The sequence below is a fragment of the Micromys minutus genome, assembly GCF_963924665.1.
Source record: "Micromys minutus genome assembly, chromosome: 2".
Taxonomy (NCBI): domain Eukaryota; kingdom Metazoa; phylum Chordata; class Mammalia; order Rodentia; family Muridae; genus Micromys; species Micromys minutus.
Genome location: NC_137971.1, coordinates 18,693,841 through 18,816,391, shown reverse-complemented (window position 1 = coordinate 18,816,391; position 122,551 = coordinate 18,693,841). Strand labels below are relative to the sequence as shown.

The window sequence follows — 122,551 nt, the reverse complement described above, 5'->3', positions numbered from 1 at the left end:
CCTAGATTCTGACAACCAAGGTAGGTTCTTGACTTTGTTCTCCTGTCTCCAGCTCTAAAAGAACCTGTGTTTTTATCCAGGATCGACACATTAGAGGCTTGTAATTTATCCGTCAGATTTATATTAGTAAATTCTCAACCCACAAAACGCCCGCACAAAGAACTTAAAACTCAAAACTTAATTGATATGAACACAAGCTACACACCTAGATGGGACAAATGCACCCTACTTATTACTTAATCATCTATCTAAGAAATCCCCACTACTCATGGCTCCCAGGACTGTGTGGTTCTGGGTCTTCTTTCTCTCCTATAGGTTTCATCTTGTCTCTCCTTCTCTGTCTCCCCCTCTGTCTCTCTGTCCCTCTGTCTCTCTGTACTGGGCTCTAAAATTCTCAGTCCATCTCCTTCTTCCCCTGCCGGTTCACTGATTCTAGCCTTATCTTTCTCCTGTCTTCACCTGTGTGCAGACAGCAATCTACAGTGGTGGGCAGACTAAGCCTATTTTCCACTAAAAGGCTAAAACTACAAAGAAGATTGTACCGAGATCTGAGTGTGCTGAGCCGGGCTGTAGATCTAAGAGGATGCTGGCTAGTAAGAGATGTGAGCATTTTAAGCTGGGGGGCCATAAGAGACAGGGCCAAGTGATCCAGGTCTAAGCAGATTGATTTTGTTAGATTTTGTTATAAAGACAATAAATCTTGAACTCTGTCCCTCCACCCCCCCAAAAAAAGGCATCCTGACTACCTTGCAACCATGTGTTTGTTTCAGGAAGTTGCTATGAACCTGTTTGGCTTTTGCAACCCCACCTATTTGACTGTCAGACCTCCCATTTGGAAAACCCCTACTCCTGAACTTTAAAAACTGTCTTCCCCGTGTCCATTGCTGATCTCTTGAACCCTGCCTTAGGGAGACATAGCCTATGTTCACAAATAAAAGAGTTTGCTTTAATTAATTTGGCCATAATTTGGGTAGGTGGTCTTTCACCTTGAATTTTCAGGAATAACATACCCCTTTAGCCTCTGGTTCCCAAATGCTGGGATTAAAGGTTTGTGCAGGGCTGGAGAGATGGTTCAGTGGTTAAGAGCACTGACTGTTCTTCTAGAGGTCCTGAGTTCAAATCCCAGCAACCACATGGTGGCTCACGGCCATCCGTAATGGGATCTGAGGCCTCTTCTGGTGTGTCTGAAGACAGCTATAGTGTACTCACATACATTAAAAAACAATTCTTAAAAAAAAAAAGGTTTGTGCAATCACAGCTGGCTTTCAAAGTTTAGGTATTTTCACAGACATTGCCACAATAACGCCGGTTCCATTTGAAGACATTTTCACCCCTCAAAACATCTGTGTTTCTCATTTATACCTACAGCCCTCCCAGGCTTAAGCAACCAGCTTTGTCTACACTGGACACACCACGATGCAGTTGGAATCATATTAATGTCACTGTCTAGGGTTCTTGGAAGAGTTTGTTTTTCCTCTTCCAGGTAAAGAATTGAAAGGTAGCTGGGCAGGGTGGCACAGGCCTTTAATCTCGGCCCTCAGAGGGCAGAGGCAGGTAGATGTTTGAGTTCAAGGCCAGCCTGATCTACAGAGTGAGTTCCAGGACAGCCGGAGCTACAAGAAACCCTGTTTTGAAAAGGCAAACAATCAAACAATAAGTACCAGAGAAAATATCAGACACAGCAAACTGGATCAACTGGTGAAAAAATACTTTTAATATGAGTGAAGAAACACAAACACACACACATATGGAGCGCTTAGCACTGTAACCTTAATTTTTTCAAAACATTTTTTTAGGGGGCTGGAGAGATGACTCAGCGGTTAAGAACATTGCCTGCTCTTCCAGAGGTCCTGAGTTCAATCCCCAGCAACCACTTGTTGACTTATAACTATCTATAATGAGATCTGGTGCCCTTTTCTGGCCTGCATACAGAATGCTGTATACATAATAAATAAACAAATCTTAAAAACTAAACAAGGGGGGACTGGTAGATGGCTCAGCAGTTAAGAGCACTGATGCTCTTCCAGAGGTCCTGAATTCAGTTCCCAGCAACCACATGGTGGCTCACAATCATCTGTAATGGGATCTGATGCCCTCTTCTGGTGTGTCTAAAGACAGTGTACTCACATACATTAAATAAATAAATATTTAAAAACAAGACAAAACAAACAAAATTCCTATTTAATGCTTTAATCTCCCTTGTAGCCCACCACTCAACAAAGAAAGAATATGGGACCCCAGGAGTGAGGAAGGGAGGGGACTGTGGAACTGTTTAGAAATGCTGTTTTGGAGGAACTCTTGTCTGTGCTGTCTGGAAATCATCAGCCTTTCAGTTCACCGGTCGTCGTCAGTGGCAGTTAGATTCTCTCCCAAACACCACATGGATACCACAGCAGTTCGGTTGGAGTAGAGTAGGGATAACCAAACAGAAATCACCTAGCAAGGACAGCCCCACCCCCCCCACTCCCCCTACCCCCGCATCTCTGTTTTGTAATGATATAATCAGTTTAGGCTGGCTCACACAAAGCCATTTTGTGTGAATGAGAGTAGATGGATCAGAAGAATTTGTGTATTATTAGGCTTTGAGTATTGTTATCATTGGGGGTGCACATGTGGCCTTGTAGCAGATCTGGTACTGATAAATCCAAATGAAGGTGAGGGCTTGTCCCAAAGCTGGGCAAGCATTACAGGTTGAAGCCAGGGCTTTTGGTAGTATTTTGGTTGGTGTGTGTGTGTGTGTATTTATTTATTTGACTTTTGAGACAAGGTGTCTGTATGTAGTCTTGGCTGGCCTGGAACTTAATATATCTATCAGCCTGGCCTCAAATCACAGATCACAGACATGAACTTTTGCCTCCCAAATGCTAGGATCAAAGACACACACCATCATGTTTGGCTGAAGCCAAGAGGGAGCCCTCAGGAAGCTTTTCTTCTTCCTCTTCTTGTAGTGCCCGCTCAGCTTTGGTCATGGTCAATAATGACACACTCTGATGTTTAAGCTTCCTTTTGCCAGGAAGCACCTACCGCTCCTTCACCTAGAAGCTCAGAGGCTGTAAGCACCAGCCTGGCTCGGTCCCTTCCTCCCACTCCGTGGCAGAAGTTTTCTCCCAGCCAGCGCTGAGCTGAACATTTGGCGATGAATGCGTTCTACAGGCAGACATGTGGTATCTTCACAGGGAGTCCTTGGGGGCTGAATGGCAGCCTCTCCTTCCACACCTCAGATATCTTGCTTCATCCCACTCCTTCTAAATCAGGCCCTCAGTGGATGTTTAGTACTTGATAAGGCAATGTTCTGTGGGGGAAAAGATGGAGAGAAGGCAGGATGAAGGAGGCTCCATTGTACCATAAGGACAGGAGCCTAATAGGGCCGTGTTTACTACTTATCTGCTGTTAGAGACCCCAGCAAGTCCCCCTGAGTCTAAGGAATCAAACAGCTCTGTAGAAGAGGGTTTTTAGAGACCAGAATTTCAAGTCTGACTGGAGTCCAACAGGACTTTACTCCTTAGACCGCATTCCTGGTCTGAGATGAGGGCAAAGAACACAAGCAGGGACCCTTCCTGGTCATCCCCACAGAAGGGGAACTGGTAAATCAGACCTGCCTGAGAATGACTTAAACTGGGGTCAGGGTTGGGAGTGGGTGGGTGGGGTGGTTGGGTCCACAGACAGGGCAGAGCATGGCAGCAAGAGCTTACCTTATGGGGGTCAGGAAGAGAGGAAATGTGAAGAAAAGGCTTTGTGAAAGGGTAATTCTCTCTAGGCTCTGAGTGATTCACTTATCCCAAATAAGTGTCAGCTTCTATAGATCCTCTACTTTCTAACAGCCCATTTACTTTTTTTCCTTTTTCTTTAGTTCTTTTAATTCTTCTCTATTTCAATTTTAAATCCATCTATGAGCTGCACTGAGAGAGGCAGAACCCTCAATAACCAAAGACTTCTCCAAATTCCTCCTTCCAACGCTGTTGTACAGGGATCCTTCCAGGAGGACACTTTCCACCCAAACAATAGCAGGATGCTGTTTGCAGCTGATGCTGTCTTTGGGTGGAAAGGCAGGCAGTGCCCTGAGAGAAGCCGCGTGATGGATCCTGAGGACTTTGGAGTAATGGGGAGGAGGGGTAGAGTCATCTCATACCTAAGCCTGACCAGCAGCTGTCTACTTGCTTTATTCTCAAAAACTTGTAAATATTTCTTTGCCTCCGTCCTGCTTTGGAGAGCAGAAGAGTCAGTTGAGATTTGTTGTTGTTGTTGTTGTTGTATTTTGTTTTGGTTTTTTGTCTTGTGATTATTAGAGATTAAAGGGGGAAAAAAAGCACTGAAGAAATAGATATATGAGTCTATTCTGACTTTGCTGTGGAGTTTAAGAAATCTTCCTGGGCTGGAGAGATGGCTCAGTGGTTAAGAACACTGACTGTTCTTCCAGAGGTCCTGAGTTCAAATCCCAACAACCTCATGGTTGCTCACAACCATCTGTAATGGGATCTGATGCCCTCTTCTGGTGTGTTTGAAGATAACTATAGTGTATTTATATATAATAAGTAAATCTTAAAAAAAAAAAAAACAAAACAAAACAAAAAAAAACCTTCCTGATTTGGGCCCTAGAAATTAAGAGCACTTGCTGCTTCTGAAGAAGAGTTCAGTTCCCAGCACCTACCTGGTACCTTAGAATCTTCTGTAACCCCAGTTTTAGGATACTGAATGTCCTTTTCTGGACTCTGAGGATGCCAGACATGCATACAGTATGTATATACACACAGGCAAAACATTCATACAAATAAAAAATAAAAGCAAATACATGTTTAAAGGAGGAGGAGGAGAAGGAGTAGAAGAAAAGATTGCTAATCCTTTCCCAGATGGGTGGCACAGGTCCCCTTGGCCTATTACCCAAAGAATTCTAGCTGCCTGGGTTGGAGAAGTCCATGTATACCTACCTATTCCTGTAATATCAGCTCTCAGGAAGCTAGTGCAGGAAGATTGGGAATTTCAATCTTGCATAGGCTACACACACACACACACACACACACACAGAAAGAAAGACAGAGACAGAAAGAAAGAACAAAATATATTCTTAGCTTCTGTCCACTAAACAGGCATCCCTTACCAGGTATCCTGCTGGGAGGTAAGCCTGGCAGAGTGCTCCCAGGTGTCCTCATTAACTTTTTCTCTTTCTTGGTCACGAAGTCAACAATACTTAGGTGTACAATGTTGTTAACATTTCTCAAACTTAGGACTGATTGATGGAGACAGTACGGAGCCCATCACATGGGTCATTGGGTCACCTCATTTATTTCTCCACAGAGCTATAAGCAGGTAAACACGTGATTATGGTATTAGTTCTGAGATGGGGGAACAGAAGGGAAAGGGAGCGACACATTGCAAGTCCCCAGGGAAACCAAATCAGGCTTCCCAGGGCACCTTCTTTGTACACTTCCTACTTGTGTGGAATGGAGGGCCCTAATTAGGCAAGAGCACAGACATCTTGAATGTTGTGAGGCAGGAGAAGGATCTGGTAGGAGTTACAGAAAGGACATATATTAGGGCCAAGACAAAGGAACTAAAGTCCAAGTGTGAAAACCGGTTTTAGAATGGAGGCCTGGCAGTAGGTGAGGATGACGGCTGACTAGAAGCCACAGGACAGGGTCCTGGAGGGTGAAACGGACCGTGGGAGGACTGGGGATGAGAAATAAAGGAGACAGACATCGGGGACCAGAGGTCCTGCATAAGTTCATGACTTATGTCAAGCAAGCTTATTAAAAAGTACAGCGTCGGGCTGAATAGATGGCTCAGTGGTTAAGAGCACTGACTGTTCTTCCAGAGGTCCTGAGTTCAAATCCCAGCAACCACATGGTGGCTCACAACCATCTATAATGAGATCTGATGCCCTCTTCTGGTGTGTCTGATGACAGCTATGGCATATTTATATGTAATAAATAAACCTTAAAAAAAAAAAACAAGTACAGCATCTTATATGCTTTTGTGGAGGAGAGAAATGGTCAGCAGAACGCTAAGTCAAACAGTGTTGGCAGGGCACATAAGATACCTCAGACACGGTTGTTTTAGGACTGGTGAATAATGCCCTTCTGGGGAGAAAGAAAGGTTCCCAGGAACCCAACCCTTAACTCCTGGGAGGGCCAGGCTCCAGCCCCAGACTGTACTTTGCCAAGTCTGTTCCTGGATATGGACACAGAACTAAAGTTCCCTTTGTCCTTTTGTTGGGACCTCTGACAAAGCCTTGGACTGGTCCAGCTCCTGACAGACTGCAACAGGAAGAGAGAGAAAACATCCCTAGAAACTTTTGTCCGTAGGGTCCCTGTGGAGGCTGTGCCCAAACCACTCTTAAAGGGTTAGCACTGTGAACTATGAACTCTCCTGTGCAGATTTGCTCCAAATTGAATACTGAATTTCATCTTTACCCAGCGGCAGGAGGGAGGTAGTGGGTGCTAGATCGAGTGCAGGGGAGGCCCCTGAACAGTTTGCCTTTGTGTTCTGGCTTCTCATCTATAATTTTTGGGGGAAGATACAGAAAATCTCGTAGCCAGCCAAAGCTGCCCTTAAACTCCTGATCCTCTTCCTAAGTGGCTAGGACCACTCTATTATGCTCATTTGAAAACACGAGGCTCAGAGATTCTGCAGTTTGATTGAGGGCTACCCAGTGGAAAAGTGGCCTACACCTTTAATCCCAGCACGGGGACCAAGGCAGCAGCAGGAGGATCTTGACGTGTTTGAGGCTGGCCCGGTCTATGCATAGTGAGTTCCAGGCTAGCCAAGAGCCACATAGTGAAATCTTATCTCAATAAATAAATAAATAGACAAAAGTTGAGAGTCAAATTCATATTCTTCCCCAACTTTAAGGTCAACAGATGTCTCTAATATGCAGCAAGACTGTGGGCACCACAGAAGGTATAAGAGTGGCTTTCAAGCCAGTTGGTCATAGTTGAACTCAGTTCCTGTAACCTCAGTAGGACTGTCTATTCTGCTTTTTCATCTGTACTGTAAGTGGGGCAAAAGGGCCTGCCTCAAAGGTAGAAATGAGAAAAGCTGGGCATGGTGGCACAGGCCTTTAGTCCCAATACTCAGGAGGTAGAATTCAAGGCTGGCTTGGTCTATAGAGCAAGTTTCAGGACAGCCAGGGCTGCACAGAGAAACCCTGCCTCAAAAAAACAAAACAAAACAAAACAACAACAACAAAACAACAATGAAGGGCAGGGGAGGGGAGAAAGAAGAAAGGAAAAAAAAAGGGGAAACAGGGAAGGAATTAATATTCATAAGGCACTAGAATCACTAATTCAGCTGTATAGATAGTCCATAGTAGGTTGACCACTTGACCACCTCATGTTTAAACTTTTCTTGGCTCTCTGTCAAAAGTACAGAGCATGGCTCAGTTCTGTTGTCAGTTGTTTAAATGTAGCTTTTGCTGAAAGGACAAAAATTCACGACACTAGTCCACCCTTAGTAATAGGCCACTGTGTGGCTGATGTTTACTGCTTATGAAAAGAGGTTTAATGGAAATACACTAAGAGACCACAGCCTGAGCAGGAGAAATTGGTCCTGACAAGTGGCTACTATTAGCTGGGGTGAGGAGAGACAGGCATTCCTTTCTGTAACGTTATAAGGGCCTAATGTCTACTTCTGCGCCGGATGCGAGCCTGTAGACCTAGACAGGAGCTTTGACCCTGTTAGGAAAAGGATGAAGAGTGTGTGTGTGTGTGTGGGGGGTGGGGATATATGGCCCAAGGAGGTGCGGCAAGGCCTGGGGACAAGGGAGATGCCTCTGGGGGTCCCATGTTGTGAATCCCTTCCCCCTGAGGGACCAGCCACACGACAGTATAGTACAGAATAGAGTTTATTCAGGTCATGGGGGAGGTAAGAGGGTAGTAGAGGCAGAGAGAGAGAAGAGAGGTAGAGAAGTAGAGGAGTAGAGGCCGGCCATGAGATAGAGGGGGAAGGGAAGGGGAGGGGCAGGGTGGAAGAGCAAGAGAATAAGTGCAAAAGAGAGAGCAAGAGAGAGAGAGGAGGGGGCAAGCAACCCCTTTTATAGTGTCAGGTAACTGTTTCAGATACATAATCAACACTAGGGTTCTTTACTGGAAGAAAAGCAATATGACGAACTGTGCTCTGACTGGTGTGATGAACCGCGTCTTTAATCTAGCACATCACAGGCAGAGGCGGGTGATTTGAGTTCTAGGCCAACCTGGTCTACAGAGCTTGTTCCAGGACAGCCAGGGTTATATAGAGAAACTGTCTCCCAGAAAAACTAAAAAGAACAATGTTCTATTAAAGGGAAATAGTAACAACCCACGTTTAGGTTTATAGAGTATTTTCAGCCAGGTACCACAATTTCAAGTGGGGGTGAGAGGTTCTGTGACCTGTTCGAGGTACGAATCAAAAGGGAAAGGTCGTATATTGGAACTGCGCAGGAATGGGACGGTGGCCTGGCAGGGCTGAAGAGCTATTCAAAGGATAAGCGCCCATCCCTAAAGAGAACGCACAGAACGGCCATCCGCAAACTTGCTACGGAGATCCTCCTCCGCCCTCCCTGCTTACGTGCGCTCCGTGACTGCCGGGTAGCACGTGGGTACCGCTACGTAGGACGCATGCGCACTGTCGCCTCGGGGCACTACACCCCCACCTTCGCGGGCCGCAGAACTTGCCTGGTGCGCATGCGCATCCTGGGTGGGCGGAGGTCTGTTGAGCGGGTGGAAAGATTTCAGGGAGAAAGTGCGCGGGAGCGGGGCGGGAGAGTGCAAGTGCGCAGGCGCGGCCGGGGGGGGGGGGGCGGGCTGCGAGGAGAATCTCAGCGATCCTCAGTTGCTGTCGCATCCTCTGTCCGTCGTCATGGCTGCCTACAAGCTGGTACTGATCAGGCATGGTGAGAGCGCCTGGAACCTGGAGAACCGCTTTAGCGGCTGGTACGACGCCGACTTGAGCCCGGCGGGCCATGAGGAGGCGAAGCGCGGCGGGCAGGCATTGCGAGGTACGAGTGGGACGAGCGCGGTGTGGCGTACACGGCCCGCACCGGCCTGGGGGCCTCTCGAGAGGCGGGCACCTCGGGCGGCTCTCTAGTTGAGGTTTCAGCTGGGGAGGTGAACGCAGGGTGGGGAGCCCGCTTGTCAAGGTCACCCCGTTAAGTATGAGTACCAGGAAGAGGGCGCAGATGCCGCTAGGCGAAAATCTACCCTTCCGGTCCGAGCAGCCCCACCTGTGATGGTCAGGACCCTTTTGGGTCCCACGAGGGCCTGGGGCACATGGGGGAGAATTCCCGGTGGCATCAGTGGCTGTACCCGAGTTTACTTGAGGCTCTTGCCGATCATGGCGAAGCGGCAGCTCACCGGCTCGCCCTGGGTAGTTGGGGGGGGTGTTAGGTGAGGATGCCTAATGGCCTTCGATACACCCGGAAACCGCGTGCTTCTGAGAGCTTTGTAACTCAGCAGCATACTACAAAAACGAACCCAGGAATGTGAGTGGGTGATTTCAGTTGATGCTCTCTAACAGCCTTATAAAGCAGGCTGGTTTAATTTCCTTCTTTTTTACCTTTCTCAGTCCCTTTATTATAGTTTTAGAAAAGTGACTGGAAAGACTTGGCCAAGGTCATACCTATTCAGTTCTAAGCCAGTGTCCTTGCCCCATTTCTGGGTGGAGTAACAAACATGTAAGTGTGAGGAACTGGCGGGCTGGTGGCCAAGGACCGAGGCTGGGCAAAGGGTGGAAGCGTCCTGGAGATAAAGCTTGCCTTTGCCTATCCAAGCTGGCCGCCCCGCACCACCCACTGTTCTGTGATTTTGGAATGCTAATGAGGCAAATCCTCCCTGCAACCCAGAGAATACCTTAGTGAAGAGTTGCTTCTCTTGGTGATTAGGGCACATCATGCTCTTCACCTTTCTGACTTGGACATGGCAGCGGCTGTGTAAAAGGGTTCCTGATGCTTGCTCTAAGTGATCTTGTGTGTCTTGGTTATCCTCCTTAGTTTCTTGTACATTCTTTTCAGATGAAGGAAGACTCAGAACATGAAATCCTGATGCAAGGAAACGAGAATGCCTTGAGATTCATGGTCTGTGTAGAAGAGGCTAGAAAAAGGAAAGTGTTGGCTAAGGAAGCCATTTTCTTTAGCTCTGTGCCATGAAGTACTGTATAGGCCTGTGGTAGTTTGCTGACTGACGCCTAGTTCAGGACAGAGTTAACTGTCTCTGTTCTCTGCGTAAGATGATTATATGTTGAACTTGTAATCACAGGAAAATATTAAGACCCATTTCAGGCTTAAAAAATTGTAGCACTAAGTTTTAGAAAACCACATATAAGATCGCACATGGTGTTGCATACCTGTAATTTTTTTCAGCACCCGGGGAGCTGAGAAGGGAGGATAGAGAGCATGGGCCGACTTGGACACAGCTAGACTGTCTTTAAATAGGATGCAAAAGTTTAGCATCTCCCAAAGATATCACAGATGATTAAAGGATTAGAGAAGAGTAAAATGAAAATGATTGAGTGCATACTGTTCCACCAGTGCTACTCCTGCAGATTTCAGAAGGAAACTAGTGAGGCCTCCATGCAGCCTTCGGCTGAGGAAGGAAGGGATCCCTGGGGGTTGGGGAGTAATAGGAGTCCATGTCATATCCATTGTACCTTTGGCTGTACTTTGGTTTAAATGGAAGTGTCTCTGTGCTTCTGATCCTGTGGCATTCTTGCAGAGTCCTAAGGGGAATACAGCCTTGGGGACTGTTTGGAAATAATTGCAGAGGCAGCCTGTAGCATCTCATCATGGGAGCTGAGGCTTGTTCTGTGGGTATTCTCAGTGGGTGACTCAGCCGTTTGTTGGAGAACATTCCTCATCTGGTTAAGGAGAGTAAAGGATGTGATGGCTGTCAGTTTTCATCACCATGTGCAGAGGCTCAGGGGTGAGCTCTGTCTTCCCTTGTGGGTGGTGGTGGTTTCCTGGTATTAGTCTCCCTCTCTCCACAGTAGCTATTCTCAGTGGCCTCATTGTCAGTTGAATCACTAGCAGGAAATTTTACTTCATGTTTTTTTTTTTTAAACTGTTGCTAGTCTCAATATGAAGCAATGCCCAGAATAGTTTGTGGTTAATCTTGAAGAGGGCCTTGTGTGCTGGAGAAAACAGGAGTGTGTTTTGGGATAAGAAGAGGGACAGCTCCTTAATTCAAAAATATAGACAAGCCTAGCTAGCTAGCCTTGAACTCATGTTCCCCGGCTCCATCTATCTACAGAGCAGGTATTTAAAAAACGCTACCATGCCCAGCACCTCTTTATTTTTCCTGTTCTGCTAAAAGTGGGTAGAGAAGACTGCAACATTATAGGATTCTAGTGAAGACTAAACCACAGCTTCATGTGGGAGCAGCCATGAGCCCTTTAGAAAGGTTAGCTATGACTTAGAGTTTACATGTTTTTAAAGATTTATTTAATGTATGTGAATACACTCTTTATCTTCAGACACACCAGAAGAAGGTATCAGATTCCATTACAGATGGTTGTGAGCCCCGTACGGTTGCTGGGAATTGAACTCGGGACCTATGGAAGAGCAGTCAGTGCTCTTAACTGCAGAGCCATCTTTCTGGCCCCAGAGTTCACACTTTTGTGATCCTTTTTCATTAAAACAAAATTAAACCCATTCATCTGTTGTGTGTAAGCACAGGCCTCTACAACTGTGCATGCCTTGGGGTGCATGTGTTGGAGGAAGGACAACTTGTGGTCACACTCTCTCCATTGTATGGGTTCTGGGGATTGAACAAGGGTTCAATCAAAATGTTCAGGTGTAATAGTCTAAGGTTTAGAATAAGATGTATAGGCCTTAGGTTAATTGGTTAACAATGCGTTATTAGAATTACTGGATCCAGTAGGAAGTGTGCTGTTAACTGTAATATAAATCAACAAATTTTCCCTCAAAGGCTGCAAGGACAAATACTTTGCCAAATAGTTTTTTTTTTTTTTGTCTCTTTCTTTGATAAGGTCTCATATCCCTGGGTGGTCTGCAGCTACTTAGACTGGGCTGGCCAATAACTCACAAATCACCTACCTTTGCCTCTTTCATACTGGGGTTAAAGGTGTGTGCCACCATACATTGCCCAAGTAATTTCTGTATTAGAGACTTCTGTATAAAACACTTGTGGCTCACCCTTGGCACTGGTGCTTTTTTTTTCTTCTTTGAGACAAGGACTCTTTGTACCCTGGACTGTCCTGGAACTTGCCTTGGAGGCCAGAATGACCTTGAACTCACAAAGACCTGTTCTGTCTTCTCAGTACCAGGGTTAAAGGCATGTGCCAACATACCCGGCTCATTTGCTCTTCTTAATTTCTAGATGCTGGCTATGAGTTTGACATCTGTTTTACCTCTGTTCAAAAGAGAGCAATCCGAACCCTCTGGACAGTTCTGGATGCCATTGACCAGATGTGGTTGCCAGTGGTCAGGACGTGGCGCCTCAATGAGCGACACTATGGGGGTCTAACAGGTCTCAACAAAGCAGAAACTGCTGCTAAGCATGGTGAGGCACAGGTAAAGATCTGGAGACGATCTTACGATGTCCCGCCACCTCCAATGGAACCTGATCATCCCTTCTACAGCAACATCAGCAAGGTATAGTTAAATGGAGGTGTGGTCACTTCACCAACATTGGGTTAGCACATGGCCGGACTCTAAGTCATTTTAATTTCCAAGTCTATGTATGTGCATGGGGTTTTGCCTGTATATATTTATGTGCACACATGCATGCCTTTGGAGGTCAGAAGAAGAGATCAGATCCTGTGGAGCTACTAGAGATTGTTGTGAACCTCTATTTATGGGTGCAGAGAACTAAACCTGAGTCCTCTGGAAGAGCAGCACGTGTTCTCTTTTAATAGCTGATTATCTCTCCAGTCCCGGACTTCTTAAGTGTGTCATTAATCTTATAAATTATAATAATTAACATAACTTCCCATTGCTAAGCAATGACCTTCACTTGTTACAGGATTTATTTGGAAGTTTTGTTGTATCTGAGAGGGGTGCCTTCTTCCCACATATCTGCTGCCATACTTTATAAAGCCATCTCCAGCCTTCGTAAGCCAGCAGCAAACAAATTAAAGTGAATTGGGAAGCTTTGTTTTGTTAAGCCTCCTCCCCATTGGGAAATGAGGATGCAGGACAATGACTACTGATCCTCTTCATGTTCTGAGCTGCATTCTGGACCTTGGAGAGAGATCTTCATTAGTCACTTAATGCCTTAAGGTCAGAGCTAGGCAGAATTGGTACATGGGATGCAATTTGGCATAATTGGTAACCTTGGAATCTTTGTTTAGGATCGCAGGTATGCAGACCTTACTGAGGACCAGCTGCCCTCCTGTGAGAGCCTGAAGGACACTATTGCCAGAGCACTGCCCTTCTGGAATGAAGAAATTGTCCCCCAGATCAAAGAGGGGAAAAGGGTCTTGATTGCTGCCCATGGCAACAGCCTTCGGGGCATCGTCAAGCATCTGGAGGGTATGTGCATCTTACAGGAGTCCTTAAGGATGATAGAACAGAACTGTCAGCATCGGGCTGATTTTGTAGCAAGGAGGCCTCTGGGGAAAAATTGACGGTGTAGATGGACTTAGCGAAAAACTTATTTCTTCCTTTCTCAATCTATGGTCTGCCAACAAGATGTGGTGGCTTACACCTCTGACCCAGCACCAGGGAGGCAGAAGCAAGAGAATCAATGTGATTCAGGTCCTAGAGGCCCCAAGGACCTAGAGGTCCAGATGACTAGGCTACAGGATGTCTGAGAATATAGTCCTTCCTGCTTTCTACATCTACTTTTGTAGGGATATCTGTAGTGTAATTTTCTGCTCATCTTAGAATCGTCTCACTCTAATGCTATTGGAGGCTTGGAAAGTCATAATTGGGGGCTGTTCCATGGGGCACTAGATCCACTCTTAGATTAGATCAGAAAGGATGTCTTGTTTGTTCCTACTTAAGTGCTTTGCCATTAGTAGTTAAAGACTAAGTCTGAAGGGGATATGGACTCTTGTGACTGAAAATGGTGGCTCTTTTAGGTCTTTCCGAAGAGGCCATCATGGAGCTGAACCTGCCAACGGGCATTCCCATTGTCTATGAATTGGACAAGAACTTGAAGCCCATCAAGCCCATGCAGTTCCTGGGAGATGAGGAGACCGTGCGTAAAGCCATGGAAGCTGTGGCTGCTCAGGGCAAAGTGAAGAAGTGAAGGCAAGGAGGCAGACTCCTACCCGACACCCTCCCTGCCTGTTCCTGCCTCCTGCACCCTCCCCAGCACCTGCCACACTGACTACATCTTTAGGATCTTAAGTTTAAGTTGTAGCTGCAGATGGGGACCTGTGGCTCCCATTTTCATTTTAGTATTTTATCTCCTGCACCCACTCCGTTCATAGAATCTAGTCAGAATAACACCTCTGGGGTGCAGGTTCTTGGTCCACATCCAGGGATGGCTCCCTGTACCAGGAGAGTTGAGAGACAGTAATTATAGTTTTTCTTAGTTCTTTGTTTACTAAGGGTCTGCTTAGGAGGAAGTCAGGGAGGAACTGCACTGTGGTATGACCAATGAGAAGCTGCAGTCCAGTTTTGTCCCTGGAACCTGTTCTTCATTCTTCCTACAATTAGGTAACTGGGGGCGTAGTCATTCCAGTGGAGAGTGAAAGTAACCTCATGGTGATTTGAAAGACCCCACTTTCTCTCTGACCCTAAAAGAGCTGCTGGCCCTAGAAAGTTGGGATCAATCTTGTCAAGTCTGTATTACATTTACTTTTATATAAGAAAAGTATATATACATATATCAGCACACAAAAGCAACTCTTGAGGTTGCTAGTGGCAGTTGAAACAGTCCTGTGTGGTCACCAGAAAATAAGCCATTCCTCATATCAAATGGGAGGAACTCCTTGTACCTCTTGCTGTGTTTGGATCCCTTTGCCTTGTTTTGTAGAGGTGAAGAGCCCCTTGATCACGTCCAAGTTTTTGTCTTTCACTGTCTGAATCATGTTCCAGCTGCTTGACCCTACTGTGTGGGTTCAGAACTCATTTGGGCATAACAACTAAATCTCTTTCCAGATCAGTATAATAAAGGAGTGATGTGCAATAGTTTACTGTTCGTGCTGTATCTGTGGTCTGAGAACACCACAGCATTTAGTCTGAGGTGCACACTGAGTTCTTGTTTGACAGATGAAGGGTTTTAGAAAGTTAAAGGTGCTGGAGGTGGCTCAGAAGATGAAAAGGATTGGCTGCTCCGAAGGATCTAACATCCTCTATTAGCCTTGGACACAGTGCACAAACATAAACACAGGGTAAACACAAGTGAAAATAAATCTTAACCAGCCATTAAATACACAGATGTAAACAAAATCCCAGCCTTTTAATTGAGAAAGGAAACCAGTAACTGCTGGATGTCTAACATGGGTTCCCAGAATCTCTTGTAGAGTTTAAGAATAAAAGACTGGAGGGTTGGCTCAGTGGTTAAGAACACTTGTTGCTTTTGTAAGTGACAAAATCAAACCATGTGGGTTCCAGCACACACCCTCACAGCACACATATAATACATATATGCAGGAAAAACAGTAAATTAAGCATCAGAAGGGCTGAGAAGATGGCTCAGGTGAAGCACTTGCCATTTTTAAAAGGTGAAAAAAAAGGCAAGAACTGATTCTACAAAGTTATGCCATGACCTCCACCTATGGCACATGCACACAGCATAATGGAAAAGGGCAAGTCCTTTTGGAGTAATGGCTCCATGAATATTTGGACTGAAGGTGGAACTGGCCTGGAGGTGTGTCACTGGGGGTGTATACCTCTAATCTCAGGACTAGGGAGGCTATCAATTGAATTTAAAGCCAAGCTAAACATGAGATTCTATCTCAAAAAGCAGTAGGTAAGTCACAGTAGGTGGTAAGAACTTTCTAGACCTTCCTTGCAGTGCTGGGATAGGAACTACACATTATCAGAGCTGCATCCCAGCCAGTCTTCTATCCTGTTTTCTTCACATACTTGGTGCTAAGGGTTGACCCTACAAAGGCTGAATTATTAGCTATATTTCCAGGCCTGCTGTTTCTTTGTGATAGCTTTTCTTAAATCACCAGAGTTAAAACATTTCCTGGTTCACACCACCTGTCTTTCTCCACTAGAACAAAAGCTCTTGGACAGGAAAGGGTAATGTCCAGCTGGCACTTAACTCGGGAAGGAGGAGCCTTTTGAGCTCTACAGCATACAGCAAGATCTGATTTTGAGTGCTATGCTTTTGTATAATAGTTGTATAACTTGGGGAAAATAAGTTTTCTTTTTAATTTGGTTCTTTGAGACAGTTTCTAGTGTAGCTTTAGCCTGGAACTCCCTCTGTAGAACAGGCTGGCATTGAACCCAGAGATTGCCTGCTTCTCCCTATATGCTGGGATTCAAAGCTCATACTACACCACCTGGCATAACTTGATTATTCTAATCCTTGATTTATACTTTAAGATATAGTAATAACTGATGTTTTCCAGGTTCACTGAAGTAAGGAAATAAACGAAAATATAAAACTGCCACCAAGAAATTTAATTCTTGGCAGATTTCTAGGTGATATTAGGAAAAAAAAGTTGAATCAGATTGAAAATGTATTTTTTAATAAAAAAGACAGCAATATTTTCCCTTAAGAACTGATGTTTTATCTAGTACAAAGCCTAATATTTTGTAGATACCTGGTTGAACAAATCAGATACATAGCAAATATAATGACAACAATATTAGCATGTTCTGAGCAATCATGTATTTCTTCCTTAAAATAATTTGAAGATCCTAATGAGGAAACACCGAGGTAAACACCAATGGCAAACGATGGCAGAATGTTACCATTTCCTGACATTCAGACTGGCCGATTTTACTTTGTATCCAAAGATAACCCTAAACTCCTGATCCTATTTTTTTTTTTTTTTGAGATAGTTTTATGCAGCCCAGACTGAAAATTTTTTTTTATTCATTTTTAGATTCATATATATACATATATGAATGCTTTGCTTGCATGATGTAGACTAGGCAGGCCTACTCCCAAGTGTTGAGATTAAAGCCTTGTACCATAAATTTTTTTCTTCCCTTTTTATTAACCAATGGGCCTCTGGCTAAATATAACCCTGCAAGTGTCACAAATGTTGGAAACTAGACCAAAGGTACAACAGATCTTTCCATTTTTAGTGCTGGTCTTGAATTCTAGGACTTCCTTGAATGTGTTGGGTCAAGCTCAGCAGCAAAGCATGAGTTTAGCATGTGTGACGGCCTGAATCTGACCCTTAGCAGAGCAAACAACAAAACAAATGGGGCCTGCTTGTGGTCCTGTCCTGGCTAGTCCTTGAGATAAACTAGTTACCTGGAAGGAGGGAACCTCAATTGAGAAAATTCCTACATAAGATCCAGACATATGGCATTAATTAGTCTTAATTTTCTTAATTGGGGAGGGCTCAGCCCATTGTGGGCGGTTTCACCCCTGGGCTGGTGGTCCTGGGTCCTATAAGAAAGCAGGCTGAGTAAAGCAGTAAGTGGCACCCCTCCATAGCCCTGCATTAGCTCCTGCCTCCAGGTTCCAGCCCTGCCCTCACGGCCTTTAACGATAAACAGTGCTGTGGAAGTGTGAGCTGAAAAAGTCCATTCCTCCCCAAATTGCTTTTGGTTATGGTATTTTGCCACAGCAACAGAAACTTTAAGACAGGCCCTGTAGTTAATTCAATAAAAGGTATCTTGAGATGATTTTGCTATTCTAACCTAGATTGGTCTTACCCCGTGTTTCTCCCGCCTAAGCCTCCTGAATGTTAGATAGAATTCCAAGTGTGCCACATTAGGCATAATGAAACTTTGAATGAAAGAGACAAAAATGAGCTCACTTGAAGCCACATCCATGTCTGATCGCTGGGACAACATAGTAGAAACAGAATTGACCACTAACAAGTTTACGTCCGACTTCCACACGAACAAAAATGTTCAATATTAGCTTTTTTCCTTTGGACTGGAGAGGGCTCAGTGTGTAGAGGCACTTGCCGAAGTGCATGACTTAAGTCTGATCCCTGGAACCCATGTAAAGAGCTGGAGCAGCAGCACACATCTACAGGGACAACTGCCTAGAGCACACATGTAGCAGAAACAACAAAGATGGACGCCTAGCCCAGGTGCGGGCCGGTGAGATGGCTGAGCAGGTAGAGAGGTACTCGCTGTGCAAGCCTGCTGACCAGAGTTTGATCTCTGCGACTGCCAGAAAGGTTGCCCTTTGACTTCTAAACACATGCGGTGTCATGTTGCTCTATGGCAGACTTGTGCACGTGATTACACAATTTTCATTACACAACATAATTTAAAAGAGTGGCCATCTAATAAAAAAAACAAACAAACCAAGGTCAGCTAAGAACTGATTCCCAAAAGATGTCCTCTGACCTCCACACATGTGTGCCTGTACTTATGCACATGTTGTACACAAACATGGTACACCCACCGCAAATAAGATAAAAGTAAATAAAACATACTAATGTGCTGAAAGTTAGCAACTAGAGCTCACAAACCCAGAGCTCCCCTCCAGCATGGACAAAGCACACTGAACTTCCAGGTCCTTGAATGTCAACAAGAGCCACTCCCGGGTGTCTTCATGCTCAGCTCATAGCTTCCCTTTCTTCCTCCCCAAATTCAGGCCTTGATTTCTGATGTACACACGCTATAACACCTTCATGCTTACCCGATTCCTTCACAGTTCTTTTGGTCTTGTCACCAGTCCTTCCTTGGCCATCTCATATGTAGCATTCTGCCTCTCCTGTCAATTCAGAGCCAACGGTTCTGCGATACCCACTCTATCACAGCAACATTTTCAGAACCACTTGCATGCTATTTGAATCACCCATAGGCACAACAGTTTTCACTAAACATATGATGAGAGGTTTATTATGTAGCATTTAGACTGTCTCAAAAAAACAAAACACAAAAGCAGGTAAGATCAATGGCTGAGGGTACTTGGGGCTCACAACTTGTAACTCTGCGGAATCCAAGGCCCTCTTCTGGCCTCCAGAGGCACAATACAAATGGTGTACATAAAGGGAAACAGGCATACACATCAAACAGATAAAACACAGGATGGGTTGGTGAACACACCTGATCCAAAAGTCATGACACTATAGATTCTTCTCTCTGCTAAAGACAACAGAAGACATGGTAGCCATGCCTGAAATCCCTGCACTGGGGAGACTGAGTCAGAAAGATCACTGCAAGTTCACCTAAACAGTGACAGAATGGGCTGGGGAGATGGCTTAAAGGGTAAAGGAAATTGTTACCCAACCATGACCACCCAGGTTAAAACCCCCATTCATATGAAAAAGTTGAACCTGGTCTCAGAACACACACACACACACACACACACACACACACACACACACACACAGAGCAAGAGATAAGAAAACTATATCATTAACAAATGAAAGATTTTTTCCTAGTCATAGTAAAAATATATACATATTTATAAAGAAGACATAAGGTATTTTCAATATTACATGATTTTGTTTGTTGAGTGCCTTTTAAATGAGATCCATGATCCCAGAGAATAAAAACCAGTTTCCCAAAAATAGTGTTTCAAACAGTGTACATTTTCTTTTTGTCTTTTGATTGAAAGAGTCCTCATATGCCCTCAAACTTTGGCACTAACAATCTTCCTGTCGCAACTGCAGAAGCCTTTGGGTGTTCATTACAACATGAATATATTTTAGGCACACTGTTTCAAGGCTGCTAGCTGACTGCAGGTACCTCAGAAAAGACCAGACCATGGCAGCTCGATCGTTTTCACATGTGTACTTTTAGAAGCAGTTACTTCCCTCTTTGGGGTAAGGTAAGCTTAGGTTTGTAAGAACTCAGGCTGTACTCTGGCTACTTTTCGGAATTCTTTAGTGTGGGTCTTGGGGCACTGCATCTCACACCAGCTGATGGGAACCATCTGGACACCTAGAAGGAAAAAGACAAAGACTGGTGTTGGAGGTGTGACTCCAGATACTCTGCTGAGGTTCTTTTTTTTTCAGCTAGACATGACATGGCTTCAGCTGAAGAGCGCTTGCTTAGCATATGGAAGACCATGGGTGTTATCCCCAGCATTAAGAGAATGTTTCTCTAAGGTAAAAGAAAGAAAACTTACTTATTCCATGATACATGGGGGCAGTTACCTAGTCTCTGACCTTTAGGGGATCAATCTAATCTCAGTAAACTGAGCTATATATTACTCAACAATGGTGACATGTTCTGAGGGATGAGACGTCAACACTGGGCAAGCACTGGCATATACTCACACACAGTAAGACAGATACACCACTAAATGAACTTACCTGACTCACTGTGGGCCACCACAACTCCTAACTCATTTTCAGCAGTAGTCAACAGGTAATTGGACTGTGCATCCCCGAGGGAGATCTAGTCACACCGCACAGTGAAGGGAAATGAAGCTCTACATGCTGTTGCTTCTACCACCTAACCTCCCTTTTTTATACTTGTTTTTCTGACATAGTTTTAATTATCCCAGGCCAGTCTTGAACTCCTGCTCTTCCTGCCTTCACCTCCCAAGTACTATGATTACATGATGCCATCATGCCCAATTCCATTCTTCTTCTGATAAATAACCAAAAGCCCAGAGAATATAGAATGTAAATCTGGCTGGACAGTGGCAGTGAAGCCCTTTAATCCCGGTACTCAGGACGCAGAGGCGGTAGGTAGATCTCGGAGTTCAAAGGCCAGCCTGTCTACAGAGTGAATTATAGGACAGTCAGGGTTACACAGAGAAACCCCATCTCAAAAACAAACAAACAGCACAAAAGGATACAACTTTGGCCAAAACTATGTCACCTGGCCGGAAACTCTTGTAAATTTCTACCTGCAAAAAATGAAGAGGAGTAAAAGATACAGATTAGGTCTGCATGGCCTCAGTAACCACGCAGAGGAGCCAGAGGCCAAATTCTGGCTCTCATGCTCACACAGTAGGCACTTATCATCTCCCTAGCCTAGTTGTATCTTTCTTTTATTTACCATATTTGGCTAATAATTTTTAAGTGATAGTAACAGCCTAACTTTATTTTGGTCAACTGAATGAAAAACATCTACGGGAAACAAGTAGAGTGATCTAAATTTCATGTTATAGCAGGAAATGTATTAAGAGACAAGGTCATTGTAGTCCTGACCATCCTGGAGCTAATTATGCAGATTAGGCTGGCCTCAAATTCAAGAGGTCTGCCGGTTTCTGGCTCTGCAGTACTGGAGTTAAAGGTGAGTATGTACCACTACTAGTTGGCTATCTGTCTGTCTGTCTATCCAGCACTCTTTCTCTTCTATTTACTCATTATGTGTGTATGAATGTGTGCCTGAGGATGTCTGTGCACCACATGCAAGCAGGTGGAGCACTTGTGGAGGCCAAAAATAGGGTGTTAGATGCCCTCAAATTAAAATTACAAGGGGTTATGAGGCACTGTATGGATGCTGGGAACAGAACTTGATTCAGTACTTATAAGGCCAAGTCCCTAGGATAATAATTTTTAGAGCAAAATTCCTAAAGTCATAGGAACAAATGCTTAAACCCCCACAAAAACAAATGCTCAAACCACCAGTCACCAACCTTGTCTTTTTCAGTTGCTCGGATATCTTCCTTCCTAAAAAAACCAAAGAAAGTAAGACTAGTTATTGGAGAAGGAAAGAATAATGAAAGCAGACACGATAGGCCACACTGGGTTCCCAACTGCCCAAAGGATGGAGGGCCATCTTGGGCATGAATGACAAAATTCACCCTTTCTTGGACAACACAGAACAATAGCATCAATAACTCTTGGTGATGGAAAAAGTTACGAGAAATTCAAGGTCATTCTTGGCTATATATAGAATTTAAGGACAGCCTGACTACAAGACTTTTGTCCAAAAAACCAACAACAAACAAAAACAAAACAAAAACCCTAAAAACCAAATGGAATCCATAACTGTTTCCTTTCAAAGAAGCCACATAACAATCTACCATTTTACCTACAAACGTTTTTTTTTTTTTCTTACTACTTCTTTCAAAGACTGATTTCATGTGTGTGGATGTTTTGCATGCCTGCATATATGTGCAGCACACGCATGGCTAGTTGGTCCCTTGCACTGGAGTTACCGTGTGGGTAACCTGGGTCCTCTACAAGAGCAACAAGTGTTCTTAGCTGCTGAGCCATCTCTGCAGCCCCTCTACAACTTCTAAAACCTTGTCTTTCTTACAACCTTTGGGTTCAATCAATATTAAAGAATAAGGTGCATGTTTTGGTGCATGTCTCTAATCCTTGAACATGGAAATAGAGGCAGGACAATTTCTGAGCTCAAGGTCATCCAGGACTAAACATTCAGATACTATCTTAAACAAAAATTTAAAATAAAGAATGAAAAAGGTGGATAGCCGAAATGGCTCAGGGATAAAGACACGTGTTGTCAATGAACAGTTAAATCTCTGGAACCCATGTCAAAGTGGAGAGAGAGAACTGCCTTCATAAAGTGGTCCTGTTGTATGGGGTCAGCACACAGATCACATACAGTAATACGAAAAATGGGAGAGCAGGAAATGAACAACTCTGCCCGTCTACAACTCGGTTCTTACTGAGATAGGGTCACACACAGCCCAGGCTGTCCTTGAACTTGCTATCGCCAAGGTTTGTTTTGAACTTCTCATGCCCCTGCCTCCATGCAGGCAAGAGCCCCACATCTGATCTATGTGGCACCCAAGGATCAAACCAGAGCACCCCTTTGCTTTATTGCAGGAGAAGGAACTGTAATCGAGCCACAAATTCCAGCCTTGCTCACCATCCTCTCCCGTCTCCCGTGTGCTGAGGCAAATGTAAACATATCTTCCTCTTACCGGATAGTTCCTCGAAAAGCATTCTTAAGTGGTGTGGATCCCACGTACAGGATGTGTACTTTGGCAAAACGTGAGTTGATGCTGGAGACCTAGGACACAGAGAAAGGATCAGCATCAGAGCCCCAGCTGCTGTCACTCACGGCCACAGAGCAAGTGAGGGATTCGTAGGATTTTAGCCCAAGTGAAGCCCAAGAGAGCGCTACTCAATAGATTTAAGGGGTTTTGTTTGTCTGATGTAATGAGTGTTTGTCTGCATGTATGTACATGTACCACGTGAGTGCCTGGTTGTCTACAGAGGGGGTTGGATCTCCTGAAACTGAAGTTATGGATGATTGTGAACTGCTATGTGGGTGGGTGGGTGGGGGCGACTAAACTCAGGTCCTCTGCAAGAGCAGTAAGTGCTCTTAGGTACTAAGCCCTCTTCCAGCCCTTCATTTCATTTCAAAAAATTATATTCATGTGTGTCTGTATTCAGAATATGCACTTTCGTGCAGGAACCCATGGAGACTAGAGGTGTAATATCCATTGCCCACAAAATGCTTTCACAGATAGCTCACCTGCTCAGAGTAGATGCTGGGAACCGGAAACAGCAAGTCCCCTTAACCCAAGAGCCATTTATCCAGCCAATTGTAAGAAAGCTAACACCTATTTTTGTCTAGAACATGCCTATGGGCTAAAAGCCACAGTGGCTACCTGATAATGTACTTAACAGTACCGATTTTAAAAAGTACTCAGCAACCCTAAATTCGGTGTGGTGTTGTGAACTGTCTGATACAACCCTACAACAGAGGTTGAGACAGGAGAGTCTCTAGTTCAAACCAGTTTGTTCTACATTCCAAGTTGCCAGCCTCAACAACTCCGCCTCATTTGTCCCTCTTCCTGATCCTCCAGACACAGTTTCTCTGTGTAGCCCTGGCTGTTCTTGAACTTGGAAATGTGCCTGTCTCTGCTTCCCAAGTGCTGGGATTATAGAGTGCTTCTCTAGGAAGCCCTGGCTGTCTTGGAACTACTCTCTCAGTAGTCCAGGCTGGCCTCAAGTATCCATCTGATTATGCCCCCTGAGCACTGGGATTAAAAGTGTGAGTCAATATATCCATCCCTGAAATTTGACTTTTTAGCAAAAATAAACTTAAACAGCCCTATCTAGCAAGGGACTGCTGAATTAAGCAGTAGACCATGACAGTTGTAGAATCGTGATCCAAACATAAGGAGTAGGACCGGCTTACCTTACAAGTGACAACAGCTCCCACATCTGGGAGTAACTGGGACTCTGTCTCTCTCATCACTGATACCACAGGAAGCTGTGGAGAGAATACAAGGTCAGTGTACTGGCCAAGTAAGCCTTAGGTAAAGATGATTGAGGTCTGAGAATAATACAGGAGCATCTTACAACAGTTAAGGCCACAAGGGCAGGTAGACTGTAGATTAGTTTACAGCCCATAGCAGAGGACACTGGTCATTTTAGGAAATAAAGAGAATCAGAGGCTATTAGAATTAGGCTGCCAAGTTTAACATGATCATCCTGATTAGTTCTAAATTATTTCATACTCTCTTGGTATAAATCCTATTGCTTATAATTATGAGTATTCTTATAATTATGAAGATGCTATACTTTTATTTTTACTTCGTATGACAGTGATCTAAGCCAGATCAACCTAACTAGTGTGCAGCGGGTGCGCTTTTAGCATAGCGCAGGGATCACGCTGGAAGAAGCCCGGAGACCAAAGCGTTCTGCTGCTGAGCCTCCAAAGACGCGTCTGCCCGGCAGTGCCTATGCCCAAGGGCCAGAATTCAGTGGTAGCGTGAGAGGGAACGCGCGATGGGTAGCCGCATCCTTTACCGCGCCATTCTCACTGGTCTTCGTCAGGCAGCCAGCCAGAGACGAAAAGATGTAGCCGTGTCGGGTGTAGGTGCCGCTGCCGGGGCTGCCTTCCTCCAAGTTACACAGACGTTCACCTGCAGAAGACATGCTGCCTCAGCCACGGGCTCCCAGAAACTGGTTGCCACGCAGCCTGGACCTGCGTGCAGAGACCACTTACTTACCGGGGATGCAGTACCTCACAGGTGGTGCCATGCTTACCACGGTCCACAACCCGGATGAGAACTAAGACGACTTCTCATTGGTCAGCTAGAGAAGCGACCTCGCAGTTACAAGCGCACTGATTGGCGCTTTCGACCACACGAGGTGTAAAAGTGAGGCCTGACTCCATTTCCCAGGCTGCCCTGGGACCGATATCTGGGCGTGCCTTTGCGGGCTCCTGGGCTCGCGCCTGCGCAGCTGGGTGGTGATGGGTTGGCGGCGGGTCTCCGTCCGCTGGCTGGCGCTGCGGGCTGAGTGCCATGGAGGGTCAGCCTTAGCTCAGCCCGGCCTGGGTCCCGAGCTGGAAGGGGAGGCAGTGAATGGCGGACAGAGAGACTGGGCCTAATCTAGATGATTGAGAAGCTGGCAGGAGGCAGGTAAGAGTGAAGGCGCGGTTCTTGCTTCCCATCCGAGTCCCCGATGTCCAGGCCTTTCAGTTCAAATCTCCTGTGTACGACCTACCTTGCGTGACTGTGTCCTCCTAAGTCCCAACTCATCCTCAGCCCCAACTCGCCCATTTCATGAGCTTAAAGTCTCAGATCCAGAGACAAGGTTTGGGTTGTACCAAGTGTCGAAGATAGTTCGAGACATCCCAAGCTTATTTTTCCTGACCTGAGCCCATCAGAATTGTACCCTGCTGCACCTGGAGACGCAACCTTGTTCTAGTTTTGTAAAACGACAGTTTCGTCTCTTGCAGGCAAAGACTCTGTAGAGTGTAAGCTCCTTAACTATGAATGAGCAGCTTGCCATTAACACACCATTCCTTTTGCATCCTTCCTTTCTGGCTTGTTAGCCGGGAAAGAAGCCTTCATTAATAGAATGTTGGGCTGTATTGATGTCGGACATCAGCTTGAGATGGCAAAGGTCACTGGAGCAGCAGCTTTGTCCGGATGGAATTTGCCATGACTTTGATCTCTCCGTTTCATCTGTTGGCTTATTCCTATCACCCTTTCCCTCCCTGTCAGTCAGGCGTCTTTGAGATACAGATGGTGATTTAGGGGAGTGCTGTTTCCTGCTAATCTCTAATCTGGTGGCAGATGGCCACTGTGGCCTGTGGGTCCTACTGAGAGGTGACAGCACTTGGGGGTTTGGAGGAACTATGTTGGCTTATTCCTCCTCTGTTCATTCAGGTCATCCCTGCCTTCTTGCCACATTTAGATGGAAAGACTTTGCTTATTTTCTATTTCCTGAGGTAAGACTTTTTTACGGCCCATTTATGACATCTTTTTCTGGCTGCCTTCTTATCCTCATATCCCACTAGGCTAAGAGAGGAGAGGGTCCTGGTCTCTTCGTTTACTAAAACTTGATCAGCAGCTACAAGCTCTCCATTTTACATGTTTGATTTCTGGTTTGATTTGATCTCGACATTATTGTTTTTTAGTGCTACAATTCTAATAATGGTTCTGTTTCTTTGTTAATCAGAAAGAATGAGTGCAGTAAACACTTCGGTGTTATCACAGTGGTGAGAGGCTTTGCCGGCTTCTGTAGAGCTGCCAGCCTTTCCTGTTCTGCATCTCTCCAAGGTCATTCATTCAACAAGTTTTTATTGAATACTTCTATGAGCCAGGTATTATGCTAAGATGTTTATATGCATTTGATTTAAACCTTGGCCATATGTGTGTGTTTGTGTGTGTCTCTGTGTGTGTATGTATGGATATACATGCATACATTTGTATGTTTAAGAATTTAAGAGTTAAAGAAGGAGGTTATAGGACTACTTACAGAAAGATTTTGAACCCTAAATAGGATATAAATAGATGAGAATTGGTCAATTGAGCCTCAAAGTAGGCATTTCACACAGAACTCAAAAAACGTAGGAGTAATTGTCTGACTGCTTTTTAAAGGTCTCATGTATCTTATGCTGGTCTTTGACTGTGGATGACGCCAGAAGAGGGCATCAGATCTCATTTACTGGAAATTGAACTCAGGTCCTCTGGAAGAGCAGTCAGTGCTCTTAACTACTGAGCCAACTCTCCAGCCTAATCTTTCTTTTCTGCAGTTCCGTTTAAGTCTCTCAGCTTCATAGGAAGCGATGGGGAAGCTCATGTCTTAGTGCAGTAACTATTGGTCTTTCTCCATTGAGCTTCAGTTTTCTTGCAGGTTTTCTTTTTCTTTCTTTTTTTTTTTTCTGCAGCTTTTTTTTTTTTTTTTCACCGTTAGGTTTCCAAGATTGTGGAGGGAGATCATTAACTACTTTTGCAAAGCCTTTTAAAGTAGGGTTGAGCCAGGGTGCAAGGCGAGTACATTACTCCAGTTACCGAACTGAAACCCATCTCCACAGCAGAGTAGCTGCATCCAGTTTCCGTTGGGTCATGAGCTGCCTGTTAAATAAGTCAGTGAGGTTGTTGAAGGCAAAGCAGTATTCCTTATCCATCGTTAAAACATTATTTTTACGCAACAAAGAGACGATCATGGAAGTCTGTTAGTGTCTCTGTCCACAGCCGTGCACAGTGCCTGGGCAGTGAGCTTCTCCTGTGTTGTAGAAGCAGTGCTGTGAGCCAGGACGGTGCCTGGGAATCTTGGGGCTGAGAGCATCAGTCACAGAAATGCTGCTTAAACAGAGAAGCCCTGGAAAAGCTCCCAAGAGGGCCGTCCCTCCCATTACTGTTTCACACTCTGAATAGTAAAGTTAACTTAGTTGCTATATCCTGATGCTAAGACTGGGAGTGGAACTGGAAAGAAAGTATCTTATGTCATGCAAGTGGTGGATGACTGTTCTTACAGGAAACAAAGAATCATGTCATCTGGCTGGCCTAGAACTGCAGCCGAGATAGAGTAGGACACCTGCATAGTTTCCAGATCCTGTGTATCACAGAGCAAGCAGGAAATCCTGGGAACCTCTTGCCTCTTGGCTTGTACCCTTACCCATGATAAAGACAGGCAGCCTTGTTATACAGGTGAAACTTCACTCTGTCTGTGTAGACAGATTATCTCCAAAATACCTTGAGGGAGCCGGAGGTTGCTCAGTTGGTAAAGTATTTGCCCACAAGCATGATGACCTGAATTTGACCCACAGAACTCATGTAAAAAGACAAGTATGTCTGTAATCCTAGGGCTGGAGAGGTAGAGACAGGTGGATCTCTGGAGCTTCCGTAACTGAATCAGTAATTTCAGGTTTGTCTCAATAAAAAAACAAAACCAGAAGACCAAAAAAACGTGTGTGTGTGTGTGTGTGTGTGTGTGTGTGTGTGTGTGTGTGTGTAGCTTGGATGGGTGTAGTGGGGCCCTGAAGAGAAGGCTTCTGGTACACTTACTTCATATACCCTTCATTGTTATTTGTTTGTTTGAGATAGTGGTTCTCTTTGTAACATTGGCTATCCTGGAACTCATTCTGGAGACCAGGTTAGTCCTGAACTTAGAAACCAACCTGCTTCTGCCTCCCAAGTACTGGGATTAAAGGTACAGTCACGATGCCCAGTGAAATACTCTTATTCTTTCAGAAGACTCAGCAGCACACACATAGCTCATAGCCACTCAAGAGTTCTGAGGGATCAGACACCCTCCTCTGGCCTCCAGGCACTAGGCACACACATTGTACTGTGGCAGGATATTTGATCATACCGTGAACCCCAAGATTGTGTTATTTACTGAAAAAAACTTTCTAGTTGTAGTGTGGCTTAACCCTTAGCATACATCTTTAATCTCTCGGGCTGGAATACAGACATACCCCTAGTCACACCTTGAATCCCTTGAAGATGAAGTTAGTTTTTGTAGAAGGAAGCACCCATGTTTGGAAGTGATGTCTAACTGAGTGCCAGACAAAGTGATGAGTCAGAGAAAGATTTGACAGGATATGATCTGCCCAACTCTCATGAGAAGATACAGGAAAGGGAAGCTACTTAAGAGAGTAGTGCAGAGAGGAAGGAGACAGTTTTACAGAGAACAAGCTAGGCACAGGCAAAGACAGAGTGAACCAGAGAATGAGGAGGAGCCAGAAGATTAGAGCATACTGCCAAAGTTGTATGATGCCACGCAGAGCAATTCAGGAGAAGCCGGAACAGCTGAGTTGAACCAGCTAGAATCCTAATCAGTGGTAAGTCTCTGAGGCTGTAAACACTCCAGGCCTAGATTAGGTTGTATGGAGGCTAGAAGCTTTCAGGACGAGGCCTAGGTTAGCAGACGGAGGGGAGACAACAGCTGCTTCAGGCCAGTGAAAGATACTTCACCATGCAACACTTACATGCAGGCAAGCGTTCACAAAATAGAAATGTGAAGTGTGTGGAGAGTGAGGAAGAGACACTTGATACCATGTCTGTGCTCCACATATGTGCTGCACACATAGAAGAAAAACTCAGACTTGAAGCTGTTTTTCTCTTCACTGTGGCCCTTCAGGTGTAAATTACCTGGGGTTTGCTATATAATCATGTAGTATAAAGTAAATATAACTTTTGTAGGCTCAGAACCTTCAGTCTCTACATCCTGTAATGACACTGGAAATTCTATAGAAAAATTCTATTTTCATAGCTATGACTGGCCTAGTTGAGAAGTCCTCCAACTGGATGCTTCGGGGCCTTCTCACTGTTTGAGTCGGGTGAGGTATGGCTCAGGCTGGGTCCTTATATTAGCACACTCTCCTAGGAGCCATGCGGGGTCAGCGAAGTCTGCTGTTGGGCCCAGCCCGCCTTTGCCTGCGTCTCCTCCTGCTCCTGGGCTACCGGCGTCGATGCCCACCTCTGCTCCGGGGCCTGGTACAACGCTGGCGTTATGGCAAGGTTTGCCTGCGCTCCCTGCTCTACAATTCCTTTGGCGGCAGTGACACTGCAGTTGATGCTGCCTTTGAGCCTATCTACTGGCTGGTGGACAATGTGATCCGTTGGTTCGGAGTGGTAAGTGATTGTGCTCTAGGAGCCAGGAAAGGGGATGTTTCTGATGGACTTTGAGCTTTGGAGGCAACTTCCCAAGTTCTGAAGTTCTGAGTCTTCCTGCGCATCGCTCCCTCACGGCATCTTCTTGACCTCACTGGTGTCGGCAGGTGTTTGTGGTGCTGGTGATCGTGCTGACCGGGTCCATCGTGGCTATTGCCTATCTGTGTGTCCTGCCCCTCATCCTCCAAACCTACTCAGTACCACGGCTCTGCTGGCATTTCTTCTACAGTCACTGGAATCTGATCCTCATCGTCTTCCATTACTACCAGGCCATCACCACTCCTCCTGGATACCCACCCCAGGTGGGACCCACAGGGCATGGGGAGGAATAGAGTTGCATGCTATGGTAGCCAGTCCCATATATGGGAGGGAGAATGATTTGGGATCTTTTGAGGCAAAATCTTGTCCTGCTATAGTGGTCAAAATATTTTTCTCATTTTGCACAGGGCAGGAATGACATTGCTACTGTCTCGATCTGTAAGAAGTGCATTTACCCCAAGCCAGCCCGAACACACCACTGCAGCATCTGTAATAGGTGGGTCTTGGCTTTGCCCTGAACCTCATTTGAGGCCTTTTTGTTGTAACCCTAGGGCAGAACCTGGCCCTGGAGTTAGTTAATTGTGTGTCAGAGTATCTGTTGATAGGCACTGTGCTTCCCATGTGCTGACACCTAGTCTTCAGCATGGTCTGAGTGAGGTTACTGTCACTGATACAGACTGAGGCAGCAAATGTTTCCTTGTCAGTAGCCAGTAAACTAAAGGACAACTGGGTTTGAAGGAAGGCCTGGCTGTCTTCAAAGTCTGTGCCCTTTCCACCTCAGCAGGATGCTGGTCCTAGTAGGAAAGGATTGTCACAGACATCTCAAGATCCTTGGCCACCGTAACAGAGCCTGTGTCCCTCCCTCACAGGTGTGTGCTGAAGATGGATCATCACTGCCGTATCCTTTTTGCTCTCTACAGCCAAGACCTTCGGTTTTACCCCCAGAGCACTGCACAGGGTTCACAGTCATGAGCTCCAGTTTCTCACTACCATCAATCCAGAGTACTGGCTCATGAGAAGTTAGCAGGAGAGGCATTGGGGGAAGGGACTTAACATTTTTTGGGAGGAGCAGAATGTGTAAGGCTTTCTAGGATGGATTTTTGTAGAAGAAAGGAATTTTCTGGCAGGTCTTTTGTGGAGAATCAAAAAGTGTTTGGGCGTCAGTGGCTGAAGGTGCCAGATAGAACTGTGGGCGGTCCCGTTTTGACTTTCTATGCAGATGGCTGACCTGGTTAAGATTTCCTGGTGGCATCTGGAAACCCTGAAAAACTTAGACAATTTTTATCTTAACTTTGGGAAACTGTATTCTATTTTCTTGCCTTTGTGCTATGCCTTTGGGTGATGTCTTGAATTAAGGATGAGCTGTAGGAACTTGGACACCGGAAATCATATCTAGTCTTGTCCTTAATCATTCCTCCACCAGCCTGGCTGAACAATTGTGTAGGCCACTATAACCATCGCTATTTCTTCTCTTTCTGCTTTTTCATGACTCTGGGCTGTGTCTACTGTAGCTACGGAAGTTGGGACCTTTTCCGGGAGGCTTATGCTGCCATCGAGGTGAGCCCATGGCTAGGAAGAGAATAATTCAACCTAGCAGAAACCTTTCCCCAAGGAACTATTTGGTAGCCCCCTTGGTAGAGGCCTGAGAATATAACCCACACTGTTTTCATCCCCTTAGAAAATGAAACAGCTTGACAAGAACAAACTACAGGCGATTGCCAACCAGGTGGGCAGTCTCCACTCCACTGCCTCCTGCTGCTCAGGCCTGAGGGTTAAGAGTTACTTAATCAACTGGGTCTGCTACTTCAGTTACACAGGCTGGCTGCCAGACTGGATCAGACCTTTCTAAGGAAGCTTTCATGGGTAGATGAAGTAGCCTGAGGGCAAGCTAGAAGTCTTTCTTTGGGTTAAGCTTGGACTCTGCCTACATGATGGCCCGAGCAGCAAGGGGTCTATGTTAGTCTGTGTAATGGGGTTCCAGGGGACAGATACCAGGCTGGTCTGGCAGCTTTGGGATCACCCCACCCACACATTTTAGGAATCCTTACCATGTACACTTCTTGGACTTTTATATTGCACTCCTGTTGCTTTTTCAGAGTCCCACTTCCCCCCTCGCCATTAGTCCAAGCCAGGTATAGAACTGCCTCCTGTGGAAGGAAATGTGACTGGCTAGAGACTGAAGTGGTTTCCCCTGGAGTCCCATTACTGCTGACAAGCTACAGACTCAGTTCCTCTCTGTGCTTGGCTGTCTACCCACTGTCTGTCCATGTGATGGTGCCACTGGGCTTGGTCTGCCTGCTGGTCTCATTTCCCCTGTGGCTTTAATCCCCATTTTTTCTCCCCATTTTTCTCTGCCTGGTTTTATATTAATTCCTGCCTGTAGGTGCTTTGGGCTCTGGTGACAGTTGCTGGAGACTGGCAGAGCAAGGCAGCCAGGCTTTGCTGTTTTCTTTTATAGACGTACCACCAAACTCCACCACCTACCTTCTCTTTTCGAGAAAGGATAACTCACAAGAGTCTTGTCTACCTCTGGTTCCTGTGCAGGTATTTAACTCGCAGTTTTGATTCTCCCCTGCCCCTCCTTCTCGTTCCGCTGTCCTGGAATTGGCTTTGTACACCAGGCTGGCCTTGATTTTTTTAATCTTTAATATTTAGTATGTATACAGCATTTTGTCTGCATGCCAGAAGAGGGCACCAGATCTTATAGATGGTTGTGAGCCACCATGTGGTTGCTGGGAATTGAACTCAGGACCCCTGGCAGAGCAGACAGTGCTCTTAACCACTGAGCATCTCTCCAGCTCCAGGCTGCGTTTGAACTCCCAGAGATCTGACTGCTTCTGCTTCCTGAGTGCTGGGAGTAAAGGCATGTGCCATCGCTGACGAGCTCCGTTTTGGTAATTTTAAGGAAGGGCAGCATTAAGAAACCTTTTTAGATGCCATTGTCCTAGTCTGCGGCCAGCAAAGAGTGCTTTGTGCTTTTCTTCGATATTTTGGGGACAGAGATCAATAGAATGTGGCTCCTAAGTACCGATAATACAATCATGCTTGTTATGTGCCAAGGTTATGTGAAGCTCTTGTACTGATTCCTATCCAAAAAGTACATGGCTCCATTTACTGAGAAGGGAAATCAAAAACTTAAAGGGATTTGTTCTACAAGGCACAGCTAGGAGTTGCAGAGCTGGAATATGAATTTCTGACCAGCCACTCATGTTGTGCAATTCTTCTCTGTCTTCAAGCCAAGCATGGACATTTTAGAAAAGTCTACATTCCTCTCAGTGGTAGTTCTTTCCCCACTTTCCCTTCCTTACCACTGTTCTCCAGTCTCCGTTAATAAATCTCTACTTTAAAAGATAGAATATGTGCTCACCTAGGTCTTATGTGAGATCATGAAAATGAAGCACAGAGGCTCTAAGCCAGTCAGAACCACAAGTCTGCCTTCCTGTCTGTCTTCCAGCCTCTAATTTTTATCAATGTTTGCTTCTTAGTTCTGTGGCCCTGGCCCTGGGTGCCCTGACCATGTGGCATGCTGTTCTCATCAGTCGGGGCGAGACTAGCATCGAAAGGCACATCAACAAGAAGGAGAGACGCCGGTTACAGGCCAAAGGCAGAGTGAGTGGGGAAGGGACTTGGGTGAGCAGGTGGGTAACTGATCCTACATCTAATAAACAGGCCGTCAGGGCTGACTTAGGCAAGTTTCTAGTTTTTTGTTTTGTTTTAAAGCTGGGTCCCATTATGTAGCTGTGGTTGGTCTGTGCTGGGGTCAAAGGCATGCATCGCAACAACCAGCCAACAGGTGTCTTAAAAGCTAGACTTTGATTGGAGCTCTGTCATCTCCAAGATGAGGGGATGAAGTAGAAGAGTAGCAATGTATTTTTCTTGTCTCTAGGTATTTAGGAACCCTTACAACTATGGCTGCTTGGACAACTGGAAGGTGTTCCTAGGTGTGGACACAAGAAGGTAAAGTGAGAAAGGCAGAGCCGGGCTGTGCAGCAGAACTGATGGGAAGGTGCTCCTTACCGAGGGGCAGAGGTTGTAACTGAGCTGAAGTTAAAGTCCCGTGGAACCAAACTCCACAACGGGGGAAGTGGTCTGCCCACAAAATCAGAGACTGGTTAGTGCCACCAAGGAGTTTGCAGTTAGGTCTCATCCTCAGGAATACACAGCTTTATGTTATGCGCTCTAGGCATAACCACTATTTATTTGAACCATTGGGGCCTGAGACTAAAACTTTTTTTAAAAAAAGAATTACTTATTTTATGAGTACACTGTAGCAGTTTTCAGACACACCAGAAGAGGGCATCAGAACCCACTACAGATGAGCAACCATGTGGTTACTGGGACTCGAACTCAGGATTTCTGGAAAAGCAGCCATCTCTCCAGCCCCCAGACTAAACTTTTTAAAGAAAATCATTGTATGAGTATTTTTTTCTGTATACATGTATGCACATTATGTGCATGCATGAGGTCAGGAGAGGGCACTGGATGGATCCCTTAGAACTGGAGATGGTTATAACCTGCCATATGGGTACTAGGAATCAAAACTGCATCCTCTGTAGGAAAGTACTCCAACTGCTAAGCCATCTCCAGCCCCTAAAACTGTGGTTTAAAAGGTATGGCTCAAGATGACTATAGAAGAGCTTGTAGGTAGGCACTGTATCTGGAATTCAAGCCAACAATGTGAGACAACCTACATGTGACAGGAGTCCTATAGCAATATGTGAGACTGGCTCTGTCCATTTTTTAAAGTGCACATTACCAGGCCAGGCATGATCATGTACATCTGTAGCCCCATCTCTTGGAAGGTATGAGTTTGATGACCTTGCCTTTCCTGAGGTTATCGAAGGTAACAATCAGATGAGTCTATGTAAGTCCCTCCTCTTTGCCTCCTCCTCACTGCATCCCCACCTCTACTGTGCTTGCAGTCCTCTTAAAAGATTGGGGCTGGTCATGGCAGCCACACCTAGAATCCCAGCATTCAGGAGACCAGGGCCAACCTGGGTTACACAGTGATGCATACATAAGTGGCTTAAATTGAGAAGACCATGGTTGCTGCAGGGCAAATGGGAAGGACTACCAAGAACTCAGAACTAAAGAGATTTTTTTTTCTGATCATTCCTCACAGGCATTGGCTGACCCGGGTGCTGTTACCTTCTAGTCACCTACCCCATGGGAATGGGATGAGCTGGGACCCTCCTCCCTGGGTGACTGCTCACTCAGCCTCTGTGATGGCCGTGTAAGCCACAACTTGAACATTGTTTATTGTCTCTCAAGAGCTTCCAAGGGCAGCTTTTCCTGGAGTCCATGACCATAAAGAGCCATTAGGCTTGCCTTAGAGTACTACACAGGGACTATCAAGAGCAATCTTCTGCCACCTCAAAACAAGATGCAGTGTGGAGAAACTCAAGGACTGAAGTCCCTTTACTCAGGCAAAGAAGTTTTATCTCCAGACTAGGGGTCAGATAATGAGCTCTAGGTCTAGACACCATCTCTTTCACTTTGGGAAAAGATCCATCAGTTTTATGTTGAAATTCTGGCTTTTCAATGGGACAAAGACACTAAGCCTATTGCCAAGGTCACTGCCATTTCTCACATGCTACAGAAGGAGTGAAAATAAAGGCATTTGATTTGTAAAGATATGCTCTCTTAACCTTTGTGAAGGTTAAGGTCAGGCAGGATCAAGGCATTCCAAAGGTGTCTGGAAAGGGCCTTGAGTTGGAAGGGCTGGGAGCTTTCAGTATGTGCTATTACAGGATAAAGGGAATACATGTGAATTTGCCCATTACAAAAAAGTCTTTATTCTCTGGTAGGTGCACTCATGTAACACCATCCTTAGTTCTTGAGGCCACACTCAGCTACACTGATCCTTCAGCAGCACAGCTTCCTACTCCTGACAGGACACAAGAGAGCCCCAGGATCCAACGTCATTTCCCCAAGTCTCAGTCTCTTCAACAATCCATTAGAAATGGCTCTTTGAAGAGTTTTGCACAGCCATGCAGAGAGGCCCAGCATTTGTACTGCATCCATGGAAGGCAGGCTAGTGGTCTTGCCTTGTGGGATGATGGCTCAATAGTTAGTACTTGCAGGTTAGATTGTCAGGAGGGTTTAGGCTAGGACCAAGGGCTCAGCTCCCAGGGCTCCCCAGCAGGAACCTGTGGACACAAAGAATGTTAGTTACAAAACTATTTTGATTCTCCCTGGTCCCACCATTCCCTTCAGCCAACCACTTACCATTCCCCCCTCGCTGACACTGCTTCCTTTCGCACAAGTCTCTTCTTGTCATCCAGAGGCTTGGCTAAGGCTCGGATCACCTGAGATTTGTATGGCAGTAGCTGTGAAGTCAGAGACACCATCTTACTCTTGCTAAGCCGAGCAATAGGAAATGATGGTTCCCACACCATGCAGCTCATGCTAATGGAAGTGAAATGTGCCTTATTTTAAAGAATTGTTTATTTTGTGTATACCTGGTGTCATGAGGCCAGAAAAGGACACTGGCTCCCCTAGGATGGGTATTACAAATGATTGTATACTACCATATGGATGCTAGAAATCAAACCTGTGTCTTCTGGAAAATCAGCTGGTGCTCCTAAGCAGTGAGCCATCTTTCCAGCCCGTTTTCTTATTTGAGGTTTGAATGTAAGATGACCAATGTTATAAGGTGATCAGAATTTACTAGATTCATTCTGCACTCAGGAGGAAGGATAGTGGCATATCTATACTCATCTATGTGTACTGTGTATGTAGTTACTGTTTTACCACATTCAGTTGGTGGCTAATTTCATTTGAATGCAAAAAGTATTCAACCAGGTATGACAGTGTACACAAGTCAGGCCAGCTTGGAGAACTCAAACAAGCACTTCTGCCTTGTCAAAGACTTACCACAGAAGTGGGTAGGCGAGTGAGAGCGTGCATACACTGAAGAGCAGCAATCCGGACAGCCTGGAACACAAATGAGGTCAGGGGAGAAAAAGGAGAAAGGTACTGAAGGTTGTGCTGGGCTCAACGCACCATTGAATAACTGGAGCTGAGGTCCAGGAATTTCGTAACCAGAGTATCAACATGAAGACTCATGATCTGGGGTGCTTCCAGTAGTAGGGGTTGGAGACAGCTCAGAGTAGAAAGCTGGACCACAGAGTCAGGGCAGGACAGTGCCTCCAGCAGCAAGGAAAGCAGCTAAGAAGCAATGGGAAACAGGATGCACATTATGATCTTGCATCTCCCTCTACCAGCTGTAGCCCCTCCCTTGCTGAGGGTGCCTCCAGGACTTACTGTGGGCAGCTCTGGTAAAAGCACAGGCTTGGGGATCCTGTTGAGTACATGAGACAGACCCTTCAGATAGTTTGGTTTCACGTCTGGGGATGAAAAGAAAAGATGTGTAGGAGAAAAACTGGGGTTAGATATTCAGTTTGAGAATTCACTCTCTAACTCACATGAGTAGGTAATCAGCTGGGTTTGGTTACTGAAGCCTATTCAGCACTCAGAAGGTTAAGGCAAAGGGATTCAAAGCCAGTCTGAGCTACAGTGTGAGACCTGCCTAAAGAAAAGGGTTGAGGCTAGGGAAGATAGGTCAGGTGGGAAAATACTTTCTGTGCAATATGAGGACTCACTGATCCACATAAATAGGTAAGTGCTGCAGTGCACACCTGAGTGGAGAGAGCTTGGCTTGCTGGCTAACTGATTTTGCCAAAGCAGCAAGCTCGAGGTTCACTTGGAAATCCTGTCTTAAAAAATAAAGTAGAAGGGCTGGCAAGATAGCTCCTTAGGTAAAGGCCTGGAACCCATTAGGTACAACTAACTTTGTTAGTTGTTCTTTGACCTCCAGATGCATGTGTTTTTGTGCGCACTCTCGCACACACACACTAGAGAACAGCGGAAGAACATGCAACCAGGTCATCGAGATGGATCAGCAGGTCAGTGGGTAAAGGCACCTGCTGTTAAGCTTGATTAGTGTTCTATCAATGGAAGCTACATGGTGGAAGGAGTGATCTCCACAGACAAGAAAAAATGTAATAGGGCTGGAGTTAAGAGCACTGACTGTTCTTCCAGAGGACCTGAATTTAATTCCCAGCAATGGTGACTCACAACCATCTGTAATAGGATCTGATGCCCTCTTCTGGTTTGAAGACAGCTACAGTGTACTCATAAATGTTAATAAAAGGTATTGGATGTTGACTTCTGGCTACACATGTACACACACCACACGCACACACACACAGTTTAATAAGCCTTTTGAGCTCATAATAGCTCATACTCATCAAGGAAAAGTGGGATGGAAATATAGCTCTGTAGGTATAGACCCCAATATAGCATCTGGGTCTTAAATTACTGTAGGGACTTATAGTCAAGAGTAGACCATGTATTTGGAGATCAGCTTTCAGACACCTTGAGGAGCGGCATGGAAACCTTGGACCAAAGCAGGCACATTGTCTGTGAAGAACCGCTGGCGGAACATGATCCGGACGTCGGCATGGCTGGCACGAGTCAACACATCAGTGCAGTCAGACATGAGCAGAGAGAAGCCATCAGCTGCTGCACAGCCTAGTTCTGGATCACTGAGGAGGCCCATGAGCTATTGAAAAAACAAAACCAGCCTTTTAAGTGTCCTAGAAAGAAAAATCCAAAACATCAAAGAGAATGAAAGCTTTGTAAGAAAAAGAGACCAGGGGCTGGAGAGGTGGATCAGTGGTTGAGAGTACTTCCAGAACCCACACGGTGGCTTACAACTATTCCTAACTCCAGTTCCAGCGGATCTGGCAATGTTCTCTGCCTTCCTTGGGCATCAGGGATGCATATGGCACATTTTGTATACGATGGCCACACACGCAAAACATGCAAACATTTATTTATTTATTAAAGACACAGCTTTCTCTATGTAGCTCTGGCAGTCCTAGAATTCTTGAGGTAAACCAGCCTGGCCTCAAACTCAGAGATCCGCCTATCTCTGCCTGAGTGCTGGGACCGAAAAGTATGAGCCACTATATCCAACAAAATGTCAATCTTAAAAAACAAACAGAAGTAAATAGGATCCAAGGAAAGTTGTTCTTTTTCTTTCAATTAATTAATTAATTTGTTTATTATAAGTACACTGTTGCTGTCTTCAGACACACCAGAAGAGGGCATCAGGTCTTGTTACTGATGGTTGTGAGCCACCATGTGGTTGCTTGGCCTGGCAAGTTCTTTTTTAGATTCCAGTAATGTGTTAGAAACTTACCCGGGTTGTCAGGCAGGCGCTGAGAGGATGGTATCTGAGGACTAAAGCCTTGGTTACCTGTAGTCACAAAAAAGCAATTAGGACCTGACATTCAAACTCCAGAACCCAGAGGTATGTGGCTCAGGGGCTTTGGTGGCTTGAATGAGATATCTGTCCCCCATAAGTCTCTGGCATTGAGTTCTTAGAAGGTCTGGCCTTGTTAGAGAAAGATTCACTGGCAGTAGGTTTTGAGGTTTCAAAAGGTTTAAGTCATTCCCAGTCTCTCTGCCACCAGATTTTGGATCAAGATTTGAGCTCCCAGCTGTTCCTGCTCTCATGCCTTGACTCTGACCCTGAGACCAATTTAAACCCAATTAGATGCTTTCTATTATAAGCTATCTTAGTCACGGTATTTTAACCCAGCAATAAGAAAGTAACTACTACAGGGACAAACAGGAATGTGTTCTTTAATTTTCAGTCATCTGTGTCTAGCCAGCATCTATGCTACCTTCTTACCCAGAGCAGCAGTGTGAAAGCCTGATTCCGGGAGGGCTCAGAAGCCAGGCCTGCCTCCACTGTGTCCACAGCAAGCTGGAGGAACTCATCCAACTGCTGCCCTGAAAGGAAGGAAGACACAATGGTGCAATGGCAATGTAGGTCTTTCTTTAAGGACAAAGGATGTAAATTGATCAGGGTGCAGAGCACGTAAGACACTATTAGAAAATGGTAATCAAAATGACAGAATGCCAGCAGGACAGTCTGTATGGCAGAGGTGCAGGACCCAACACAGGGTGCTGGCCCCTGAGAGACCTGTCTACTACAATAGACTTACTCCGTGGAGGCTGGAGAGATGGCTCAGCACTTCAGAATATCAAGTGCTCTTGCAGAAGACTGCGGCTTGGCTCCAGAACCCATATGCAGTTCACAACCACATGCAATTCCAGTTCTGGGGGATCTTATGCCCTCCTCTGGCTCCCGAGGACACTGGGCACCCATGTGGTGTATACACACATAACAGGTAAGTTCTCATATGCGAAAGATAAGCATCTTTTAAAAATAGTTCTATTATCTTTAAGTATGTGTCTCCAAGTGTCTGTGTGGCTATCTACATTTGAGTGCAGGTGCTCCTGGAGTCCAGAGAACTGAACTTACAAGCAGTTGTGAGTTTTCAGACATGGCTGCTGGGAATTGCTCTATGAGCGCAGTATATATATCTAATCCCCGAGCCATCTCTCCAGCTACCCCCAACCCCCATTCTTGATAGCACTATGATGGAAAGAGATGGCAGGAGTGAGTTGAACCTTCTCCTTCTACTCTCTTCTTGGACCCTGAAATGCTCTGCTAAGCTCTAGTCTCTGAAAAGACTGTCTGAGGACAGTAGACGAAGATTAGTCATTATGAGTTTCTTTAAGGAAAACAAGGACTAAATTTGTAGATTTCATCACTAGATGACCAAAGGAGGTTCCTAACCCTGCCCAGCCCAGTACCTGGAGGCTGCTTGTTGAGAAGCCCTGCAAAGCACTTGGTGGCAGCAGTGGAGGAGAAGGGACAGCTGTGGCCACAGCTCTGCTCCAAAAGCTCCCGCATGAGTCGATTCAGCTGAGGGATTTCCACCTACAGAAAACCTGGCCATGTAATGGACCCAGAAGACACTTGAACTCTAAGAAATACTCAATAGAAAGCAACATCAGAGTTCAGTATGGAAAAGAACTTAAATTAAGTGGGGAAGTAAAAGATAGCCTAGCCTGTAAGCTAGGCCCAGAGGTCATCTTAGTTCAAGAGTCTCAACTGTGCTCACTTACATTTCGTGGAAGGGAGCAGACGAATGCAGTAAGTAGTGCAACCAGACGTCTCTGCCCAGAGGAGCTGTCCTATGAAGGAAGAAGAACTCCTTTGAGCCTGACCCACCAGCAGAAGGAATGTATGTCCGTATGACCCACCACAGAACAGTCCTAAAAATGAAGCCTAAAGGATGTAAACTCTAGGCTCACACCATCAGAGATAATAGACTATTACCTGGAACGGCTGGAACTGGCCTGGGAAGCTGTTTTCAGGTAGAAAGGAGGTGTTGCCATCTAAGAAGAGGGGCACGATGCATGTGACGCTCTGGGTAGCTTGTCTGGAGACAGAGTATCAGGTATCATCAAGGAGTTAGTGTATGTGCACATGTATGTGCAGGTGCCATGGTTGTTACGTATTATGTTAATCTGGTACAAAACTGACTTCTAGTCCAGACCTTGATAGTATAGAAATGAACCAGATTGATCAAAGCCTCTTGGCCGACAAGCTTGTTAGGAGTGCAATGCATACTTTTAAAACAGTCCTCTCGTGAGCCCATGACTGAAAAGATGGCTTAATGGTTAAGAGCACTTGTTTTTGCATAGGACCAGAGTTTCATGCCCAGAACCTACAGGGAGGCTAAGTTCTAGAGGATGTGACATCTTTTTCTGTCTATAGGAGGCACTGCACGCACATGGTACACACATTTACATGCAGGTAAAACACCAATACACATGAGACAAAAATAAATAAACCTTAAAAACCCCTAAAACATAAACCACTAACAAAACCCATTACCCCAAGGCTGCCCTAATAGTATGTGGTGTTTTAAAAGATCCTCTGTGTCACCATCAAACTTATAAAACAACTGCCTCCACACTTCACACACGTTCAATGGACAACTGAGAAAGCACTATCTGGCTTCTGCCCATGTCCTCCTCATGGTTTTACTCACTCAGGGCTCAGCTGGGTAGTAGCAGTGCTAATGACAGATGCCAACTCAGCCAAGACCTCATCGTCCACGAGTGCTTTTCTCAGAACCGAGGATTCCTTTTCTGCAAAGAATAGAACCCACATGTGTACCCACAGAACCTGAATGCCACGACTGTGGTTCAGAAACCCAAATTTGACCAGGCAGTGGTGGCATACACCTTTAGTCTCAGTGGTTAGAAGGCAGAGGCAGGCAGATTTCTTGAGTTTGGGGCCAGCCTGGTCTACAGAGCAAATTCCAAGACAGCCAGGACTACACAGAAAAGCCCTTTCATGAGAAAAAGTACCTAAAATTTGGGTCAAAGTTGCTTGTAGTATCAGCTTTACAAGGCTGAAGCAGGATTGTGGGCTTGAGGTCAAGCCTGGGCTAAATAGTGAGACTAATAAGGAAAAAGGAATTCAAAGTAGTTCTTGTCCTCCTAACAGGCTAACTCTAGAGCATTCTTTAAATGTTTGTGTGTAGGGGAAGGCTTATGCACCTGAGAACAAGTGGTCTCCTAGTCCAGAAGAGGGTCTGAGATACCCTGGAGCTAGACTGACCAGTGGTTGTGTGTTGGGAACTGAGCACAGGTTCCCTGGAAAAGCAGCCAGCACTTTTAACTACTGAGCTACTCTCCAGTCCGTAATGTGTCAGGATATTTCTTTTTCTTCCTTTGGAGACAGGGTATCATCCTGTAGTGCTAATTAGTGTGGAATTCGCTATATAGACCAAGCTGGTTTCAAACTCACAAGAGATCCACCTAAGATGGTTCAGTGGTTAAGAGCACCGACTGCTCTTCCAGAGGTCCTGAGTTCAATTCCCAGCAACCACATGGTGGCTCACAACCATCTGTAATGAGATGATGCCCTCTTCTAGTGTGTCTGAAGAGAGCCACAGTGTATACTCATACATGAAATAAATAAATCTTAAAAAACAAAGAAAGAAAGAAAGAGGGCCACCTAATGTTGCTTATTGCATGCTGCTGGAATTAAGACATGCAGCTACCATGGGCTATCCTCCTGCCTCCACTTTCCACTGGGATTATAGGAGTACTCCACCACACTGGTGAGAACCAGTAAGTTTAATGTATCCTGCACAAAAGCTATAGGCTTAAAACCTCAAAGGGCACAGGACTAGGAACACAGCACTGTGCTTATGACAGTCAGCAGAGAAAAACATGGCTAATATGGACCGTCTTGCATTTTAAGTAGATATGTTGGCCTTCCAAAACTTTTAAAGATACGTTTATTTTTATTGTCTTATTTATAAGCAACTATTATGCAATGAGCACTACTGTCACATTATCATTAATCCTTATCAATAACCTGTGATCACACAATATGTCATCACACACACACACACACACATACACACACACACACTCTGCCTTATTCTGCGTGTTGTAGTGAGAAGCATTTAGATAAGGTTATCTTGTAAAGTTAGCAAACTAAAGACAAAACCCATCCAGACCTACTGGATTCCAAAGCTCGGTCTTAAGAAATTAATTGCATAACAACTGCAATGTGCATCCCTTTGACCGATGCCATTACCACTCGATTCTGGGAACTGTCACTGGTCATTACAGTGGCACTTGCTTGGCAGTACAACACACACAGTGCCCCTAATGCCCAGGGTGGTAGTGCTGTCCAATGCTGGCAGAAAGCCAACCTGCTTGAGGATGGAAGCAGAGAATTCACCTGGCATCGACGCCTGCACAGCCAATGCAAACAGGCAGGGCACAGCTGTCTTGTGGAAATACCAGTAGCTCTCAGGGTCCTGCTGGCATTTTTTTGCCACCTGCTGGAGACTCTGACAGACAGCAACAACTTCATTGGACTCTGTAATCATATTCCCTGTGGAGGACAAAGGCAGAAATCTCCTTAGGGTTTTCTCTAAAGCACTTCCAGTAATCTCTTTAAAAAAAGTCTACGGGTATATTGCCACCATGTGCATGTCTGTTTACCATGCGCATGCTTAGTGCCAACAGAAACCACAAGAGGGTGTCAGGGGCCCCTGTGACCATAGTGACAGACATATGTGAGTTGCCGTATAGGTTCTGGGAATTGAACAAGGGTCCTCTGGAAGGGTTTTATGTATCCAAAATGACCACGTGTTTCTCATCTTCCTGCCTCCACATCTGGGTGCTGGTGTGCAGGAAAGACATCATCTACTCGATGCAGTGCTGGGGATGTGACCCAGTGTTCCAAGCATTCCAGACAGTGCCCTACCCACTAAGCTACATGCCCAGCTCATGGCGCAACTTTTATACGTACAGATAGAACAGGATCTCTAGAATAGTACTGCCGGGTCAGACTGTGTATGTGTGCAATTTGGGAACAAGAGTAGCTTATTCATTTTTTAAAGATAATGAGGCTGACTGGGTTGGACTGAGATCTTTCTTTTCTTTCTTTCTTTTTTACTGTTTCTTGAATATTGCAAAATACCAAGAAGAAATGATTCTCAAGACTGCTAAGACACAAAAAGGCCGATATGTGAGCTAACAGGTATACCAATGTACATCTGCTCACTGTACAGCTATGTTAATATTACTATATATACCATCACTCACCATGTCACTGCTATACACAACTACAACTCACAGGCCTAGTGCAGTTTCATTCAGCCCTGCCCCTTGATGAGTATTACTGGTAGTTACCTTTGTTTGCTTGACAGAGATGCTGCAGTAGCAGAGGCAGTGTCTCCTTGACAATGTCAGGATGTGTTGAAACTGCTGACAAAGCTTGCAGACAGCAGAGATGCCGGGAACATTTGGTGGGACCATCCACTCTAGCCACATCTGACTCCCCTGAAAGCAATTAGTAAGATAAGTTTTCCATGTGTGATGGTGTGAAGGCCCTCCTCAGAAAGCCCTGTTAGCAAGGGTTAGGCCACAGACTAGCACATATACCTTTAAGTAGCTCCTCAGCAAGCTTGGGTAGCAAGTGGCTCCTGAAGGCTGCAGGATACAGAGTGGCCAGGGTTCCTGATGCCTCTAGTGCTGCCACCCTACTAGGGACAAAGAAGAGAATTAGCTGAGCCTTGGTCCATCATTCTCTTCCCAAGGCCTGAAAACAGGAAGATCCAGGAGAATAGGCTCTCATGGCTACCTTACTGAAGAGCAAGACCCAAGTCCTACAACACTTAGTTGGACAGGACTTCTTTTTTTTGATTTTTCTTTGTGAGACAGTGTTTCTCTGTGTAGCCATAGTTGTCCTATAACTTACTAAGGAGACTAGGTTGAGCTCAAACTCACCAGAGATCTTCCATCCTCTGCTCTGAGTGCTAGGATTAAAGGCATGTGCCACCATCTTTCTGACCACTCAGCAGCCAAAACCTCACAGCACAGAACTCTGGCCCTTGCTGAATCTACTGCAACTGATACAAAGGTGGGAACAACTGCCCAGGATACCTCAACTGCTTTCGATTCTTACCAACTTTGGGAATCTTTCTCCAGGAAGCTCAATCGGTACAGGTGACCTACTGCCAACTCCAAGTCCTCAGCAGACAGAAGATCTGTAGTTAGAAATAACACAACCTTCATCTTTCCTTACTTGCAGCCGCTGCCCTTCCAAGAAATTCTATCAGAAATTACACCGCACAGTGCTGCAGTGAGAACAGAAAAATCACTGCTCTTCATTTCCAACAGATAATGCAAGGAAGGATCAATACCCTCTGTATCTTTTTTCCTTTGAGATATACCTGGCTGGGCACCCATGACTGTGAGCGTCCGGATGCCAACAAGCTGAAGCTGGGAGCTGGGGTCTGTTAGAGCCATGAACACCGATGAGCACAGCTGGTCTTTGAAGCTGCTCAGAGGCCTTTCATCTAGGAGAGACAAAGGCCAGGTCAGAAGTGCTCACACCCATTCCTGATTGCAGTGCTGCACACAACTTTGAGCAGATTTTGGGATTCCAGGATTTGCACTGAAAATGGCAATGCAGTCAGTATCACATCGTGCTGCAGCCTATAAACATGTCTACTCTCCTGGACTACTCTGTAATACTCTGTCTGCTGTACTTCTGGGCTGCAAGGCTCAAAACTTCCCAGGATACCTCAACTGCAATGTGACCTCACCTCTGTCTTCATAGCTCCATCTCTGCTGTAGCTTTAAGAATCCCAGGATCATTTCAAGGATGGTCCGCCTCTGGCTGCTCTGTAATATTTCAAGGAATACTGACTGGGGTCAAAGAATATTTTAAAGGATTTCAGCTCTGCTATTCTAATAATTAACCTTTTATTTAAGACAGAGACTATAAGCTATAGCCAATGGGAGAAAACCCCAGATCTGAGACCAAACTAGAGCTTCCATCTCTCCAAGAAAGGGACCACAGGCACCCAAATCCCATCTGTGTTACCTGGCTGTGCTTGTAGAACTGCTCCAGCAGCAAGGGAAGCACGTTGCTGGTGATGTGCTCACAGGCTCGGGCAGACGCACCTGCAGCTGCCTGCAACAGCTTAGCACTAGGCCATACAAGTTTCATGTCTGGTTCACATAGATGGTGCCTGCAGTCTAGAGAGGCAGCAATCACAGACCTGGGGAATAGGCCAAATATTGCCTGTTTCCCCTTTATCCATAGAGGTTGGAGACTGACACCTGGAGTTGTTTGCTAGCAGTTACCATCTAACTACCCTCAATATAAGTAGGGTTGCAATCCTCAAATTACTGGACATGTGGGAACCACCCATAAAGGGCCACTGGCCCAAAGGAATGCTAGTTCTAAGGTGCTCACTCCCTTTGCTGGCTCCATGGTCCCATTACCTTGTAGAATGTTGCTGAGGAAGGAGTCGAGGAGGTCCTCATCATCAGCTCTTAACACGGAGCAAGACAGACACGCAGTGAGGGAATGGAGAGCTGCCAGGCCCTCTGCCTCTACTCGCTCACTTGCGGTCTGGAAAACCTGTCAGAAAGGGATCCCATGGCTACTGAGGTAAGCTTGTACCAGATATAGTCCCCACCCATCCACTGCCTTTCTTCTTGGGGTACAGAAAAATTGAGAATGTTTGGGGCACAGTGACGAAAATTAAAAACCCAATCTACTAGTATCTTCTTTGTTGGTTACATGTTCAACAAGTCTTTTATTCCACTAGGAATGACACACTGCAAGAAATGGTTACCGACACAAAACAGAGGTTATCGTGACCCACTCATTCATTCATTCATTCATTCATTCATTCATTCATTCACCTATGCTCCTTGCCATGACAGGACAAGGAAGCAGGCATTGTACAAAGGTGGTCATGAATCTATTTATCCCCTTGCTTGTTCACTGAAGAAAACCAAACCAAACCAAACCCAGCATCTTGACCCTGAGAGACAGGGAAAAGGACAGGGAAGGTCCCTTACTTCTCCTCATGCCTGGCACCTGTTAGTTAACCCCAGTGAGTTCATCTAATAACCAACACTCACCTCTCTGCGGATGGAAGTCCAAAGGCTGGGGAGGAAGTCCTTTAGCTCCTTCTGTCCATACACAGCACAGCAAGCATTCTGCAGAGAGAACCACAGCCATCAACTAGCTCACACCCAAGATAAGGTGGATGCTCAGCAGAAAAACCTTTAAGGTGTCCTAAAAGTCCTACAAAGGGCTCAGAAAAGAGCTTACCCTAACTCCTACTGAAAGTACAAGGCTGATGACAAAGCCCAGTGAAAGAGTGCTTGCTTTCCAAGGATACACAAAGCTCTGGGTTCAATTACCAGCACCCATCCTCCACTAAGACAAAGTGTGCATTAACAACAAACAATTAATCTTATTAATTGGGAAGTGGAAGTAAAAAGATAAGGAATTCAAGGCCAGCCTGACCTAAGAGACCCTTTCTCAAGAATTCAAAAAGAAAAACAAACAAACAAAAAAAACACAACAGTTCTTAGCTACACAGAATAAGACAATATGAATCTAACACCTGCTTAGATAAACAATATAAGCCTAAGTCCTAGAAGCACATGAACTGACCTCTGGCTGTCCATGAAACTGTACTTTAGTATCACTAACCTATGTAAATACAGTTGGATCCTACAAGGAGATACACTCACCAGAGTTTGCAGAGAATCAAGCTTGGCACTTAAAATCTCAGAATCCACTTTCTCAATTAACAGAGGCAGTAAGAACTGTGGCAAAGAAGGGAAAAGCATAAGCCTGAAAGTATTTTAGCCAATGCCCACATTGTCATCAGTCCTGACACAGGTGCTACACCAAGGAGTGAGGTCCAGGTTACAAGTTACAACTGTAAGCCAACTTTTCTGCCATGCTATGGTATGTGAGAAATGGGCACTTTAACAAAGCTGTTAGATGTTAAGTACGCTGTCTACAGAAGAGATTAGTATTTTAAGGGATGAGATGATGAAATTCTTGATATTGAAAGTCTGAAAGTACTTGACATACAAGACACTTATAGGGTACCAACCTTAAGATATATAATACAACATTCTTTCTCCTTATGCTTTTACTTTTTAAAAAACTGGTTTTTACAATTTTGTTTTACATGTATAAATGTCTGTATACCACATGCATGCCTAGTGCCAAGCAGGCCAGAGAGGTGCATTGCATCATCTGGAACTAGAGTGACACATGGCTGTGAGCCACTATGGGGCACTGGGAATCAAACCTGGGTCCTCTGGAAGAGCAGCCAGTGCTCTTAACTGCTGAGCCATGTCCAGATCCACATACTGCTCTTTCTTTTTAGAGCATTCTCTGGGCAGAGACTATTACATTAGCTTAGGCCACACCTACCTCAGCAAAACGTGATGTAGAAGCCAGCACAGCACGGAGACTCAGGATGAGGTCCTCTCTCTGAATGCCATAAGGATCATTAGGTGGCTGAAAATGGATAGGAACCATGGATTTGTACAATTTTCAGTTAACTAAGCCTTTCATTTTAGAGAAACTTAAGACATAGGATAAATGGGGATGTCAAACAGGGAATTTTAGAAAGAATGTTTACAGGGACATGAAACACTCCATCCTCCAGGCAAGACAGTTACGACAGGAAACAAACAACTTAAAATATCCTTAATAAGTCCCTGAAATTGACCAGATTCATTAGACATCTTCCTCCCCAAGTATATATAGGCAGAAAATTGTTAAGACACTCTCCGAGAAGCCAAGCAGCCTGGAAGAAAGACCAGCTGAGCTTCCTAAAGAGGTTCAGGCCAGCAGAGGCATCTGAACAGCGCACTCACCAGCCTACTGAGTTGCACCAGACTGGGCAGTATGCACCAAGTTTTAATTGTGAGGTGTCTTTGAGTCATTTCTGTTCCTGTAAATAACTCTTCACTCATATTCCCACTAGAACCTCAATAAAACTGTTTCACCAATTCAGATTGTGGTGTCCATACTGTGGTCTGTGGACAGTTCCCTCTCTGGAGTGAGCAGACCTTTGTTCACACCTCCCAGTGTGAGCAGTAACACAAATGTAAACAAAGAAGACTTAAGGGCTGGAGAGATGGCTCAATGGATTAGGGCACATAGTGCTTGAACAACGAGCCCGAGTTTGGTTCCTAGCGCTCATGTTGGGATGCTCATAAGGACCTGTCATTGCAGCTCCAGGGAATTGACACCCTATTCTGGCATCTGTAGGCACCTGCACACATAAACTATACCATATACCTGCACTCAAACATATACCATAAATTTTTTTAAAATCCTTAAAAAATTTTAAAGTAACATTGTATTTGAAAGATATACCTACCCATGAACTAAAAACAGAACACAAAACGAAGAAAAGTCAATAATGATAATGATGATGATAATAAAATTTAAACTTTCCTATCTAAGAGTGACACAGGGTGTGTGTCAGGAGATGTTTGGGAGGCCAGGCGTAGTGGTACAGCTTATTACTACAACCCTTAGGGACTGAAGCTTGCTACAAGTTCAAGGTCACACATAGTGAGAGCTTATCTCAAAACAACACCAGTAATAGAACTCCCTTGTGCAGCCAGCACTTTTACTATCTAGCTAGCCCTATTACCTTACAAACAAACACACACCCACTCCCCATACACACATACATCCTTGTCTGTCTGTCCGCCCGCCCGCCCGCCCGCCCACCCATCCATCCATCCATCCATCCATCCATCCATCCATCCATCCATCCATCCATCCATCCATCCATCCGCTAAACCAGTCTTTCAACATTTCTAAGGTATAAGGTTCTTCTGAATTGTAATGACGGTTATTGATTATGAAACAATGTCAGGAGAGAGGTCTAGCAGGATGCCAACTGAAACAAGCTGTTGAATGATGTCTAGCAAAGACAGCTGTGTCTCTTCAAAGTCAGCCAGAGTCCACATTCTCAAGCATTACTCGGCAAGCTGCAGTAAAGGCTTTCATTTTTTTACATGTTCCTAATCCCATAGTAGGAGACCCCAGGTATCTGACCATAGAAAAGTACTGAGAGCAGAGTGGGAAGAAGGTCCAGAGTCAGAGCAAACACTTCTTGTGTACGCTATGTGGAACTGTGACATCCTGTTGTATTCATTTGCCGGATCAGCCTAGATGCCCTCCATAACTACAAATTCATCTCCTATACTTCCCTCAGAAACCACCCAATGTCCTCTTATCTGCTAGGTCAGTTCCTGCCAACTGTAGTTTCCACCAAACACTGTCTTTCAGAATGACTATAGTCCCATTCAGTTTGATATCTAATCTATATTGTTACCTCAATGCTGCAGCCTTCAAGGGCAGGGACCATGGCTTACAACCCTGTACCCCTCGTACTAAGTGCACTGCCAAGGTACTCTCTCAAGTACCTGCTGAGCTGAACCCTGCCTTTGGTGTTGGATGACTCTCCACTTTCCAGTTTACTAAAATATGAATCCATAAGGACTTCGGTGGGATAAGTGACAGGACAGAGCCACAGACCCCAGTACAGTGTGTGCAACCCAGCCCTGAGGCAGTGGACGGTAGTGTGCAGACAGTGGCCAATCTAAAAACAGGGAGCTTCAAGTTCAGTGGCAGACCCTGGTGACAGGAGGGTCTCATGAATAAGTGAACAGGTATAAAGAAAGACATGCATCCTCCTCCTGATTCCATATTCAGACACCCACACTGCACACGCATGCACATGCATGCACAATAAGCAAACAAAATGTAAATCCAGGGACTGACTGTATTGTCTGCTTGTCTAGAACAATGTCACCACATGTGCACACTCTTGAGTATCTGATGCAGAATGAAGGTGCTACTTACAGGGGTAAAATCAATAGGGAAATAACAAGATGTCACTTCAAATAACTCTTCCACAAAAGGTCCTGTGGCAACAGAGAAAGAATAAAGAAATAATGACTTAAGTTCATTACCTCTGAGCAGCTTCAACCAGCTAATTCACTGCTATAAAAACAAACCCAGACTGTAGTCCTTGGAGATGAGGTCATGGACGATGCGGAAAGCCAACAACAGATTACGGGGATCCTTTTCTCCATCCATCACCTGGATGAAGCCAAATGTGAAGTCAGCTCCTAGGCCCTTCAGCTCTGAAAAGGAGAGAACAAGGTCACTGCTGTCCCATAGGACAGAAAGCCTGGTGTCTTCCTGATGTCTCTTGTTCTTCTTTCCTGCATAGATCCAAGTACTCAGTGAAGATACATGAAATTCTGTGTGCATTCATGTGCACTTACTCAAGTCAAGAACTAAAAACCTTCCTACATTGGGAGAACCTTGTACCCCAAGCCTTTATCATTCCTCAGTCTGAGGCGTTTCACATTATCCCCTAGAGCACAATCCACCCTTCTGATGGGGGAGGGGACAGCAATCACTCATTTTTCAGACTCCTCACCTTCTTCTCGTGATCGCATGAAGTTAGTGATGATACTGAAGACTGTATGGCGGTCCACCTGTAGCAAGGACTTGAGAGTGGAGAAAAAAATGAAGTAAGTGGAAAAAGAGAACAAAGAATTCTTCAAACACTACAACCATTTCCAGCTTCACAATCTCTAAGCCAGCATAAGATCCAGTTAAGAGGACTGTAGAGAAAGGGCCTGGCTACTGACCCAGCACAACAGTGATGCCAGTAACCTAGACCTGCTTCATGTATGTCTTAGGTTCTTCAGCTGAGAAGACAGTTCCGATCTAGTGTCACCATTCTGCTCTTACCCAGTGAAAGGGATACTGTATACACAAGTCACTAGACCAAGACTAGCAACTATTATCACTCACCTGTACGTGTACCTCCTGGAAGATGGCTTTAAGCACAGAGACAGCCAGACCTGGGGGCAGGGCCACAGACAGGCTCTGCAGGAGGAAGGAAGATATGAGAAAACTGTCTCTAAGATACAACTCTACAATGTGTCTCACTGGGTAATTAGGCATCCCAACATCCCCGTTGAGGAAGCATTCACAGTGAGAACCTTTCTTTAGCTAAGCATTTCTCCACAGCTCCTTATTGTTTTTAAAGTGTAAATTATAGGTGAAGCATATTAAAAGGTAAAGGGTGACGGTGACTTCACCCTCCAGAGTAAGAACTGCAGATCTGGCTGATGGTAATTTACTCCTCTCTTTGCCTTTGTCCTTCAGCATGTGAAGGTTCATCTCCAAAAGGCACGTAAAGAACTGTCCAAGGGCTTCTGCAAACACAGGCATGCAGTGAAAAGGACTTACCAATGCCCTCAGGCCCTGTAGGACAGATGGGATCACAAGATGATGGTCCTTCAGTCGGTTCTCATAGAACAGGATCAGGTGGACCACTGAACAAACCAGATCCAGTGTTAACTTAGCAGGAGAAGACCCACCAGCCATTTTTATCTGCCTCCTAAGGCCATCCCATTTTGACTTTCCCTACAACAGGAAAGTCTTTCAATATTCATTTTCATATAAACTCAAAGTGAAACCCAGTTTTACTCTCAGAATTGCTGTCTTTTTAACTTCATTATTTTATGTATATATAGTGGTTTGAATAAAGATGGCTCCCAAAGGTTTATACATTTGAATGTTGATCATCAGGGAGTGGCACTACTTGACAGAGATTAAGAGGTGTGACTTGCTGAAGGAAGCAAGTCACTGGAAGTATTTAAAAAAACCCAAGCCATGTCAAGTATCCTTCTCTATTGTCTGTGGATCTGGGTGTACAACTCTCAGCTATGTCTCCAAAACCATGTCTGCCTGCATGCCATCGTGCTCCCGTCATGACGACAATGGGCTAACCTCTGTAAGCCCTAATTAATGCTTTTTTAAAAATAAGAATTGCCATGGTCCTAGTGTCTCTTCACAGCAACAGAACATTGCCTAAGACACTCTAGTTACGTAGCATGTGAAAAACTCCAAGAGCCAGCCATAAAACTCGGGGTTTCAGGGTTTTGGCTAAAGCACCTCTACCTCTGAGCCATGTTATAGACCCCACAAACACGATATGGAACTTTTCCTCTTTTGCTTTGGTGCTGGAGGCTAAAAGTAGTTTTAAGAACTCTACCACTACTAAGCTTGCTTGCTTGCTTCCTTATTTTTTAGAGATGTTCTAACTAAGGACAACTTCTGGGAACTTGTTCTCTCCTTTTACTGTAGTCCCAGGGATCAAGCTCTAGCTGCCAGGCTTGAACCATACGCTTGTACCCACTGAGCCTCAACAAGAGCCCTCCACATTTTCAGTTCTTTAAATGCTAGGGATTGAATACAGGGCCTATCAACCCTTCTTTAAAGGGCCAGGCAGTAAGTATTATATATGCTTACAGGATGCAGACACTGAAATACACTGAAGAAGAAGAAGAAGAAAAAAAAAGATCAGAGACTGTATTTGGAATCCATGTGTCTTGTACCTTATCACTGAATTTTAGTCATCTCTGCCATGTATGCCAATAAGGAATGAAGGCACTGAATTAGTTGTGCATAGATGTTATAACCCTTTCCTCTGTGAACATTATGTAGGCCATGGCTTAGTGATTTGGAAAGATATCCCCACTATGGTGAAAGTACCTTCCTTCTCCAAGAGCAAGGAGTGACACTGGAGTAGCACCTGTGACAAAAGCTGGATTCCTCGAGCCCGAGTTCGGGGTTCTGGATTCTCCAGAGAGGACCTGGGAGATAGCAAGATAGAAGGCATCTGTCATTAACCAGTTCAAATTATAATGAAAATATTCTTTAGTTAGTCACTAGTCACACTTTGTTTCCAGACAATAAAGAAAGCAAAACCCTCTTAAAAGTTCAAACAAACACCCCAAAAACCCAGTCCATGAAGGTGTTCCTGAGCTAATAACATTAATGTCCAGTACACACCAAAGTTCCAGATAGGCAGGGGTGGTGCACTCCTTTCATTCTAGCACTCAGGAAGCAGAGGCAGCAGATCTCTAAAGTTTGAAGCTAGCCTGGTCTATAGAGTGAGTTCCAGGACAGCCAGGGCTACACAGGGAAACCCTGTCTCTAAGGGGAAAAAAAAAAAAGACTGAAGCCCAAACCTACCCTGATTCATCTGGCAGCAACAGAGGCTCATGTGACACCACAGTCAATGGAAACCTGTTTCAGCATCTCCCTCTAGGCACCTGATGGCACCATGCTTTCTCTTGACACATTTCTCTGAAACAGAGCTTAGTGGTACCCATGCAGCTTCAGAGTTGCCTGGCAGCTTGCAGCTTCTAATCAAGGAAGGCAGCAGACTTTCAAAAGTTAAATAAAAATGTCTGTGTGTGCAGACACACATGTATGTGTACACAGGTACACATGTGTAGGTATGAGCATGGGGGCCAAAAGTCAACTTTAGGTGTTATGCCTCAGGAGTTGTATACCTTACATTTATTGAAATAGGGCTTCTCATTGGTCAGTCTGGAACTGTCTGGTTAGGCTAACTGCCAGATCTGTCTGTCTCTGCCTATCCAACAGCAGGGTTATGAATGTGTTTCCACACCTGGCTTTTTACACGGGGGCTGGGATAGAACTCACTTTACCAACTAAGCCGCCCCCCCAGCACCTTTTCCATTTTGCTTTCTTGGAGATAGGATTTCATGCGTAGTCTAGGCTGCACTGACCTCATTGCTATCCTCTTGCCTTAGACTCCCAAAGTGCTGGGATTATAGATGTGAGCCAATTATACTGGGCTATTTGTAAAGTCTTGTTAAGAGAAAAGAAATGCTGAGCAACCAAGGTCAAAGGTGGTGTGCCCACACACGCTTTCAACCTTTAATAAATGGAAGGAATAAAATGTCCCCCCTTTCGGAGACAGAGTCATAAAGCCCAGGCTGGCCTCAAACTCCGTAACTGAGTACAGCCCTGAACTTATCCTTTAGTGTTCACCGCCCCCAACCCCAGTGCTGGGATCACAGAAGCCAGGCCACCTGATTTTATGTTGTTCTGGGGACTCAGGGCTTTGTGCATGTTTGACAAGTTCTCTCCTAACTGACAACAACTAACTGCAGCAGTTTTTGTTTTGTTTTTTGTTTGTTTTCCAAAAACGGGTTTCTTGTGTAGCCCCACCTGTCCTGAAACTAGCTCTGCAGACCAGCCTTGAACTCAGAGAGATCTGCCTGACTCTGCCCGGACAGCTGGGATTAAAGGAGCACACCAGCACAGTCCCTCGAACTGCAACACTTTAACTCATAAGGGAGCAGCTGAATGGCAGCAACAAGATGATTATAATCAGAATAGCTCTCCTGAGACCACACTTATACATAACCTGAGCAGGAAGTAGATTTCTGGAAAGCTGATCCCAAGAATTTTAAATTAAACCTTAAAGATAAAGGAACATACAATGATACAGAAATAAAACCACTCCTGTATTCTGAGGACAGGAACTCAGAAATGCTTCTGCTTACCAGGTAGAATATTGTGCATTTGCAGCATTTGCAAGAGGGGCCAAGACACATAAATGTGCATAAAAGCATTTTTCATAATAGCACAATGTGGAAAGAACGCAGAAGCTCATCACAACTCATGAATAGTTAAACAGAGAGCTGGTCATTGGTACAATGGAATGTTTAGCAAGGAAATGCAGAAGGGATACACCACAACAAACCTTGGAAACATGCTGTAATGTCAACATTGGTTGTTATCTATAGTATATATTCCTGTTAATTCTTGATGAAACTGAGTTAAGAAGACGAACCCTGTATGTGGGAAACATTTTGTGGGCTAGGATCCTACACTGTATGAATGGAGAGACCCCTGCTCGACTTTGTATGCAATATGACCTCATTTATGCCTCAAACGCCATCCACTAGGCTTTCTTTGACATAGTATTTATTTCTTGAGCTGTGAGCCAAAATAAACCCTTCCTCCCTTAAGTTGTTCTTGTCAGTATTTTATCACAGCATCAGGAAAAATAAAGTATGTGCTCAGTGAGAGAAACCAGACACAAAGGTCACACAGCCTGGGGCTCTACGTATCTGAAATTTCCACAGTGGGTTAATTCATAGATTGCCAGGGCCTAGGAGGAAGAGGGTTAAGGGAATAGGTGCTGAGAAGCAGGAGTTTCACTTTGGAGTAATAAAGATTTTCAAATGGTGACTGTAGGAAATTAGATACTTTAGTGAGCTTTGATATGGCAGATCTATCTGTCTGTATGTGTCAGTACGAATATGTAATTGTGTGTGTGTCTCTCTCTCTCTCTCTCTCTCTCTCTCTCTCTCTCACACACACACACACACACACACACACACAAATATACATGCTTTGTCTCTATGTATGTGTACCACATGCATGCCTGGTTCCTATGGAAGCTGGAAGAGGGTGCCAGATTCCGAGACTGGAATTACAGTGGTGAGCTGCTATTAAGAGTATGGGGAACTGAACCTAGGGGTCCTCTGGAAGAGCAGCCCGTGTTCACTATTGAGCCGGATCTCCAGCCCTGTGTCAATTACATTTTCAATAAAACTATAATTAAACTGCTGAGTGGTAGCAGTACACCTTTAATCCCAGCACTCAGGAAGCAGAATTTCTGAGTTCGAGGTCTATGGAGTAAGTTCCAGGACACTCAGGGCTACCTAGAAAGACCCTGTCTCCAAACCAAACCAAAAGAAAACCAAAAAGAAGGGCCATAAGAAGGTAATCAGAAAAGTTAAATAATTTGTTCTGTGAAAGTGTGGCAATTTAAAAATTTTTCAATTTGTTTTGTTTTGTTTTCCCTTTTTCAGAAGACATCTGTTTTGAATAATAACTTATTAATAAGACTGGTCAACTTAAGTGGTCTATCAGGTATAAGATTTGAGGAAAGCAAGCCCTAGATTATAGGCATGTATCCAATCTGATTCTTAGAACCCCAGGTTCCAAGCTTCTTTGACTAGAGGGGATCTGGCACAGTCATCCTCCCAAGCATTCTCCAGACAGGAAGACAGGAGTATGTCTGAGTCACCTGGGGCAACTAGACTCTTAAAGGATTAGGTGGATCTAGAGAAGCACAAGAGGAATTTGAGTTCCAATCAGACAACAGTGGAAGACCGTAGCCGCCCATTTTACCCAAACCTGCAGGCTGAGTCAGAACCTGATGTGGATTACAGGATGTACCTTTCTAAGAAAAACAATCCAAGACCAGCTTAGATTGAGGTGCTGATGTGGACCAGAGGCTTTTAACTGGTAGGAAAGAAATCAAGTTCTAGGGAGGGAGTAATGCATAGAAGTACCTAGGCAAGACTAGAAGAATATTCTAGAATAAAGGTGCTTGCTTACCCAAGGGCTTCTACTACTTGTAATACTGTATAGTCACCAGATTTCACATCTAGAAGAAACAAAAGAAATATGAAAAAGTTAAGACAGGGTTCAATGGTTGAATATTTCCTGTTTACACCATGCTCTGTGCTAGGAGACCACACACTGCTGGATAAGATCCCCTCCTAGATAAGAAAGAAGCTGCCACATGGTGGCTCACAATCATCTGTAATGGGGTCTGATGCCCTCTTCCGGTGTGTCTGAAGACAGCTATAGTGTACTCATGTAAATAAAAATAAGTCTTAAAAAAAAAAAAAAGAATAAGTTGGCTATGTACAAATGAGTTATTATCAAATAAAAAACCCTTTGTGTATATACACACAATAGCCTATAAAACAGCATAAAAGATGGATGGGGACTCATGGCATAAAGGTCAAACAAACACAACTAGCGCTGAATGTGTAGCTCAGATGTCTGAGTGCTGACCCAGCATGCACTGAGCCCTGAGCTCAATTCCTAACAGTGAATAACCCAGCAGGCAGCATATCCACATATGGGGTAGAGAACAGTAGAACAGGGAGAGCAAGACAAAGTACCTACGTACAAATTTAGCAAAAATGTGCATTTAAAAGGTACTGGAAGTCCTGGCTTCACACCTGTCAGGATGGTGCTTACAAAACAGACAAGTGACAAGGCTGGAAGGACATACAGAAACAGGAATCTGTGTACAACATCGTCGGTGAGAATGTAAACTAGTACAGGTGCTATGGAAAAGAATATGGAGACTCCTCAAAGGGAAAAGCCTCTACAGCCAGGCTGTAACACTGTTAATCACCAAAGGAAATGAATTAGTATCTGAAGAGTGAGTGCCATATGCCATGTCCCCTGTAGCATTATTCATATGAGCTCACACGTGAAACAAGACTGCTACAGTGTACTGTAGGTACACTGAAAATAGGACATGATCTTAACACAGAAGAGTATTATATAGTCCATGCTTATAGCATGTGCACACAACACTAAAATAATAATTAGTGTTAGGATTAAAAGCCTACCACCACACCTGGCCTTGGGATAATTTTAGATTAACAAAAAAGTTGCATAGACAGTGCAGTTTCTGAACAACCTTCACCCAGTCTTCCTACTTTATCATCCTACATAGTACATTTATCAAAGATATACATTTGTTAAAACTAGGAGGTCAGCATCGGCACATGACCACCTAAGCTCTAAACACTGTTCAGGTTTCACCAGTCTTCTCACTAATGCCATAATTCTAAGATGGAATTCAATGTATCACTTCGTAATTGGTGTCAAGTGCCCTGAGTCTCCTTAGGTTTCTCAGTTTTCCTTATTCTTCACAACCTTGATAAAAAGAATTACTTGGTAGAATGTCCTTCACACAGGTGTGTCACTCTTTTGACATATGACATACTGTTCCAGGGACACGTACGCGCAGAACTTCTGCTTCATGGGAGCCACTTCCACTTTAGTCACTTGGACCAAGTCTATCCAGTCTCTGCATGAGGTAGAGCTACTTTTCCCTTTCAGGTACCCATTCTTAAAGGGAGCCATGGTTAGGTCCTATTCAGGGAGGGCAAGATTAAGCTTGAGTGAGATTAAGCTCAACCTTCTGGAGAAAGAAATATCTACCTAAATTATTGTAATTTCTTTTACAAAGAGAGTCTAGTTATTACTGTATCAGTATTGACTAGTATATATTCATACACTGAGTTACAATCCAATAAATAGCCAATTTAATAATAGCCAACAAATAAGTCTTTTTCATTGTTCCTGTTGCTCCATCTCTGATCCCTGAGCATGTTGTTGTTCTGTTTATTTGTGTGTGTGTGTGTGTGTGTGTGTGAAGGTGTATTTGTACCATAGCATGCAAGTGGGGGTCAGAGGATAACCTTTAGGAGACAGTTCTCTTCTACAATGTAGGCTCTGGGAATGGAATTCAGGTCTGTGGGTTAGACCTGCTGAGCCAACTTGCTGGTTTTGTTTGTTTAATTTACTTTTTTATTTTTAATTTTTTGAGACAGTATCTCACAATTTAACTTTGACTGTCCAGGAACTCACTATTGAGATCAGGTTGGTCTCAAACTCACATAGATCTATCTGGCTGTGTCCTGGGTGCTAGGATTAAAGGAAAGTACTACTACACCCAACCCCCACTGAGCTTTTCCTTGTGAAGTGGAAGGCAGATGCTTTATATAGGAAGACAGTCAGAGCTACATAGTAAGATACTATCTCAAAATTAAACTAACCAAACAACCAACCAACCAACCGTGACCTGGGTCTGCTATTACAATGATACTCTTTCTAGATTCTCTCAGTTGAAAGAGCTGGGAAATAGGTACGTGTGTGTAACAATCCACGTTACACAAACATCTGTTACTATTTCTGTATCTATGTATGTCAAACTAAATATAAAATGATATGAAAGTCTCTAAGGCTCAAGGGCTGGAGTGATAGATGGCTCAGCGGTGAAGAGCACCGGCTGCTCTTCTAGAGGATCCGGTTGTACACATGTTGGTTTGTGGCTCTAACTGTAGTTCCATGGGATCTGATATGCTCTTTTGACCTCTTGGGCACCAGGCATTAAAATAGTTCACATATACACATATATGTTTAAAAAAATCTGGTAGGGTGTAGTGCCAACACACTTTAATCCAAGCACTCAGGAGGCAGAGGTGGCAGATCTCTGTGTTGGAAGCCAGCCTGGTCTACAGAATGAGCTTCAGGACAGCCAGAGCTACACAGAGAAACTCTGTCTCAAAAAACCGAAGGAGGAGAAATGAGAGAGAAAAAAAAGAAAAACAAAAATATTTGAGGTCTAACCCAGCGTTCACTTGTCCCTTCAATTTGTAATTTCTCTGACAGTGGGCAACTAGTTCTTTTATTTACAATTACTCCTTGGTTATGAGTTGTTTTTTATACAAGTGTGTATGTGTGCTCATATTTGTGTGGGGGTGTATGTGTGAAGATGTGTGATGGATGTACAGGTTGCGGCCAATCTCAGCTGTGGTTCCTCAGGCACCTTTTGTCTTTTGAGACAGGGCCTTTCACTGACCTGAAACTTCATGCTGTAGGCTGGCTAGCTAGCCAACTCCAGGAATGGACCTGTTTCTCCCTCTGATCACTCCATCTCTAAGAGTGCAAGCATGTGCCACCATTCTCTGCCTTTCATGTGGGTTCTGGGGATCTGAACTCAGGTCTTAATGCTCGTAAGCCAAAGGCATTAACAATTGAGTTACCTTTCCAGTTCCATAAATTATTTTCAGAATTGATAGCCTCCTTGAGAAATAAATTTATGGGCACAATACAGTGTTTTTATAGTTTTATCTTTGGCTTTACAATTTCTGGACAAACTTGTTCTTTGAAATCACTTACGTCAGATCTTTCCCCTACTGCTTCAACTGAGGCTAAGTCACAGTAATAGCAAAGATCATGCCAGAGAATACAGTCACTGTGGGATGGAGGAGAATCTTCTTACTACGTATCCTTTCACACCTTCCTATCTGGTCAACATATAGTTTAGCAATATAAACACCACATAAGTAACAGATCTATTAGAAGCTCCTTCTACATTTTCAAGATGAAAGCAAAGAGTAACGGGCTATCTTGGAAGGACTGGGTTATCATGGATGAAGCTTTACCTAATGAAGGTATGGAAATCACTTCCAAAGTCTGTTCAGGGTTCTTGACCTAGACATCTCTAAATGCAGAACCTTAACCTGTCAACAAAAGGGAAAAGCAGGAAAGATTTCAGAACACTGTCCTACACCTCCAGCTCACCTAAGTCTGCTGGGCTTATAGGAACACTGAGCTGAGCTGGGCAGAGGCTCAGTCTGGTACTAGAGTAAGAAATCTAACCAGATGGAGGAAAGTGGAGCTCTAGTGAGGGTTCATAGCTCGTGACTGGCACCAATTTAGCCATCAGGTACTCTTAGCTCTACTTGTGCCCGGATGTGGAAGGCCCAGTTGCTGCTCGAATGCCTGAGAAAGGAGCCCAGGGGGAAAATGAGCAGGCTGTACAGTGGGGGTAGGGGTGACAAGGCTGGCTCACAGGACAAACAAACCAATGTAGGACCCCCTACCAGCCAAGTCCCACTCAAGAGGTTCCCTCAGATTTTAAACTGAAAGCTACTTCTTCAGTATTCAGAATGCATCAAATTGAAGATGGCTGACCACTACAGCAAAGCATCTGTGTACATGTAACTCCGCACATTCCAGGGGGTTAGTGAACACCCCTAGGGGAGACCTGAGTTTTTAGAGCTTTCACAGGGACCAGATTTTGAATAAAAGTATTTCAAAAATAGAGATACAATAAAGCTATCACTACATATTGAATATAAACCAGGAAAATGGCTACTAGCCTGGCAAATGCTAGTCAATATTCTAAGAAAGCTTTTGCATGGTGGTTAAGTTTAGTTAGTATCTTATTCTAGCTCTGATTACTCCACCTCAGACATGCCTTTCCATTATGATGCCTCCTTCCTATACCTTCTAAATAATGACTACTTCTTTGCTCTTAGTTTTTAGTGTGATAAAAACTGTTGGGAGCTGAGGATGCTCTGAGTGAATGCAAATTATTGACAAAGGCCAGCCCTCAGACCCATGGGAATTGGCAAAGCCTCCCTCCAGTCTGTGTGTGAATGTTGACACAGTGCACAAAAAGCATGAGAGCAGCTGGTTACAGCCTGACATTGCTCCCTGCAGAGACCTCCCACAGAGACTGGCTCTCCCTCTCTCAGCACTATAAATACTGAAGGGGTATTTGATACCCTGAAGGCATCTGCATAGCTGTCCTTTCTTCATTCTCTCATTGCCTCAATCAGGTTTCCAGGACCAAGAGGTGCTTGGGTGCACCAGAAAATGTTCCTGAAATTCTTTTTGTGTTGGGGGTGACTGTGGTGCGGTGCACATGTGCAGCTCAGAAGACAATTTTCAGGAGCTAGTGCTCACCCCCTTTGGTTCTCGGCTGCACATAACTTTTTAAACTATTGAACTTTTAGATGTAGCAATGATTATAGAACACTTTGACTAGACAAAAGCAGTTGAACTGTTCTCTTAAAACAGTTCAAGTGGTATATTTTACCTGGTTAAAAAAAGAAGTCTTTGGGGCTGGAAAGATGGTTCAAGCAGTTAAAAGCACTGGTTGCTCTTCCAAAGGACCTAGGTTCAATTCCCAGCATCCCCATGACAGCTCACAATTATTTGTAACTCCAGTTCCAGAGGATCCAACACCCTCATATACCTCATATACCATGATACCTCAATGCATATTAAATGAAAATGAATAAAAACTTTAATAAGTCTTTGAGCTCACTTTAGCACATATGCTAAAATTGGAATGATACAGAGACTCTCACGGCCCCTATATAAGGATGACATGCAGATTAATGAAGCATTCCGTCTTTTTAAAGTTTAAGAAAGGTTAATAAAAAGCCTTCCATTCTGCTGGTACTCTATCCAGAATTACCTGTCCGAAACACACAATTATTTGTTTACCATTCTTTTCTCATTGCCCTGAAGTCCTTTACAATGTGGCTCCAAAGCCTTCTATTCACACCTCTACCAGGCGTCCTCTCATTCAGTCACATAAAATGGGAAGTCCTCGTCCTTCAGTTTGAAACGCTCCTTTCCAGTCCTGGTCTGAAGAACTTACACACTCAAGTGTCAATACTTATGAAGCCTTCCTTAGATACCCCCAAACAGACGCACACTCTTCCTTGTTAGTGTTCCTTACATACTTCTTAAAAAGTTGTTTTCCTTTAATACTGCTGTCTGTTATAAAGCAAATACTGTATTAGGGTTAAGAAAGAGAGGGTCTTACTATGTAGTCCAGGCTGACCCTGAATTCACAGAGACCTGCTGTCTCTGACTCTTGAGGGATGAGCTTGAAGGAGTATGCCTCCACACCCAGCAAGACAGGGAGTTCCTAAGAAAACCCACTGTCTACTGGGCCAGAAGACATTTTAAACAGTGTCTACCATTCAGTTTCCCCACAGTAATATAAAAAAGTTAACAGAAGGAGCACATGTTCTGGTTTATGGAAATGGGTTACTAAGTTTATTTTGTTCTTGAAAGCAGGGTCTCCATTCTATTACCCAGATTGAGCTAACCTACACTATTTATCCCAGGCTGGCCTCTATAATTCATGGCAATCTTCCTGGCAAAGTCTCTTGAGAGACAGGATTATAAATGTGAGCCACCTGTGGGCCTTGGCTACTAATTTTAAGTCACAGTAAGTTTTCCCAAATAAAAATAGCCAAAACACACAGAAATACTATGTTATGCCTTGGTACTCCTGGGGTAAGAGAACCTATAATAGTTAAAGAATTATTTTCCCAAGGGTAGTTTTACTGGCACAAAGGGAAAATATAAGTTCCTTTCCCTCTATAGGACCCCTAGTTTTTGCAGCGTGTGCAGGATTTTCTGTGTAACAAACAACGACCTTGCTAGTTTTCCTCACTTTGCATGCTTTCCTCAGCCAAGCAGTTCATGTGGAGCATGGAGAAGGGTCAGAAACAGGATTTATGTGGTCATTGACGCTGAAGGAACAATTAGGTCTCTGTCTGCTAGAACTGCAGCCTCTTGAGAATCTGGAGTGGCAACCCAAGGCAGGGAGGGTCACGGCTGGAGTGCTGTGGACAGAAGTGCAGGAGCAGGAGAGAGGGAAATCCCCTAGAAACAGGTTCTAGTCAGGCTCTCAAAAAGGCCATTTCTGGGGATGAGGGTGTAGTTTGTTCGGGCAAGTGCTTGCCAGATAAAGGAGGCTCTGAGCTGTGTTTCCAGCACTGTATGTCACATGCCTGTAATCCTGCACTTGGATCAGAGTACAAGCTCATCCTCAGTAACACAAGCAGTTTTTAGCCAGCCTGCTTACACGAGGCCCTATCTCAAAATTAAAACAACAAAAACTTTTCTGATGATGCCACAGATGTCTCTCTACAATTACTCTTTACTCCTTAATGATTTTAACTTAGAAATAGTGGTTTCTTCAGGCAATCAAAAACATGGCAAAATATAATGAAGGCTGAACTGAAGGAAAACCCTAATGATAGGGGGAGAGTATATCCCTGCTTCTGATTTTGGATAAAGTTACTTCCCCTTTCCCTGAACCCAGGCTCAAAATGCTGGGTTCACCGAGGGTAGGCTTTTTATTTCCTTCATATCTTAATGCTAATTGGGCCTCTAATCCCATATATTCTACTTGCTTCTTTAATTCTAGCCACATAAAATAAACATTTCTTTTTGTATTTTGTGTATGTGGAGGTCAGAGGACAACGTCAAAGAAACTCTTCTCTATCACGTGTGTCCAGAGGACTCAATTCTGGATATCAAACAATTTTTACTCACTGAGCCACCTTACTAGCCCCTATATCATTTTATGGTGTATGTACTCATGCTAGTTCCAGGGGACTCTTGGTAGAAATGGTAGGGTCAGATGTGGGTACTTGTAGACATACCTGTAAAACAAATCTGCTCGTGAATGCATAAGTGGGTGAGAAGTCTATTTGAGTTAGAGATATGGTCTAGCCAAGAAAATAAGGAAATATTGGGGGAACAGCACTAACTGTACCTTGACTGTGAGGTCTAATTTGGACTTAGATAGAGCTGATGGGGCTGGAGAGATGGCTCAGTGGTTAAGAGCACTGACTGCTCTTCCAGAGGTCCTGAGTTCAATTCCCAGCAACCACATGGTGGCTCACGACCATCTGTAATGAGATCTGTTGCCCTCTTCTGGTGTGTCTGAAGACAGCTACAGTGTACTTATATATAATAAATAAACAAATCTTTTAGATAGAGCTGGTGGAGGAAACCGGAAGGAAAGTACTTGGGAAATGAAAAACAAAGGCCTGGAACTAAAGGTCCATGAGGTCATTGGTGAAAATAAAGGCTGGGACTGAGTACTGGCTTCAGTGAGTGCCTGCTAGAGAGACCTTCATTCCTGGGCTTCCAAGTCATTTCCTTTCTACTAGCTGCATGTTCTTGGGAGCTGACAACTATTTCCACCCGGAACCACTAGGTGCCAAACAAGGTTGGCAGTTCCTTTGTGATCACAAAGGATTCCTCCTATATTTGTAACTTGTAAGAGAGCTGATATAAGTGTTCAGTAGTGCAGATTAACTCAGGCTGGAGAATGCGCATGTACTCTGGGGATAGTTCAAAACTGTCTACTTACTACAGCCTAACAACAGACTATGATCAGTTAAGACTAAGAATACTAACTCAATCCTTCCTAAATTTCCCTTTATTTTATAGCCCTTGCTTAAAGAACTAAACAGCTATTTCCAACAACAAGCCGTTGAACTCCTTCTGCTGGAGTTCAAAGTTATATATTATCAGCTCCAACAGCCCATTCAATCTTACTGGCTACTATTCCTTTGCACCAATCTTCCTTCTGTTAAGGAGAATAAATTGCAATGGGGTTCGGTTACATGAGTTCTACAGAGTTAATTTGAAACCATACATGTACTGGCTGGTTTTGTGTCAACCTGACACAAGCTAGAGTCATCATAGAGGAAGAGACCTGAGTTGAAAAAATGCCTCCATGCGATCCAACTGCAAAGCATTTTCTCAACTGATGATCAATGTGGGAGGACTCAGCTCACTCTAGTTGGTGCCATCCCTAGGCTGGTAGTCTTGGCTTCTGTAAGAAAGGTGAGTAAGCCACAAGTCAGTAAGCAACACCCTTCCACGGCATCTGCATCAGCTCCAGCTTCCAGGTTTGAGTTCCTGTCCTGACTCCCTCCAATGATGAACTGTGATCTTGAAGTGTAAGCCAAATAAACCTTTTCCTCTCCAACTTACTTTTTGGTCATGGTGTTTAGTCACAGCAATAGAAACACTAAGACAAGATGATAGTTTAGGCTTCCCACTTTTTAGACATAAACAAAAAAATGTATTTTGTTAAAAAAAATGAAGGCAATTATTTATCTTTTTAAGATATGTTATGCAGGGGGCTGGGGAGACAGCTCAGTGGTTAAGAGCACTGACTGCTCTTTCAGAGGTCCTGAGTTCAATTCCCAGCAACCACATGGTGGCTCACAACCATCTGTAATGGATATGATGCCCTCTTCTGGTGTGTCTGAAGACACCGACAGTGTACTCACATACATGAAATAAATAAATGCTTAAAAAAAAAGATATGTTATGCAGCCATAAAATCCAATATTATTGTTCTCAGAGTTCACAAATGTGGAAGAACAATTACAGATAACATTATATAAAGCATCTATCTTGGTATGGGGTTGGGGTTAAGTATATGCCTCTGTAAAAAACAATGTTCCTGATATATAGTTTATTGGATCTAAATTTTACCCCCAAATAAACCAAAAGCAAACACTAGTCAATGATAAACTGGGTAAAGAACTTAGAGATTAAGGTGTTGACTTCTTCAGTTTAAACAGGTAGGTTTGTGATAATTCAAGTTAAAGAAAAAAATGTTAGTGTTAGGCTCTAAGTATTGAGTTTATAATCTTCAAAAATTCTTTAAGCCGGGAAGGGGTGGTACATGCCCTTCATTCTAGCATTCAGATGGGAGGAATTTGGATCTCTGAGTTCAAGACCAGCCTGGTCTATAGAGTAAGTTCCAGGACAGCCTGGAACTGTAGGCTCTCTCTACCAGAGAGAGCCTATCTCAAAAGACAATGAACAACAGATAAATAAATAAAAATTAAAATTCTTTAGATTTTGTTAAATGCTGGGAAATCTCCATAGTAAAATCTGGGTGAAAATAGCATTGATAATACCCCATAACAAACTATACTTGATAAAGTTATAAAATGTTATAAGCTTAATCAAGTACTAGGGCATTTCTTTTCTTTTCTTTTTTTTTTTTTTTTTGAGATAGGGGCTCACACTCAGACTAGCCTAGAACTAAAAGAATGTACTACCACCCCCTTGATGCTTCTGAACCATATACTTCCTTCTTAGTACACAGTTGTCTCTTTCACTAATTATAATGTTTTGGTGGCCATAAATAGTATCTTATCTATTTTTGTCCCCAATTCTTTTCATGTTGGGTTAAAATATGTACTCAGAAATAACAAAATGGAAGAGTGAATAGTGGACTATTTATTGTTAAGGACCATCATATATTTCTAGTTCATTTCTCACATATTTTAAAAGTTAATTTGTTCCATTTGCAAAAGAAACTTCTCATATGAACTTCCAAACAAAATATTTAAAAACCCATATCTATATCCATTTTGTGTTCTATTTCTTAAACTTGACTCTGAAGGCCTAACATTCGGCATTCAGAAAGAATTCTAAGGAGGCCCCCTGGAATTTTATTTGTTCAAATCCTGGATAAACTATGAACTAAGAGATTCCTGAAATTGGAACTCTGGGAAGAATGATAAACAATGAGACATTAAAAAGTCATGAATCGGGGCTGGAGAGATGGCTTAGTGGTTAAGAATACTCTTCCAGAAGTCCTGAATTCAATTCCCAGCAACCACATGGTGGCTCACAACCATCTATAATGGGGTCTGATGCCCTCTTCTGGTGTGTCTGAAGACAGCGACAGTGTATTCATATACATAAATAAATCATATTAAAAAGTCATAAATTTAATTTATCAAAAAGCCTACTAGGGGCTGGAGAGATGGCTCAGTGGTTAAGAGCTCTGACTGCTCTTCCAGGGGTCCTGAGTTTAATTCCCAACGACCACATGGTGGTTCACAACCATCTGTAATGGGATCCAGTGCCCTCTTCTGTTGTCTGACAGAGTACTCACAAACATAAAATAAATAATAAATCTTTTTAAAAGCCTACTAAGACACACGAGTGAAGCTTTAAAGACACTAGTCATCTACAAGCCCATCGACCTAGAGCCAGACTGACTCCTCCCCTCCTCCATCCAATTACAGCCACTCAGACAGCTGGAGCGCACGCTACTTTCAGGACGGCAAAAGGCCGGAGTGTAACCCTTGGAACCCAGACCTTTTCACGTTTTCCGCAAACACCGCGGTCCTGCAGTGCAAACACCAGGTTTGGACCTGAACACCCAAGTCCGAGTCCCAGCTCCATTTCCGGGCTCGTCTGTGTCTTGCACAAGTCTCTTACTCTCGAAGAAATGTAATGATTCTCTATGGACTACAGTGTGATGAAGAATGTAAAGAAAGCTTTAAGGAAGATGCAAGCGACTCTCCAACTTGTTAAGGCAGAAGCGCTCCCGGTGGGGGCCGAACGGCTAGAGGACCAATCACAATCACCTCGCCCTTCACTCCCTTCCCGCCGCGCGCGGGTGCTGAGGCCGCTCCCTGTGGTCCGGCCCCTGTAGAAGCCTCGCGACGCTGCTTGCCATACCTGCAGCCACCTGGTCAGCGGGCCCCTCCTGCTGACCCATGACGAAGTCTTGCACGAGGCCACACAGGGCGCCCATAGGCGCTGCTGCCTCCTCCAGAGCGGTGGCGGCAGCCATGACGCGAGCCAGAGACTATGGGAGGGGGAAGTGGGTGTGGCCACAAGATGCGTCTCTCCGCGCACGCGCCTCCACAGCCAATAGTTGAACGCAAGCCTCGGGGGCGGGGCACTCCCAGGTCATGTGCCTGCCGGCTCTGGGCCAGGCAGTTCCTTAAGGGACCCAACGGCCCCTCCCCAGAGGGCGGGGCCTGGGCCGGGGCGCGGCTCGGGGAGGGGAAGTGACTGCTAAGCACGCAGCCGGGGCGGTTGAGGGCTCATAATTCTCAGCCGCTCTCCCCGGGAGACGGACGGCAAGGCGGGTACCTGGCTGGGTGGGACCGAGGGGCGGTACGCACCCTGGGAGAAGCCAATGAGAAAACCAGGCCTGGCCCGAGGGGCGGTGCCGTCGGTCACATGCGCACCTGGGGCAGCTGGCGGCCGTGGCGCGGGCACCCCAAGCGGGAGGAAGGGAGCGGGGCCGGGCCGGGGCGGGGTTAGGCAGGTGAGTGACAGGCTCCGGGGGGCCGGCCCCAGCTGGAAGCTCCGAGTGATCGGAGAGTAGCTGCGGCGGTGTCCGCCCCCTCCCTCCGCCCCTCCAGCCAGGCTGGTCTCTGGCCGGGTACTGTCGCGGGCCCCCCTGGCCTGGCCACCTCCCTCTCCCCTTGCCCGCAAAGTTTGTGGCGAAGCCGGCGTCGGGCAGAGCGCGCCCCGGGGGAGATTCAGGAGCTCCCGATGTCGGGCTGCGGGAGCCGTTGACTCGGGGACGCCACGGTTCGGGGTAGCAGCGTGGAGCAGCCGGCCAACCGCCGCCTCTGGTGCATGGGGACCGGCTGAGAAGCCAGCATGGGCAACTGCGTGGGGAGACAGCGCCGGGAGAGGCCGGCTGCTCCGGGACACCCCCGCAAGCGAGCAGGTAACGCCAGGAAAGGCAGCGGGATCCCGTCGCGCTGCCAGTTGGCCCTTGGCTTGCCAGAACCTTGGGGTTCCTGAGCGACCTCGCTCGGCGCCCAGCGCTTGGGTTCCCCCATGGCATCTCGGAGCCAGACGGGGCCCTCCCTGGCGCGGGCTGGCTGGGAAGCGAGTTGGGGTAACTGCGAGCGCTGACCCGGCTGCGAGGCCAACTCGCTCCCACCGGGAAGCTGGGGGTGGGGGCGGGGGCAGGAAATGTTTCCAGACCGCGACAAGGCTGGCGGAGGGGGCCCAAGAGAATGCGCCGCTGGTCCTGGCAGCCCCGGCCGGGGTCGGACGGCGGCCGGCCAGGGCGCGGTGTGGGCAGCCTGCGTCCCCAGAAGTCGGAGGTGAACCCAGTCGCTCAATCCAGCGAGTCACTGTGTCATTATCGGGCTGCAGGTCGTTGTCTGCGGGAATCCGACTTGCAAAAGCAGTGCAGGACCATGGAATAGAAATCTTTATTTCCCCCCACCTCTCCACAGGGCTTTTGGGAGCCTCCTGGCTGTCTGGGAGTCTAGGAAAGGTGGGGTGCGGGGTGAGCGTCGCCTTCGTGTTTGTTAGCGTTCTCAGCTCTTGGAATGGGATCCCTCTCAGCCATGAGAATGGGATCTGCTCTGTGGCAATCTTTGAAGCTCCAGTAGCGCGGTCTCACTTTCTTGGTACACCCGTCCTGTCCTGGTGCTTCGTTTGAGGGTCATTTCCCTGTCTTGTACTCTCTTCTCTGAGGGTGTTGCAAGAAACGTATGCAAATGATAAACTGTGGAGCACAAAAAGACCTTCAACACTGGTCTGAACTTCCAGATCTACCTCTCTTTTATGTAAAAACACAGATCCAGAGAGGTTGAGCAGCTTCCCCTAAGTCACACAGCTAGTTAGAAGTGTCACTGGGGCTGGAATCCAGTCTCTTCCCCCTTGTTACCACATACCCCTTTATGTAAGAGGAGCCACAGGCGCAGTTGTTAATGAAGTGGAAACTCTAGTTGGAGTTTCCTGTCTGCTTTGACACTGAAGGTGTGTTGTTTTGCTTGTGTAAACTGGGAAGGAGGATGGGGAGAAGCAGAGGGGAAGCGGAGAAGGATGTGTGTGTGCTGGACAGGATGACTTGTGCAAGCAGAAACGTTTTTATAGCAGGATGGAGTAAAACTGAGCAAATTCCTCTTGAGAGCAACCCTGACCTTTCTTCTGACCAAGGACTTTTGTTCATCCACCCATTCATTCATGCATTCAATCTAGCAGATAGTCAGCAAATACTTCCTATTTATTATATGTTCTGTCCTTGATCTTTCAGCATGTTTTCATGGTTGACTATCCTTTCCTACCTCAAACTCCGAAGTGCTTTCTATCTCTGCTATCCTTATCTTGGTTTCCTTTCTTTATACTTCTTTTCTTCCAGTGTTGAGGAGGGTCGGGAGTTATCAGAAACATTCTGCCTGAATTGCATCTCTGTCCTCTGATTTTTCTTTTCGATTTGTCTGGTCCACTCTCACCTGCTATATACCGATCACTCAGTTTGACATTCTGGGTTTTCTCATCACACTCCCAGAGATAGCTCAAACAGTTGCACAACTCTTTGTCCATCAGAAAGACCCCTGTCTCTTAGTTACCAGCTTGATTCCCAGACCCCCATGTCTAGGCAGACATCTGTACTGCATATACTGTGGATATCCTGGGGCTCAACCCATCCACAACAAGTTCTGTCTCCACTTCTTTACACACTACCCTATACACTGCTGACTTGTCCTCAGATTTCTGTCAGCTAGTCACAGTGGCCTGCCAGTCTTTCGTTGTTGTCATCAGGCCTTACAGACATACCCTTTCGAAAGCCATTTCAAGCCTGGCTTTTTCCCCAGGCTGCAATGAGCTCTGTAGGGAGAGCAAGTTCACCATCATTCGATCAACTCATACTTGCACATACTTCATGCAGAAGCCACTGTGTGTCCAAACTGTAGTATGTTCAGTACCTTCTACCTCCACAAGACCTTTAATTTTCAAGACTGTACAAGTCTGGCCTGGTCCTTTAGAACCAGATTACTTCCTCTTCCCTGACATTAAGGCTAGTAATGTTCACATACACCATTTCCACTTTAGGAGAGTCTTCAGAGCATACCTCAAATCCCAAATTCATCCATCCTCCTTGTCTTCATTTCTTTTGAGACAGGACCTTGCAATATAATGCAAACAGACTGGCCTAGAACTCCCTGTATACCTAGAATAGCCAGGTAGTCTAGCCTGGCCTTGACCTCTCCATTCCCAAGTGCTGGGATTATAGGAGTCTACCACCACACCCTACCTTTAAATTTTTAAAATCAGCACACAAAATGGGTTTAATTTTTGATGTTTTCATACATCTGTATCACATTCTCTGCTCATACCCATAGCCCCTTGAAGCAGCCTGCCCAGCGGCCCCTCATCCCCAGCAGAAAGATTGCTTCTGAGAACTCCTGCAGACACTTACCAGTGCCACAGTGCCACAGTGCCACTTGGTTAACATTTATCTGTTCTGTATTATTAGTCATGTCTTTGAAGTTCACAGTCCTCTGTTGGCTGCCAACACTGTAAGCCTGGAGACCTGGCTTGTGCCTTTTCCTGTGTGTTGGTCTGTTTCTGTCCCTCCCTCCCTCCCTCATACAACCATGTGTACACACAGTCAGCACTGAGCACAGTGGCTCCTACAGAGGAAGCCACTTGTTACTGTAGAAAGCTAACCTGACTTCATCCTGCTGCTTTAATCTTTTATGCAAACATTTTGCTGAAGTATATCTCAACTTTTTTTAGCCTGCTAGTGAATGGTTCTTTTAATTCTGTGGACCCTACTATGAATAGTTTTATTCATGCAGTCCAAAGCCAAGGGCTACTGTGATGGTGACAGATTTGGTACAAGGGGGGGAATCCGTCTTACCTTCACAGCATGTACTTGGCATCCTGTAATCTCCGTGGCTTACCTTTTGACAGGGACATAGTTTCATGTTGTCAGACTGATGCTTAGAGCCAGGGGGCAGCTCAGAGGTAGAATCCTGGCTATAATAATGTCTAACTGAACTCCCAGCACTAGGCTTAGGGTGTGCCTGTCCCTTCCCTATAACTTTTATAGCCTGAACCATAACTTTTGCTTGCTTTTGTTCTGAATGGGACGAAACCCTGAACAGAGACATGGAACCTGATGGCTGCTCAGCGGGTCAAGGCACTTGACACCAAAGCTGACAACCTGAGTTTAATCCTTAGGTCCATGTGATGGAAAGAGAAGACAACCTCCTGAGTGTTCTTTGACTGTGTGCATGTGTGTGTGTGTGTGTGTGTGTGTGTGTGTGTGTGTGTACTAAAAAACACATGCAAAACATTTTTTAAAAGAGAAGGAGAGGTAGGGTGTGGTACACACTTTGAATCTAGCACTCTGGATGCAGAGCAGGAGAATCTGTGAGCTTGAGGCCAGCCTTTTCTATGTATTGATTTTGGGCCAGCGAGGGCTCCGTGATGAGACCCTGTCTCAAACAAAACAACAAAAAAATTAAGAGGACGAGCCTGAAGTCTGGCTCTCCCTGGGCACCTCAGCAGGCCTCTCTCAGCTGCATTTCTAACTTGTCAGAAGGGGACAGTCATTGAAGGCCATTAGTGCTGTGTTCACATCTTCCTAAAGGTGACTGTTCCAAACTGGAGTTATTGGACTGAAATGTACCTCACAATGGTGCCCTTTGTCCTTAGTCCTGTCTTCTCAGTTATTAGACAAATGAAACGGACTCAATGCCCCTGGTCAAAGAATCTCGGTCAGAGGACATTTGGCCTGAGTCGGTTCTCTCTGTCTACATGTAGTTAGTGACAGTCACAAACACAGGTGCTCAGTGGTGGTAGCAAGATCCTTCAGCCATTGCCGTCCTGCTGGCCTGGTTATCACTGTTGGTTTTTCTAACTAAAGGTAAATACTATTTTTAAGATTTTATTTTATGTGTATTGTGCTTGTGCCTGTGGGTACCCACAGAGGCCAGAAGAGTGTTGGATCTCCAGAGCAGTTACCAGCAGCTGTAAACCACCCAGTGTGGGTGCGAGGCCCTGCACTCAGGATCTCTGGAATAGCAGCAAGTGCTGTGGACTGCTGAGCTCCACATGAACCGCACCATAAGTCTGATTTTTCTAGCCACATTTGCCATATTTGCTGCAATTCCATTTGGAACTCGTTTGAATGCTAATGATTGTGAAGAGGAGTACCCTGCATTTATAATACTCTTCATTGTTTAGTGACAGTTAAAATTTTTCCTTGGGTAGTAACAACTACAAATATCAAAGAAACCAATGTATTTTTAAATAAATTTTGAGAGATAGTCTTTAATTTTTTTTTCACTATATATCCCCCTTTAAAGGTATTTTTTAATTGTTGCTCCGAATGTACCCCAAGTAGGCTCAGGTTCCCTTTTTGTAGATCCTGGCTATTCTGGATGCTTGGAAGACTACTTGAGGATTTACTCCTGTGGAGAGTCCTTCCTTCCCACACAGTACCTCAGGTAGATCAGCATCCTGCCCAGAAACTAGGTGAAGCAACTGGGTCTGCAGCCATGGCAGAGAAGAATGGAGGTGGCAAAAACAGGCTCCGCCCTATGAGAATGTGGCAGGGCTGAAACCCAGATGTCTGACCCTGTGATGTACCAGGCAGATCCACTTACATTCTGGACTCTTAAGCTCATAGGGGAGAGCCCCAGGCCCTGTTACAGCCGGGCTGGGCTTGGCTCTGTGGTTTCAAGGAGTCTGCTTCTTGTGGGGGCTGTGGCTAGTCTTAAAGGAGTAATTGAGCAGCTTCTCCATTTGCTCAGTAAGCATTTACAGATCACCAGGTACCTTGCTGACTGTGGATGGGCATGGTCCTTGGCCACACAGACCTTACAGTCTTGGGGTTACAGACAATAAATACAAGAAAATTACATGATTACCCATGTGATCATACTTATTGCTTGTAGGTATGTTTATATATACTAGTGACTCCCATGTTTACAATCTCAACACATCCTCTCCCCTCTGCTTCCCAAGGTTTCTCACATTTACACATCCAAGTCAGACTGAGTCCCTCTCCTCTCTTACCCTCCAGCTTCTTTCTGTCTCTCATTGGTGACTTCATTCTTCAGTTGTCTGGGCCTCCAAAACTCTCAAGTTTCCCTTGTCTCAAATTCCACATCCATCTAATCAATAAGTCCTGCTGGCTTTGCCCTCAGTGTATTCTGCACCCGATACTCTGCCTTCTGTACCACTTTGACCCTGGCTAAGCAAAGCATCATCAGCCTCTCAGCTGACCTTCCTGCTTCCTCCTTTGTCTCCCACAGACTGTTTGTATCACTGCAGCCAAAGTGTCGGTGTGACCTGTAGGTCAGATTTTTGTTACTCCCTTGCTCAGCCCTTCCTGTGACTCTCCAGCACATTCAGCGTCCTGCTGGTGGATTACAAGGCACCCATTTACTTGTCTTTAGGCATCTGTTATTTCCCTTCCCAGCCCCTTGGAGTCTGAAATTGTCCCGTCCTCTCCTCAGCCTTCCCAGGACATTCTTCTGGAAAATCATCCCCCCTTCCTTTGCTCTTAGCATTATCTATTTCTGTTCTGTTTTCCTTCATGATCCACAGCATCACCTAATGCTGACTGGATCCCCTTCCCCTGTGTAGTCAGAGATAAAGTTTTCAGTGCCAACAGCAGTGCCTAACATGGTAGGTGACCAATCAGTTTTTCTTGAATGAATTATCATGTAACAGAGATAGTAGGATGTGTAGGAAATGTGAACGAACCTGCCTTGTTAGAGCAGGTTTCCCGAGGAAAGGACTTGGGCTACAACCCGAGTAACCTAGGACCAGCATGCCCCTTACCCCAGCGTATAAATGGCTTCTAGTGCCTGGGGCATATGATTCCCAGTGGGAGCCTCATGCTGGGAGACCGTACTGAAGCTAGAGTACTTCTTAGAACAGCGCCACTATGAAGGGCCTACCCAGGCAGGAGCACTGCTGTTTACTGTGTGTAGGCTCACCCTGTGTTCACAGTCTGTAACTCACCGTGCAGGGAAGAGGTAGCCACATAGATGTGAGGCAGAAAGTCAAGTGATATGGTTTCCAGTCCTCTTCACCATTGATTTGGTAGAGTATTTTTAGGAGCATAGGATTTTAGAGCTGAAAAGAAACCTAGAGATTTCTTTGTCTCTCTCTTTTTCTTACTCAGCTATTAAAAAGGAGACAAAGGTGTATCTGTACCCTACCTCATTCACAGAACTATGGTGCAGCGTATATCAAAACTACATGGGCCCTGTCAAGTATTGATTGCAATGAGGTTAAGAAGTATGGAACAGTCAAGGTCAAATGTATTCAAAAAGGAGGAGCATTAGTCTCTGTTATGTTCATGATTGGTTTTGTAAGGCCGGTCATTTATTTCATGCTTGGTTGATCTTCTTTCTGTATAAATGTAAACATAAGCTGTACATGTATATCTATGTACATATATGGCACTATTTTTAGTTTACTGCAGCAAGAAGTTATGAGGGTGAAGTTAGATAAATAATTTTAAATTCTTTTCATGGCTGCATGGTCTCAATCCAGGTTTTTATCTGACACTGGAGAGAAAGGCTTTTTTCTTCCCTTCTCCATTCTAGTTGTTGGTGTGGCTTTAGATAAGCTCCTTGATCTCCTTAAGCCTCAGTCTCCCTGTTAGAATAATGGAGAGACTGTCTCTCTGTTGACCTCTCAGAGGTGGAAAGACTGAAATGAGACCCTGAGGGAAAAGGAGCCTTTGCGAGCTCAGACGGTTTCCACCCGAAGCTACAGTGTTCCCACAAAGACATAGCCAGTGATGTTTCCCCTTTAGATCACTGAAGGTTACTCTTTTTAAGGTGAAAAACTATAAAAGATCTAGTTAAAACCTATTTCTGGCTGGGATCACTGACACGACTGAGATTCTCCTGAGTAAGATAGATGTAGCATAAGGAAACGCTGTGTAATTTTGGTTGTTGAGGTCACACCTTGCATGTGTAAAGCACCTGCTTGGTGGAAGTGGAGGCCCCAACAGGTCTTCTCAAAATCTTTATATCAGAAAAAAGAGAGTTCTGGCTGGAGAGAAAAGTGGTGAAGCAGAAGGAAACTATGCGCTGTCCTGCCTACTACTGTGCATCTCATAATGTCAGGCCGCTGAGGCTTAGGGCTGAGGACTCCCACCTAAGTGATCCCATGGCTGAGTTATCATGGGCCATGTTTTCACTTACAGACCTGCTCAGTCTTCTTCCTGGAAATTAATGGTCACCTTTTCCCCATTAACAAGCAGTCTAGTTAAGATGGGCCACTCAGGAAGTGGAAGCAAATGAATGAAAAGTTCAGGGTCAGTTTAAGCTACATAACAAGTCTGAGGCCAGCATGGGCTACACTGAGATCCCGTCTCAACAAACAAAGCAAACCCCTCTCCCCCAGTGGATGACCATACACATAACATAAAATGTACTTGAGTTTTTAATGACATCTAGGACCTTACTAAAACACTAAGCAAGTGCTATACCACTTAGCTATGCCCTTCTGGTTTTTAGGGGTGGTCTCAGTCTGTGACTCAGACTGGGCTGAAACTTGCTATGTAGTTCAGGCCGGCTGTGAATTCATATTTGTTGAATGTCTTACTTCTGCCTTCTGCTAGGATTACAGGATTGTAGCACCATGCCTATGTAGAATATTTTCACTATCCATATTGTAGCATGTGACAACGTGTCTTTTCAAAAAAAGAAATCATACATACCTAATTGCCTGCTATTTTGCTTCTGTATCTTTATAATGTCCACACTAATGGTTTCTCGTGTAGTGGACATTTCTTCTGGGCTCAGATAGCCCCTTCATTGGCCTGGGGAACCAGACAGTGGAGCTTCTTCCGTTTAGAGAGAGCATAGATTGGACCTTGAAGCCTGAGGGGTATTCCTGATGGTGGGTGTGGGCTAACATCTCTGTTGGTCAGAATCTGGCTGGCTTCTGGGTTTCTAACTCCGTGGCTGGTGGTTGGGAAAGATACAATACAGTGTTCTGCTAAGTCATCTGGCTCCTAATGTCATCTTACGCAGGCCTAGACAGCCAGCCACTGATCTTATGCTCCTTTTGCAGACAAGAGGGGTAGACCTATGGTTCCCATAGGGGAAGGTAGTGTGTGTCCCAGAGCTTTGGCTACATGGTAAATAAACTGCTTGGCCCCGCAAAGCCATGCATGTACTCTTATAGTGTCTGTCTGTCTGTCTGTCTCTCTCTCCCTCCCTCCCTCCTTCTCTCCTTCCCTCCATTCTCTCTCTCTATCCCCACCCCTCTTCCTCTTTCTCTCCCTCTCCCTTTCCCCTGCCCCCTTTCTTCCAGAGCATTGGAGAGAGAGACTGAGCTCTGTGTACAATCGTACTTGCACCATCCTCCACCCTGGTTTTGTTGCCCTCGGGACAGCCCATTAGGAAAGGAACTGGAGCCTCTGTAGTATCCATGTGGTGGAATGGCTCCTCACTTGCTGCTGTTTGTTCTATGAGACAGGTCCTAGGAGCCCAGAGTGAAGAGTGGATTTCTCAAAGCCTAAGCCAGGGTGCCTGAGAGAGTCAGCAAGCAGCCTGTGTGTGACAGTGAGCCCGCAGCCTGCAGGGTTATTTTTGAGAACTCAAGAGATGCGGCTAGCAGGGGGTCATCAGGTGCAGGATCCAGGTGAATCCTATTAACTAGGGGCTGCTGTCGTCGTCATCTTTAAACAGGTAAAGAACCAGTCCCAGAGAGGCAGTTGCACTGTGCAAGAACACACAGCTTGTTGTCCCCTGGTCTGAAATCCGGACGAGCTGAGATCTCAGAGCCCAGGCTTTTAGACACCACAGGTTTTTGTCATTGCCTTTTTGTTTCTAGATTTTTCATTTGTTTGGTTTTTGTTTTTCAAGACAGGGTTTCTCTGTGTAGCCCTGGCTGTCCTGGAATTGCTTTGTAGACCAGTTTTGCCTTGAACTCAGAGATCCTTCTGTCTCCTGAGCGCTAGGATTAAAGACATGTGCCACTACCTTCTGGGAAGGCCCACAGAGTTGTAGCCCTGTCCAGCTCATGGAAGCACCTAGGCCAACAGCCTTGAGGTCTAAACAACTCCATGATGAGAGCTCCCTCTGTCTGTTGCTGGTTCTGCTTTGCTTGGTTTTCTAGCCCCAGACCACACACACCTTCACAGGCAGAAAAGCCCAGCCATCATCCTCTTGGCACACAGTAGGCACTTGATAGATGTGCCTGGACTGCTGTTTGAGGGCTTAGTGCTGGAGGCAATGGAATCCTAGCCAAGATCCTGATCCTGAAAGGGGGGGCGGGGTATAAGTGCCAGTAGAATGCAAATGTGACTACTTTCTCTGCCTTCTCCCAGTGAACCCCAACTCCCAGGTGCCAAGGACTCGAAGAAAGGAGTTGCCCACGCTTTGCAGTCTTTGAATTATTCTCAGACTCCCAAGGGAAGGCGACAAAGGAAAGTCACGTTAGTGAGTGCTTGCAGAATCAGGCGTCACTCTTGGTGATTAGTGAGATGAATGATCCCTTGCTTTGCTCAGCACTTTGTAGATTTCAGAGTGCTTTCTCAACCACTGTGTACTGTTTGATCCCCCACAGCCTTCCTGACAGGTAGGCTGGGCAGGAATCACCTTTCTCCTTCCAGGCGCCTAGACTTGATAGAGCCCCGAGCTGCCCCAGGTTATTTACTAGCAAACAGCAGAAGCCTTGTGGGGAAGAGGCACTTACTCCCTGGCGTGTTTTTCATTTTGCCTGCATGTATGTTGGTGTTATGGTGTACAGAGAGGACAGAAGAGGAGGTAGGGTCCCCTGGAACTGGAGTAACAGACTGTGAGCTGTCATGTGGGCACCGTGAAGCTGGATCCCCTGGAAGAGCAGCCATGTTCTCCACTGCTTTTCTTATGTGTGAGAACCTCGGGCAGAGCTTCAGTTTCTGATCAGTGGCGTGGAGCCCAGTGCGACTCTTTAGAATCACTAGGTTAAGTGTGGTGATGGGTGGGAGTGACAGCCGAGTGCCCACACCCACGTTAGAGAACGGTGCTGGAGCTTCACAGACATAATCAAGGCAGAGCACCTGCCTTCCCCAGGGCTAAAAGGAACAGAGCATGGCTCATCCTCTAATCTGGGAGGTGGGCTGCTGGTCACCCTCTGATTCTTTCTTCAGTTGAGTGTACAGTAAGACTGCTGTGAATTTTCTTTCATTCACAGATATTAGACTTCTCTTGGAGGAAGATTATGAGTAGATTTCTTTTGGTGGCAGGAAACTATGGTAATTATAGTAAACATTTAATTCATTTGGTATCTATCTTTGTTATCCCAGATCCTCTAGCTCATTAGCTCTGTAATCTAGGGCAAGGTAATTTGAATTTTTGGGCTCTCAGTTTGTTTATCTGTAAAATGGAGAAGCAGTACCTACCCTAAAGGGTTGTAATGAGGATTCAGTGAGCTACTCTGGGTAAAGAATTGTGCCTGGGGCACATTAAACATTCCGTTAATATTAGTTATTGTTTACTATTGCTTCTTTGCTTGGTGGCTACCTTCCATCTGACCCTCTCCTGGTTAAGAAAACCAACTGCTGTTCAAATGTGAGTCCTGATTCCTCAATTATTTCTAGGGTTAGCTACGATTCCTTTTAATTCCATTTATTCAGGAAGGCAAATTGTAAGCAAGTTGCCAGACAATGATGTTATTATGGAGCTAGCCTTGAATTCAGCTTCATTTTTTAAAATGTGAATCATTCACAAAAAAACTTGAGAACTTCAACTCTCATTAGTAGCAAATCATTGGCAGCGCTCCCAGCTGGCCGCTCTGGCCGATGATTTCAGCAGCAGCCAGCGGCTGTTCTAGGCTATCTCCAAACAGCCTTAGACAGTTCTTGTTCAGTAGGTCAAAGCTGGGGAGGGCACTCAGTTTGCTGGGGCCTACCTCCAGATTGGCCAAACTGTCTCAGACTCTGGGGCTTCCTTCCTAGAGCTCCTGTTCATTCGTCTGACACAGGTCATCTGTGATCATGCATTGTCCCTCCCCCAGAACCTCTCCACACCTGATTAGCAGAGTCCTGTTGGATTACATGTAGTAAGCATTTACATGTCCTGTATGATCATCCTGTAAAGGTTCCCCTCCCTACCCGAGGTGAGGGTTTCCACATTTTGTGATATTAACTACTGTGTGAGAAATGGAAGAGGGCTCACACAGTCAAAATGGAAGAATTTGGACTTAGACCTAGACCATTCGTTCCTCCTGATCCTTTCAGTCTTGGGTTCCTTCTCCCACCCTACCTGCTTACCTTCCATTTCAGCAAAGGGCTCACTGGTCTCTAAACAGGTATAGCTGGTTTACTGACGTCATTGCCACTCATGACTAACAGTACCCTGCTTCTGCCAGTTTGCTGAAGCTCCCAAATGTTTCAGAGCGTGTATTTGTGACAGTGTTGATAGGTCCATGCTCCCAGTGCCACCGTCCCAGCATCTGTGACAGGCTATACTTAACCTCTGTAACATGGTATTGTATACACAACATTGGTGTTTTGGTTTTCCTAGCCAAGGCACCCTGTTTTCTCGGAAATAGGCTCACACACTGTTTTATTTCCCAAGCCCTGCCCCAAAGCTGCAGGAATCCTTGCTACTGAGGTCAGTACAACTTATTACTCTTCTACCACATCTATGCTAAGTCCCTTCCCAAGTGTTTCACATTCAGTCTTTAGTCTTCCCACTGGCCTTGCAGTGTAGGCCTGTCACTTCCACTTAGTAGAGGATCATCCAGAGAGGAAACTAAGACCTTGGAGGATGTGACTGAGCCAGAGCTGTGCTTGTCAACACGCACCCTGCTGGTGCTGGCTGGGAATAAGACACTGGCAAGTGGAAAACCTGCTGTCACTCTGCTAACCATTCCTCCCTAACCACTCTGCTAACGCTCCTCTTGCCAGATGTGAGAAGCACAGGCAGAAAGGGTTCACTCCAGCTCCGCCGGGAGCGCAGTGTGTTAACCAGCATGATGCTGAGTTTCTGTGATTGTTTTTCTAAATCAGTTTTCTCCTACCCACACCTCCCCTCCAGGCACATCTATAGTTCACAGTGCCAGGATTCCCAAGGGACCTAGGGCTGGCAGTGCCTGAGGGAACCCACAGTGCTCTGCACAGCCAGCTTATGCCCAAGGCCAACTTCTGTCTCCTTTCTGTGCCCTGAACCTTCATGCCTGCTCCATGTCTGGTTTGCTGATATTCCTGGTTCAGGTCTGGTTGCTGAGGAGATTGGAGACATTATTTGGCTAGAAACATAATTGCTACTGTGATTTTTTACATGGTTTACTAGATTCTTTTACAGTTTCCTCTTATTTATCCTGTTATTGGGGTCTCTCTCTAGAGACAGGATGGACTAACAAAGGGCAAAACAGTGGAAAGGGATACCCACATTCTTTGGGGAATGCCTGCAACCTGAAACCAGCCCAGCTTTTGATGGAAGAGGCAGGGCCTGGCTTGACCTGGCCTTGACCATCAGGCATTTCTCCTGAAAGCCTGGGCCTAGAATTCAGCCTGTTACAGTTCGACAGCACCTTTCCTTTGGCTTGAGGGCTATGACCCAGAGGCTGCTTCCAGGAAGCAGCTGCAGCCTTAGGCTCCATTCTTCATGTGTCTGCCCACCATACTGTGCCGGTTTGGGTCTTAATAGATAGCCTCAACTCTAGAGAGGGAGTGGTAATTTTCCAAAACCTGTGAGGTCAACTGGCTTGTCCAGATAAATTCATTGAGGGGACAGGGACTGATATTGTGGGATTTCCCTGAGTGAGAATAACTTGGGGTGCAGGGGGCTCAAGACTCTGATCAGTACAGATGTAGTGTGAATTTGATGCTCTGGTAGCTGATAGGAAATATGACCCTATGTCCTGTGTTATTTGTGATAGTTGACCCTGCTTCGCAAACAGGTGTGCATGGCATACTTGTCCATCGTATCATCTGTAATGGTTTATGGAGGACTGCCTGGAGGAGGAAACAAAGACACAGGGTAGCATTTCAAACAGCATCTGTATGGACAAGTCTTGAATGCTATAGACAAGTTGAGACAAAGCCAGTGCATAGACATTGAAGATAAGTTGAGATGGGAGAGGTCCCAGTAGACTCAAGGTATTCAGGGATTATCTCCAAAGGAAGCAACTAAGTTGCTCTGTGCAGAGCAGGAGTTGGGGTAGCATTAAAATATAGCAGAGAGTAGGTATAAATGGGTATAGTTTGTAGAAAGGTTAATGACGGGGGTGGGGGAAAAGGGTGCAGGTGGTAGAAAAACAAACAGTAACATTTTCTTTGTGTAAAATTAGGGTGCATTCATATAAAAAATGTGAACTAGAATGCAGAAAGACCAAATCAATCTTTGTATGCCTACCACCTGGAGAGTTTCCATTCTCTTTTGATGTTTATCTAGCTCCTCACCCTCACCCCTTTCTTTGTTCTTCTACAGCAAGATTATAGAAGATCTTGCATAGTGATCAGGGTGTTTGGATAAATGGGAGCTCCTGTTGGTTTGTGTACAAGGGAACAGACATAGGCAGTGACCTGGGAAAAGTCACCTGGCATTGTGAGCAGGTAGGACTGGAGGCTGTCACACTCAGTGATTTTGGCATTTAAGATTTGGGACTTGGTACTGAAGAGATGGCTCAGCAGTTAGGAGCACTTGTTCTTACAGATTCCCAGTACCCACACAACAGTTCACTGCCATCGGTTACTCCAGCTTCACTGTCCCCTTCTGACCTTTGAGGGCACTAGGCATCCATGTGGTTCACAGACACACCTATGAGCAAAACACCATATACATAGGTAATCACTCATCCACCTCATAAATATCAGGTTGACACCTCCAGTCCCCCAGAAGGGTCAATGACAAGAATTTCACCAGAGTTTCTGAAACACTTGCTACCACTTTGTGTGCCCGCCATCCGAGGGCTCTCTTTTGCCACATGCTTTCTCCAGCTGCCCTCCTTCAGACTCACGGACACAGAGCCAGGTTTGCCACAGCACCACCTTTCTGCTATGTGAGGTCAGTTCAGGGGAGAAACTATATATAGCGGAGGACTAGCATCAGGACAACCCCACATTGTCAGGCCATTTAGCATCACCCTTCCGCTGATGCTGTCAGGGTCACCTCAGACTGAGCTGTCTGATGGGGATGGGGTATGATAGCGTCCCAGGGCAAGTCCCCTGTGTCCACCACATAAGGCATTGAGACTCGGACTCCTCATCTGAATGAGGGTGTTGGTCTGGCCCAGGATTCTTAAAACATTTTTAACTACTTAAACTCTTGCAGATGCACATCACAAGAGGTTCAGTAAATACAACCGAATGGACACTGCATTGAGAAAAGCTAGGGAGAGTGGTCCTCAAAGATTATACTTGGGTCCTTGGGTTCTACAAAGGGCACATTTTAAAAACTAGTAGACAAATGTCCCTCCGAGGTGTCTTTCAGTCATAGAACCATTGGGTCTAGCCTTCTGTTTGGTCTCTGGGACTAGTGACACATTGACAGTCTTTAGTTTTATGACCTGTTAGAGACAGGTAGTCAGCCTGAGCAGATCAGGGATATGGCATAGGGCAAAATGTCAGGGTGGGACAGTTAGGATGATACAGTTTGCAGCTCCCTCCAGCCTGCCCTGCTGGCCTGTACTCTGAAGGCCTGAGATTTCTGGCCTGCTCCTGCTGCCTCTCCTTTAAGTGCTGATTTGCCCCAAAGAAGAGATGAAAATGAGGATGTGATGCATTTTGGGCAAGGAACATGCATTTAATTTGAGCAGCCTGGGGCTGAGCTCCTCACCTCACATGCGGTTTGCGGGGTACAGTGGTGCCTTTGGCAGACATAGAAAAGCTCAAATCTGAGGCCAGTTTTCCTTCATGTAGCAACCATTTGTGGAGCACCTGCTTTGTATTCTCGGAAAAAATTAAAAGGGAGACAGACCCTAGCTATATTAGGACCCCCAGATCGCAAGTAATTCAAACCAACTGAATCTAGTCTAATTTGGCAAGAAGCCACAGGCAGGATTGGTGCCTTGGGAAATTGCCCCTCTGTGGCTCAGCTCTTAGTTGGCTTCCCTCTGTGCTAGAGCTGCTACTTTCCTGGGCTCACAGGTCCTGTGTGTTGCTGCTCAAATGGACTGGGGTCTTTCCACACAAGAGTCTGCATTCCTAGAGGGTCTGGTTGATCCTGCTATGGCCAGGTCTCCACTGGTCTACTTAACTCTAGTTAGGATACAGTCATGTAAGACACAGAAGTCTGGCATAGGCCACTCTAAACATTGTGCACTTTGGTGACAGTTTCAGAAAAAATGAACTGGAAGCTGCCCAGCTCTTAATCTCTGTGCTCCTGCAGGCCTTCATGAGGAATTCTAGTCCTGGGAAGGAAACCAACTGTGTAGGGAACATGTGACAGACACACAAGGGGACAGTGAAGCAGTATCTTTGGCAGTGCCTACTTCCTGCCTCATACAAGGTTTGCCCAGCTAGGGCTGTTGAACCAAAGAGCAGGGTTCCCTGAACTTTATGCCCACAGAGTTGCGCAGGGCAGCAGGAGGTAACCAGGTCAGCTCAGAGAAGGGCGTGCTCTGAGGCTACTGCCCCTAGAAAAGGCTTGAGGATGGTCAGGAATGGAGGTAGCTCTGTCTTTGGGACCTGTGAACATTTCTTCTAAACCTCTGCTCCCGACTTTCCCCTTGGTAGTCACATCCTTCTTACTCATCAGCTCATCTCGTGACCAGGCATACCAACATCCTCTGCATCCCAGCGGATCCCGTCCTCACGGCTCTAGCAGGCAGAGTGCTGTGCATGCTAGAGAGTGGATCCTTGCATGGAGGAGCAGAGAGAAGAGCGGGGAAGGAGGAACAAACCTAAGTTAGAGCAAGGGGGGCGGGGTGGGGAGCTAGTAGGTATGTGTTCTGAGGAGGGGCATTGGCAAGAAAGGCGGGAAAGGCACCTTGACCGTAGAACGTACAGGCAGAGCTGCGGAACCGAAGGGAAGCCACAGGAAACTGGCCATCCAGCTCCTAGGGCACTTCTGGAGTAGAATAAAAAGGAGGGCATAGGGTCACTTAGAAGAACAGGGTGCTCCCAGCAGAGGGGTGGTGTGGAGAAAAGTGCAAGGGGTATAGAAGCCCACTGAGGAAGACTGCAGGACCCGATGACAGGTAAGCTGCACCCACAGGAGGACTAGAGGTGTAGAGGCAGATGATAGGAGATCTGGGGAGGGCTCTGTGTGTGTGTGTGTGTGTGTGTGTGTGTGTCACATGCACGCACACACACATACAATAAGCATGTATTCTACCTCTGAGCTACATACCTAGCCTTGTTTCTTCCTCAGAGGAGCAGAACACTGCTGGAAAGTTTGTAGTTTCTTAGGCTGAGGAGAAATTAATACCTTCATGGCAGAAAAGGAAGTTCTGGGGTAAAGGGGTAGACTGCTGCATCCACCAGCTCTACTTCTTAGGAAGTGTGGCCCCAGCTTCCTCTTCAAAATGGGAACGATATCTGCCCAGTCCCTCAGAGTGGGGGAGAGTCAAGGGTTCTGTATGTGACAAACCTTTGTACACACAAACCCAGTAAGCGTAGGTATCTCGTTAGCATGGCCTTTGACGTGACACTGCTACACAGAGGCCCTGTGGGGTCAAGGAGACACATTAGGCCTAGGATGTGACTTGATAGCCTCCGCCCAAGCTACCCATACCCCATTCAGATGACATACTGCTGTGTGTGGTACTTGGGTGTGGTGTGGAGCCCTGTCTGAGTGACCTTTGGGTCTTTATTCCAGGTGACCTCTGTTGGTCTCTCATGACTGCTCTGTGTGGCCAGGGCAGGACTGGGTCAGGAGGGAGGTGGCTGAGCTATTCTTCCAAGAGAGAAAGGCAGCGCAGGAAGGACCTGTAAGTAACCCAGCTGACCCTTGATGTCCTGGTATTTGGTCCCTCTGTGTTGGCCTCCATGGCCTGCTGGCCATCAAGAAAACCATGGTGCTCATGTTCCCGAGATACCGGGGAAGGGGTTGGGGAAAGGCTGCTGCATCTGGTTGTGTCAGCAGCCTAAGGAGAGGACTCCAGTGAAGATGGAGAGTAGAGGCTAAAGTCTGGGGCCTGAGTCTAGGGGGCAGAAGAGACTTTGGGGAAGGACTAGGGTGAGGCAGAGGAGAAGCTATAGTGTTCCTTCCCATCCTGCCCTGCCTTCTCCATCCAGGCTGATTGGTCCTTCCCTGCTTCCCTCATTAGGATGGGGCCCAGCTCCTTTCTGCTTTCAACATCCTGTTCTTCCTGTGGCTCTAAAGCTTCCTTTACTCAGGAGCCTGGCCTTCCGGGCCCCACACTGCCTTTGGTGTGTGTGTTCCTCACCCTATAGCTTCTTTGGCTATTTCTGTTCATTTTCCCTTCCCAGAGCCTCTGTGGGAACTGCCTGTCCCCCTCCCCCAGGCCAGACTTTGAATTCCACTGTCAGCCTGTTCCCAAACTAGGCCCCTTGGCATATTACTTTTCCTAAAATGCAGCTGCTGCCTGTTCCCCTGACCTGCCCAGCTGTTCTTGTCCTCGACCAGAGTCCCGTCACTTGTGACAATAAATAGGAAGTGAAAAGCAGAGGGCTGCCAGGTGCCTGTTGACTGCCCGTCCAGCTGCCCAGATTCCTCTGGGAAACAAGCACAGCGTTAGACATGATAAAGCGAACACTCATGCTTCCCGTGTTCCCTTAGGATCTCTCAGGTTCTGTACAAAACATTGCACATGTATTATTTTATCTCCATGTAAGCTACTGAGCTAAGCCGTATCCCCACCCTCTCACAGGTGAGGGAGACTAAGGATCTGAGATGTTTCATCTGCCCAGTACCATCAATACGTTGGATCAGACCAGACTCTGCATTGGGTTGCCCTAGCCTGTGCTGCCCTGGAGGAGGAAGAGTTGAAGGGTTGCAAGGCCGATGCCGCCACAGCCCATCTGAGCCTCAGCTTCTCCAGTGCTCCATTTGGCTGCCGTAAATTGTAGCTAGCACAGTTGAGGAAACGCCACACTGTCCTTATCCTGGGACATTTGGGTGGGAGTGCCCTGAGCATTTCTCTTTCCTGTGGATTCCCCTGCTCCACTGCCCATTTCACAGTTAGGAAAACGCTTCCTGAGGCTCCAACCCAGGGGCTCTCAACTTTCCTAAAGCTGTGACCCTTTAATACAGTTCTTCATGTTGAGGCAAGTCCCAACCATAAAACTATTTTGTTGTTATTTTGTAACTATAATTTTGCTACTGTTATGATTTGTAATGCAAATTATCTGGCAGACAAATATCTGATATGGGACTCCCAGGGGGGCACAGTCAACAACAGGCTGAGAGCCACTGCCCTGGACATTTACTCGGTGCTGTCCTGACAAAGGGACAAAGAGGCAGAGCAGCTGTTGAAGGCCATGGATCCCTCTGCGACAGGCTTGCCACCTAGACCCTGCTGCCATCGTTCTGAAATGCCCACAACCTTCCCTCTTCTGCACACACACTTCTGTATACTGGTTTGGGCTCTTTCTGTCTGTTATTGTCTATGAGTGGTGACTGTTAATGGGGAGAAAGAATAATTTGTGATCTCTGGGGAATGTGGCAAATTGGACATTTGAAAAGCAGATTCAATATCTAATAATCACATTTTAGGTCTTGAAAATATATTTTATAAGTAAAACTGTTCAAAGGAGAGTTTGACAAAAGCTTACCTACTATGGCATTACTTCTCAAGTGAAATATGGCTAAGTATTGATGTGTGTCTGTCTGTGTGTGTGCGTGTTTAAGTCTATCTTTCAGAAAGAGTGTGTGCTCTGAAACTTCATCTTTCATCTCTTTCAGCCTTGAAGGGATGTACTGAAGGTACCTATCTTATGGGGCTCAAGAGAAGGCCCTGAGCTTAAGCAGATGCTGTAAATACTGGCTTACTAGCCTCCACCAGGTTACAAAGGGACACCTTGCAGCTTAGAGGCTAGGGACACAGATTTACTGAGATTGTATTGCTTAATTTTGTGTTGTTGTAATAGACATGGTCTTATAGTATACAGCCCAGGGTGGTCTGGAAAACTGCATAACCTAGGCTGGCCTTGAAGTCATAATCTTCTTGCCTCAGCCTCTCAAGTCCTGAGTTATGTGCTATTATGCCCAATTATATTCCTTAACTCTTATTACCCCCTGAGATAGGGCTTCTGCTGTGTATCCCTGGCTATCCTGGAACTCTTATCAGTCTGGCCTCAAATTCACAGAGATCCTCTTGCCTCTGCCTCCTGAGTACAGAAACGAAACACATGCACTGCCACTGCCTGGCCCACTTGTTAACTCTAAATGCCTCAGTTTTCTCATATCTTTTTTTAAAGATTTATTTATTTATTATGTTTAAGTACACCGTAGCTATCTTCAGATAAATTAGAAGAGGGTATCAGATTTCATTACATATGGTTGTGAGCCACCATGTGTTGCTGGGAATTGAACTTAGGACCTCTGGAAGAGCAGTCAGTACTCTTAACCACTGAGCCATCTCTCCAGCCCCCAGTTTTCTCATATCCTAATGGATAGTGACTGGCACCAAGCTCATAGAGTAGCTGTGAAGGGTAAGTGGGGTAATCCCACTGCCTGCAATCTAGGTGTACTCAGTCATTTGCCCATGGTAGACACTGTTATCTACCCGGCCTGTCTTGTCTCCATTGGATCAAAGGTCCTGGCACCCTGGATGACTAACTGTGGCTTTGCTATATGTATGGATGAAGGTGGCATCTGCTTCTATCTGAAGCTCCTATACAGGTATTCCTAACTCACATTGAGGTTGTGTCCTGTTAAAAATTGCATAAAATGAAAATATCATTACCTCTCATCTAAGCTGGTTTGGTGGTGGCGCTATCCTCTCAGCTGCTCAGAAGGCCTCAGATTCTGGAGGATTGCTTGAATCCAGACATTCTAGACCATCCTGGGAAGCATAGTGATATTTCCATCTCAGATGTATAAATGAATTACATATTAATGTGTTAATATCTATTATATATCTACTGAGCCTTATAACTTGAAGTATTCTACCATAAGTATACTCAGAACACTTACATTAATTTATCAGGCAAAATCATCTAACAGAGGAAGTACCGAATAGTTGTCATCTGTTGACTGCTGTGTTGAAGGTGAGAATCAAAGTGGTGCTGTGTATGCCTCTGTGTGACAAGCAAATGGGTGCTTCCTTGGCCAAGGGCCTTTGTATGTGCTGGGCCCTGTGCTCAACCCTGAGCTTGCAGTTGAACAAAATGGCTAGGTTCCTACCCTCAGAGGATCCACAGACAGTGGGGAAACAGATGATAGTCGAATAACTAAAATCAACAAATGCCACTGTGTGAAAGTACGGGTATGGAGACAGAACTATAGGACCAGAGAAATGAGAACAGGGAATCAGGAAAACTTCCCTGAATAAGAAACACAGTAGCTAAGCAGTCTCCTGAAGGTTGGCACTGATGGAGCCATGTTTATTTTATGTGGCCCCATCCCTGTTGGATGAATTGAAATACATACATACATACATACATACATACATACATACATACATACATACATACATACATACTTCTCAGGACTGGAGCATCTCTGCCAGAGCCACAGCTGACAGTTGAACATGTGCCTCTGCTGTACAGTCCAGTTATTTTGTGGTCGACACAATCGAAGTGGGGTCTGAACAGGGAACTCCAAAGGAAGGCTCTTGAACGACAGTTGACATCTACTAGGGAAGAATCGAGTGCTGCAGGACACTGGTCAGATTCAGATTCCAGAGCCGGGCAGCAGCCTCCCCTAGGACATGTGTCTTCCCTGAGTTTTGTGCTGTTATTTGATCTGGATTATCATGACCTGTCTTAGACTTTCTGCCACTGTGATGAGACACCGTGATCTAAAAGCAGGTTGTAGAGGAAAGGGTTTATTTGCCTTACACTTCTGCATTGCAGTCCATCACTGAAGGAAGCCAGGACAGGAATTCTAAGGAGCAGGAACCTGGAGTCAGGAGTTAATGCAGAATTCATGGAAAGGTATTTTCTGCTTGCTCCCTATGGCTGCTGGCCCAGCCTGCTTTCTTATAAAATCTAAGACCATCAGGACAGGGATGGCCCTACCCACAAAAGACTGGGCCCTCTCCCATTAATCACTAATTGAGAAAGTGGCCACAGCCTGATCTGATGGAGGCATTTTCTCAATTGAGATTTTCTCGACTTTAGCTTGTGTCAAGTTGACATAAAACCATCCAGCACAAGGCCCTTTTTACTTTTCCATTGTCTTCTCACCTGAAGCATACACTCCATAAGAAGAGACAATGGACTCAGGCAAGTGAAGGTTTAAGGTCAGACTATGTGAGATGCATGAACCCAGATCGTCCATGAAGAGGCAGAACTGAGTTTACCATAGCATTGCTTTATGGAGGACCTGAATCATTGGAGGGAAGGTTTTTGTGTAGTTCAACAGGGACCCTGCAGGGTTCGGTGGTGCCTGGCTCATCAATGGTGCTTAGCACGACCGAGATGGAGAGATCCCGTCCGGCACCTTACCAGGTAGATGTGTTCAAATTCTAACTCAGACTTTTGGCTCCTTTCCCAAGACATGCATTGATATATTAGCTGCCAAGTGACAGCAGTGAGGGGATGTTTGAGGAACTTGAAATTATGCCATCAGGAACTGGGGACTGCTTGGCAAGAAACTACAAGGACTTAGAGGGATGGAAGAGGCTCTCTTAAATCTACCCCTAAGCTGCCATCAAGGCTCTCTCTGCATTTCTTACCTGATGCATGTACACTGTGTCCAAGCTGCGTACATCTCCCACGGAACTCCCGTCTTAACCCATGGATTATCATCTCTCTCCAGTAAGGGAAGAAGTCGGAGGTTCGGTTTTAAGCAGATCCATCTGACTCCATGGCACACAGTTATTGAGCGATCTGAACCCTACACAGGGCTTCCTGCCTGGAGATCATTTGTGTGCTTTTTGTAGATGGAGTTACCACCCATGGATGGAACTTCCTGGAAGTTAAGTTTTCTGTTCCCCAAAAGAGAGAGCTTTAGAAAGCAATCTAAAATAGGAACAAACTGCCTTTGGGAGAGCCCCTCCCACCCCCAAGAGCTCAGGCCCACTCAGGGGCATGCTTGCATCAACTGGGGCATCTAGGACCTTTCCAGCTCCAACAGGATCTGGTTCTGCAAAAGATAAGCCCTGGCGCCACGGCCTGGCAGTAGCTCTTTCTGAATGGTGCAGGAAGGGTCATCCTCACCCAGAAATGAGCAATAGGCTCCAGGCTTCTTTACCCAAGAAGCCCATTCTAGATCTCTGGTTTCCCTTCTTCTTTGAGGATTGGTCCAGGCCCCTTCCAACAGGAGCTAGGCATCATTGTTTTCCTCTTCAGAGCGAATTATACAACCAACCGGGCCAGAAATCTAGATTTGGCATGTAAGCTGGCACTGGGATGGGTCTGAGAGCAGGGCGTACCTACTCTGTGCTGCTGTTGGTAATCAGCTAGTCCTGGGATTGTGGGCCTTCATGATTTGCATAACTGAGCTGGTTATCCTTTGACCTTTGCTCAGCCCCATTGACTTTCTGTAGATACATCATTGGTTTGGAGGCACCTCTCAAAGCACCAAATGGGTAGGAAATTCTGTAAACCTCAGAGGTTGCAGGAAGAACATATCTAGCAGTGATGGGAATTGATCCTGCAGATGAGTCTGCCTCTTCAGTGCCCGGGCCCTGGGCATCAGAGTGGGAAAACTACCGGCCGTGCGTGCACAGCTGCCTGCCCATTGTGCACTTGCTCCACTTAGCGGCCTAGCTAGGTCAGCCAGACTTTCCTTGATCAAGGCTAGATCTCAGATGTACCAGTGAATACAAGGCCCTTGTTAATGTTGGCCTATCCCTCTACAGCAGTGATTCTCAACTGTGGGTTTATGGGTCGTGACCCCTTTGTGGCTGTCAAATGACCCTTTTACCAGGGTCTCATATCAGATATCCTTCATATCAGATATTTATATGTGATTCATAACAGTAGCAAAATTATAGCTCTGAAGTAGCAATGAAAGTAATTTTATGGTTGGGGGTCACTGCAACCTGAGGAACTGTATTAAAAGATAGAAGCATTAGGAGGGTTGAGAACCACTGTGTCCTTGTGAGGACAGTTCTGTTATTTAGTGAAATTTCATGAGCCTGGGTGTGCCCACCTTGTGTGTGCCATGTACTGGGGTCTGTTCTGTTGGTTGGTGGGGTAGGCACCAGCAATCTGTCTTAGAGTGGTAGGAGTCAAAGAGAGGCCAAATGACTCACCTAAGTCATCCCAACTTTTTGGGTACCCTTAGAAGGCTTGACTTGTCTTTTTGCTGCCCAAACTCATTCTGCCTCCTTTCTGACCCACAGTATTTTTATTGCAACATTTGAAGAGTAAGGCTCGAGCCTTAGTTACCTTCTTTACAATGCACTTGGCCGGAGGGAGGGGGGTGGTCTTGCAGGGCCTTGTGGTACCAGGAACAGGGGTGTCAGAGGTTGGAGGGGAATCTGAAGGGTGCGATAATGTGACAGTTGTTTCTCTGAGAGGGACCTGACTGTGGAGACTAGGCTGCTCTGGTAATTCCTAGGATCTTTGCTCCCCTTCCCTCCCCTCCCATCTCTTCTCCCCTCCTTGCTTCTCTTCTTCCCTTCTCTCCCTTCCCCTCTCCCTCCCCTCCTTGTCTCTCCTCTTACCTCCTCTCCCTCTCTCTTTTTTCTGCATGCAAATAATCAAACCTAGAGCCTTGTATATACTAGGCAAGAGCTCTTCAACTGAGTTATGTTTCTGTTTTCCCCTAGGTCTCTTGTAGAGGTCTTTTATCTTCTTCCTGTTTCTTGTCCGCCTACCTGTTTTTCCTTCTGATGAAGTATCCCTGAGCTAATAGGCCCTTCTAGCTGCCTTAGCATCTCTTGTTTGCCTACCTGGAGATCTAAAGATCTTGAGATTTAGCCTCCTTGGCAAATCATACTTCTGTGTACTGTTAACCTCCTGGTTCCACTGCCACCGACCCTTTCAGAGCCTGGGAACTTGAACTTTAGAACCTCAGACACACTGCACTCAGCCTGCCATCCTTCTAGACACTGTGTCTTGTGTAATAGTCACATCTTTTCGACACCTTGACCCCCAAGGATAAGTCTGATGGTGGCAATGAAGAGAGGATGACACTTGGAAACAATAAAAGGAAACGACCATTTATGGAGTACCATGCAAGCCCAGGTGTGCTCTGTGCTTTCTCTAACACAGAGAGGCACCATCACTATCTCAGAGCTCTGTGAGCACATCGTTAGGGACGTGGCCGAGAAGGGAGTGGCTTTGTATTTCTAATGGAATGTAACTTGGTGGTCTCTAGAATGTTGGATTCAGAGGAACCAGGCATGAAGTGAAAGCAAGTGGTAATCGTGTAGTAGACCTAGAATTGTCTCCTGCAGTACACCTCAGTAGGAGGAGGTTGTATCTCCTCCTGAGCCACACCCTACCCTAAGTCAGCCATGGATGTGAAGAAGGCCAAAAAGCAGGATTAGCTTAAGATTTGGGTGTATTGGCTTTTGCCTCAAGCCTTTATGATAGTTGGCTTGCTATTACTGTAGCAAAGTACCTGAGATACTTACCTTAAAATGAAAAAAGGCATGATTGGCTCCTAGTTTGAGGGGCTTCAGTCCATGCTCTTTTGACTCTGTCACTTTGGGCTGTTAAAGCCCATGACAGAGGAGGTCTGTTCATGGCAGCCAGGAAACAGAAACAAGAAGGGGCCAGGCCCAGAATTGTATCCAGTGTGCTCTGGCTCTTAAAGGTTCTACCAAGCCCCAGAAGTGCCACATGCTGGTGACCAAGCCTATAACAGAGACAACTGGGATTCCTTTCAGATATAAATACCACATCCTTTTTTCACCATGAGTCAGGCCTTTAAACCCCTCACAAGCTCTGATGCTGCCCTTCCCACCTCTGCCCTTGCCTCTTTGAGTTTCTCCGTGGCCTTTGCCATGGCTTGTCTGCCGCCTTCATCTCATCTCTTGTGACCCTCCTAAATTTTAGTGGATTGGCTGGGAGTCAAGACTCACTCACTGTTCCCTCACAACTAGCTAGGCACTAAAAAAAGGAGTTTTTGTTTGTTTATTTCAAGATTGTGTGTGTACATGTATGCATGAGTACTCATGGAATTCAGAAGAGGGCATTGGATCTCCAAGAATTGGGGGTCAAAAGTGGTTGCGAGCTACCTACTGTGGTTGCTGAGGACCAAACTTGATCCTGTGGAAGAGCAGCAAGTGCTCTTTACCACTGAGCCATTTCTCTGCTCCAGTAAGAGAGGTTGATGAGGACAGTGGTGGGTGGCTTCAGGTATTCAGCCTGTTCTGTGAAAGCTTTGTTAGTGTATAGCCTCATCGCTGTGTCACAGAGGCCCAAAGACATAGTGGCTTAGTGAAGGGGAGACCTGTTCTCTGTCTCATTACTGTCCCTGACATAAAGATGCCAGGAGGAGGGGACCTCAGCTGCTGATGCTCATCTCAGGACCCAGCAATCCACTTTGTTTTCAACAAACTTGCACACACCCTTGGTGAACATCATGGTCCCAGGCTGCCACAAAACTTCCGGTGAACCAGAAGCTGACTAAAGTGCTTCTGCCCTAAATGGAAGCAGGCTGTTGTAGAGACTATTCTGTACATGCTGGGCAATGCAGGCACAATGCATAGAGTATATCTGTGTGGGTGGGGCTGTAGACTACAGAAGGAGCATGAAGTGCTAGGAGCAAACCAAACCCAGAAAGTCAAGAGCAGGAGGTCTTCATCGCATAACATCTGAGCTGAGTAAGCGGCATGGGGTCAACAGCTGGGGGCGGGACACCGGGGCCTGAGACCTGGGAGTGCATGGAGATTGGTGCTGGATGTAGCCTGAGCAGAGGAAGGGTATGAGAGAAGACCATGTCCCAGGTTTCCATATGGCTCACTCTTCAGTTCATTTTGGCCTCTACACCTGTCTGTACCTTCCCTGGTCACTTTCTGAAATGATGTTCCTCTTCTCACGGAACACTTCTGTATAGAGTGTATACTCCATGTATGTAAACAGTAGGTACCTAAATATTTGTTAAAAGATGAGTGGCCAGGCATGGAGGTGCTCACCTTTAATCTCAGCACTGGGGAGGCAGAAGCAGGAGGATCTCTGTGAGTTAGAGGCTAGCTTGGTCTACACAGTGAGTTCTAGGACAGCCAGAACTACAAAGAGAAACCCTGTCTCAAAAAAAAAAAAAAAAAAAAAAAGTAATAAGTGAATGAACTGTATTGAAGTGCATATTTTTGGAAAGTATGATCTCGGTAATGAGTTTGATTTCATCGAGGTGCCATTAGGTTATAGAAATTATTTAAACGTGGCCCAAGGTTTCTACCCCACCTTAGTTAGACTCTTGAGTTCTCAGAAGATAAATGGTGTTACAACCTTCATATTTATAATATAAGCCTAAACGTAAGAGCTGGGCAGCTACTCTTCTCTATGCTGTTAGAATCTATTTTCTTATTGGTAACTCCAAGTTATTATTTACTGTTTCATCTGGGCTGTTCTTCACTCTAATTAGCCAGCCCTCAGTGCCACATTATCTTGACTCCTGACCCATGATGGCTTCTCCTTCTTGTCCTGGACTCTTCTGCTCTCATGGTCTTCCTCTGACCCCAAGCCAGAGAAACCTAAACCCCACCCATGTCTCCTTTACCCAGCTGTTGGCTGTGGGCATCTTTATTTGCCAAGCAGAAATAACTTGGGGCAGGGTCACTCAGCATCTTATGTGTAAACTCTCATCTCTGGGGCAACCAACCAGTCTTAAGGGTCTAATATTAACATTAAAATAAAAATAACATTAGGCCAGTCCACTATATTTTAGGATGATTTTAGAAATGTGTCTTTGTCTATGAGTGTATAGAGCATGCGTGTGTGTGTGTGTGTGTTTGTGTGTGTGTGTGTGTGTGTGTGTGTGTGTTTCCTGTGGAGGCCAAAGGATCTCATTGGATTCCTTGGAGCTGGGGTTACAGACACCTGTGATCTGCCTGAAATGGCTGCTGGGAACCCAGCTTGTGTCTCCAGGAAGAGGCGGGCTGCACTGTTTAACCTCCCATCGAGCCATCTCTCCAGCTTCTGCCTTGCAGGCACTGGAGAGTCCTAGAAGGGAATGTTTTTGAGCAAATGAGTGACATCTCACTATTAATAAGGATGATGGGTTAGAACAAGAAGTGTCTCTTATTTGGCCCAGCCTACTGCAAAGCACTTGTTGCTTAGCCCAGGTCCTGTTGATGAAGAGTAACCTATTCCTGGAAGCCATCCTTTCATTTAGAACCTCACAAAGGTGTTTCCTGAGTCCTTTGTCCTAACAGTGGAGGGAACAAGAGCTGACCTCTGATTCCTGTTGGGCCTGAGCACTACTGCACGTTTGGGCACTACTGGTAGAGATGGAAATCCAGAGTCTTTTTGGAAAGCAGTTTGGCAAAAGGACCAAGATCCCTAAAAATATCCTTGCTCTTTGACCTAGAAATTCCCCAGTGAGGATTTTATCACTGGCAACCAAAGTTTGTGTGTGAAGACGTTCATCTCAGTGTAGGAAATTAGAGACATGCTGGGAGAGCTTAGTGGCTGGTTATGTGCCTGCCCTTGGTTATGTCTCCAGCTTTGGTTTTAGAAACGGAGTCACCTAATATGTAATTGAAGCACCTCGCAGATCCAGCCCCATCCCCATCGCCATCCAGACTGCCTGCCGCAGAGACCTCAGTCCACTGCTGGGCCAGACAGGCTCCATGTTCACCACAGCAACTCAGAACCTCAACACCATACCCTCTCCTTGGGGCCTAGACTGAGCCACCAGAGCTTGTCCTCTTCTGCTTTATCTTCTCTGGGCCAGTGTCCGAGCAGTGCCCCTACCCTGCCCTGAGACCTCATCTCTGCTCTCTGCACTTGTAACTTGATCTGCCTTTTTACCGCTGTCTCCCGACTAGCTCTGACCTTGAAAGTGTCTTACTCTGACCACAGTCCCAGGCCTAGGGCTTCATATGTGTCTCAACTGAAAGAGTAAGTGAATGAGGTGAGGACACTGTGTGGCTTTGAAGAAAAGCATTGGTATTGAGCCTAGCTAGCACATAGCCTGGTAAGCTCCGAGTAATTGCTTCCTGGATGAGTCGTGAAATAAAGATGGCAGGATTATTTTATTTTATTTTATTTAGATTTCATGTACTTCCAGAGTCACTACTGGGCACCACAGAGTGAGCATCCGAATTTGTATTGAGCTGCCTGCCATAGGTGGGCCTGGCTAGCAGCAGGGGGTTGGGATTCGCTGAGCTGGGAGCTGGCATCAGAGTGAAGCTGTCACAGTTCTACGGGTTTCACTTATGCACACACTGTATGACCCCAGCAGTTGCATGTGAACTGAGAAGAAAAAGGAAATACCTCAGTGTGGTTCTGCTAGTTATTTTTAGGTGGTAGGATACAGGAGACTTACATTTTTCTCTTTTTATGTTTCTATTAGGTAATTTCTCTGTGTGTTGCATATGTCGTTTTTTAAAGTTTTTTAAAAATGAGGAAGGTGTTTGGGTGAGGTTCCTAACTGTGCTTAGTGTTACAGGGTGTGGACTGAGTTCCTATTCTGCAGCTTCTGCCAGTTCTGGGCCTGATCCCAGGCATCTCTAACCTAATCTACAGCCTGATCTCCGATGAATCAAGTAATTACCTCATGGTCTGGGACGTATGGAGCATTCCTAGGAGGAGAGCTGACTGCCTGTGGTTTGCGGGTCCAAAAGGAAGAAAGGGGCACAGGTGACACGGCAGGCCCTAGTGTAATGGGGTTGGAGAGATGGCCCACCACACCAGTTAAGTGCATTGGCTGCTCTTGTGGAGGATCCAGGTTTGATTCCCAGCATCCACCTGGTGGCTCACAACCATCTGTAACTCCAATTCAGTGTCCACACACACATGATGCACAGACATACATGCAGGCAAAACACATACAAATAAAGGAAAAAAAAGGCCTAAATAATTCACCAGTGAAAAGAGGCTGCCCTGGAGCGCAGTGGGGGTGGAACTTAGGGCTACATGGGGGCCTAGACAGCAGAGGTTGTGACACTGTGGTCCAGGCAGTTGACTGGCTTAGCAGGCAGTTTGAAGGCCAGCTAAGTGGAAAGCAACCACCTGGAGGGAGCCTCCAAACCAAGGTGTTCTCATCTTTGCTTCAGAGCAAACCGAGCAGGTGAAGCTGTCTGCCTGTGGGGATGTGCTGGCTGGCTTGTTTGTTATCTAATACCACCCTCCTCTCAGAGCCTCTTCTGCATTCTCCCCCAACGTGTTCTCTCTTTTAAAGTCCTGCTCATCTTCGCTCTTGCTCCTTCCCCAGTTTTCTGTCCTTGCTTTTGGAGGCACGAGGTGGAGCCTTACACATCTTTGAGGTCTTCATGCAACCATGTGGTTCCCGGCCCATGGTTAGAGTCCACTGAGGGAGGGAGTGCTTTGCTTTTATCCACTTTCCCAGCTGGAAATGTCAAGGCCTGGTGTAGCATAGAGGGCTCTTTCTGGCTTTGTGACTGGCGCCTGCCCTGTGCTTCCCTGGGTCACCAAGGAGACAAAATGTTCACTTGCAAGCAAATAGCTTCCCTGGTCAGGGCCGCCAGCCTTAGCCATGTTTGCCCTCTAGCTGAGCTGAAACCAAGAGAATGCCTTTCCCACCAGCTCTGAGGTGTGCCCACAGGGCTCTCTCCTTTTGGTGGCTATAGTGAAAACAGCTCCTGCTGCCTGGCCCTGTTGGTACTGCCTCCTCCTCTTGCTCACCTCACTCCGGAGCCTTTCTGGCATCTATGGCAGGGAGTAGGTTTGGGACAGGTGGTCTTCTAGTGCACAGATAGCAGCTGCAGCCTGTCTGCAGGGGCATCTTCTCAAGGCCACTTTCTCCTGGGGGCCTCTTTTTTCTCCTGGGTTTGATAGAGAGGGGCTCTTGTCTTCTAAGCCACCCTCACAAGGGCGGGCACAGCGGGGGGTGCTCTGACCTGTGTGGAACCAATGGAGCACTCCTGAGAGAGTGAGGCTTGACCTGCCAGCCCTGCCTCTGCATAGCCCCACCCATCCCAGACTGACTCAGCTCTTGTGACACAGATCTTAAGCCCTTGTCAGACTAGTCTCAGAAAGGACAGGTGATATGGGCTGTGACCAGCAGCTCCATGCCAGGCAGGCCCTACGGCCTTCTGCTCTAGGAAACCTTACAGCCTAGGGCAGCTCTGACTCCTCTGGCCACCCAATTGTCAGCCTGCCTTGTGCTAAGAGACTATTCTACCAAGAGTAGCGGCAGGTCCTCTCTGTTATTCCTACCCCCACCATGTTCATCATCACCTTTTCCCAGGAGAACTGAGCATCACCTCCCCTGTGATGCTCTCTCTGGTTCATTCTCTTAAATCACTGAGCACCCATACATGTCAGGTGTGCCTGCAGTGTGGAGACTCAGTTCTGCCCAAAACCCATTCTTGCTTAGGTTTTGGTTCATTGTTAGCTTTTGAGACAGTCTTGCTGTACTGCCAGACAGACTTACAACTGTAGGACTCACTCAATTGTCTTCTACAAATATGTGTCAGCTGGAAAAGTTGGTGTGCATTCATCCAGATTTTCTTCCTTGCAAGTACCAAACACGAGCTCATTTAGAGTTGCCAGTTTTCTTGGGAAGTGCACAGCCTGACAGAAGCAAAGTTTTAGTTGACAGACATGTCAGCATTTCCATGATTAAGTTAACCTGTAAGCTAAATACAGAAACACATACCTGTAATCCCAGCTCTTGGGTACTGAGGCAAGAGGATCACACCAGCCTAGGCTACACAGAGTGTCCCTGCTCAGCCTGGGCTACACAGTAAGACCCTATCACAAATCAAAACAGCCAATAGCTTACTGGGCTAGCTGAATGAAGTTGGAGACACCTACTTCTGAGGTCTGGAAGACAGGGGCAATAAGAGCTTTGTCTTGACAAAGTTGGGAGTTTTCTTTAGTGCCCTGTGGTGACATAATCAGTTAAACTGGAACTGAAGAGAGGCACAGAGATTGAAAACAAACAAACAAAACACCAGGGCAGTCCAATGAGTGCCAGCTAAGAATTAAGTTTGGACATGACCCCACTCACCACACCACAGGCATTTGTTTAGACATTTATAGAACCCTCATGTATCCACAAAGAAGAGTGTAAGTAGGCGGACCGTGGGATGGGGCAGGGCACCAATTAGACCTTGCAAGGTCCAGGTCAATCTATCAGATGCCCAGCTGGTCCTGCTGCCTGCCCTGGCTGTCTCACCTGACTGAAGGCCTCTGTTTCTGCCACATGAAACACTTCTTCCAAAGCTAAGGTCCCAAGATCCTGTCTCCTGCAGTAAGTCTTCCAAGACATGTTGCATTCCTGCCTTTGTTTCTCTACAACCGTTTGAGTCTCCTATATGTCAGTCATTGCTTGTCTGACAGCTAGTCATCCATCATCCATCCATCTTTCTTTCCTTCCTTCCTTCCTTCCTTCCATTCATTAATCATCTACCCAGCCACCCAAGGAATACTGAAAACTCAGTCTACACCAGAGACCTAGACTACTATGAAGGAGAGATCCAGGCCTTGCCCTAGAGAGGCTTCTTCCAGTAGTGAAGATGGGATCAAGTTAGTGAGTTACCAACTGCTGAATTAGGAGGAGAGCTGAGGTGGGGAGTAGGGAGGCCACCTGTCAGGTTGGAAGGGAGGACCTCTCTGAGGAGGTAGTCCTAAGCTTTGGATATTCTTAAGGTAATTAAAATGTCAACTTCACTTCCTCAGATCCTTAAGAGCCTGGCAAGGTCTTCAACCCTGAGGGTGCTCAGGAATCAAATGTTGAAATGAATCTGGGCCATGACCCTTTTGTCAGGGCCTGCACACCTTAGCAGCCAGTAATCATCTGCTTCCCTGCCTTCCGGCCTCCTGGCTCCACCCCAGCTGTCATTTGAGAATAGAAAATTGGGTTACCTAGGAGTGGGGGAGCAGGGTCCTAAGATATAGAGCTCAAGGCTGACCGTATCAGTACCAGAAACAGGATGGCCGCAGAGCTGTCAGTGTTGGCTCACAGGCTCCTGGGTTGTTCTTTTACAAAGGTTCTCTCCCATCCCACACTTCTGTTACCATCCTTACCGCTAAGGGAAACTGAGGCCCAGAGCTTGCTCTTATAGCATCAGCAGAGGCCAAAGTAGGGTAGTTTGCGTATTGGAAGGTGGGTGAAATGAGTCTGAATTCAGGCATGAGGCTGCGGCTTCCTCCCTCCCTGCCAGTCTGTGTTACACTGGGTCAGGTGTGGAAGCCTCAGAGCTGAGCAGCCCTGGGTCCCAGACACTGCTTTGGTAGATGTGGAGGAGGCAGTGGGTCAGGGCGTATGCTCCCAGCAGACTGGCTACACGCCTCCACTCTCATTCCTACCTACTTGGATGCTTGTTTCAGCTTTGGATTTACATATTTATCGTATGTTTGTATATTTTTTAAATGTGCCAGTGCACACATTCCAAGGATTTCCTAAATTATTCAGATATTTTCATAACAAGCGTGAGCATACTGTATCAAAAAGCAAAACCATTGTGCATCATTTGTATGGCTCAGTCTCAGCTGAGTCAAGGAAATAAGCTTGTCTGGTCAGGCTGATTGTCGTCTTGCTGTCCACCATCTAGCCCCAGAAGACCAGTAAATGACGGTGAGTGGTCTGAGCAGGTTCCACTCTAACTAGCTTGGGAGGCAGGGGGTACACACAGACTGGGGAGTGGGGAGACTCTCCTTAGTCTTGCAGTCTTGCAGCTTGTCTGAGTGTGTGTGTGTGTGTGTGTGTGTGTCTGTGTGTGTGTCTGTGTGTGTGTGTGTGTGTGTGTGTACATTACAGCACAGATGGCTTGACTTGCAGCTTGGGCAGGGGCTGTGTTATGGAGAGCCAGGAGTCCTTACAGGCTTTCCAGTGAGTGGATTGGAGTTGAATGGAAAATGAGAAGCAGCTACAAACTGTAGTGCAGAGAGACCCGCTAAGAATCCTAAGCAGCTCTGCCCAGAGCACTTGGTACAAGAAGGGTCTGCCAGGTAATCTGGTCTGAGAGCATCTCAGCTGAAATGTCCTGTCACACAGAGCTGGGTTATGATACCCAGGTGAGGACCTTGTTACTCCACCAGCTCCCATTGAGAAGCCCAGGGAAGGTATTGTGAGTGGGAGCTGAGGCTCTTGTGTCCCCTGAAGCCTGTGGTCTTCATGGAGCTATCAGCAGGAGTGGTGTATGTTCTCCACTCACTTCCCCAAAACTGCTTTACTTTGCCTGCCTTAGAGAATAGCTTATTTGAAAGCCTTCTACTACCTTCTTTGGGGTGTGTGTATGGGGATAAGAGTTTGCTGTCTTTAAAAAGGAAAGAAACAAAAGCCCAGTCTCAGGCTGTTACTTAAACCAGGGCTCACCTGGCCACTCGGTCAGCCCATTCTGTAGGGAAAGGACATGAAAGTCTGAGCAGGAGGAGCATGGAGATTTCCTGGTTCAGTTTGGAGACCCTGCTTTGTGTCCTGGCTAGAGGCCTTGGGTGTGTTTGTGAGAATGCTGGGAGCCCTGGCTGCCCCTGTATTCCCTCCTGGTTCCCTATTTGCCAAGACCACTTTAGGCATCACCAAAATAAATACCTTAGGATACCTGGGCAGCCTCTCGGGCATTTCCATAACCAGCTGGGCACAGCCAGTGCCTCTGACCTTTCTGCCCACTGAGGAGCTGCTGCCACTCATCTGAAGATGGAGGACGTGGTGCTACCAGAGTTGGGGCCATTGTCTCATCCAGAAATCTGGATCCTGTTATCCTCCTGCAGAAGTAGGGGGAAGCTCTACTCATTGAAGCCCTGGCTTTCATTGTTTCAGATTGCTTTATGGCTGTTGCTGTTCGGATATGCATTCTTGCTATATAGCCCAAGCTGGCCTTATATTCAAGATCCCCTGCACTAGCCTCCCAAGTGCTTGGGTTATAGGACTGTACTACCTCACTGTCAGCTTATGGATGTTGAGATTGAGGTCCAGAGGTTTGGCTGCCCTAGGTCACATCTGTGAAGGGTGGCATCAAGAAGTAGACTCAGGTATTCTGATTTCAAAGCTGCTTTTTGATGCTGTAAATACTTTAGCTTTCTCACCTTCCCAGTGCAGCTAGTAACTTACTCAGTCAGCCTCTGGAGCCTGTGGCTACTGGGGGCCTGAGCTGAGTGAGGTTTTCTTGCCAGAACAGCCTAGCAGCTATTGTGGCTGATGTGTCCTGGAACACATAGGGAATGAGAAGGATGGACTTTATTTGTGCAGTTCCAGTTAGGAGCCCCCTGTGGACTACCCACCCAATCCTGGCAAGTGTGTTGCCTGCCCATGAGTCACAGACCCTAATGAGTCAGGTTTTTCCCTTCTTCGTTCTGGAGCAGCTGGGGAGGAGTGGGGTTTTCTTAGGAAACAGATTTCCTCTCTCTGCTCTCCTACTCACTCCCCTGTCTTGGTGCTGATTGTTTTCTATACACACAACCACATCTTAGACCTGGAGGAAGAGTCCTTTGTGTCCTCAAAGGAGAAGGTGTCTCAGCTCTGGTCACACTGGTCAGGCCTCAGGCTAAGTGGAGTCAGGAAGAGGGAGAAGTGAAAGGGCCTGCCAGCCTTAGAAGTAAGGAGTGCAGGGAGCCCATCCAAGTTGTCTCCCTGCAGATCCATCCACCTGGGCTGGGGCTTGGTTTGTTCTCTCTGCAGAGGTGACTGCCCTCTGGACATGCATTGAGGTTCTCCCAAGCACAGGGTCTCCCCTGAGCTATCCCTTACTGCTATTAGCCAGCCCAACCGTCCAGATGGTCAGCCTCAAGCAGGCAAAGGGTTCTCCCAGAATGCCTCTTGCCAGGCCCTCACAGAGGCCTGATTAAACAGAGAAAGCAGCCAGCTTGGCCGTGTAGCAAGTTCCTGATCAGTGCTTCTTGGCATGGCTGTCTATTGGAACCATCTGGAGAGCTTAGAAACCCCTGTGGTGTTGGGAGCAAGGAGCAAACTCTAGAACAGTTAAGTCAGAACTGAACCTCCCCGGGGGGGGGGGGGGTATGTGCATATTTCTTGTGGACCATTCTGTATTGGTTCTCAAGAGCCTGTCATGCAGTAGTTGACAGTCAGGTATTTGCTAAGACAGCAAAGCATGGGGGAATGTCCCAGAGCGCCACACAGGGCTGGTGTTGGAACTTCAGGCCTGTCAGGAAAAAGGCTTCAGTCCTGGGTCCTGATGGATTGAAGCTAGAAATCTGGACCCCCTTAGTGCATGGAAGGAAAGCAGGGGACAAGGTCTGCCAGGGCTGGTGAGTCACAGACTGTAGAGGAAGGGGAAGGGATGAGTCAGGCACAGCTGCCGGCAAGGCCCAAACTTGGCTTTGGAGCATGAATGTGCTCAGTAGTTCTCTGTCAATCTGCAAACTAAACGGTGTGTATCCCAAGCTGTGCTGCATGAGGAAGTGGGTGATGATCCTTGAAATTGTAGGGTTCAAGACCTCAGAATGTTGAGCATCAGTGTGCATATACTTTGAGCAGCTCACAGAGACTCTAGGTAGATAAGAGTGGCATTCATGTGTGGCAGATGTGTGTGGAGGATCACACAGGGAGTCATGATGAAGGGGACTTGGACTTCTCATTCCAAGTTCACCCCACTAAGAGTGCCAACCAGAAAGACAAGGGCATAGAGATCCTTACTGGCTTATGAACAAAATGCAGATTAAATTAACCAAGGGCTTGAGAGATATTGGAGCCTCACCAGGGAAAGCCACAATCTTTTTAGCTTGGATCATATAAAGTAGGGCTTGTTTATTTGTTTGTTTCATACAGTTCAGGCTGGTCTAGAACCCACTGTATAGCTGGTGATGATCCTGAACTCCTGATTTTCCTGTCTCCTCAACTGTTGTGATCACAGATGTGTGCCAAATGCCCCGCTTGATCCCAGTAGTTTTAAATATGCTTGTGTGGATTTGCTGTGGAGCAGAGGTCTAGTGTACTTGGTACTAGGCCTCACCTGGGCTGTTCAGTCCTCTCAACTAACCTAACTAAACTAACTCCTAAGTGCTGTTCATGGCCTCTGTCCTGGTTGTTGTCCTTGGGCATTTCGTTTCTTCCAGTTCAGTCTGGCTGAGTGGTGTGAGTCTATGCATGTATCAGATTCAACCATCTTGAATGTTGAAATGAGAAAAGCAGTAACAGGAAGTAGGGCTTGTCAGTGTGGAGGGTAGTGAAGTGCAGGGAGCCCCACTGTTGTTTGTAGTTTTAAAACTCACCTCTGCTCGAGGTCAGACCGCACCCCAGCCTCTCCCGACCTCCCTTTTCTTCTGCCTGGCCTTCTCCAGGAGGTGACTGCCCTACCAGCCTGCTCCCAAGACCCTGACAGCACTCAGGCAAGGCTTAGTCCCAGTGTAAACCATGTTGAGAGGAAGTGGGGCCTTTATCAAGGGATCTGCCCAATGAGTGGCTTGATGCTTTCTTCCGCATTTGCCCCTTTCCTTTCCTGAACACACGCAGCTTGTTCTTTGGCTTTTCTGTTGCAGCACTTGACTTCATTTGTTCATTTACCTCCTGCATTCTCTTTCACTTTGAGGTAAAAAACAACAGTTTTCAAGTTTTTCAAAACAGCAACTTCATGAAGAAGCTGACCTTAATTGCATTGTTCTAATGCATAGTATTGACTTAGCTTGCCTATTAGAGACAGTTACTGGCACCTTATTTTGGGATGTTTAGAACTATGAGCCAAAATAGGCCTCTTTTCTTCCTTCCTAAAGTACCTACTCTCTGCTCTTCTGTTATAGCAACAGAAAATGGACCAAGACAGTAGGCCAGGCTAAGCTGTGCTGTTGGGTAAGTCAGGTATATTAAATGCATTTTTGTTTTGTGCTTTTCAACGTACAGGGGGCTCATCAATCTTCAGGTCTGTGCATCTGTGTTCCATTACCCCAGTGAGGAGTAACTAGAATTAGTGTTCACTTTCTGCCTTCAGATTTATCCAGCAATGGAAGCTGGCTTCTACAAGGTGCAGCAATTGCCCCAGGCAGGGTAGTTGTATGAGATGGGAGACTGGGCTCCACTGCTGAGCCCTAGGCCAGCTGTGCTTAGTTGGGGTCTAGCTGGTTCCTGAATATGTGCTTCTCCAGGCCTGTGAAGGACCTACTGGGTACTCAGTCCTAGGAGTGGGCTAGGGTCCAGGATTTAGAACTGGACTGGACCTCTGACTCCTGTCACCTTGCTCCTGTTCTGTTTTGCTTTCTGCCTTTTCCTCCATAATCACTGTTTAGCTCCAGATATCTTCACGTTCCAGTTAGAACTTAGCCTGCTCTGTTAGTAGAATAGTTTAATAGGAGGATTTATGCCACACACACACTCACTTGGGAAACAGATATGGGTTCCAGGGCAAGTCACATTACCTCTCAGACCCAGGTTCCTTATCAGTAAAATGAAGGGCTAAGGCTAAATGATATTAAGGTGTCACTCTCAGCTTCAAGATTCTGCCCTCCCTTCAATGCTATGTGCTAATGGAATTGCATGTCTGATGCCAAGCAATATGGAGCCCAGAGTGGCACTTTACACATGGCTGGTACTCACTGGGTTTTCCCCTTTGATGGCAGCTGAGACAACTGGTCTACCTGTGTGGAAAACAGTAGCAGAGAGCTTCTCCCTCCCTCTCTCTCCTCCCTCCCTCCCTACAGTCCCAAGGTAGCAAAGGGAGCTAGCCAGATCCAGGAGACCTTTCTAGCAGTCCCAAAAGAGCTTCTGATGTATTTATTAGCTGCCATCTCCCTCTTCTACCCTAGGAAAAATGCTGACCCTGTGCCATGAGGTCTGCCCAGGAACTCAGCTTCCATCAAGACTGTTCTTTGTCCCTGTTAAACTCAACTCTGTTTAACCCCTGCATTCTCCTGCACTTGCAAGTAAAGAGTGGGAGTTTTCGGGTTTTTAAAAAATCACTGCAACTTCACAGAGAAGCTGCTGACCTCTTGCTGCATTATGGTAATGCATGGTATTGACCTACTTGGTTTTCAGTGTCTTTTATGTAGGCACTAGTCAGAGTGGTCACACTTAGCTATTACCACAGCCCCATGAAATGGTCTTTCTACATATGGGAACACTGAGGCATAGGATGGTACCACATTTACGAAGGTACTTGCTGGTCAGAGAGAACCCCTCCTCTGCCCATCTCTGAAGGTCTTGGGGAGTAGTCAGAAAGCAGAGAGGTGACGTGTCTCCTTAGTTATCTGTGGCCAGAAAATTCATGTTCAGGTCAGGACCCTGGTTGCACAAATGTCAGTGCAAGCTGAGGAGGAGAATGTAGTCACTACAGGGAAGGAGCAGCTGTAATCTTAAAAGTTCACATGGACTTAAGTGTGAGTACTTTATCAGCACCTGCTGTTTAATGGCATTTATGTCTTCTTCCTCCAGACTAGCCTCAGCTATGGGAGCAGTTGGCCATGTGGCATGTTGGACTGCTTTCCTGAGGTGTGGGCTCTGTTTGTACTCAAGCCCACATAGGCTAGTTCTTCTTCAGGAAGTAGCCAGTTCCCTGATTGGTAACCAGGGTTGTTCACTTTGGGTACTACCTGCTTTTGCTTGATTTTCCAGGGGCTTGGGCTGGGGGCTCAGGCCAGAGGGCAGATAGTGACATCTTTCCTTAGTATACTCAGGGGGCCTGCCTGTGAATGTGTACATTGTGTCAGAGTAGTGAATACACAGGCAGTCTGTGCTCTTGTGAGCCCTCTTGTCCTTTCCATAGCTGCCCCTGAGACTTCTGTGTAAGACTTGTTTCTCTTGGCTACGTTTGGAACTCCCTTCACCGCAGAGGTTCCGGCCCTCTCTGGGCTTGGTTTCTGGCATCCAGGGCCTCATCCTTCTGCAGTCTCCTCACTGAGCACTCTGTGACTGGCCTCAGCCCCCTCAGGCCCTCCTCTGTTCCCTCTTCCTATCTTACTCTCAAAACAATCCTCCCCAATTTGCAGGGCTTTCTTCCCAGTGATTCTGCCTTTTCCCATACTGTCTGCTCACTTCATTTGTACCAGATGCTGAACCTGCCCCTGGGACCAGGAAGATAAACTTCAGGGCTCTTAAAGCTTCAGGCCACTGAGAAAGATAGTGGGAGAAAAGTGTGGTGCTCTGGGTGTGGTGCTGTCAGAGCCAGACAGAACCCTAGAGGACAGGAGTCTTCCTGCCTCAATCCTTCTGCCCTGCCCAGGACCACTTGAGACCCTGTGTACCCCAGGAGGAGATACAGTTTAGAATGTCTGGCTTGTCACTTAGCAACCAGCTCCACCCTTTTCCCTCCCTGAGCCCTGGAGGTTGACCCCAGGGAATAGAGGAGGCAAGGCCCACAGGCCTGCTTAGAGCCTCAGCTGAATTGAGCTAGACCAGCACAGACTCCCTCTCCGTTCCCATCGAAGGTTACCTGAGCTCTGAGGGTCATCTCAGGCTACCTCTGGCTATAAATACTGTCTTTCCTGAGGGATTACCTGGACTTTTCTCCTGGCTGTACCCTCTTAGGCTGAACTGATCCTCTCAGGGCCAGTGGTTCTTTTTGACCTCTTATCCCCTTAGCCAGGTGGGTCACTGCAGACTTCTGCATTCAGCTGTGACTGCTGGGGACAATGGGAAGAGCCAGGGGAGATTGAAGAATTTGTTCTAGCCAAATAAATGGGCCTTTGCGGCCCGACTGCAGGAGCCAGGTGACTCTGACTTGTGCTTTCTTCTGTGTGGAGCTTCATCTTTTCAGCTAACACAAGCCCAGGCTTGTCCATAATCAGTACTTCAGGGCAGGACACTTTTGGCCCCATCCTTGGAGCCAGGCCTGGGGTGGAGCTTGGTAACTGAGCATGGAAATAGCTGAGGGATTTCTGCAGGCATAAATAGGGCCAGCTCTTGGCTTGTCTTGGGAAGCGTCTGTTCCCTTTTGTTGGTCTCCAGCTCCGTATCACATCTCAGGGGCTCAGTTACTCTAGTCCCTGAGCCATCAGAAGAATCTCCTGGGGTCTGAGATCAAGAAGCAGAGGGAAGGCAGGTGTGATGGTACACACTGTAATCCCTGTGCTCAAGAGCCTGAAGCAGAGATAGATGAGTTGTAGGGCAGCCTAGGCTCCAAAAGCACTCGGTATACACATGCACACGAGCGTGCACTCCCACCTTGCTCTGTCAGTTCAGTCACAATTCAGCAGACATTTCCGAGAATCTGCATTGTGCTTGACACCCTCAAGACACTAGGTTACTGAGAGCAAGGCCAGGAAGTGTGCCATGCCCTTCCTGTGTTTCTGAGAACTCCTGTTCTACATAGTCATTCTGACTTAAGCAGTCTGAGTCAGGTGCTGGGAGTGACCACACACACACACACGTTTTCACCACCTCCATAGGCAGTTTGGAAAGGACCTGTAGTGTCTCTTTCTGGCCCTCCTCCCTCCCACCGCCCTCCCTTTGGTGGTAGTGCCAGACACTGCTCATTATCCAGGCCAAGCCACAGCAGCCACCGTCATTATCCTCCCCCAACCAGACACCGTGCCCTCTTGCTTTCTCCTCTCCCGAAGTCAGCGTGGCAGCCACTTTGGAGACCATATGCTGAGCTAACTTGTGTTAACCTGTGAGTTATTACAGCATTGCCACTCCTGCTCTGCTGTGTTTGCAAATAGGGGTTTTTGGGGTGGGACTTCATATAGTCTAGGCTGGCTTTGAATTCCATATACAGCAGAGAAGACCATGAACAATGCTAGCTCATCCTGCCTCTACCACCTAAGTTCTAGGTTTATAAGTATGTGCCCCACTTGTAGGTATAAATTGGGATTTTTAGTTTCCCATGCTAAGGATTGAACCTAGGGACAGGCACCTAGGCATTAGCTAGGTAATTCGCTGTCACTGAGCTGAACCCCTGGCTGTCCTCTAACCTCCACATTGCCTGTGGCCCATGCTCACTCACACACATCATGCCCCCCTCACACACACACACACAACCACACACACACACACACACACACACACCCTGGTTTCAGGGATCAGACTTAACTCCTTAGACTGGTGCATCAAGTGTTTCTACCAGCTGGGCCACCTGAGCTTTGTCAACTGTGCTCTTAGCTGCACCCCAGAAACTCTAGTGCAGGAGCTATGCAATCTCTCTGGGAGATTCCTGCCATCCAGTCACACATACATCTGCCCAGTCACAAGCAGCTTTTGCTGTTACCTGCTCACTCCAGTCACAGGAGCCCAGGACCTGGTAGATGTTTCCTCCACCTCCCAGGGGATGTGCCTTGACCATAATTACTGTGTTTACAGTCTTCTGGGGGCTGCATCCAAAGCAGGGGCATTTCCCCTGCTCCAGCTTTGACTCGAGCTTATGCAGGGCAACTGGAGTCCTAAGTAGTCACCACTGGATGTGCTGCTGTTGGACCTCCCAGAGCCCATCCTGGCCTGGGACAAAACCCACAGTGCTGCCGATGCCAAAACTCTAGCTGCTGCTCTTGCTTTCCTGCTCCCCACCGTCCTCAGCTTCTCTCTGGCTACCCCCCAAAATATGTGTCCTCTGAGCTTATTTACCACCTCCATGACAATCTGATTATAAATACAATTCATTCTCATTGTAGAAAACTTTGACAATTTAACAAAAAAAAAATCACTGGTAACTGCTAGTCATTTATATAGGCACTGTTCACATTTCAGTATAAATTCTTGCAGTCTCTTTAATATTTACATAATTATGCATACTCTTTTTAGAAGCAAAAGCTGGGACAGAGAGCACTTGCTGGTCTAGAGCCTTTCCTCATGGTTACAAAGTGGCTGCCACTGATAGGTGGTACAGAGATAAATTTTACTTCCTCTTTGCATGTTTCAGCTGTCCCAGCTTTCCCTGTTAGAAACTGCGGAGTTAGACCGTTTGTCTTAGGGTTATTTTCTCAAAATAAATTCCTAGAAAACCAAAAAGTTGAGCCAAACTTTGTAGTTTTGATATATTAAATAAATGAGCTTAATAAGATGTATAACAATGTATTTGCCATATAAGTGTTCATATCCCTTTGAGACGAAATCTCATGTAACCCAGGCTGGCTTCGAACTCACTCTGTGAAGTTTGACCTTCTGTGAAGAATGACCTTCAACTTCTGATCTTCCTTCCTCTACCTCATGAATCTTGGGACTATACATGAAGTCCAGTTAATGTGATCCTAAGGATCACACCAGGGCTTCATGCATGCTGAGCAAGCACTCTACCAAACACCAGCTCCATAATTTTTTAAAATTATTATTCCATTTATTTATTTATTCATATGTTTACTGAGTTAGTACAGCATCTCACAGTGGAGCACTAGCTAGTCTAGCATTCTCTGTAGTACAGGTTAGCCTCAAATTCTTGCTAGTTCTTCTGCCTCCTGGCTAGTACAACCACAGACAGCTGTCCAATTTGACGTGTGTGTGTGTGTGTGTGTGTGTGCAGCATATACATTTGCCAGAGTACTCTAGTAGAAGTAAAATCAAGTTGTCCCGTTCACCTTCCAGCTTGTTTGAACCAGTCTCTGTGGATTCACTAAGCTAGCTGGCCCACAGCTTTTGTAGTGGGGGTGGGGTGTCTTCAGTTCACAGAGAAACATGGCCATCACAGCAAACTTTCCCAGCTCTGCAATCACACAGGGTTGGGGGATCTGAACTGAGGTTCTCACCTTTTCTTTTGTTTGTTTTGGTTTTTGTTTCTTTGATGCATGGTTTCTCTTTATAGCCCTGTCTGTCCTAGAACTTGCTCTGAGAACCAAGCTAGCCTTGAACTCAGAGATCTGTCTGCCTCTGCCTCCTGGGTGCTGGGATTAAAGGCTTGTGCCACCACCTGGCTGAGGTCATCACATGTATTATGTAGCAAGTGTTTTACTCACAAAGTCATTTTCCCCAGCTCTAGTTGGTTTTTGCTTTGTTGTTCAATTCAACTACCTACAAAATATCTTGAAAGTAAAGATAAAAAGCCATCATCAGTTGACTTTGATGCTTAGATGGTAAGCTTCCTTCAGTGGTTCACCTGGATTTTGTCTAATTGTACACACTGGTATGTAAGGGGTCAGACATCCAGGCATGTGTCCTGTGTGTGCTCATGTGTGTGTGGTTGGAGAGCTGCTATCTTTGTTATGACCCACTGATGGCTGGCCTAGAGATGCTGCCACTGCCCTCTGCTGCCTCACAGGAGAACAACACTGAAAGCTAACTGGCTGGGCTCCAGTTTCCGTGATGTTAACTCCCCTCTGCTCCTGTTCACCACTCCCTCCTTGGATGAGGGAAGCTCATAAAGCCTTGTATCCGTGTCACTGTGGTGCAGTTGATACCTGGAGAGGCTCATGCCCTGTTAGGTCATGAGTGAGAAGTGTATAAATGACATGTTAGAGAGGTAGCCGCTGTGTGGGTGGATGTTGCTTTAAGAGATTTATGAACAAAGCAGTGTCCCCAAGGAAGTTGTGAAGAAAGACAGCATCCCAGGTACAAATGTCGGCTTCCAAGGTAATGTAGAAACTTTGGATGGTAGACACCATGCCGCCATACTGCTTTTGTGTGGGTTCTAGAGATTTGAACTGTCCTTCTCACAGTTACACAGCAAACCACCACGGAGATGTTATTGTGAAGATCAGTCCTTTACACAGAACCCATGGGAGAGGCCATGTACACAGTTACAGTTCAGATGTCCTTATGGTCCCAAGTCAGTAACCTTAGTTGTCAGGCACAGTTGAGGTAACACTTGAAACATCCCAAAGCTTGCCTGTGGCTTCTGTAGAAAGCCTGTGATTAGCAGAGAATGGGGACATATTCCTGTAATTGTAGCCTAGTGAGGTCAGGGCAGAAGGGTTAGGAGTTCAGGGCCATCCTAGACCAGCTGAGACCCTGTCTTACAGAAAAGGAAGAAAGGCAGTACTGACACTCAGTTGTGCCCTTTGCTCAGCCCTCAGCAGGTTAGGAGCTGCCATGCATCAAACCCTACCTCAGCCAGAAAGTCCAGAGAAATACATCCAGCAACAAAGGAGGCGGGAAAACTACAGAAAGGTCCACGAAGCCAATGAGCACTGAACAGAGGCCAGAAGCTCATAGTCAAGTCCCCAAGGGCATCCCCACTACTAGCCCTGGCTCCTACTGGATCACATCTCTAGTCAAGGAATAATTACCCCCAAAGATGCAAAGAGACAGAGGCAAAGGCCGTAGAAATCACAAGAAGATATGGGTCCTTTCTCAAGGCAAACACATCTTCAATCCAAAATCCATCCCAAAATACGTGTTTCCAAAAGTTGCTATTTCCCAGCACCTCTCTCCATTGATCTTGCTTTGATTTTTGTGGTTCATGGGAAGTGTAGGGGTTAGCCTATTTGGAAAACCTCTAACCCAAACATGATTACCAAATAGCCCGTCTCTTACCCCTGTCCCTACCAGCAATGGAGTGAGGTGGTATGTGCACCTGGGTTCATTTCTGGCTCTCTTCTGTTCTTTTGGCCTCTTTGTCTATTCTTGATGACCATAGCACTGGGCCTCCATAATAGAAGTGCAGGCTATCCCACTGTATCCCTGGCTCATGCCCCCTCATTCAACCATTCATTCATTCATTCATTCATTCATTCATTTTATATTCCAGTCAGTTTATATTGCAGCCCCCTCCGCTTCCCAGTCCCTGGCTCGTGCTTTAGAGACTTATTTCTTAACTTTGTTATTTGATCACCTGTTACAATTCCCAGTCAGAAAGTACAGGTAAGCCTGGTTCTTCTACTGCTCTCTGGCTCTGACTCTTTCGCCCTATTTATTGCGTCTTATGACCATCACTGGTGTTGGTTTTTTGTTTCTTTCGGTTTTTGAGGCAAGGTCTCTCTGGGTAACCTAGATTGACATAAAACTTACTGTGTTACCATGCCAACTTCAGACTGGTGATCTTCCTAAGTCCATCTTTTGAGTACTGGAGTTGTAGGCATTGGCCACCACTCTGGTTATGTGCACCTCCCCATCCCATCCCATCCCCTCCGACAGACAGGGACTTATCATCTGTATATCTATACATATCATCTGTATATCATCTTATAGCCCTGGCTGTCCCAGAACTGACTATGTAGATCAGGCTATCCTCCCAACTCACAGAGATCTGCCTGCCTCTTCCTCCCACGTGCTGGGATTAAAGGTGTGCACCACTAAACCTGGCCTCTGTTGAATATTTTCAAGGGCTAGTGTGGAGTTATTTTCTCCCAGAGGTGATCTGTGTTTCCCAGGAATATTTTCCATTGAGTGTTGTCCACAGTTTTCCACTCACACACAAGGAACTGTGTATTTTGCAGTATAAGCCACAGGATTTAGTAAAACCTCTCCTTCTTCCCTGAGCAGGCCATTTAACCCCCCTGCATCTGCCCTGTCTTCTGTGAAATTGCATCCTAGTAACTACTGCCCCAGGCCATGAGGCTGGGATGGGATAGTGAATGTAAATGAAAAGACTTCAGCGGTGGTCAGTGAGTAACAGCTCTTGTACTGAGTAGCTGCACTCCTGCCCCCAGCCCCAGTGAAGCAAAGCAGTGCAGCCTCAACCCCAGCTGCTGGCATGACCTAGTGTAGGGTACAGCCTTGAACTTGCTTTCTAGTCAAGATGAACTTTAATGCTTCACCTAGCTCTTGTGAGGTCTCAGCCCTCAGCTTTGAGATGGCTGAGCCTCCAAATGCTTCCAGAAGCCTCTGCCCCTAGACTTGACCATAGGCTAGAATTGTCTTGTAGATCATTTGGACATGTGTACCAAGAAGAAATGACACTTCACAGGAATAGTTTTCTTCAGATGCTGAAGAAATCAGTTTACGATTTTTTAAAATTATTAGGTCATGAACACACCTCAGAAATATAACAATTATATGCACAGACACGGGAAAAAAAAAGAAAAAGTTTATTATGTCTACATGGTAGAGTTATTAATAAGACATTAGTAATTTGATGTGTATGAGTGTTTTGCCTGCATGTAAGTCTGTGTACCACATGCATTTAAGTCTGTGTACCACATGCATGCCCGGTACCTGTGGAGGCCACAGTAGGGCTTCAGGTCCTCTGGATCTGGAGTTAGAGACAGCAGTGTTCCATATGTGGGAGCCAGGAAACAAACAAGAGTCTTCTAGTAAGATAGCCAGTGTTTCTTAACTGCTGAGTCAGCTCTCCAGTCTCAAACATTTTAGTTATGTGGAAAGTTGACACTATAAATATGAAGTAAAAGAAAATTGAAATTTTATATTGGCATGAAAATATCTTAACTCCTTTCTGGGAAAAGGATTGTAAAGAAATGAATTTAATATCATGACCCAAGTGCAGAGTACAGAATATTGCACCTACCTGTCTGTCTTTTTTTTTTTTCTTTCTTTCTTTTTTTTTTTTTTCATGACAGGGTTTCTCTGTGTAGTCCAGGCTGCCCTGGAGCTCACTCTGTAGACCAGGCTAGCCTTGAACTCAGAGTTCCACCTGCTTCTGCCTCCCAAGTGCTGTAATTAAAGGTGTGCAACACCACTGCCTGGCCTGTCATTCCTTTTGAATTCTAAGTAATTTCCCCCCAGTGACAACATAGTGCAGTGGTCAGAGGCTGGACTTAGTCAGAATATAGTGTCTTAGTCAGGATTTCTATTTCTGCACAAAATATCATGACCAAGAAGCAAGTTAGGGAGGAAGAGGTTTATTCAGCTGACACTTCCATATTGTTGTTCATCACCAGAAGAAGTCACGACTGGAACTCAAGCAGGTCAGGAAGCAGGAACTGATGCAGAGGCCATGGAGGGATGTCACTTACTGGCTTGCTTTCCGTGGCTCAGCTTTCTTCCTTATAGAACCCAGGTCTACCAGCCCAGGGATGTCACCACCCCCAGTTGGCTGGGCCCTCTCACCTTGATCACTAGTTGGGAAAATGCCTTACAGCTGGATCTCATGGAGGCATTTCCTCAACGGAGGTCCTTTCTCTGTGATAACTCCAGCTTGTGTCAAGTTGACACAAAACCAGCCAGTACACAATGTGTCTCTTTGGCTTTTGACAACACAGAAACCCTTGGTTTTCCCATTTGTTAGGTTGTTTTGAGGTGTAGCTCCATGATAGGATGTTTGCCTAGCATGCAGAGAGGAAGAATGGAAAGAAAGAAGGAAAGGAAGGAAGGAAGGAAGGAAAGAAAGAAAGCTGGGTGGGCAGGTCATTGAATCTAAGAACTTGCCTGTGTTCTGATGTATTTGACTGTAAACAGTTTGTGTTACTGGGTTTTTCTTTGTTTTGAAATTTATTTAAAAAAAATAATAAAGGGGGCCAATGGCAGCCTATTGGGTTCTAGTTTGTGGGCCTTTACGGTTTTGCTTTGGCTATATATGAGGTAAGAAGCATATTCATGGGCATACTATGACTCCTTTTTCTTCACAAATCATGGGGGCTGAATCTTCCTAGTAAGATAATTATACCCATGATCCTCTTGAAAAGCTTAAAAGATGGGCCATAATCACAATTTGAATGTTCTGTAATGAGATGGAGTACTTTATAGATTAAGTACTAAGTATTTGAAGTACTAAGACCTGCACAAGTCTGACTAGTGGGAAAGCTCACTGGCACCATAGTCTGATCCAATGGGAAACCCTAACTGCATCCTTAAGGATGCTCGTCTATAGAGGGCATCCTGGCCATCGGGACACTGCCCGGTCTTCCTTGTTAACCCACCTGGTCTTATTTTGTTAATCTTAACATATCTGTACTGTTTCCAGATGTTTTTTATACTAGACATGTACTTCTTTATAATCCAAGAGCAAGATGAAAAATGTCCAATAACAAGCTGGAGGCAGTGGGACATGCTTATAATCTCAAACCTTAGAAAGGCAGGAAGATCGTAAATTCCAGGTCAGCCGTGAGATATTTCATAAAACAGAATAACAAACCTTTAACCACAGCAAAGGTGTAAACAGTCTCTAACTTACTTAGGATCTTTTTATTGTCTTTCTTTTCCTTCCTTCCTTTCTCTTTTCATTTCCTTTCTCTTACTTTCCTTAATTTTTTTCCCTTAAGAAATTACATTGTTGGGCTGGAGAGATGGCTCAGTGGTTAAGAGCACTTACTGCTCTTCCAGAGGTCCTGAGTTCAACTCCCAGCAACCACATGGTGGCTCACAACCATTTGTATTGGGATCTGATGCCCTCTTCTGGTGTGTCTGAAGACAGCGATGGTATATTCATATACATAAAATAAATATAGAAATCTTTTTTAAAAAGACATACTGGTGCAATAGTAACACAAAATTATTTAAAAATTACATTGTCAAGACTAGAGAGATAGCTCAGTGGTTAGAGTGCTTGCTTCTTACAGAGGACCCTGGTTCAGTTCCTAGCAATCTTGTGATGGCTCACAACTATTTGTCAGTCCAGTTCCAGAGGCTCAAATACTTCCTTCTGACCTCTGAGGGCACCAGGTACACACATGGTGCACACATGCAGGTAAAACACTCATATATAATAAAATTAGAAAATTATGTTTGTGTGTGTGTGTGTGTGTGTGTGTGTGTGTGTGTGTGTGTGCATGTACACACACACCCATACCCACATGAAAGTCAGAGGACAATTTTTAGGAGTTGGTTCTCTCCTTCCACCATGTGGGGTCCAGGGAACAAACTGAGTCTTAGGCTTGGCAGCAAGTGCCTTTACTCACCGAGACATCTCATTGGCCCAAAATCTTTAGAATTTAGAAGGTGCAGAAGTGATTGATGATTACATTTCAGCTTTTAGGTTTGATCTTTTTCTCTGCTAGCAATGTACAGTGTGACACCCTCCCTATGCTGGGTAGCAGCTGTCTTGACCATTCATGGACAGCTGACATTCAGGTTGGACAGACTGTGTTGCTAAGTTGCAGTGGTCTGTAGACTATAGAAACTTTGCATTTTGTCTCATAATATTTTCAGTTTATGATGGATTTGGTAGTTCATTGTAAGATGAGGTACATCTGTACAGAACATACTTGGCTCAGGGGCTGGAGAGATGATGGCTCAGTAGTTAAGAGCACCTGCTCTTCTTATAGAGGACCCAGATTTAGTTTCTGCTCCCATGTGGCAGCTTATAATCATAAGTCCAGTTCCAAGAGATTTAACACCCTCCTCTCCTGGCGTCCTTAGACACCAGGCATGCACACGGTGCACACATATAAAATAAAAACAAATAAATACAAGGGGCAAGAACATACTTGCCTGAAATTTTATTTCATATCCCTGACTTGGGTTTCCACACTTGTCCCTGCTATTCAGAAAGTGTCCCAGTGCCCTAAACACATAGGGACTGGTGGCCAGGACCAGAGAGGGGGTCAGTTACAGCTTAGGTGGCTTCAGACATGCTGAGCCTCTGCTTCTGTCTTACCCAGGTCGAAATGAGCCCTTGAAGAAGGAGCGACTCAAGTGGAAGAGTGACTACCCCATGACTGATGGGCAGCTGCGGAGCAAGCGAGATGAGTTCTGGGACACAGCACCTGCCTTTGAGGGCCGGAAGGAGATCTGGGATGCCCTCAAGGCTGCTGCCTATGCTGCTGAAGCTAATGACCATGAGCTGGCTCAGGCCATCCTGGATGGAGCCAGCATCACCCTGCCTCATGGTGAGCTCTATTCTTACCAGGACTGGGGGTGGGGATTTCAGTTAACACAGAGGTGGAAAGCCAGTCGCGTGTGAGACGTTTCTGTTTAAGCTGGTGGAGATGGAGTATGCATATGTGTGCTGTGTTGTTCATTTAAATGACTCTTTAGGGCATGAACCACAAGACACAAAACCAATTGTGGTGGCACATGCCTGTGATCATGAGAGGTAGACACTGGGATCTGAAGCTCAGGTTCAAGGCCAGCCTTGGTTACACGTCAGGAGGAGGGTGGGGAAAGGTAGGAGGGATGGATGGCTAGGATCCCTCTTTGCATAATGAGAAGACAGACACCAATAAAACCTACCAGCTAAAGGCTTGCTGGGGGCACTCAGGGCCTCAGAGCATTTGAAGCACACTGATCTGGAACCTTCACTGCATTGCCTCGTTTCTGTGCCTAGAACCCTCATTAGCTGTGAAAGGAAAGTAACAGTAGATCTTCAGTCACAGAGTTGGGTCTTGACTGTGTTCCTTTTTCAGCTATGACCTTTTCTAGCCGTGTCCCAGAACAGGACAAGTCTCAGGTTAGAGCCTGAACCCCTTGCAGTCACAAAGGGTTAGTCATGATGTGCATAAGACCACCTAGTCCAGTACCAGCACTTACAAGGGTGCTGAAGGCTAAGTAAATGTATTCCCACTTTCATTATACCAGTAAGGAAACTGGGGCCCAGCCTGACACCCAGCATGTGTGCTCAGTCAGAAAGACAGCACGCCATGGCTGAGGGAGCCAGCACCCATGGATGACCAGGCTGTGGGGAGGACTAGGGACTGTGCAGTAGCTATAGTGGGTGAGTTAACTCGAGTCTGCTACTGCAACAGAGGACTACAGCTTTTTTTTTTTTTGCTGTTTTTATATGGTAGCATGCAGGAATAGAGAGAGGGCTGGGTGGGTTCTCTGGGGCTTTTCCTTGTAAAGAAGCTGGTCCTCTCAGATTGGGCCCTTGTCATTTACTTATGTAATCTTTTTTTATAAAACCGTTTTTTTAAAGATTTATTTATGTTGTGTATATGAGTATAGTGTAGCTGTCTTCAGACACACCAGAAGAGGGCATCAGATCTCATTACAGATGGTTGTGAGCCACCATGTGGTTGCTGGGATTTGAACTCAGGACCTCTGGAAGAGCAGTCAGTGCTCTTAGCCATCTCTCCAGCCCCTGACCCGTGTAACCTTAATCCTTCCAAATATGCCTCAACATGGGGATTTGGGGGACACAGCATTGAGTGTATGATGTCAGGTCCCCCGGATTACGCTGACCTCTGCCTTTCCCACAGGGACTCTTTGCGAATGCTATGACGAGCTGGGCAATCGGTACCAGCTGCCCATCTATTGCTTGTCTCCGCCCGTGAACCTGCTGCTGGAGCACACGGAGGAGGAGAGCCTGGAGCCTCCTGAGCCCACCTCCAGTGTGCGCCGTGAATTCCCACTGAAAGTGCGCCTCTCCACGGGCAAGGACGTGAGGCTCAATGCCAGCCTGCCTGACACAGTGGGGCAACTCAAGAGGCAGCTGCACAGCCAGGAGGGCATTGAGCCCTCCTGGCAGAGATGGTTTTTCTCCGGGAAGCTGCTCACAGACCGCACAAGGCTCCAGGAAACCAAGATTCAAAAAGACTTTGTCATCCAGGTCATCATTAACCAGCCCCCAGCACCCCAGGACTGAAGGCACCCGACTCCTGGGAAAGAGGCCATGGAGGTCCCCTGCAGGCTGTGGGGCCCTTAGCGTGTCGCTGCCTTCCAGTGCTGCTATCTTCAGGGGTGGCTCCCGCCATCCTGCCATATGGCTCTTAGTGAGCTGTGAAGGGACTTGCCTTCCAGGGCATGGGATCCACCAGTGCTCAGCACCCAGGAAGCAGCGCTGCCTGCCACACATACACAGGCCTTGCCAACCTTGTCGGAGAAAAGGCACGTGGCACTCCACCACAGGTTGGAACCACGGGGGCCGTCCTGCAGACCTGGAACCCAGATCTGTCATCTGGTGCCACCACTGTGCTCACTCCAGTTTTCTGCTCAGGGTTGGAAGCAATTGCTGTCTCCCCCTTTATCCCTCACCATGACTCTGCCCTGGGCACAGTGCCAGTCCCCTGGATGGGGAAGGAGCCCCATGGACCCCAGGGCTTGAGGAGCTTGAGGTGGGCCTCTCTGCCTCTCCCTGCACCCAGCACAATCTGCAGAGATGAGGCAGGTGGCCAGATAGCCAGGCTCTATGGCAGGGGTTTGCACAGGGCCATTCCTAACTGTAACCCAGGCAGGGTGGGGTCATGGCCCCAGCAGGGTCCTGTGTACAGACACATCTGCATTTTATCAATAAAGCCTTTGCTCCTCTCTTGCCTAGCACACGACTTCACATTTCACAGCATGATGGAGCCCAGAGCTTCTGCTGGTCTGGCTACAGATGGGCATAGCAGAGCATCCAACCTGATGCTACTCCTGTGGGCCCTGGTCACCCAACCTCACTGTGTTCCTGTCTCGTTAAAGTAGAGATGGCATCTTCTGCCCTGTCTCCTGCAGCAGTTGCTGGGACAGGTGTGTGTGTGTGTATGTGTGTGTGTGTGTGGCAGATCTGAAAGAGTGAAGGAACACCCATGGAAGGCAGAATAAGTGAGGCAGCCACCCCACACAGCCCACTTGGGATCATGGAGCTGCTGTGCTCATGCTGTGTGAGAGCATGAGATGACAAGCTTTCAGAAATGTGTGAGCCAGAGGCAACAAGGGCTGATTCCTCGTGTTTCTTCTAGGGAACTGCACACCCCCAGAGGGAAATCTCTGGTGTCACTTGCAGCTGTAGACGTGGGGAGTATTTGTAGTCCACTGTTGGATTAAACCTAGGTCATAGTGACCCAGGACTCTAGGCTTCGAGTCCAGGGAGAGAAGCTCATGTATAGATCTACCTCTCCTCTGTGTATTCTCTGTTCTCAGGGAGTGTGTCCAGCTGCCCAAGGCAGTCTGGCATTGCCTAGTATTCATGAGATGGCCTTAGCTTTGAACTCTAACTTCCTAGACTCTTAAAACAACACTAAGTTCTGCTGAAAACCCTAGGAAGATGAAACAGATGGACAGGGTCTGTTCGTGGCTAATGAACATGCCATGCAGTGTAGCCATGTTTCCTTAGGGTGTGCTGTGGGACCCAATAGCTGCCACCAGAGGGCAGCAGGTACTCCAGCTGTTGCTTGGAGAAGGTCTCAAATGCCCACAGGTCTGTTGGGGCTCATATTTGGTTTCTCAGGCTCCCCTGGCTGGCACAAGCTAGACAACATTTCTTGGCATCCAGC

At 46.0% G+C, this 122,551-nt stretch overlaps 5 protein-coding genes across 13 annotated transcripts; 3 read left to right on the top strand and 2 right to left on the bottom strand.

The window, feature by feature from the left end:
* The first annotated feature begins 8,779 nt into the window (after positions 1–8,779).
* On the top strand, positions 8,780–15,072 carry PGAM1 (phosphoglycerate mutase 1). Its single transcript, XM_080910890.1, has 4 exons — positions 8,780–8,968; positions 12,303–12,577; positions 13,276–13,456; positions 14,008–15,072. Exons 1-4 carry the CDS (start codon positions 8,830–8,832, stop codon positions 14,175–14,177), a joined length of 765 nt encoding a protein of 254 aa, XP_080767016.1. The 5' UTR covers positions 8,780–8,829; the 3' UTR covers positions 14,178–15,072.
* Positions 15,073–18,869: 3,797 nt separating this feature from the next.
* Positions 18,870–24,928, bottom strand: EXOSC1 (exosome component 1). The gene is made up of 8 exons (XM_080912473.1): positions 24,867–24,928; positions 24,664–24,779; positions 24,050–24,124; positions 22,824–22,912; positions 21,567–21,600; positions 20,781–20,831; positions 20,290–20,374; positions 18,870–19,915 (listed from the first exon to the last, which is right to left on the bottom strand). Exons 1-8 carry the CDS (start codon positions 24,895–24,897, stop codon positions 19,809–19,811), a joined length of 588 nt encoding a protein of 195 aa, XP_080768599.1. The 5' UTR covers positions 24,898–24,928; the 3' UTR covers positions 18,870–19,808.
* Positions 24,929–25,121: 193 nt separating this feature from the next.
* On the top strand, positions 25,122–35,417 carry ZDHHC16 (zDHHC palmitoyltransferase 16). Of its 5 annotated transcripts, XM_080912858.1 has the most exons (13): positions 25,122–25,280; positions 26,034–26,095; positions 26,326–26,470; positions 29,482–29,729; positions 29,876–30,070; positions 30,215–30,303; positions 30,677–30,705; positions 31,231–31,364; positions 31,486–31,533; positions 32,266–32,351; positions 33,293–33,416; positions 33,694–33,764; positions 34,930–35,417. In XM_080912858.1, the coding sequence occupies exons 4-13, from the start codon at positions 29,487–29,489 to the stop codon at positions 35,042–35,044; spliced, it is 1,134 nt and encodes a 377-aa protein (XP_080768984.1). In that variant the 5' UTR covers positions 25,122–25,280; positions 26,034–26,095; positions 26,326–26,470; positions 29,482–29,486; the 3' UTR covers positions 35,045–35,417. The 5 variants fall into 5 exon arrangements, with proteins under 5 accessions (XP_080768984.1, XP_080768985.1, XP_080768987.1 ...); XM_080912859.1 differs by lacking the exon at positions 26,034–26,095; XM_080912861.1 differs by lacking the exon at positions 30,677–30,705 and having other exon boundaries at positions 31,319–31,364.
* Positions 35,418–35,547: 130 nt separating this feature from the next.
* Positions 35,548–68,761, bottom strand: MMS19 (MMS19 homolog, cytosolic iron-sulfur assembly component). 4 transcript variants are annotated; one of them, XM_080911615.1, is made up of 31 exons: positions 68,623–68,761; positions 57,319–57,367; positions 53,641–53,741; positions 52,333–52,418; positions 51,892–51,966; positions 51,512–51,581; positions 51,081–51,209; positions 50,926–50,987; positions 48,469–48,555; positions 47,772–47,846; positions 47,151–47,228; positions 46,503–46,641; positions 46,099–46,253; positions 45,818–45,896; positions 45,443–45,568; positions 45,175–45,256; positions 44,652–44,752; positions 44,400–44,549; positions 43,441–43,596; positions 41,729–41,828; positions 41,011–41,113; positions 40,797–40,865; positions 40,482–40,608; positions 39,511–39,611; positions 39,016–39,072; positions 38,187–38,373; positions 37,074–37,156; positions 36,813–36,977; positions 36,684–36,743; positions 36,036–36,136; positions 35,548–35,956 (listed from the first exon to the last, which is right to left on the bottom strand). In XM_080911615.1, exons 1-31 carry the CDS (start codon positions 68,735–68,737, stop codon positions 35,929–35,931), a joined length of 3,096 nt encoding a protein of 1,031 aa, XP_080767741.1. In that variant the 5' UTR covers positions 68,738–68,761; the 3' UTR covers positions 35,548–35,928. The 4 variants fall into 4 exon arrangements, with proteins under 4 accessions (XP_080767741.1, XP_080767744.1, XP_080767742.1 ...); XM_080911618.1 differs by having other exon boundaries at positions 36,684–36,719; XM_080911616.1 differs by having other exon boundaries at positions 44,652–44,749.
* Positions 68,762–68,990: 229 nt separating this feature from the next.
* Positions 68,991–121,596, top strand: UBTD1 (ubiquitin domain containing 1). Of its 2 annotated transcripts, XM_080912869.1 has the most exons (4): positions 68,991–69,631; positions 106,475–106,523; positions 119,021–119,248; positions 120,557–121,596. In XM_080912869.1, exons 3-4 carry the CDS (start codon positions 119,074–119,076, stop codon positions 120,940–120,942), a joined length of 561 nt encoding a protein of 186 aa, XP_080768995.1. In that variant the 5' UTR covers positions 68,991–69,631; positions 106,475–106,523; positions 119,021–119,073; the 3' UTR covers positions 120,943–121,596. The 2 variants fall into 2 exon arrangements, with proteins under 2 accessions (XP_080768995.1, XP_080768994.1); XM_080912868.1 differs by lacking the exon at positions 106,475–106,523.
* Positions 121,597–122,551: the final 955 nt, after the last annotated feature.

What these genes read in the sequence shown, in the direction of transcription:
- MMS19 (XM_080911615.1), bottom strand. Translation starts at nt 68,737, where the DNA reads ATGGCTGCCGCCACCGCTCTGGAGGAGGCAGCAGCGCCTATGGGCGCC. An exon ending in CTTGCTCTTGGAGAAGGAAG is followed by an intron (nt 52,419 to 53,640) that starts GTACTTTCACCA and finishes TGGTTTGTTCAG; the next exon opens with TGGTCCACCTGATCCTGTTC. An exon ending in TTTCCATGCCGCTCCTCAAG is followed by an intron (nt 37,157 to 38,186) that starts GTGTCTGAAAGC and finishes TTTCATCCCCAG; the next exon opens with ACGTGAAACCAAACTATCTG.
- UBTD1 (XM_080912868.1), top strand. Translation starts at nt 69,562, where the DNA reads ATGGGCAACTGCGTGGGGAGACAGCGCCGGGAGAGGCCGGCTGCTCCG. An exon ending in ACACCCCCGCAAGCGAGCAG is followed by an intron (nt 69,632 to 119,020) that starts GTAACGCCAGGA and finishes TGTCTTACCCAG; the next exon opens with GTCGAAATGAGCCCTTGAAG. An exon ending in CAGCATCACCCTGCCTCATG is followed by an intron (nt 119,249 to 120,556) that starts GTGAGCTCTATT and finishes CCTTTCCCACAG; the next exon opens with GGACTCTTTGCGAATGCTAT.
- ZDHHC16 (XM_080912859.1), top strand. Translation starts at nt 29,487, where the DNA reads ATGCGGGGTCAGCGAAGTCTGCTGTTGGGCCCAGCCCGCCTTTGCCTG. An exon ending in TACCTCTGGTTCCTGTGCAG is followed by an intron (nt 32,352 to 33,292) that starts GTATTTAACTCG and finishes TTTGCTTCTTAG; the next exon opens with TTCTGTGGCCCTGGCCCTGG. An exon ending in CTAGGTGTGGACACAAGAAG is followed by an intron (nt 33,765 to 34,929) that starts GTAAAGTGAGAA and finishes CATTCCTCACAG; the next exon opens with GCATTGGCTGACCCGGGTGC.
- EXOSC1 (XM_080912473.1), bottom strand. Translation starts at nt 24,897, where the DNA reads ATGGCACCACCTGTGAGGTACTGCATCCCCG. An exon ending in TGTGAGGTACTGCATCCCCG is followed by an intron (nt 24,780 to 24,866) that starts GTAAGTAAGTGG and finishes TGTCTTCTGCAG; the next exon opens with GTGAACGTCTGTGTAACTTG. An exon ending in AGACCAGTGAGAATGGCGCG is followed by an intron (nt 24,125 to 24,663) that starts GTAAAGGATGCG and finishes TTCTCTCCACAG; the next exon opens with CTTCCTGTGGTATCAGTGAT.
- PGAM1 (XM_080910890.1), top strand. Translation starts at nt 8,830, where the DNA reads ATGGCTGCCTACAAGCTGGTACTGATCAGGCATGGTGAGAGCGCCTGG. An exon ending in CGGCGGGCAGGCATTGCGAG is followed by an intron (nt 8,969 to 12,302) that starts GTACGAGTGGGA and finishes CTTAATTTCTAG; the next exon opens with ATGCTGGCTATGAGTTTGAC. An exon ending in TCTACAGCAACATCAGCAAG is followed by an intron (nt 12,578 to 13,275) that starts GTATAGTTAAAT and finishes ATCTTTGTTTAG; the next exon opens with GATCGCAGGTATGCAGACCT.